This window comes from Dasypus novemcinctus, chromosome 2 (genome assembly GCF_030445035.2).
Source record: "Dasypus novemcinctus isolate mDasNov1 chromosome 2, mDasNov1.1.hap2, whole genome shotgun sequence".
NCBI classification, from domain to species: Eukaryota; Metazoa; Chordata; class Mammalia; order Cingulata; family Dasypodidae; genus Dasypus; species Dasypus novemcinctus.
This window is the reverse complement of record NC_080674.1, coordinates 175940147-176084325: the sequence shown is the minus strand read 5'-3', so window position 1 is coordinate 176084325 and position 144179 is coordinate 175940147. Positions and strand designations below refer to the sequence as shown.

General features: G+C 35.5%; 1 pseudogene; it reads right to left on the bottom strand.

The window, feature by feature from the left end:
- Positions 1-40840: 40840 nt before the first annotated feature.
- On the bottom strand, positions 40841-126245 carry LOC101426925 (DCN1-like protein 3 pseudogene; annotated as a pseudogene).
- Positions 126246-144179: the final 17934 nt, after the last annotated feature.

Genomic DNA, 144179 nt, shown 5'->3' with positions numbered 1-144179 from the left:
CCTATTGCATTATGGCTTCTGCCCTTTCACTTTCCTGGAAATGCTCTTTACAAGGACACTAGAAAAGTTCTTTGTTTTTAAATTCAACAGATAATTTCTAATATTTACCTCATTTATCAGTTGCAGTTGACTCTTTAGATAGAACATGGGCAATGGAGCTAGTTAGATCTGAATTAAATTGTTCTTCATGCATTTAGAAATGTTGAGGCCTTGGGGAATTCATTAAACCCTCTTGAGCTTCAATTTCTTCAAATGCAAACCGAAGTTTTCTCTCATTCAATTTAGTCAACATATATTTATTACCCGCTTACATTGTGCCAGACCATGCTATAAACATTAGAGCTACATCAGTGGTTATGCAATGAAATACAGACATATTTTATGTATCATTATAGGAGGTTATTAAAGGTAAAAGCAAAGGAATAAGGAAGGATGTGTGGGTGGGGAGAGTTGCAATTTTGATAGGGTGTGCATGGATGATCTTTCACGATAGGGTGACATTTAATGAGAAACCTGAAGGAGTTGCTACTATTGGTGTGGGGGATGGAGGAGAATGTTCTAGGCAGAGAGAAGAGTAAGGCAAAGGTGTTCAGATAGAGGCAAAACAGCATGTTCAAGGAACTACAAGAAGGCTGTGTGTCTGGAGCTATGTGAAATAGGAATAGACATCGAAATGGAAGTCTGAAAGATAATGTTTGGTGAGATATACAGAAAAGGAAGCTATAGAGGACCTTGACCATTGTCAGGATTTTGACTTTTTCATGGAGTGAAATAGGAACCCAATGGAGTGTTTTGTGTATGACCAATTGGGATATTCTGTTGAGCTGGAGACAAGAACAGTAGCAGGGAGACCATTGAGGAAGATATTGCAATAATCAACATGACAGAAAATGGTAGTTTAAATGAGGGTGATAGCAGTGGATGTAATGAGAGATGATAAGACTCCTGATACATTTTAACAAGAATCCCTAATAGAGTTAATGACATCTGTAAGGAAGAAAGTCAAAGATGACTCTAATTTTGACTTGGGTAATGGGTAGAAGGTATTTAATATTTATTAAGATGGGGAAAGGGAAGTGGATTTGGCTCAACTGATAGAGTGTCCACCTACCATACAGGAGGTCCAAGGTTCAAAGCCAGGGCCTCCTGACCTGTGTGGTAAGCTGGCCCATGCATAGTCCTGATGTGCTCAAGGAGTGCTGTGCCATGTAGGGGTATCCCCTGTGTAGGGGAGCCCCATGTGCAAGGAGTGCACCCCGCAAGGAGAGCTGCCTCATGCAAGAAAAGCACAGCCTGACCAGGAGTGGAGCTGCACACATGGAGAGCTGACCTAGCAATATCACACAACAAAAAGAGACACAGATTCCCAGTGCTGCTGACAAGAATGCAAGTGGACACAGAAGAACATACAGCAAATGGGCACAGAGAGTAGACAGCAGGGGGTGGGAAGGGAGGAGATGTAAATTTAAAAAAAAATTTTAAATCTTAAAAAAAATAAAAAGATGGGGAAAATTTCAGGAGGAAGTCATTTGGGAAAAATATCAGGAGCTCGATTTAATTGACTTTTAGTTTGAGATGACTTTACACATCCAAGAGTAGAAAAAGAGCATGAGTCCAATGTCCAGAAGATACATCAAGGGTTGAAAATATAAAAATGGGGAGCAACTAGTATTTAAAGTCCTGAAACTAGATAATAACATAGAGAGAATGAATGGTACTTGTCTTAGTTTAACAAAGGCTGCCAATACAAAAATACCAGAAACGGGTTGGCTTTTAAAATGGGATATTTATTAAGGGAAAATCTTAACAGTTCTCAGGTTGTGAAAATGTCCAATTCAAGGTTTTATGAGACACGCTTTCTCAGCAAAGTCAACCACTGGTGGTCGTGGCATCCTGCTACATGGTGAGGCAAGATCATAGCCAATCTGTGATCTGGGTTAGAAATACAACACATGAAGAGAAAGAGATAGAGCAGTCCCTAGACAGAAGAGTCCTCTAGTGGTTGTGGAAATCCGAGAAATAACCTGATTTGTACCTTCACATGGGTAAATATATGTGTACAGAATTCTTGACTCTGAGGATCTCAACACTTTTTTTTTTTTTTTCTGGAAAGCTAACTCCCAAAATGTCAGCACTGAGGCCTCTACTCTCTAGTAGGACTTTGAAAGATTTTTTCTCTGGAGTTACTGACCAGCCTAAGAGGAAATATTGAAACATCCTAATAAAGGAACACCCAACACATAGCTCCCCAAGTTAACTATACACTGAAACCCAAAGTAAACATCAACACCTAAGTATTCATAGCTTCAAATCATCTTTTTACTTTCTTAATGGTAAGTATGGGCAGACACCCCAGGGTTACCAGTTATCAGAAGAAAGCTTCCATATGAAGACAGAGATCAAAAACAAACATTCAGTAAAATATAGCATGGCTAAAATAGAAACCAGGCCTAAGAGAAATCTATCTGATGCCTTCAGGTAGATAAGAGATGTGTTGCATCCATGTAACAAAAATTGTGTGTAATTTTTGAAGAACTATTTGGGGAATAAAATGGACCTTTGATAATTAAGAATACATGATGAAAGAAATTTAAAATATGAGAAATTTATAGAGGGATTTTTGTAGGATACTGTTAAGAAAATAATCCAGAAAGCAGATCAAAAGGAAAAAATAATAGAAGACAGGAGAGCTAGAGTAAGAAAATTAGGAAGCAATATCATCTCATATCTGAATAAGAGGACTTCCAAATATTGAGAATAGAAAAAAAAAAAGGGAGAAAATAACCAACAAAAATTTTAAGAAAATTTCCCTGCTGCGTAAGATGCGTGCTTCTCGATTAAAAGGATCAAGAGATTTAGAACAATTGGTAAAAACAGAAACATTATTGCGAAATTCCAGAAACCCAGAGGCAAAGAGAACATTCTAAAGTGTTCAGAAGAAATCCTAAGATTGCAGCCCTCCCATCTTCCTATAATCTTAACTCCAGTCATATTCCAGTGCACAGTTTAGTCCATGCTGGGTTTTTTTTTTTGTTTTCATATCATGCTCCCATGACATGAAAATATTTATCTAACTAGTTCCTACTCATACTTTATTATTGAACACAGAAATACCTACTATCCAACTACCACCTGAAAAACCTCCACTGATGCTCTAGTCTGTGGAAGCTGTTTTTGCTATGAGCCTCTAGGGAAGCACTAAATATTTTCTTTCTTCGTCATCTGCTTACAGGGCCGACTTTCTCCTACTGAATGGCGTGTTCTTGGAGGCAGGGTCCATATTTTCTTGCCTCTATATCTCCATTGTCCAGTCTAAGACTCAATAAATATTGATTAAGCAAATGAAGAGACATGTCTAATTCAGTTTATAGAGATACACACCTGATTAGGAAGTTCAGTAATTCCTAAGTGATGAGAGGATTAAAAATAATGAGATAGAACATAACTTTAGAGCTACCAACTTATTTATTATGCATATTGCAAGTTCTTTACATACAATTTCATCTTCATCATAATCATCTGAAATAGATGTTTCCTTCATTTTCAAGATTAACAATTCAATCTAAAAATGATGAGTAGCTTCTCCACAGTCTCTTACCTATTAAGTGGTAGAATAGGAATTGGAACTCAGGTCTTTTTAACTCTGGTATCCAAAATCTGAATTACTATTCAGTTCTCTCTTCTACGAAGAAAAAAAGAGGTTCTATTGCACAAATATTTAAAAGCTAATTAAAGCATCCTCTCTTAGAGGACAAGAGTTTTTTGGTCGCAAACAGAAGTCTATGAACTCCAATTGTATGAGAGCAGACAAGCCGGTATATTCTTTTTAAATTGTTGGGGAAAAAAACCTTCCTTCCCTAGATGAGAGTTTATCTGCCAAAACTAATCTGGGAGTGAGTTTTATGATCACGTTATAAACCTCTGTAAAGTAAAGAAAGTAATAGAATGCTGACGGAGCTCTCTTTGCGATAGGTTTAGGAGATGCAGCTATAAAACAGAGGTAATTTCTGGAATTTGGAAATTACGCATGACTGTAAAGACAAACATATTTGCCATAAATTGAAGCCCACACCTGCAAGGGGATATATTGCCTCCCACTTAATTCAAGGTCAGCAATAACTTTAAAACAAATTCTAGTAAACTCTCATCAAGCTGTTCAAATTAAAATTAAAGGGAGGGGGAAAAAAACCACAACAAAACTCTCTGCGTAATCCTAAATCATGCAAAATTTCAAATAAACTCAAATTCCACAAAGGGAAACTGGGGAAATATCCTTTTTTCAAAATACTTCTCCTGAAATAGCAAAAGAACCCAACAGTTTGGAACCAAAAATAACAAGAGCTTGTGAATATTGAAAACAAAATAAAAGAGTGATAACCTGATTACATAGAAAATGATGGTGAAATGAAAACAATGTATTTAAATTTGAACCATCACTCATCAGCTGAGGTCTCTTTCATGGAACTTTTAAAATGCTTCTTTTCCATTATGAGGGAAGAAGGACAGATTGTGGAAGACCAAAGGTAGTCTGTTGAAACTCTTATTGCAGTTTTCTTCCCTACCCTGACACAGCTATTACACATTTTCTATCTTAAGTTTTCCTTTACGATTTGTTCCTATTTTCTCCCCTTGGGTACATACTCCGTAATTCTTACCTTTATGCTCTTTATCTGCTCAAATGTCAACCATCCTGTATCCCTTGATTCTGCTGCCAATGCAATGATAAAAGTACTTTAGAAATATCTTGGAATGTACAAGGAGAAATAAACATAGTCAAAGCTTATGTTTGTATATAATTGATTAGGTGCATTTGAGCAAGTCATTCTTTTATCTCTCTCTATAACTATAACTATAATTATATAACTATAACTATAAATATATTTTTAAGGAGATAGTGGGGATTTAACCCAGGACCTCATACATGGGAAGCAGGTGCTCAACCACTGAGTACATCCACTCACCAATGAGAACTGTTTTGTTTGTCTGTTTGTTTGTTTGCTTGTTAGGAGTTATGGGGGATCAAATACCCAGGACCTTGTACATAGGAAGCAGGTGCTCAACCACCTGAGCTACATCTGCTCCCCTCATTTATCTCTTATGCTCACTTTTGTCCATAAAATAGTGTCAAGAAAATTGCCTATATTAATAGAGTTGTCCAAGAAGATTCCATTTTGTGGGCCAGTGCCCTCTTGCTTTTGATCTACTTTGGTCACCAAAACATCAAAATAATTAAGTGAAGTTAAGGTCTTAAATTAAAAATAGACTGTTGCCCTTAGATTATAATGCACTATGTGAAATTTGGGTATAAATGCCATGTTTAAAAACTAAAAGTTTCTTTGACTTGTTGCAATATTTTAAAAATGATTGGTGAGTTGTTCGTGTATGGGCACACCAACTCTCCAAAACCTGGGCATGCTGGATAATAGCTAGGACTAAAACCAGAAAACTAAGGTCTATATTATCTCTTGAAGGCAATCTGAAGCAATAGGACATACAAGATAACAATTCCTGTTGTGTGAGTTATTATACCTCTGAAGACCTACTGACTGAAATACTAATCCTTCTCTAGCCAGACAGGCAGGACCCAGTTTCTTTGATTCTTACTGGCTGCCAGAATGATGATCACTTCACTTACCTGCTGCTCTGAACTCTGCCTAAAGTGATACGAAAGTAAACCCTATTCCTCTTTGGATAGAGACAGTCCTTTCCTTTCCTCAACAGGTACAGGTAGAATAGAGAAAGCCTTATGTTTTGTTTTACATATGCCTTGTGTGACCATATACCTTCATGTGAAAGTCTGCTATTGCAGAGAAAAATCAACATGTTCTTAGCTTAGCCTTTAGAACTGAAAATGTAGACCTTAATTTTAAATTTTTAAAAAAATTTTTAGTGAATTATATGTTCAAAAGAAAGGAGTATTTCTTTGGTTAACAATGACATATTGGCAGACACAATTTCCTATTTCAAAACTATTGGAAGGATGCCATAGTAGAAAAGCGCGTCCTTGAAACCAACTCCACTACTAACCAGCTGTATAACCTTGGAAACCCACTTGCCCCTCTTTAAACTCTGACTTCCTCACCCGTAAAATAAAGAGAGCAAAGCCTATTTATTTGGTTGTTGTAAAGATGAAATAATGTGTTTATGTAAAATGTGCCTAGTACATAGTTGACATTCGGTAAATCACAGTAATGATGATGAAAATGTCAATAACAATGTTGCTGACAGCTATTATTATCAGTAATAATACTGGGGATTGATTGCACTGTAGCAAAATAATGGCAAGAGATGCCATGTTATTAGGAAAGGTCAACACTTGTTTCTTTTAAAGAACTGTTGAGTCTGTAGGACAGTATCTCTCTAAATAGTTTTGTGATTATCCAGAATACTGAATTAGTAAGTAGAAATGCACCCCAATGAATAGAAAAATCATCCTTATCAAAAATACTGGACTTAGTAACCATTGACTAAATCTGTAATTATTTCTAATTATTTACCTACAGTTATCTGAATCTGCTTTTATTTGGATTATTAGTAGACTTGGCATTTAACTTATACTACTAGTATATTTTGAGCTCAAAAAATATTGAAGACTGTGGCAATACTACAAATGAATCAACCAATATATAATACAAAAGCAAAGAATGTCTTCTCTCAAGTTTAAATTAATTACAGCTAAGAAACAGTAAAAAATAGCTTTTCAATAATTTGGTAAGTTTGAAGATGTTTAAGTTTCTGAGAACACGTGGGATCCTTAAGCAAGTAAAAACAATTCCTCTTTTCATTTTTAGCCATACCAATTTTCTTAGCGGATCACTATTCCCTATAATTTATATAATCTTCAATCTCACTAAGATAAACTTTATAGTTATTTGTTTAAAATTTAAAGCCATACATTACCCTCAACAGCTCCTCTATATTTTCAATATCAATTGTCTTTTCTATCATTCTAACAGGACTATTCTAACGTTCATTATCATTAGTAGTTTCTTTCACTCATATAGTTTACTGATGTTTTTTCTAGTTATTCCATATATGTGTTTTATATATTAAAAATAAAGTGCATAACTGGCTTAAATTTGCGCTGTATGTATAATGAAAGACATTCCAGATCCTTTAATCTTCTAAGACTGGTGTAAACAATGACTGCAAGTGGATTTAGACTTTGAAATACAGCATCTTGACTGCCACCGCATTAGCCTGAGGCTCTGAAGCTTTCCTGACATTGTTCTACACTGTTAGAGTCAACCTCCGCAGGAAAGAGCTTGGCACATACCAAGAATGTAAAAGAGAGAAAGGTCTCAGTATTGCTGCAACTAACAAATAAGAAAGACAGACTGGGGGGGGGGGGGGGGGAAGGAAAATGGGAGAAGCATCTGATAAATAATTTTAAACAAAATATTGCAATGTGGAATATAGATTATGGAGAGGGGCATACAGAAGTGGGAAGCCAATGAAGGTATTTTTACAGACATCCCATCAGTGCTGAATGCTGATAGTATTAATATAGTAAAGAGAGAGAAACTGAAAATAAAGGTGGGGGAGGGGCAGCTAGGAAGGGAGGAAGGGTAAGAGTGGAAGTGAGAGAGAGTAAAGGGAGAATATAATTACAGTCCCTGAGAAATGGAGAATAAATGGACTCAGAAGAAAAATCTGGCAGACTAGCTTTGTTTCCAGGGTATCCATTGCCTCAGTGGTCAGAGAAGGGACGATAGACAATAAAGTTAAAGACGCACATAGACTCATACTTGTGTTAACTGGAAGTTGAAGTTGTAGTACAAGGTCCAGTTGCCCGGGGGTCTGGTGCTTATAGACTTTTTAGGATCCTTTCTAAAATAAATAATTCAAAATTACAAATTAAAAAAACTAAAAATTTAAGCAAAAGTACTTGGAAGTAGCCTATAATAGTGAGTGACCCTGAATCTTAGGCTTTATCCATTCCATGGCAAATCTCTTTCTGTTCTTGAAATTAAATTCTGGCTCCCAAACTGATTAACTATGTGACTTGACAATTTATCAACATCTCTGTGTTAGGTTTCCTCCTCTTTAAAATGGGGATAGGCATGGTATCCATCTATAGGGCTTTAGAGGGCATTAGACAAACAGTACATGCAAAAGATGGAAACAAAGAATCCATGCAAAGGATTAGATAAAATAATCCATGTTAGGACAACCCATGTAAAGCACTTAACAACTTTTCAATAAACGTTGGTTATTACTATATAATATCCATGAAACAGCAAGAACAAACTAAATGTACAATTTTTTTCCCAGTAAGATGAAAAGTATTTTGTAAGAGATCATGTTACACTTTGTTCGAAATCTAAAAAATTCCTAGCACACATTAAACTCATAAAAAGTAGTTGTTTTTTCAATTACTAGTCATCCTTCTTCTTGTCTATCAACTGGAACAATGTGGAAGCAGAAAATCCATATGTAAACTCACTAGAATACCCTCCCTGAGGGTAGGAATTGTCCCCTTTATATCTGAAGTTCAGAACATTAAACACATAGTAGCTCTGGAGTAAATGTTTGTTGTTAAGAAAATTATTGGTATTATTCCATCATTCGTGGTTCAAGAATCAAATGAAACTTGAATGCTAAACACTGCCTCAGAATAAACGCAGAGCTTGGTGAGCTTATGGAGCCTATAGCATGATTCTCTTTCACTGGCAACCCTAAGTCTGAGCACAGTGTCTGGTCTGGAGTGGGCATTCAGTAAGTGCTTAATGGATGAATGGTCCATCACGAGAAAAGAGGGCAGAGGCAGACTGCTAAGCTCTAAGAGAATGCCTACAAGGCATTCTCCATCAGAAAATGTTCATTTTGAGAAGTCTATCACCCAAAAGAAATGCCAAACAATGCTAAAAATTTACTTCCAGTATTTATAACCAAAAAGATGTTCATTCAATTTTCTGCAGTGGCACATACTCAAATGGTGCATAAAACATTTAACAGTGTTGTTCTCCAGGTTTATTAATGCTTGCTAACTCATTTATTTTCATGCTGATAATCTTGCCTGAAGCATCTCACTTTTTGTAAGGTACTAAAGTAACTTGGGTTGCAACCAAATCTGTAGTAATTAGTCAACGGAATCTGCAAGAAACTGTTGGGATATTTTGTTATTACTGAAAATAATTTAGAGTTCTAAGTATTTACCTGAGAATGTTTCAATCTACCATGTGTCATGTCTGCACAAGTGGAAGGAATAAGATAATTCATACCAATGGAACAAGGAATTTTGTTTGTTTGTTTTGCTTTGTTTTCTAGAAATTCTTGAGCTGTGTGTTGGTAATAAGCAAGGCAAAAGATGAGAAATAACAACAATGAAAATTTGCCCTTTCCTTCTATAAGATGTTTTAAAAGACTTTCTTGGGTACAAGTTGGACGGTAGAGATACTTATTTATCATAAAGTTTGCATGGAAATTTGAATACTTTCAAGTTGCAAAATTAAAATAAAGCCAATAAACATAAAAGACAAATTAGTAATGTCCCAAGTGCCAAAACAACCTGGGCAGAGGCAATTTCCTTCACGTCTTTTAGATGCTGCTTTAAGGTTGCTGCTCATTGGAAATATGATTTGACACTTACTATGATATATTATATCAGAGATTGATCTTGTCCACATCCCTGATTCCACAAAAAGACCATCAAGCTCAGAGAGGAAAATGACACATTAACCAAGCCAATTTGAACACAATTATTAAAAGCTAAGCAGTGATAAAAGTACAAAGGGCAAGGGCCTTGTAATCATGCACCTACAAGTTAAAATTCCATCTCTGTGTCTTCCAGTAGTGCTCTATGTCCTGCATCACAATGCTAGTACATGACCAGGAAGATCTTAGCAAGTTAGTTCCCAGTTTCCAAATCAGCAGAAATATGGTGATCCACCTGCCCTTTCCCAGAACATTTTGACCTTTGTATAACAAAAACTGAACAGAGGGGAAAGATATCCGGTAGGATGCATTTGTGGCTATTCCACTGGAGAGACAGCTGACAGGTACTTGAGAAGAAAAGCCACTTATTTAGGATTGCTTCCCAGAAGGGCTCAGTTCACATACACACTGGGACCTTGATGGTCTAAGCCAGTGGCAAAGGTGAGCTCGGTGTGATGGTAAGGATAACAGAATCTCGCCCTGGGCACCACAAGATTAGAGAACAACAATATAATGTTTACCCTTAGGAACTTAGTATACAGTGTCCAAGAGTGTACAATCTAGTAGAAGGAATGCATGAATTTCCAGAAAGTGGTAATTCTCAAAGTCATAGTATGTTGTCCTCAGTTCCGGATGGATCATTGATCTTTGGGGACAGACAGAGTCACAGCTAATAATGGAAAAATAGGAAGAAGCATCTAAAAAGGGAATGGGCAGAATGCATGCAGGGGTTGGGGCACCTGCTAGTGAAGCTGTAGGTTTGAGAGGGGTTTAAGTACTCATGGGAGACTGTTGTACTAAACAGGAATTCAAATTAGAAGCACAGGCTTACAAACTAGAACACAAGTATCATGGGAACTTAAAACGCTCAGCCTACAAAAATCTAACACATTTCTATCCCATTTATCTGGCACATGGCAGAAAATCAGGAACTGGGTGTGGCTGACCCTTCAGGAACAGGGCCTCATGGGTTCCAGGTGGTCAGAGTAGGGCTGGGGTTGCCACTGACATCGTAAAAGCCACAGGCAAGATCTGGTACTCAGCAGACAGTAGAAACACATCTGAGTGTCATTCCTACATGAGCCCAGCCTTGTCTTGTCTAGCTCTTAAAATAAATATACCTTTGTTCTTTTTTGTTGATGTTGATAAAGATTTATTTTTTTCTCTCCCCTCCCCCCCCACCCCCCGCCCCCATTGTCTGTTCTCTGTGTCTATTTTGCTGCATGTTCTTCTTTGTCCACTTCTGTTGTTGTCAGTGGCACGGCAATCTGTGTTTCTTTTTGTTGCATCATCTTGTTATGTCAGCTCTCTGTGTGTGCGGCGCCATTCCTGGGCAGGTTGCACTTTCTTTCGTGCTGGGCAGCTCTCCTTATGGGGCGCACTCCTTGCGTGTGGGGCTCCTCTATGCGGGGACACCCTTGCGTGGCACAGCACACCTTGTGCACATCAGCACTGTGCATGGGCCAGCTCCACACGGGTCAAGGAGGCCCGGGGTTTGAACCTTGGACCTCCCATGTGGTAGACGGACACCCTAACCACCGGGCAAGTCCGTTTCCCTACCTTTGTTCTTGAAAGTCCTCTTGGAGAGATTTTCCCACATAAAAATAAAGCTTTGTCTAGGGTTTATTATTCTTTCCTGCTATTTCATACACCTTTCCCTTAAATGAATACTTAAAACCCAGCCTTTTTTATTGTATTTGTGTACGTGTGTTTTAAGGAAGAAGTCAGCAGCTAAACACGAAAATAAAGATGCTCATCACTCTCATATACCAGCTATAACAAAAAGGCAGTCAGCGAATGGGCCAAGACAAAATGAAGGGGACTACAGGGGAGAAATAGATTCAACTTCTCATCTTCGAGGTGGAAAATTATTTGAATGATGACACTGAATAGAAAACACTTTTTCCCATGTAAAAACAAGATAAGTCTTGTTAATATTCTCTTACATTTTAAAGTGGAGCATTATTCAGAATCCCCAGCCAAGGACATATTGAGACAGCTAGTATTAGGCCATAGGATGGAAGCAGAAAATGTTATATGCATTTCTTCTGCAAATAAACAATAATATAAGATCAAAATCTAGATCACAAACTAGCTATATGTATTTCATATTTATATGAATCTATATTTTCTATAAATATGCACATGCTTATCAGATCAGAATGGGAGACATAAGCCATGAATATTATCAAGGGCAGTAGTATGAAAAAGACATCTCTAAGTAATGATTACCAGGGCTCATTGCAATACCTTGTTTATTAGCCAAGAAAATCCGTGTTTATGTAACCTTGCTTTGCCTTGACTTCCTCATCTGTAAAATGGATGTGGTAATATAATATTACAGTATCTCCCTCATAGAATTAGAAAGGATAAAATCTTCTAAATATAGTGCATAAAATAATTCATGGTAGGAAGTCAACAACTTTTAGCTATTATTATTAAGGCAATTTTCAGGGAGATGTTCAGAAATTTACCAAAAATGTGAAAAGTCACATTAACGCTAACTGTAAAATGGAAACCAGAATTAATATGCCCATCTGTAGTCACCTGCTTGTCAAGGACTTGCTTACTAAATAAGATAATCCATTTATCACACCTCTGTAATTAATAAGAACACAACTACTCTCCTTGTGCTCTCTTATCAGATATATGACATTAGTGGCAAAATGACATGACTGTGATATGAAAATTACAACATTAACAGGCTCTGAATAAATAAAACCTGAAGCAAAATCTTTTCTGGTGCCAAGAATAGAATAGCTGAGATGGGGATGGATATTTCAGAATTGAGTGCAGCACAGTAAATCATATAATACTGGCAGAAACTAGAGATGATACTTTTTCAAAATAAAACTGTGAAATATTGGTGGGGACATATGGCTCTGCTATTTCATTGTGAATGACATGGTGAGTCTAATAAAGTAACTGATTTATTGAAAACCTTATCACATTTTAAAGGGAGGTGTTTTTAGTGATCCTTTTTACCCATTTCAGAACTTGTGCTGTTGTACCAAAGAGGGTTTGATCTTTATTCAAGCAAAAATCAATTTCTTCTACATAAGGACAGTAGGAAGTTCAGCCTTCAGTTTTTGACTACATAATTTTCAATACATATACTACCACTGGCTTATGTTCATGTTGAAAGAGGGAATCAGTTTTTACGATCAATGGTTATCGTTGTTTGTGTTATTTAGAAATATTATTTTGTTCTGTTTAATGCCACTCTTTCTACTGCATATACCTTCTTTCCCTAAATTGACAAATGGCATTAGTTTCCTCTCACTTCTCACACTGACAGTCAGGGTATATAATCCATGGGAAGGGGAACAGGGAGGGGGAGTAGTGAGAAGGAACAGCCATCTCTCCAATTCTGTGTCTGACTGTGAAGTATTTTAGCCTGTGCACCTTTTCTAACGGAGTTCCTAAAACAAATAGATGCCTCAGCTTCTACTTATAGCTCTCTGTCTGGTCAGTGGCACCAGACTGGGTTAACAAATCAAGCCTATTAATAATCCCTGGTTTTGTTTCCAGAAATCCACACACTCACATTTTCCTCTTTGGACTCATTTCCCGTGCCCCTCCCATTACCAGGCATATTAACTCATGCAAATACTTATCTTATTGTTCAATAGTATGACCTTGACCTTGAATCTCCCCAACTTTCCCCCCATTAGGCAGATACTGGTCCTTCAAATGTAAATTAAATGACATTTTTATTTCCATTTTGATGGCAGCTTGATTTATTTAAAAAATTGATAGATGGTTACCAAAATTAGTTAAAACTTCTGCTTTAAGGAATCATCTATTTATTATCACTATCTCAGAAATGCCCTGTCTCAATTTCCATAAAAGAGTGCTGCTTGACAAATAAGTAATTTTCAAATTGGGGATGTGGTATTTCTCAGTCATTACAATATAATAAATCCCTTATCCAATGATGCAATTTTACACCTTCAACAAAATCATATATCTGAAAGTGTTACAGCATTTCCAAATGTATATTTTTAAATAGCAATTTTTACTTTCTTTTAATAAATTTAAAGAGAAAGAGAAGAAAGAAATGATATCACAGGAACTCACTTTGGGAACCACTGTTTTGAACAGGGTTTTGACCTGACAAATACTCAATTTTTTGTATTTAAAAAAATGTATTTTTTAATTCGATTTTGGAACATAGTTATTACTTATATTACTTGTTTTCTGTCTTTCAATGACAGGATCCCTTAGAAAAAGTACCATGTTTACCTCAAGCATAAAGTTCTCTTTTAAAGCTGAAATCTGTTATATAAGTATCACTACTGGTCATAACACTGACTAACTCATAAAATATTTGACAGTATTCAGCACATCTCTTTCTGAATATTATTTGTCTCCTCTTTCCTTATTTTGTCCAGAGCTTTCTGGAATTCAAAAATATTTTGCTGATCACATCAGTTTGTTCTCCTTGTTTGTTGTTCTGTTGTTCTCTCTCCCTCATACAAGATTTCCCTACTTTTAATTAAATGTGGATATTTAATAATTTACTTGAAAGGGAAAATATAAAGGGAATCAAAAAAACATTGAGTGAACAAGAGTTTTCTCTTCATTATTATAGATGATTTTGCTAACATTTTAGGCCTGTATTAGTATGTCAATAAATGTTACATTAAAAAGTATGAGAGAGAAAATATAAACAATAAGATTCAATCAAAAATTAAGAGTTTAGAAAGTCAACTAACAGAATAGTCTGAAACTGCATGACCTCTTACTGGTAAAAATAATTAATTTTCCCAAATACGATATTTAACCAGAATTTCAGAAAGTTCTATTACTTACAAAAATCCAAAGCACTTCACCTTAACCTTGCAGGCTTTTATCTACGTTCCCTTTGAGGACAATGGCTCTTTCACAAGTGTGGCAATTAAAAATGACTCAGGCACTTTGTTCATATGCTCTGGACAGACAAGTGAGTTTTTATAACATCTAATAATGTGGCTATGCAAGAGATAGAACTACCTACCCCCTTGTCATACAAACATCCTCTCTTTCTTACCTCCTTGGGTTTTTTATCCTTTTAACATCTACAGAAACCTTTAGGATAAGATCATTCCACATTATTATACATGATGAGGTTATACAACATCACCAAACTCTGCATCCAAAAGTTTCTGCATATGAACTTCATAATGTTTTTATGCCATTTTGACTAAATTCTAGATTAGCAAACTTCATTTGACCCTCATCACCCAAATCCTGAATGACTGATTGATATGAAAGTAGTTCTATATGTCCAAAAACATATTAAGTACAAATATATAAACAATTAAATATTTTAAAAACAGCATCACAGTGAACTAATATGTCTATGCTTCTTTGCTAATAAAGTACAGATGGAAAATTTTTCATATATTGTATATTAATACAAAAGACTTCATACATAAAAAATCAAAATTTATCAATTGTAGATTTATTTTCATAATAACATTTATAAAACAATTCAGTTCATAGGATCTACCTAAGAAAGTATTACCCATAGTAAAAACAAACTCATTTTCGAACAAATATATTTGCTACCTATTCTGTTTATTCTCTTTAAAAAGTAACTTTATTCTGTCTTGTTACATGTTTATGTTTTTGCCAAAATACTAAAATTTTAAAATTCATCTATCTAATTCAGTTTTACAGATAATATTTTCCCCTTAAAGATGTGGAAGAGTAAACATTTTGGAATCCACACGCACTAGAAAATCTCATGAAAGCTGTGAAGCTTCCTTAATGAACTGGAACATACATTAAATATCCCAGCTTAGAAGATTCGTGTCATAATACTCTATTTTTCTATTATTAAGAATTTTGTCTCCATTCTTCTTAATTCTGTTTGAGCCATAGATCTGCCATAATTTACATAGTAATAAGTCATTGAACCACTTCACTAAAAACATGAAAACTTATGGGAAGAATGAGAAAATCAAAGACATAAAACTGTAAAATTGCCTTTAACACCACAATTTAAAATTATTTTGTTGACCAAAGAGTCAGATGCCCTGAGTTTTGGTAAGATTCATCTTTCAAATTTCCTACCTTTTCCCCTTATAAAGCACCTAATAATTAAGATTATAAAATGATTATAGTTATTGTTTCCATAATATCCCTTAGTCTTACCCATAATCTTTTCATAGTCATGTGAAAAAGAAGGTATAAAAACTAAATTAGATGTATTCTTATTAATACATGCCCTTATGTTAAGAGTAATTATCCTTGTTGATCAGCCTAAGAAGAAAAAAAGTAAGAGATTTAATGACAAATTCTATCTTTCTCTCTTGACTAAATAACTAGTTTGTTTTTTTCAGTCAATTCATTCAAAAAGATTAATTTTTTGGGACCAAATCAGGAAATTTTAAGTTATAACATACCAAAATATTTTTAAAATTGGATAGACATTCACACTGGGAATTCCCAAACAGGATTAGAGAAAACTGCATTTCACAAACTCATGAGACCACATCCCTTTATTAGAGGAGAACCTATTACCTTATCTGGATTTAGTATCTATAACTGCATGCAAATCAAAGGGGTGACTTTTAGAAAGAGGCTGTATAAGTTAGTGCTGGGTGTTCAATCTGGAACCCTGCTGCCTGTTCACATTACAGCTTGGTCACCTGCTACCTCTGAGAATGTGGACCATATACTATAACCTCTCTGTTCCTAAATTTCCCCATCTGTTAAATGATATTTGGTACCATTATAGCACTGACCCCATAGGGATTGTTTTGTGAATTGAATGACTTCATTTACTCAATTTCTTGAGTGACTGTACTAAAGACTGTATATGAACCCAATAAGTGCTATATAATGTTAACTATTATTATTGGGTATTACTTCCTTCAGCTTCTTTAAATGAAAGCTTTTCAAGTGAGAGCTTTGTAATTGCTTCAGAAGTTATCTATCAATGTTGACACAGCTTTAAAAACATGATTATTCTGATATTTATATCCAGAAATTTTATTACTAATATAATATAGGTCAACAAATATGCATTTTTCAAAATCACTTACACATAATGCTAAAATATGTATTTATTTTTGTCACTTGCTGTCCCTTTGTTGTCACTATTACAAACAAGAAACGACAATAAATTTGCATTTCTACTAATGTGTATGTGTTTAGAAAGTTTACTCAGATCGAATAATCACTTTATTTTCTTTTGGAACTGTCAACATTTATGAAGCCTTTATAATTTCTGCCAACTTGAGATCCAATTTCTGATATTTTCCCCCATGCTTGGTTAGTTTCTTGTTCTCAAGTAAGTGATAAGTTTGACATGCCCTATTTAAAATTATGCAGGGATTTCCATATTTTTCTAATGCATGATATAATGCTAAAATATAAAAGTGCCATGTCAGTCTGTTTCCCCAAAAAGTGTTCTCTCTAGAAAAAGAATATTTCCTTCAGTATTTTGAACTACAGTTACTCGAGAAATTCTAACAGCACATTAATGTTGTAGAGATAACATAAAATAGATTCTCACAGGAAGAGCAAAAACGACCGCATTTCTTGAGGATAAATGAATTGCTGTTGTCCTACATATAACACAAAATTATATTAACCCCAAATGGCATAAAAGAATTAAAAGTTCTAACAGTCTCCTCAATGTACTATGTCTTGTCACAATAAGCATAGACTCCAACTATATAAACAAATAAATCAATTATTTATTGGAATAATATGTATTTTTATAACAGATGATATTTCTAAGAGAATCTTATTTCTTGTTTTGAGAACTCTCTATTTTTCTAACTTAAGATCTGCCCATAGAAAAGTACCTATAAGCATGATGTAGTATTAAATTGAATGCCATTTTTTCATTAGACAAACTTGCATAGAAATATACTTAAAAGAAAGTTCATCACAGTTTTGTTTATAATAGTATATATCATTGAACAAAAGCAGACTCACAAAAAATTATGCTAAATCTAACAATGAAATAATAGGCAACCACTGAAAGCATGTTGAATAAATAAATTTTACAATTCTCCAAAATTTATTAGATTGCTAAACAGAATATACCACAAGATCACATTTATGTAAGTAAATAATCTGAGTATATACATTGATATAACAGTTTTAAATAGAGACACAATTATAGAAATATAAGTATAAAATATGCCAGACCAAATACTTTATATGCATTACTCAAGGAGGTAAAGAATTAAAACCCAATAAAGTTACTTCTTTAGTTCAAGTTTACACAGTTATTAAATCAGGAATTCCCTCATATGGTCTGCTCTCCTGAGCACTACGCTAAACTTGCACTTTGTGGAATAAGGAAAAGCTATAAAACAGGGTGATAACTTATGAAAAGAACAAAACAATAATGAAACACAAATATTTCCTGAAGAGTAAGAGTGGAAATAAATAAATTTTTAACTAAAGAAATAGTTGTGCATATTGTGTTCCATGCTCATTGATTTTATGCCCAACTCTTTATTTTGAATTCCTCTTAATGCATGTTTCATCAATATTTTGAATTTATTTCTATACCTTGTATTGTTTCATCATTTCATGCTTTTAAGCCCTTAGGGAGAGCTTGTAACTTTTAAACAATTTTACCTCATGGGAGGTTGGTGTCACAATTTATAATGTTAGCACTAAGCCTGTGACTAGAGAAGCCTTGGTCTGCATATTTTTAAATGCATATAAGATACAGAATGCATTGTACAAATGTCGCTCTTAAAGATTAGTAAGATACTACATTGTGGGTGATGCATGCCTACAGACTTGTGCATGTACAAGTATGAGACGGATAGAGATCTGTAACAGCCTTCATGAATTAAAAAACAACAAAAATAAATGAATAAATAAATAATTTAGCAAGTTTAATCTTGATTACGTTTCATTTTGCAATTTTATTTTTATTATTATTGTTTATTAGTGCCTGCTGTCTTCATTGTTGCTTAACAATGAATGACAATATATTTGCTTTGCTATATGTATGCCTTTCATAAATTTTGCAGAGCTTAGCATGGGAAAGGCTGATATACTGAAACCTATAAGAGAAAGAAAAGTCTCACATTAACAAATTATACTTGTCAAAATAATGTTAAAACCAGGAATTCAAAAATGGCCTTATTTTTCCCTTCTTGCTTCGGACATTTTTCATCTTTGGTGACTTAGTGCAATATGTCTGTGTGCTATACTGCTATACCATAGATTCAAAATCTGCTAAGTCCTTATTTGTAAAAGTATTTAGGGTTACTCAAGAAGTTTAAAATATTATTTTGAATAAAGGAAGTATACAAGGAGTGAAATGGCTATTTTGCCTTTTGTAAATCATCAGAGTAAATTTACCAACATCTATCTTTTTCCTTAGAAAATAAAACTTGAAATTTTGTTTATAAATATATCCTCATTATTAGTCACTTTCTTCACAATGTGTTGAGGCATTTTTTTCCCTTTGAGTCCTGAAAGCACACCACAACATCAGTTAATTTCAATTGGATAGTGTGCTGGTTTGAATCTTTTGTGGGACCAATGTTCTGTTCTTAAAGTGAACCCATTTCTATGCCTATAAACCCATTTTAGATGAGACCTTTTGGTTACATCACTTCAATAGGGCATAACGCAAGGCGGGTGTTAAATCTTTTACTGGAGTCTTTTATGAATAAATGCCTCAGAGACAGAGAAAAGCAGCAGAGAAGGAGAAACCCTAAGAGGCTAAGAGAGAGGCCTTGAAGGCCAGAGGCTGGAATCAGCAGAACACAGAGGCATAGAAAGAGGCTCCCAAGACACTGAAAGAAACAAGGCCTGGAGGAGAGAGGAGAGAAGAACCATATGCCATGTGTCTGATGGCCACCACTGAGCTTGAGGAGTGTATTGGTCAGCCAAAACAGTGCTGATGCAAAATACCAGAAATCTGTTGGCTTTTATAAAGGGTGTTTATTTGGGGTAGGAGCTTACAGTTACAAGGCCAAAAAGCCCAAGTTACTTCCCTCACCAAAGTCTGTTGCCATGTATTGGAGCAAGATGGCTGCCGACAGCAAGAATTCAGCCTTCCTCTTCCTCTTAAGGCTCTGAGGTCCCAGCTTCTTCCAATATCAGCTGTAGGCTTGGATAAGTTGCGTCTTTTTCTAGGGGCTTGTTTCTCTCTGGGGCTCAGCCTTCTCTACTCTCTCCATAAGGCCAACTGTAAACTATCAGGTGAATGGCTTGTCTCTCTTCTGAGGGCCTCTGCCGTATCTAATGGAGCCTTCTTTCTTTTCTTGCATATCTGCTTCTCTGTGTGTTTTCTTCCTGGGGCCCCCATATCAAAACTCCAACTGTTCCCTCTGCCTTGACATTTTCTCTGTTTCTCAATGTCCTACTGACATGGCCCAATCAAAGCCCTAGTCATACTTTAATCAAGTAAAAGTGAAACCTCTGAATTCAATACAACCTAAGGGTATCACTAGCCCAGAGGTACTGACGAGTTTACAAACATAATCAGTATTTCTTTTTGGAATTCATCAATAATATCAAACTGCCACAGGGAGAAAGGGAGCTTTGCCTCTGGAGGAAATGGTAAGTGACAGGCCATTATGCCCTGCCATATGCCTGATCATCCAAAGCTACAACTCAGTGAGAAAGCATCTCTTGACAGTTCCTTGATTGGATACTTCAATGGCCTCAGAACTATATGCTTGTTTTTATTTATTTATTTTTTGGAAGCACTGGGGATAGAACTTGGGACCTTGTACATGGGAAGCAGGCATTCAACCACTGAGCTATACCTGCTCTCCAGAACTGTATGTTTTTAACCTAATAAATTGCCATTATAAAAGCCAACCCATTTCCCAGCACCATTTAGCAAACTAAAACAGATAGTTCTATTGAAAAAGGGAAAAAGGGAGTCGTAAGTCATGTGTATAGTAGGATAGCTTTATTTCACAAAGTATTTGCTAGGTTTCCCATTATATCTATATGAATAAGGTATAATATCTCTCAGATATTATTTAGAGATTTTGCTGCTCTTTAAGCAAATATATTAAATGCATAAAAGAAGGTTAACATACACAAATGCATAAATATATCATAAATGAGGAAAGAATTATTGGTTCAGGGAAGGGATGAGGAAAGGAATGAAGTGGTGGGTGCCTGTATCCATTTAAAAGAGGCATCTAAAATGCAGTTCCAGTCAACATTTTCCAAGTGGGAATGGAATGCAGACCATGTTTGGCTGCATTTTCAGATTTTGAAGAAAAGTCAGATATTCTTAATTTCATATGAAATAAACCAATTTTAGATAATTGGCAACCAATTTATTTTTTATTTTTTATTTTTTTACCAAAGTTATATAGACTAAACATATCTGTGGGATAGATTTATCCAGTAGAATCTTGATCATGTCCTTTGGCTTCAAAGAAATGATTCAGTAACATTTTACAAAGATACACCTTGGTTCTCTACTTTGGTAAGATTTTTTTTAACTTAAATCCTTAAATAGACTAAAACCAAGAGTAGAGCATTTTTCAATGCAACAAGATACATTTAAAATGAAAAAGAAATATCAGCTGCTTAAGTATTAGTTTAGGAAAAATATGAATGGAACACTTCATGCGAACAAAATCACACATGAAATGTGGCAGGAAGATTTGGGGTAGAAAGTAACTGTAACAGGAGTGATTAAGTACCTTAAAAGAATAGACTTTTGTGGACACAGGTTCTCTGAGCTAATAAATCTTGAGGTACATATCATAGTGTATTAGAAAGACAAAAAGGAGGGAGATCAAATATGCACATACCAGTTACTATACAATTTATATTAAGTCTGCTCTTATGCATTGTTTCATCATGAAATTAAGTTTCAGTAAAAATTCATTTGCTTAGAAGGACAAAAATATCTGCTAAAATATTAACTTTTTTTTTTAACACTTTCTAGGTCAGTCTGAATTTTTGTTATAAGGAAAACTACATTTGTTAAAATATTTGTTGTAGAAAAATGTTTGTGCTCACTTGAAAGTTAGCTAAGTTTAGCATAGTAAATTGATTTTATTCACAACAATGTAGATAATTAACTCACTAAGACATCTCTGATCTAGCATTAATTAATTCAACCTGCATACTGCCGGATTTATTTTAAAATCAGGAGCATAGCTAATGAGGTATTTCTGTTTTAAAATAAATATAAGCAAAATAAAGTGAGTTTACCATAATAATTATAAAGCACAATGCCTAATCCCCATGATGAAATTATTTAACAAGCAAACACAATCTTGACCATGCTAATAGAAGTGTGATGTCAAGATGATGAGCTGTACAATACATTCTCTACTGGTAAGCTATTTTTAATATTATGATAAATTCTGACAAATTTTTAGAGAAATAATAACAAGGGTGTATTTCTAGAAACTTCTTTCCTCTCCTCTCCTCTCCCTCTCAAAATCCATGTGGGACTGTCCTCACTCTGCCTTTTTGCAATTTGTCTGATTGTCAGGAAGATAATTTCATCATCTGTAAAATGGAAATAAGAGTAGTTCCTTCATCATAGTTATTGTAAGTATTAAATGAGAGAATACATATAAGGTACTAAGCAAAGTGCCTGCCTATAGTGTTTAAAATATGATAATTATTAAAAAGTAGTTTTGTGCCTGCTATTAATTTAGCTCATAATAAATTATTTACTACTATTATAGTCTATAGGTAGATGATTAGAGCTTCTAACAATTGTTATATTTCTCACAAAGGATAATGGCTTGTAGAGAGCTTGTTCATTATAATGAATATTCTCAAAAATTAAAACTGGAATGAACTGACTATATACTTTTAGGTACTCATTAAAGAGTTATTTAATTTCTAAGAAAATATGAACTCTATAAGTCCAAAGAGCTGTTCAACGTTATTACTTAGATAAACTAATCTGGGGACCTTATTTTCAGTTCATCAGCATATGGTGATGGTGCTGACATGCCCCTGATAACTGTGTGAGATTGTCGGCCAAGGACATTTTCTTCACTAGATTTAAATTGAATGGGGATATTCATTAATGAAGTCATGTGAAAAATCATATAAGTCAAACAGTGAATATATATTTTGACAAAGTATTGGGCAGAGTTTTAAGTTAATGGGGGATATTTTTGATTTTATATTCCCTACATAATTTTCCAAAAAAATGATTTGACGTGGCTTCATTTACACAATTGCTAAATATGATATATATACAAACATGTAGGAAACTTTTACAACATTTTGGAAATAGTTCAGCAAACACGTTTAGGATTAAAGATTACCAGGTGGGAATGGGGGCTACAATATATTATATTCCGCCACCTTAATTCACCTCCTTAAATTCCCTAAGCTGCACTGTTTCCCTTGGTTTCTAATGCAAGGCAGCACCATATACATTTTAGTGTGATTTTTCCTGTTTAAAATTTGGGGGAAAGATGGTACATGTTATGGGTTGAAATGTGCCCTCCATAAAGCGATGTTGTCCTAACCCCCAGTACAAGCGAATCTGACATTATTTGGAAATGGGCTCTTTTCAGATGTGTTCAAGTTATGGTGAGGATGGGCCCCCATCCCAGCTGACTGGTGTCCTTATTAGAAGAGGAGAAATGCCTCAGAGAAGGAGGCCAAGTGAAGACAGAAGCAGAGATCGGGGTGATGCATCTACAAGCCATGGAACTCCAAGGATTGCTCCCAAACACCAGAAGCTAGAAGAGGGAAAGCAGGATTCTCCCCTACAGTTTCTGAAGGCGTCTGGCCCAGCCAATGCCATGATTCCAGACTTCAAGCCTCCAGAACTGTGCGATAATAAACTTCTGTTGTTTTAAGTCACCCAGTTTGTTAATGATGGCAGCTTTAGGACGAAGTACCCAATTTGATCTGCACAGTGTTCAGCACCTTCCAGGGGATGCTGCAGTGTATCTCTCCTCCGTCCTTTGTTTCACTGAATCTGATTTTAAAACATTTATTGGACTCCTTTGTCCTTTCCTAATGGTAGCTGCTTTAGGTTTTGCACTGCTTCCATACCCAGGGGATCACTGGATTAAATGGAGACTCCTCCTTCCAATGCAGTCAGGAAACACCAAAACACAGGTATTTAGCAAAACCAAATATATTTTCTATTTTAATAAATATTTTAAAACTCACCACAATTTAAATAAAGTTGCATTTAATTAATACTTAAGGAACTTTGATTTAAAATGTTATATGGCACCAACTCATTAAGTGACCATTGTAGAAAAATGCAATTTAATAAATTGAAGCTCTTTTTACTGTGGGACTTCTGAGAGACATATAATTAGGAGAACTAGAAGTTATGTTTTTCTAAGTAGAGAATGTAATTGAAGACTTTATTAACAAAAATATAAAGAACAAGGTTTTCCCCTTCACTTTCACTTTATTCAGCATCCCCCTTGTTCTAATACTATTGGTATTAGAATATGACAGAAAAGAGCAAAAAGATGAGGTGGCCTGAATATCCAATGTATGTGGATTAGAGTCTGTATTGCACAGCATAGCTGTGTTGTCCTAACTCCCAGTACATGTGAAGTCCTATAGGGCAGTGCTCTAAAGACTGTGGGAAAGCACCAGTTTGATATAAAATAATAAAAATTTCCAATCAGTTGGAGACAGATACCCTCATTTAAAAAATGAATTACTGTAAAAATGAGTAAACTGAAAGTTTCTAATTGTCATTCTTAAATTTTGTACATATTCCATTGCAGATCAGTAATAAGCCAGTCTTATTCTGGCACTAGCCACTGGATCATATTTGAGTAGGGAATTTGAATATCAGAGAAATAAGTTCTAATGAAGATGGTTGCGTTTCCAATGAGCTGTTTAAAAACAAACAAACAAACACCACCCTTTAGGAGGGATGAAGAAAAAAATCTTCCTACCACTGAAGAAATAAGCAGCTGATATTCTCATATTCAAAGATCATATCACGAAAAGTAGCCCAATATTTTATTGCTCATAAAAATATGTGCAATTTTAGAAAGTGATTGATTCATTCTCATGTATTTTGTATTTGGGCAAATTACCCAGGAAAGGCTAAAAATATTTTTCAGAATTTGAATCCAGATTTTGGTAATTCCTCAGACCCTCTAGGTTTTTTCCCCATTCCCGACTAAGTGATGACTCTGGAAGAAGAGTCACCTATGAGCTGAATATGGTGTTCTCATTCTACTGCAAAAATTGGTAACTTCCTCTTAGCATCTCCACTCTTTGCCCCATTAAGTTAAATGATTAAATGACAGTATTCAGAGGAAAACTAACTTCTCAAAAAATGATGTTTCAAGTTTTCAAACCAAATCAATGCTAATCAAAGTCTACTTGAACTCAAGACCTTGAAAATAAATTATTGAGGTTTCTCCCCTGACTGTATTACCCTCTAGAGTTTAAATGCTCATGCTAAATCAATGAGTTCTTTTGTTAAAAAAAAACATGAATTCAGGCCTGAGATTTTTTCAAATCATTTGCTTTTTATTGTGTACTGATTACTGAAGAAGAAAGATAAACTATGCATTTAAAATATGAAATATAAAATGCATTTAAAAGAGTCTCAGCACCTATCATAATAATGAAATGTTTCTTGTTGTTGGTGCCATGAGAAGACCTCCCCTCACATTAAAATAAAATTCACACTAGGGGAGTTTCAAGGCATAAAGCCTCCTAAATGGTAGCATATTTGTGTCAGTAAGAGAACTAGTGATCAATAGGTTTTCAAGGAAGTTTCATGGAAATTACATGAGAAATTTCATAATGTCCATTTTGCAGTGTATCAGTTCATGTATTTCAATGTGGAATAAGGCAGCAGATGTAGAAAAAAAAATCTAGAGCTTTGACTAAGAGAAATTCTTAGACCTGATCTGAGGATATGTCTTTAAATTTTCAGTGGCATTCCCATGAAAATGATTAAAATTGCCTGATTGAGTTAATACAGGTGACCAGAATCAGTGATTAGGACAAGTAGATCATGTATTTGTCAACAATTATTTCATGCCTCCGTTATATTAAAAAGCAGGCATTTGTGGGATATGAGATTTTCCCCTTTTAGAACAGGAGTATTCCTTCAAAATTTCATTGTCTAAAGTGTTGCATTGTAACTATAAAATTATTTTTAAGACAAAAAGCCAGACATAGACGTTAAAATTAAATTATGGTTACTAGAGAAGTTATTTATAACATGTAGAAAGTTCTGATCTTCCTTAAATTCCATGTACTTTTTTTTTTATTAGAGAAGTTATGGGTGTATAGAACAATCATGCATAAAGTAGAGCTTTCCCTTATACCATCCTATTATTAGGATGCTTCCCTCTGCATTGGTATGGAATATTTGTTACAATTGATGATAGTGTATTTTTATAACTGTACTATTAGCTATAGTCACTGATTTAACTCAGGGTTCACTGTTTGTGTAGTATAGTTCCACGGATTTTTAAAAAAAATTATCCCATTACCATATATACAATACAACACTTTCCCTTTTAATAACATTCTAACCTATATGTTCAGTACTTTTAATTATGTTCACAACTATGACCACCACCCATACTTTTTTTTTTTTCGGGATTTAACCCGGTACCCAGTAGATGGAAAGTAGGCACTCAAACCACTGAGCTATACCCACTCCGCACATCCATACTTTTTAAGAAGATTGCTGATATCAAGGAATCCAAGTTCTCAGGGACCTTACTTTGAAATTTTCTTAACCCTACAGTTCTTTGGATAATACTGAGATTGATTTCCTCCTTCCTTTCTTCCTTTTTTCTTTCACATATATTGAGAACCTGCTAACTGCCAGTGTTTGCAATGGGTTTTGTTGGAAGATAATGAAGATGAGACCATTCCTGATATAGAAGTCCTCAGTCCTAAGGGGTTCACAGATGTTTTCTTTTTCCCCTGGGTTAAATCCTTGATTGCTTTTTAATTTCTTTTACTTGAGAAGTTGTGAGTTAACTAAACAATCCTATGAACTACACAGGATTACGATACTTTGCCCCACTGCCAACACCTTAAAATGTTCTGACACATTCCTTACAAATGATGGTTCACAGATCTTATTATATGTTTGACTTCACTATACCAGTTAACTAAGAGTTTTCCTTATTTTAGAAATAGTTAAATGGGAAATGAACCTATTATCTGACTTTCCTAATTTAAAGAATATAACATATTTCATTTGAACTTGGTCTTAAACTCAGATGCATAGCACATCTATTGAATTTATGTGAGAAATGATTTTTCTTAGGACAATTTCACCAGAAGTAGAAATCCAAGTTTGTGAATATATTGCGTCTTTCTGAGAGACTATATGTTTTCCACTTAAACCAACTTTTCTTAAAATACATTTGTCATTGTTAGGAAATAGCTTTGACAAACGATGCATAATTGAATATTCTAAATTTTTCTAGTGTTTTTTTTCCTTTAGTGTGTATCTTCTTTTTTTGCAAACAGTCTCAAATTCTCCAAAGCTAAATCTTATCCAAAAGGTGAGTGATTAAATTAGAAGACATGGAATATGTGTGAGGTGAAGAACAGGAAGATAATTCGCAATTAGACTGTTTAGTTCACAGAGGTGATTGCAGAAAAGGAATTTCATAAATGTATGGGATAATTGCAACAAAATTAGGATACTATACCCTATCATAAATAATTTTTGGAAAAACGATCTTCAGTTTTACATATAAACTCAAATATAAGGATTATTTCATCCCTCATTGTCTTAGAGCTACATGAACAAATGCGCAAATGCTCATGTTATGAGCATGATGAAATAGAAACTTCCAGGACTTATTTTGAAGTTTTCAAGGGAAATTTCCCTGGCCATGAAGCTCTTTGCTCCTAAACCAACCAGACATTTTTTTTTTTTTTTCTCCCCTAAACAACAGAAATTTATTCTCTCACAGTTTGGAAGCAAGAACTCCAAAATCAAGGTGTTGACAACATCATATTTTCTTTGAAGTCTATAGTGTTCTGCTTGTGTCTTGCTGGCATTCTAAATCTCAATCTCTGCCTCCATCACGGAGCCATCTCCTTCCACATGTCTCCTAACATCTGTGTCCAAATGTCTTCTGCTCATAAGGTCCCAGTCATGTTGGATTAATGTCCACTGTGATTCAGTTTGGCTTCACCTTAACTACTAACATCTTCTAAAATCCTATTTATACATATGGGTTCACATCCATAGAACCTGGGGTTAGGACCTGAACCTGTCTTTGTGGGAGACATGATTCAAGCCTTAACAACCTTTAATAAATTGTTTCCCATTGGAAATAGCTAGAGAGGATCCTACTGTTTACAACTAAAAATGTTGGCTGATAAAATGTGTTTTAAACTTTAATAAAGAGCAGTTAAGAATATTTTGAATGAAAGGCTAGCCACATTCATTATGATGGCATTGACCTGTCCTTGGTAGAGAAAGGGCTTTGAACTGCTTTTCTAGTAAAGATAAAAGATTAGTACAAATCTATTAATTTTTTTTTATCGGGAATTAACATTGAATGCCTTATATTCCAACTAGAAAGAACTGCTTATCTTTCATCAGTACTAAACCAGATATATTTTGAAGGAATTTAGGACACTGGTGAAAATGACAAGAGGAGGACTATTTTATTAACTTGAAAGGCCCCAACCATAATCATCAACACACATTAGTTTGAGCTAAAATAAAAGGATTAGATATTTTAAGTGGGGATTTAAATGTAAAACAGTAACTTCTGCTTACATAGTACTGCAAATTTTCTTTCCAGCAAGAGTGTCACAGAATTAAAAATCAAGATTAAATTGCCTTTTCAGATTGGTATGGAATTTCCAAGAATATATAGAAGTCCTCCCATTGAAGGTCTACAGATAAATTATTAAAACTACTATACCATTTTAAAGAAAATACACTAAAGGATAAGTTTATGTTGAATAGCCCTCCAATTAAAAAATACAATAAAATATATTTGAAGAAAATTTTATGGTATTTGTATGGTCTAAAGTTATAAAACAGAGCAAATAATTCCATTCAATGGCTTGTATAAAAATTCAAATTTATTTCTAAATATGAAAATTTTCTTTACTCATTTAGTTATGTTAGAAGTTGTAGTGTAATAAATATATCCACACTTCTAAAATGGCCATTAAGTTTATGGTATTTGGTTACTTGCAAATTTCAGTCTAGCAAAAGCAAAATCCATTAAGATCCATGTACCCCAGACATGCCCTGGAGCACGCATCATTAATAGGTATGGGAGATGAGATAGAACCAACAAAAGAGATTAAGAAGAGTACTCAGTGAGAGGAAGAAATCCAGGAGGGTTCTGGAAATCATGAATGCAAGAATTTCAGAGAGAATGGAGAGATAGATGGCATGAAATGTGACTAGTAAAATGAGAAATAATTGGGTTAAACATTGTGGAGAAGGTTGGTAATCTTAATGAGTTAACCTGGTGAAGGAGAACCTGACTGGTGTGAGTTTAAGAGAGTATGGGAAGAGAGTAATTCTTTTGTTTGTTCTAGTATAAAGGGAAAGAAATGGAGTGGTAGTTTAAATGGGTTAAAAAACTAGAAGGTTATTTTAGGGTGGAAAATACAAGAGTCCTTATATGATAATGGGAAAAAATTGATAGAGTTTTTGAAAACATAATTTTCAAAAAGTTAAAAAAATAACAATTTCACACAAATATAAAATGCATGTAAACTTATTAAGAAGGAACAGAAGGATAGTAAAGATGATTTAGAGAAAAGAAAGGAGAGCTTGAAAAAAAAAAGAATATGGGAATAAGGGTATAAAGTTATATACAAAATATTGCTACCTAATAGGCAAGTAAACTATAATCTTTGGGGTTATTTTTTTCTGTGGGACAGAAATGATTTTGATCTTTCCAGATTAAAACAATTTGCAATTTATCAAATCTTCTACAATTTAGCATATGACTTCAGAGTTTTAGAGCTATAACAAATAGTAAATAGTAAACCAAACAAAATTATATTTCTGAAATATGTAGATATTTATGATTTAATTTACAAAACATGAAAAATAAATTAATTAATGGATGGACAGTGGGAATAGATGGAGGGTAGGATAGACTGATGCACTGAGATGTGATCGAAAAAGTACTGTAAAATATTCATTGTAGAAATGTGGCTATGGATGTAAAGTTGTTCATTGTGAAATTCTTTTAACTGGCAAGATGTTTGAAAAATTTTAAATAAAATGTTGGGGAAGAAGTACACCCCCAATGATTTTATGATTCTTAGGCAGAAGGTTAGAGAATATTCTATGTTGATTTTAGGAAAGCACAAAGTCATCTTCCTTATTTTCAAGTTTGCATAATTTTTCTTGAGAGGCAAAAATAATGAAGGTTAAAAGTGGGGGTGGGGGTAAGGAAGAAGAGAAGGAAACCTATGCCCAAATAAAGGAGATGGCCTTACCCAGGACCGTAATTCATGCAGAGTATTTGGAAAAAGCAGAGTATTTCATACTAATGCAGGAAGTTCAAGGTGTACGATGGTGAACGTTTATGGAAATTCTCTTCTGAATGCTTCTTCTTGAAGCAAGGATTGAGATTTGAGAAAAGAAGAGATGTAAAATAGTTGGGAGAATGGGAGAGTGAATGGACTAGTCAGCATGACACAGGTGTTTCCCTCCACCTGTTTTTAGTTGTTCAGATGCAGCAAGTTGTAGTAAACAGGGTTACGGCTTTTCTAGGTGAGTATAATAAAGGAAAAGAGGGTCATGGATAATAGCTGAAAGTTTATGCAAGGAAGTGATTATAATAATTTACTATGGGATTTTTACTGGCTGAGGTAGGAAGTAAGGGCATGAAATGGATGAGGGACAGTGAAATGTTGTTAGGAAGCAATGGAGTCAAAAGCATTTTAGGGTTGGGGTTCTGGAAGGAGCGGCTTGATAATACAAGAGGGTGCTGGAAAGTAGAATATTAGCAACCAATTGATATTATGAAAAGGGTGCAGTTAGTAATCACAAAACATCTAGGGAATAATTGGGAATGTTTGGCTGATGTGGATGGGAGGACAAAGTCTTCCCTGAGGATCGAATAAATTATTGAATGTCTGGACTGTTAGAATGAACATCCTACTTGGATATTATAATCACTGGGAATTTTGACAGAAATAGTGTTATAAGGAGTGACATTGAACCAGAAACTAAACTCTCCAAGAATTACACGATTGCAGCAAATAGTTAGTGGTATAATACAATGATATAAATCTATGTGGTCTTTAATTATGTGGAAGGGGATCAAAGCCATTGCATTAATTGGAATACTTGGAGGAAACATTTTAATTTAATTGATATAAACAAAAAATATATTCTTTCATATAGCAAGAATCTTGTAAATAACTCTGTGGTTGTTTAATTCTGCAGCAATAATATACCTATGATGCATGTTTTTAGTATTTCAGTTCTGTTAGACTCTATATGCTGACCTCAGTTATAGATCAGCTTCCCTCCTGGTTAATGAAATGGTTTTGTTCCAGAGGTGACATCCATATACAATAATGACGATTCCTTTATCCACATGTCTTTGTTAGAGTGAAAAAAAGCCCTCGGAGAGGAAAAGGAAAGTCCCCTTGCCTCATTAGCCACATTTACATCATATGTTTAACCACTAAACTGGCAAGGAGAATGGGACCACCATGATTGCCCTTTCATTAAAGATTTACCCTTGAGGGCAGTGGAAATGGTTGACTTTAAATAAAATCAAGTTTATTCCAGCTGGAAAGAAAGGAGAACTAAGACTGAGTAGACCACCAATAGTATCTGTCATAGCTTTGTTAATGGAAAATTATCTTCCCTCTGCAATACTCAATCTAAAATTTCTGATGTATCAGATTTATTTTTGCCCTTGGAAAGCTGTATTAGTAATGAAGAAAATTGGTAAATGTTTCTTAGGTTCCAATGCTTTTATTAATATTTCAGTTGAAATTTTCCAAGGGACTAATCACTTCCTTTGGCTCCAAGCTTTTTTGCTTAGATTTAACTATTTCAACAGCAATATAGAATAAGAAGCATTCTGTAGAATCTGCTACCTGGGATCCAAGAGCAATGTCATAATTATCTTTGTATTACCAATACCTACTTCAATGCCTGTCAGATTATACTGATTCAAAAAATGTTTTTTGAATGAATGTCAAAGTTAAGGGCATTGTCACCATTAGACCTGCATTTGAAAAGACATCAACTTTCTTTTCAGATACAGTTTTCAGGCATGGTAAATTGCTAAAGAGTAAAAATATGAAAATAACAAAAGGAAATGAGCCAGATTATATCAAAATGTTTTGGTTTTTAAAAAATTATTTATTGAGTGCCTACTATATAGTAGACATAATAGGCACTGGTACTATGATGGTTAATAATATAGATACAAGTCTTCAAGGAAGTTATATACTACTGGGACAATAAACAATTAAACAATTACAAGAATATATGAGAGGTACAATGCAAATTTGTTAGGGAAATTTTTTTACCTGATCTCTGACCATGACAATACTGAATAATCATCATACATTAGCTGATAAATTTCCCTTAATTTGAAATCAGTGGATTGTGTAAATATAAAATTTTGCAATGATGCACGTTATTCAGAAGCCAAATAAACGCAAATGTCAGACTTTTCCCACAGTCTTGGGTCTATGATTTTAAGTTAGAGAAAACTATTAATGATGAGAAATAAAATAATTTTTCCTTAGAAGTTTATTCAAGCCAAAACTGAGACATACGAGTGGAATAATCCATCTTTCCATTTCAACTATTCAATCTTCATTTTGATAAGATACTATTCTTTATAAAATTAAGTGGTGGCAATCTTGCCTGTTAAAAGATATGCTTTGGACATCGCTCATTTCATAACTAATACTAATTTTCCTTTTCCATTAATATTGGAGCTCATTAATAAACAAATAAAATATAGATAATTGTTTATCTATGAATTGTTCTGGAGACACAATTTTAAAAACAGTAATTGAACTTATCTAATCAGAAGTTATATGTCCAAACCCCTAAATTCAGCCCTTTTGCCCATAAGTATGACTAAAAAATAGCCATGAAAGAATTTCCTATGGATTGGAAGAATATATTGCATGAAACTTTGCATTTTAAGTGACTTCCTTTTTAAAGCTCTAATTAGCTTTTAATTTTAACCTGAGAAATTTCTACTTGCCCTTTCACCTAAAAAAAATACCTAAATTGTAAAGTTACCTTATATCTAAACTCTCTGTTCATTTCAGCATGCATTAACTCCTTCTTGTTGTTTTTTTTAAATAACATGCAAATTTAATGAAACACTAATTATGGTTTCCCACCAAGCAGCATATTGAGACAAATAGTAATTGTATTGGACTGTCTTCTTTTTTGTTTCTCTGAAAATTTGTGTCCTTCAAGTGAATAATTACCTACAGAATAATTAAATGTTGCTGATATGGTCTACTCATCCCCCCTGTACACAAAAACAGCAAAGTCTGTCTTCTTGGAAATCTATCTCCGTCATGTTGGATAAGCTTACTGTCCATCACATAACTGGCATGAATCCCTACTCAATTACCCAAGAACACAGCACTATATGAAAAGGCAAATAGGTTTAATTTTAATCTCTGACAGCCTGTGAGTACATGTTCCATTATAGATTTAAAGAACCAATTATTTTTAAAAATAAAGCTCTAATGAAAAGTCTTATGGATCAGGGGCAGCATACTCGTCTGTCATCTAAGCCAAACTGCCAGGAGAAGTCTGAAAAACATTTAAGATCACATAAACATGGCCATTGTTTTGCTTTGAAAACAAACCTCTTCTGCAAAACAAATACCTGCGAAATTATGACAACACCCAAACATGGTGTCTTTCCCACAACTGCCAACTCTAAGATTCTTCAGACCCAAGCAGTTGTTTGGACATGTGGATAATGGTGTGATGAGACCTGGGGTTCTGCTGGGATCTCATTAGAGATCTGAGACTAGGTTTCTTTCCCAGTAGTTTTCCTGAGATACTGAAGAAAAGTATCAGGCAGTACCATCCAGATAAAAGTTTTCCATTTAGAGACTTGTAGATCTCTTGCAGGGAGGTCACCATTAAATCTATGAGAATATACTGGATCTCCTTGAATTCCAAAAGACCCAGACAGCCAAGAGTCCCCACCCTGGAGAGCAGAAGCATTCCAACTCTGAGGTTCACAATGACAATTTCTGTACAGAACTCAGACCTAAAGGATCTTTTGACCTTTTAGTACCCAAAGGATAGCTATAATTTAGGACACTCCCACAATAAGAAAATCAGTGAACAACAAAGAACAATAACACCCTATCTCAGGGATCTCAATAGTAAGATAAAGATTAGGTAGCATAATCATAATGCCTAGAGAATTACAACTGTTGGAATTACTAGATAACATAGAACCAAAAAAAAAAGAGTGCTTAAGATAAAAATGTAGTACCCATCACACACACACACAAACCTTCCTTGACCCCATCCTATACTTAACCTGTTGAGAAATAAAAAGCATAACTTTGCAGAAAAATATCTATAGAGCCACTCCTGCCCCCCACTTCTGTAAATCAGCCTGTGAGAACACGGCCTTGTAGGAGACTATCAAACAAACCACTCCTGCCCTCCTGCTTCTGAAATCTAATGAACCACTCCTGCCCCCTGCTTCTGTAAATCAGCCTGTGGAAGCATGACCTTGCACCTGCCTTCTGCTTCTGTAACTCGCAAAATTTCGCCTAGCAATGTGTTAGCCAATGAGCAAGAGCCATGCTAGTCCTTCATAAAATCCTATATAAACTTCTGAAAACTGAGAAACAGGGTTCAGAATTTGTAGATTGACTTTCCTCTGGGCCTGCGCATAATAAATTTGTTCCTCCACCTCTCCAAGGGCCTTTTGGGTTTCTCTGTCACTCAGAACTCCTGGGTTTGCTGCACCATTTGGTTCCCTGACTAGGAAACCCAACCAAGAAGACCCTTTGAGACTCTGGTTTGGGATTGGTGGGTTTGGCCAGTGGAGATCTCTACACAGGAATGAGGTGGCACCACCTGTCCCCTTGATGGAGCCTCCCTCAGGGAAAGGATCCCTGTGGGCTGTGTCCTCTGCCGTGGTCTGACTCAGTAGAGAAGTAGATTGAACAATATAAGAAGAGGCTGGAAAGGTAGACACTGGGGTTCTGAGACCCAATCAGGCCCATCTCTGGACAGAAGGGGAAATTGATCACCTCCCAAAATCTCGAGATTTGAGATTCCAGGATAGGGTAGTCCCTTGGGTGGGACTGTGTAACCTCTGAGTGATTGAGTGAATGAATGGGGACTGCAGAGGCTTGCCTCTGCTGATCTAGTTTGTGGTTCCATGGCCTTCGCTATGGAGTCTGAGTGGGTCCCAACCTGCACTCCATGGCTATGTCATACAGTATAATGGCTAATCTGGACTCTACATGGATGTCTTAGCTAAGACTAGCCTAAGGTCTCATGAGAGACACAGACAGGTGGGCATCTGAGTGGTCTCACGAGGGGCACCCCTCCTTTGTCCTGCGACACTGGTTCAGGGATGGGATCATCACAATCCAAACTCACAGTCTTAGACTGTATGTTAAAAAACTTCAAGAAAGGCTTTTCCAGGGACTATGGTGTCCGTATGTCCCCCAGAACTCTCCAGACCTTGTGCAAATTGGAGTGACCCATGTTTGGTGTTAACTGGACCTCAGCAGGGACCCTAGATGTAACTAAAGTTCGTGCAATTTGGTAGGCAGTCATTGGGACCCGTGGCCACCCTGATTAGTTTCCCTACATCAATTCCTAGTTAAAAATCACCCAAACCCTTCCCCCTTGGGTTCAATTCTGTGGTGGAAGGAAGGGTCAGAGTAGGGTCCTAGTAACTCAAACAGCCGGATCTTGAAAACCTATTATTCTAGAAAAATCTCTGGAAGAAGACCCATTACCCCTGCTGAATGTTCCAGCTATTCTAGGACATCTCCCTGCCCCAGAGCCTCTACAGGTAGATCTCCCAGAGACTCCTCCACCTTCAGTCTCCCCAGGCCCATCAAGCCCCTCTGAAGGGGATCCTGAAACCCCTTTGGAAGGAGACTTCGGTCAGAGCAGCCTTTGCTTCAGATGCCCCTCCATAAAATAGAGGCTCTGGCCCAGATTGGTGCAGATGGGATGGCCCAACCCAGGTGACCAATCCTGTTTTATCAGTCTTTCACAACTGCAGATCTCTTAAACTGGAAGGACCACACCCTTTATATTCAGAAAAGCCTCAGGCTCTTATCAACCTCATGGAATCCATTTTTCGAACCCATCGTCCCACTTGGGATGTTTGCCACCAACTCTTCCTAACCCTATTCAATACAGAAGAGAGACACCAGATACTCGTGGAAGCTGAAAAGTGGTTGTGAGAACAGGCCCCACAGATGTCTTGGAGCCAGAGGAATGGGTCTGAGAGGCAGCACTGGGAGCTCAACCAGCCTGGGACTTTAACACAAATCAGAATTGGCAGCCCTTCAGTGGTATCAAGAAGCTCTTCTCAGAGTAGTACAGGAGAGCAAGGCAGCCCACAAACACGTCCAAAATAGTCTCTGCCACTCAAAGGCCTAAAAAAACCTCTAGGAGATTTTTATGAGAGATTCTGCGAAGCCTTCAAGATCTATACCCCCTTCAACCCAGAAACCCTAGAAAGCCAGAGGATGGTAAATGAAGCTTTCATCACCCAGGTGGCGTGGAACATCAGACAGAAAGCTCAGAAACTAAATGGGTTCACAGAGGTAAATATCTCCCATCTCCTTGAAGTTGCAAACAAAATATTCATCAATTGGGGCAAAACTGCTGAGAGGGAAGCAAAAAAGTGAATGAAACTGTTAACAGCAGCCTTAGAGAATCCAGACCCGACCAATTGTGGAGGGACACCCAGAAAGGGGGGGATACTTTACCCTGGAACACTCCACTGCTGCCAGTAAAACCTGTCAAGATATCAACCCATCTAAGATTTGTGGGCTGCCAAAAATGCTACCATCACCCTGAACCTGGTCCCTAACCCATATACCTTAATGGGGCAATTACCACCTGGGTCTGCCTGGTTTACTTGTCTGAACTTAAAAGACAGTTTTTAATGCCTGCGGGTGGCTCCCCAGAGCCAATCCCTATTTCCTTTTGAATGAGAAAATCCCAAAACTCAACAAAAGACTCAGTTAACTTGGACTCAGCCCCTGCTGGGCTTCAAAAACTCACCCATCCTCTTTGGAGAAGCCCTGGCAGAAGATCTTGCCTCCTACCCATGGGAGGACTTAAAATGTACTCTCCTTCAGTTATTTAACCTCCTGCTGGCTAGCAAAACAGAAAAATTGCTGGGAGAGAACTTGGGCCCTTCTACAACTTCTAACACAAACTGGCTATAAAGTGTCCTGGAAAAACGCTCAGATTTGCCAGTAAGAAGTTAAGTATTTAAGTTCAAGCACCAGACCCCAGAGGGAAACTGGCTACTCTCAGATGGCTAAGTCTTCATCCCAAAGGGGGCTGCCTACACCCTTGTTCAACAATACCACCAGCTCACCCACCTGGAAAAACAACTGCTTTAAAAACCCTGCTCAGAAAATATTACTGTATTACCCAGATGGCCTTGCTCTGCACCACCATTAACAGCTGATGCCACACCTGTACTAAAAAAAAACTTTCCCAAGGTCCCAGGCCCTGGTCAGGATCCAATACACAGAAACTGCCCTTTTGAAAACTTAACAAAGGACTTCACAGAAATAAAATGAAGTCGAACATATAAGTACTTACTAGTAATAATGTGCACATTCTTGGGCTGGGTCAAAGCCTTTCCCATCCACACTGAAGAAACAAAAATGTAACTAAAGCTTTGCTCCAAGAAATAGTTCCCAGGCATGGAATACCCTTATCCGTTGGCAGCAACAATGGCCTGGCTTTTGTAATAGCCATTGTCCAAGAGCTAGTGAATTTGTTGAGAACTGAGTGGAAACTCCATACAGCATATAGGCCCCAGAGCTCAGGGAAAGTAAAACACATAAATCAAACCCTCAAAACCACCCTAGCCAATTTCTGTTAAAAAAAACTAGCCTTCCATGAGTAAATTTGCTTTCATTAGCCCTCCTTAGAGTCAAATCCACCCCCAGACCCTCAGGCTACTCACCTTTTAAAATTCTGCTTGAATGACCACCCCAAATTATTCAAACCTTCAATGGAAATCTCAGACTCCTAGGAAAAACTGGCCAAAATTCCACCCTCCAGCAGTTAGAAAAACCCTAGCCCAAATACACAAAACTGTCCTATCTCAGAATCCCATCCCATTAGTTCACCCAGTATACCCACACTTACCCAGAAATTTAGTTTGGATAAAAAACTGGAAAAAGGAGTCTTTCCAACCCACCTTGGATGGGCCCACACACTGTTATCCTTATAACCCCCACTGCTCTCAAAGTTTCAGGTATTTCCCCTTGGATTTATCATACTAGAGTTAAAAGGACACACTTAAAAGTTAAAAGGGCATCAAAGGGGGGAAATGTTGAGAAATAAAAAGCATAACTTTGCAAAAAAATATCTAATGAGCCACTCTTGCTCCCTGCTTCTGTAAAACAGCCCATGAAAACATGGCCTTGAAGAAGACTATCAAACGAACCACTCCTGCTCCCCTGCTTTTGTAATCTAATGAACCACTCCTGCCCCCTGTTTCTGTAAATCAGCCCATGAGAGCATTATCTTGTACCTGTCTTCTGCTTCTGTAACCCCACTTACAAAATTTTGCCTAGGAACATGTTAGCGAAAGAGCAAGAGCCATGCAGTCCTACATAAAATCCTATATAAACCTATGAAAACTAAGAAACGGGGCTCAGAATTTGGAGATTGACTCTCCTCTGGGCCTGCAAGTAATAAATCTGTTCCTCTGCCTCTTCGAGTGATGTTTGGGTTTTTCTGCCATTCAGAAGGCTTTGCTGCAACAAGCCCACTTTCTATTATTTTTCTTTTTTATCTGCTTTATTGAGAAGTAAATGGTATACAGGATACTGCACAGGTTTAAAGAGTGTAATTTGTTAGGGATATACCTGCGAATACATTACTATACTAAGAGGAAAAAAAAAGTCACTCATATACAGAAGCTTCCTCATGCCTTTTGGTAATCTCTATCTCTTCTTATTGGAATAATGAAAATGCTCTAATAAGGACTGTACTATGTAATTAGACCAAATACCATTGATTGTACACTTTGGATGGACTGTATGCTTTATGTATAAATAAAATTGATTTGCTTTTAAAAAAATATCTCTGCCTCTTACTCTTCCCAGACTTCTCTGTCCTTCCACTTTGTTTTCAGGCAAAGACTGATTTATTTTTTATTTCTCTAGATAAATTTGAATTATCTTGTATTTCATATGAATGCAAGCATGTGCTCTTCTGACTTCTTAGTCAGTATATTTTGAGATTCATTAATGTCATTGAGTTATCAATAGTGATATTCATTACTTTTTTAAAAATAAGTTTTTTTATTTAAAAGATTCCTTTTTCAATGTGTTCTAAAGTATTGGAAGTTGAACTATACAAGTTCCGGCCATCCACCCTTCCGGTACAGGTTTCTGAGGACATATTTTCTTAAATGGAAAAGTAACAGGACCCTCTACTAAAACAGCTTGTTGGACCAGAGTCAGCTCTAGTCCTTGTGTAGCAGTTTAGCCAAAGCTGACCTTAACAGAGCCAGGGTGTATTGGGGAGTTGGGGGGAACTGGGCCCTACTTATGAGGAAAGGACTGAAAAATTCATCTTTAGTGAAAAGTGTCCAAATTCAGATTCCAAAGCCCCCTTCATTCTGATGTTCCCTGGCACTCTTCTTATACTTCATATACTGGAGACAGCTTCCCCTTTATAGCCAGTTTTAGCAGGCAAAAAAAAAAAAAAAAAAAGAATATAGATACCTATATGTGTGTATTATATATTTTATATAGGTAAAATATATACCTATTTTATATATGTACATATACATATTTTGGGGTGGGGAATGAAGGTAAACCTAAACTTATCACATTACCCCAAATGAGCCTGATTATTAACAAAAAAGGATAATAAATAACTCTTGGGGGTTAGGTGACAACATGGGTACAGCAAGAAAGTAAAAGGCACAAAGTTTAACTATTAAATACACTTATATATTTGTTTGGTAGAGTTCAGGCCAGCCCAAGGCTCCTGCACTGGACATATAAGTAAACTGATGATCCCCAAAGATAAAAATTGAAAAAACACAACAAAACAGAACAACAACAATAAAACTCAAGCAGTGCTCCATACCACAGTTTTTCTTCAAGTTAGTTAGCCAGCATACAGTTTTCCAGGCCACCAGGCACAGAAACATCAGCTCTAAGGCAAATGAACCAAAAAAAATGTATTTCCACTTACGACATGAAGATACAGAAACTTAAAAAAAGAAAACCATCAAAGAAGGCTACTTCTAGCAAAACTGAAGTAGTACTACTTTCTCTGCTTTCAATGCTTAAGTGATTCTCAGCACAATGTGTTTTAAAAAAAACAAAAATCTGCTCACTTGACTGATGGGTGCAACATGTTGATGGATAAATTCAATGTGAAATGCAATAGGTCAAAGAAGGAATGAGCAAGAAATGAGGGGAAATAAGGGCCTTGCATAAATTAGCTTAAAAGAAGGTTGTCACCTGACTACGAAAGCTCTCAGCTGGCCTTTGCTCTCCAAGAGCTTTAAATCGTCTAGGAATTCAACTCTGCATAAATCTTTAAGAATAATTATTACAACTTAAGTTCAGCCAAGTAAAGAGCACTACACATGGTACAGACCTGCCCTGAAAAACAGAATATGCAAACCTGAGATCTGGCATTGTATCATTTTGTAATGTTAATTCAATCTAATCGTCCCATCCTCCTCCCTTCTTTTTACCTCCCCTCACCAAAGAAAATCTAATTTATGCAAGAAATGGCAGGTTTATTCTATCTGAAGCCTTCACAAAGAGATACACAACACATTGCCAGGTTCAAATGTTTTGGAGGACCCTGACCCCCTGCACCAGAAAAAGAGAAATAACCGAAATAACCAAAAAATGAAGACAGTGCCTAACACATAATACAACATTTTAGAGCTCTTTCAGATACAAGACAGAGAAAGGTGTAAAGGAGAAAATATCCGGATCTTCAGTAATTTCCAGAAAGGTCCAATTCCTCAGCTGGCTGCAGGGAAGTGGGCTGCTGTTCCTGGGATGGAGCCACCTAAGTCTGCTCATCCGGCCCTGAGCTGAGTGTTCCTCTCCCTCCTTGTTTCTTGTTTCCTTCTCTTGCTCGCTCACTGACACTTGGCCAGGCCACATCTTTGCTGTGGTTGCTGAGGTTGGGGCTTGTCACTTGAGTGACGTTAAGGAACATGCTCCAAGTGTCCCGGGAGATGCCCTTGATCCCTCAGAGGTTCTCTGTTAGGAAATTTAGCCACTGGTTCAATACCAGAGGATTGTTCTGGGTAAAGACTAGTTTCCAATGGCTATTTCCCAATGCAGTGACTGCTGCCCTTCTTCGGAGTCCAGGCCAAACTGAAATCTAAACCTGGGGACATCCTTGAATTTAGCTTCTTGTTTGGCTTCCATCAAGAGGCTAGGGAACCATGCACAGATCCTGTCCGTGCTGTCTGCACTCATTGCTTTGCAGCCATTAAAAAATTCCTTCCTGGTGAATTTGCACATGGTAGCGGCCTGAACTTCCGAGCCAAAAGCAGCACTCGAAATTTTGTGGGGCCAACACATAAGTCATTGCAAAAGTGCTCCATGCCTTCCTCCAAAATTGTATCCTCCCGCTTGTCCCTGGAACCCCATGAACAGTTCTTCCAACCTCTGCAAGGAAGACTCCTCAGCATTGAACTTGGGCTCCCTCCCAGCATCTCCTGAGGCCATTGGCAGCTGTCAGACCTCAGTGCAGTTTCTGCCTTCTTGGTTTCATTGGCGAGGATATCCCTACCCAGCTTGCCACAGGCTGGTGCCTGTTCCTCGCACCTTCTGTGCGCACCTCTTCCTTCTGGCCTGCTGTGGATCTTGCCGCTGTGGTCACGGTCTCCATTCTTGCTGCCCAGGGTTGATGAGGGCTTCTTGTACTTGGTGACGCACTGGCCTGTATAGTGCTGGTGGCCTGGCCTTGAGTGGACCCCTCTGGACTGAATGCCCTCACTGCCCCTGGCCCATTTGCCTCAACATGCCATCAGCCAGGAGAAGCAGCCAACAGCTGCTCCAGAGGCTCTTCCAGTCAAACCCTTTCTGGAAACTGGCAGCCCAGCGGCTCCAAACTACCTACCATCCCCGCTTGCTTTTCCAGGCTCCCTAGCCTCCCCGCCCCCCCCACCGCTGCCTCTCCCTCCACCACTGTTTTCATTACTTTTTAATGCTGAGTGTTCAGTTGTATCTATCATATTTTGTTTATTCATTCAACTGCCATATTTGTATCATTTTCAGATTTTCATACTACAAATAAAGCTTCTCTTAATATTTGTTTACAAGTTTTGCATGGCGAAATGTCCATTAGTAAGATGGGATTGCTGAGTCATATGCTAAATGTACACTGAAAGTTTTTTTTTTTTTTTTTTTTTAAAGATTTATTTATTTATTTAATTTCCCTCCCTCCCCTGGTTGTCTGTTCTTGGTGTCTATTTGCTGCGTCTTGTTTCTTTGTCCGCTTCTGTTGTCGTCAGCGGCACGGGAAGTGTGGGCGGCGCCATTTCTGGGCAGGCTGCTCTTTCTTTTCACGCTGGGCGGCTTTCCTCACGGGCGCACTCCTTGCGCGTGGGGCTCCCCTACGCGGGGGTCACCCTTGCGTGGCAGGGCACTCCTTGCGCGCATCAGCACTGCGCATGGCCAGCTCCACACGGGTCAAGGAGGCCCGGGGTTTGAACTGCGGACCTCCCATATGGTAGACGGACGCCCTAACCACTGGGCCAAAGTCCGTTTTCCCCACTGAAAGTTTTAAGAAACTACCAGACTGCTTTCCAATGTGATTATTACATTTTACAGGCCCACTAGTCATGTAAAGGATTTCCAGTTTTTTCACTACCCAGTAAACACATGGAGTGTTTATCTTTTTAAAATTTTAGATCTCTTAATAGGTATTTATTGTTAGGATGTTAAGCATCATTGCATGTGCTTATTTGCAATTTATATATCTTCTTTGGTTAAATAGCTATTCAAATATTTGCCCATTTAAAAATTGGGTTGAATGATTTGTTATTATTGACTTTGAGAGTTCTTTACATATTCTGGTTGTCAGTCCCAATTCGTGGCTTATTTTCTACTTCTGTTTATTAAAGAGCACAAATTCTTAATTTGAATTAATTCCAATTTAAAAAATATATGTGGAATGTAGTCTTCTTGTGTATCAAAGAAATACTTGACTAAGCAAAAGTCATAAAATTTTCTTTACAATTTGAGTGTAATTTTACAGTTCTAGCTCTTACTTATATGATTGATTTTGAGTTAATTTATGCATGTGGTTCAAGGTTTGAATCAGAGTTCATTTTTTTGCAAGTGGATATAAAGTTGTTTCAGTCCCACTTGTTGACAAACTCCTTTCTCCACTGAATTGTTTTTGCACCTTTGTCAAAAACCTCTTGATGATACATAAGGGTCTGTTTCTGAACTTCATATTCTTTTCCATTGAACTGTTTAGCTATCTTGTTGCCAATGGAGTCATTATTACAAAGCTTTAAACAAAGTTTTGAAGTCAGGAAGTGTAAATTCTCATTATTGTTCTTTTTCAAAGTTGTTTTGTATAGATCATTTGTATTTCCACTTGAATTTTAGAGCCCTAGAATATTTTAGACTTTCTAGACTTTGCTGGTAAAATGCTGATGGGGATTGTGATGAATCTATAAATCCTTTGGGGAAAAACTGACTTCTTAGCAATACCCAGGCTTCTGATCCATAAACATGGCATTTCTCTCCATTTACGTCCACTTTAATTTCTCTCATCAACACTTTGTAAATTTTGGTCAAAATGGCTTGTCTTACATATCTTATGTCAATAGTTACCCCTAAATATTTCATAATTTCATGTCATCTTAAATGGTATTTTAATTACAATAGTTTATTTCTAGTTGAGGGGAATATAATTCATTTTTCATATTTACTTTTTATCTGAACTTATTGGTAAACTCACATTAGTTTTTTGTCACTTTATTTTAGATTCTGTGGGATTTTCTACAGAGACCAGGGGTCCTTACCTTTTTTTTATTCCATGAACCCCTTTGTTAGCAATGTGAAAACCATGGACCCTTTCTCAGAACATAGCTGCAGACAGCTTTATGATGCTCAACTAGTGTCGGGTTTAATAACTACAGTAATTTCAAAGTATGGATGAGGGCAAGTGATTTTTCGAGATATGCAACAACTGTAATATGACATAAAATGAATACTACTATAATTTATTGCATACATTCATAAGTGAAGGAAATGCTAGCTTTCAGTTAGACATCAGAGAAAACAAAAGATAAGTTGATTAATTCGTTAAGAACCCCTGACAAAGACGATCATCTTTTCTGTGAATAAAGCATTTTTTTCCACTTATCCAATGAGAAGGCCTTTTTTCTTGCCTAATGGCAATGACTAGAATGTCCAGTATGATGTTGTATACAAGTGGTGAGAGAGGACCTTGTTTATGACCTTGGGTGCAAAAACATTCAGTCACTTATCACAAAATATGAAATTGCCTATAGGTTTTTCCTAGATGTCATTTTTCAGGACATCTAGTCCTAGTTTGCTGAGAGATTCTATATCCAATGGATGCTGGTTCTGCATTTAATGAGATGACCATATGGTTTTTCTTTTTCAGTCTGTATGGTAAATTACATTATATTATTTTAATAAAAATAAACTTTCTAAAGAAAAGTTTTGATTTAGAGAAAACTTAAGAAAATGATAGTACAGATAGTTCTCATATAGCTGGAACCCAGTTTCCTCTATTGGTACCTTAAATTAATATGGTATATTTGTTATAATTAATGGATCAATGTTGATGCATTATTATTAATTGAAGCCCATAGTTTATTCATATTTCCTTAGTTTTTACCTAGTGTCCTTTTTCTGTTTCAGGATCCCATCCAGGTACCATTATTACATTTAGTAGTCATGTCTCCTAGGTACTTCTTGGCTGTGACAGTTTCTAAGACTTGATTTGTTTTTGATGACCTTAACAGACTTCTTGAGTACTGGCCTGTTATTTCATAGGTTGCCCCTCTATTAGAATCTGTCTGATGTTTTTCTTAGAATTAGACTGTAGTTACGGGTTTTACGGAGAAAGACCACAGAGGTAATGCAGAAGAAACAACTTCATTCATAACTTTCTGGATGGTTAGGAGGAACATGTGTCCATTGGGGTGGAAAACTATGAAAGGAAAATCACAGTGTAGTCAGTATGTTGTGCTTTTCGGTGGAATGAATAAAAATGAGTAGAACTCACCCACCCACACACACACAAATAGAAGGTATGTTTTACTAACATGATTAATGATTGCTGATATTAACATTGATTCCTAACTGAAGTAATGTTTGACAGGTTTCTCCATGGTAAAGTTATGCATTTTGTGTTGCCCCTTTCTAGACTATTCTCTTTGTAAGGAAGTTACTAGGTGACACTCACACTTAAGGAGAGTGTCACTGATTTTTTAAAACGTTAAACCAAATATGCATGACTTGGATAAACCACATTGTATATTACCCTTTTTATATATTGTTGGTTTAGACTTATTAAATTTTTGTCATGAATTTCGCATCTATTTTCATGAAGGATATTGGTCTGAAGGACGTGAAGGACATTTTATTTTCATAAAATGTCTCTCTGTTTTTAATATCACAGTAGTGATAGTCTCATAGAAGTATTTGTGAAGTATTCCCTCCTTTTACATGTCATGGAAGAGTTTATTTAGAATTGTTCTTATTTATTCCTTTAATGTTTGATAAAATACAATGAAGCCAAATGAGTCTGCAAGTTTCTTTAGGGAAGGCTTTTTATTACAAACTTAATTTCTTTAGTAGGTACAGGGCTTTTCAGGTTACGCATTTCTGCTTGTGTGTACTTTAGAAGTTTGTGTCTCTATAAATTTGTCTACTTCATTTAATTATAAAATTGTGTTAGTGTAACATTGTCCATGATATTCCATTTATTGTCATTTTAATAGTGATGCCACCTTTCTTATTCCCGGTATTGGTAATTTATGCCTTATCTCTATTTTTCCTGAGCAATTTATCAATTGATCAAGTGTAGAGGTTTACCAAATTTTGTTCATCATCTCAATGAAGAATCTTTTAGTTTCATTGATTTGCTCTATCATTTCTCTGATTTCAAATTCATTGAATTCTATACTAGTCTTTATTATATCCTTTATTCCACTTACTTTGGTTTCATTGGTTCTTCTTTTCACTATCTTATTAAGATGGAAGGTATTACCATAGATTTAAAGCCTTTTCTATTTTATAGTATAGGCATTCAGTGCTAAAAATTTTCTTTTAACTACAGCTTTAGTGGCATCCCACACATTTTGATAGGTTGTAGTTAAATTTGACTCAATTCCTGGATTGTTTTTCTCTTTGATTCCTGGGTTATATATATGTACATTATTAATATTTAGCTTCCACATATATGGGATTTTACAGATATTTTTCTGTGATTGTTTCTTGCTTCCATTTTAGTGATAGAATCAACATTTTATGACCTGAATCTTTTTAAACTTATGGAAACTTTTCATCAACTTATTTTAGGTTTATTATATATGACACCAAAAGCACAAGTGACAAAAGGAAAAATGATAAATTAGTCTTGATAAAAATTTAAAACATTTTCTCTTTAAAAGATACCATTAAGAAAGTGAAAAGAAAAGTCACAGAACGGGAGAAAATATTTGCAAACATACTTCTGATAAAGGATTTGTATCACAAATATAAAAGCACATTCACAACCCAATACTAACCCAATTTTAAAATGTACAAAATATTTGAATATACATTTCACCAAAGAATAAATACAAAGTGACTAACAAACTCAGGGAAAGAAGCCCAGCTCATCATGAAATGGGTTGGCTTAAGCAATAGGAATTTATTTGCTTACAGTTTTGAGGTTGGGACCATGTCCAAATAAATCATAGTATCTTCTAGGCAAATTCTTTATCCCCAAGAATGTGGTGTAATAGGAAAGGCTCCTGGTGACCCTTGGTTCCTCAGAAAGGCACATGGCAATGTTTCCCAGTCTCTTTTTTCTCTTCTGGATTCCTTTGATTTCAGCTTCTTGCTTCCATGGCTCACTCTCTCTCTCTCTCTCTATTCCTCTGTCTCTCCCTCTGTATTCATTCCCTTTTTAAAAGACTTTAGTAATAATATTAAGACCCATCCTAAATGAGGTGGGTTATATGTTAACTGAAGTAGCATCATCAAAAGGTACAACTTACAATGGGTTTATACCACAGGAATGGATTGGATTTAAGAGTGTGTTTTACTGGGGTACACACAAACTTAAAACCACCATAGTAGGTCTTAGGGAAATTCAAATTAATACCACAGTGAGGTACATTTCCACTAGGATGGCATTAATTACAACAACAACAACAACAAAAACAGTGATTAAATACAAAACAACTAAAACAATTTTTTATTATTTCAAATGCTTTTATATTTTATTGGTTATTTTATAAATTATTTCATTTTCATATTAATTTTATTTGATTCTTTTGTTGGCTTCATTTTTGGAGAAGTTTGGATCATAAGGGTCACAGCAGTGGAAGGGGAGGATCACTAGCATGGGGTGTAAGGAATGTAGGGATGCATGTAAGAGAGTTCACCTGGGGCATGCCTCTCAGATATTTGAATATATTCAACTGTTCATAGGACCCTGTTTCACTGGGTGGAGATCCACACAACCACCAAAAGAATATTGAATTCCCATCCTGAGAGTTATTCTACATTCTTTAGCAGGACACCAAGAATTCCCTGAGTGCAAGGGCAATGTCTAGTGAAGGAAGAGAGACTATTACACAAGGCCCTTGATATTGATGTTTGTGCTTATGGACCGTTTCTTGTGAAATTGAATCCTAGCCTAGTATTATATACTGCCTAAGAGTTACCTCCTGAAAGCCTCCTTGTTGCTCAAATATGGCCCCTCTCTAAGCCAAACTCAACATATAAATGTACTACCTTCCCCTAGTGTGGGACATGACTCCCAGGGATAAGCCTCCCTGGCACCAAGGGATTATTACTAAGCACCAACTGGCAATGTAACTGGAAAAAGACATTGACCTAAAAGGAGAAATGGTAAACACAAGTGAGTTTTTATGAGTAAGAGGTTTCAAAGTGAGTTGGGAGGTGATTCCAGAGGTTACATTTATGCACGTCTCAGCAGTATCTCAATGACTGCCACAGTAAACAGTGCCTCAAATAGTGGGGCTTCTGAGGGCTCTAGAGATATCCAGAATCTATAAACAGGGAAGAGAGCTCAGGAATTTGGCACCCTATCAATAGGCCTTATTTTGGAATTTATGTTCCCCAGTGTAGCAGAGTTAGACTAATTTACAGGTCTAACACATGACTATTCTGCCCCTTTTACTTGAACCTATAATAAGCACTATACTTGAAAAATATATATCCCAGAACTTAACTCTTTGGTCCAGCCATTTGCAAGCTGAGCCCTGAATTTCAGCAGAGTTGCAACATCTACTCTTCAGTTCATTGAACTCATCCAGGACAAGTAACAAGGAGATGATGACAGACAATGCCCATTCCAAGGAACAGAGGGTACCTACAGCTGCATGCAAGATAGCTCCATCCATCAGGTCCATGAGGTCTAAGTTCCTTCTCAGTTAGAAGCAGAGTGAGCATTACCATCCCAAAATATTCAAGACTGGGGAATGAACAATGGACTAAATTAGACATTATTATCCTACTACAGATTTATTATTATTCTAGCAATGGAACAACTCTTATCACTGATATAAAGGCAGTGGCCATCAGAGGTTCTGAGGGAAGGGAAAGGGAAGAATAGGTGTAATATGGAGGCATTTTCAGGACATTGAATTTTCTTGCATGACATTGCAGTGACAGATACAGGTCATTGTACACTTTGTCATAATTTACAAAATTGTGCAGGACAGAGTGTAAACTATAATATAAATTGTAGTCCATAGTTATAGTAATGCTTCAATATGGGTTCATCATTGTGACAAATATACTATACTAATGAATGACGCTGTTAATGTGGGAAAGTGTGGGAGGGGAGGGGGCATATGGGAATCCCTTATATTTTTTATGTAACATTTACATAATCAAAGCTTCTTTAAAAATTGAAACAAAATTAATTAAAAAATGCTGGAAACTCATTCATTGCTGGTGGGAATGCAAAATAGTACAGCTACTTTGGAAAACAGTTTGACAGTTTCTTAAAAGCTTAAAAATGAATTTACTATATGACCAAGTAATTCCATTCCTGAGTATTTGCCAAAGAGAAATTAAAACACATGTCCATAAAAAGACCTTAATGTAAATTTTCACTTACGAATATATGTATTATATATATATATGTGTATACACATATATATATATATAATATATATAGGGTATATCCATACCATGAAATACTATTTGGTATTAAAAAGGAATTAAATATTGATATTTCCTAGAACATGAATGAACCACAAAAGTATTTTACTAAGTAAGTGAAGCCACTTACAAAATACAGCAGATTGTATGATTCCATTTATATTAAATGTCCAGAATAAGCAAATTTGTAGAGACAGAAATCAAATCAGTATTTGCTTGAGGCTGGGAAGGTGTAAGAGGTTAGGAAGTGACTGCTAATGGGCACCAGAGTTATTCTTGGCACGAGGGGAATATTCTATAATTGAATTGTTCTGATAGTTGTTCAACTATGTGTATTTACTAAAAATTATAGAACTGTACACTGAAAAAGAGTGGATTTTATAGTAGATAAATTATATTTCAATAAAGTTGTTCAAAAGGACATGTATGAAACAAATGGTGAAATTGGAATACATGCCTGAATAAAATATGGACTTATACATGCTAGGGATAATTGGGGGGAGGGGGGGGGTGGAATGGAAGGACATAAAAAAAAAGACTGCTCTAAAAAATATACAGATATAATTACTTTTTGCATTCATATAGCTCGTTTATATATATATATATATAAATCTTACAGAATTAAAGTAAAAGTGTAAAGGTCTAAAAATTTTTTTAAAAAGTAAATACAGAATTAACATAAAAAAGCAATAATATCAAATCACAATGATGATCCTTTCATGCCTCCATTGATTCAGTTGCCTTCTAGGACAACTTTTTGCGGTAAGTCACTTTCCACCAAATTTCAGTGCACACACTGTGGACAAGTTATGATCCTCCAAACCTATTTTCCCTTTATCCTCCTCCTACTATTCTAGTGACAGCAGATGTGGTACACTACCTGCAAATTCAGTCCAACTCATTCTCATTATGATGGAAGATTTTGTTTATCACCTCTGTCAGATCTACCTTCTTTCTTGTCAGAGTATTATATGAATTCATTTCCAATCTCAACTTCCCAATATTATCCTCACTTCCGCCAAATCAATATGTTTGCTGTGCCAAATTGTATATTAGGCTGACTGTTGTTTCTTTGATCACTGTAGTTCCTTCAAATAAAATACTCCCTAGCCTCCTCTTCACTAGATCATGTCACTCACTTCTCTTAAGTTATCACTTCATGGCAAATTAAAAGGCCTAAACCCATCCTTTTCCATTGATCCATTTCGGGAAATAGTTAATGAAGGTGAAAAAGATTTACTGACAAGTATAATCATTGAAACTGTGTTTATAATAGCAAACATCAGAACCACTGTATGCTTAGCAAGACAAGATTAGTTAAGCAAATTATAGCCCATCAATACAGCAGAATATGAAACAGAAATTAAAAATTATATTTTAGATTACACTACAATGTCACAGAAAAAATATTTAGGGTTTATACGCAAATTTTAAAAAATGGTTTTGAAACATAGCAATTCTTAACTTCATGCAGTTTTGTATTTTGCAGAATGAAAAATTAGTAATTTGTAGAAAAACACAGTAATTTGTTTCACAGGGTAGTTTCTCAATTTTTCATGAATGAGATGGCATCACTTCCAAGACCAATTTGTGAAAAGCAATTTAAAGACAATTTGTAGTAAAAGTGGGTATATAGAAGTGTGCACAGTGTTCTGTTAGATGATTTACTTTAAGAATAGGACTTAAAGTATTAGGAACTGATAGAGCATGTGTCTTCAGTAAAAATTTCCTAAGCCTTGGTTCTCTTAGCCATAGTTATGAATAATTATGAATAATTATTTAGGGGCAATGAGTTAGAATTTATATTCTCTGTCAAATATCTGGAGTGTAGATGTTTATGTTATCATTAAATACAATCAAGAGAAGATATGTAAGACTTACATTTTTATGTAAAATTTTTAAACCTGAGGTGATATAAACACTTACCCAAAAGTCCTTTGCAAACTCCTTTACATCCAAAGCACAAGCAACAAAAGAAAAAAGTAGGTAAATGGGACCTGACCAAAATTAAAAGCTTTTGCACCTCAAAGAACTTTAGCAAGAAAGTAAAACAACTTACACAATGGGAGAAAATATTTGGAAACCACATATCCAAGAAAGGATTAATATCTAGAATATATAAAGAAATCCTTCAACTTAGCAATAAAAGATAAAATTCACAATTAAGAAATAGGCAAAAGACTTGAATAGACATCTCTCCATAGAATTTATACGAAAGACTAAAAAGCCCATGAAAAGATGCTTGACATCATTAGCCATCAGGAAAATGCAATTAAAAACCACAATGAGATAGATACCATTTCATTCCCACAGAATGTCTATTATTTTTTAAAAAATGAACAGAAAATGACAAGTGTTGGAGAGAATGAGGAGAAATAGTAACACTCGTTCATTGCTAGTGGGAATGTAAAATGGTGCAGTCACTGTGGAAGACAGTTTGCTGGTTCTTCAGAAAGTTAAGTATAAAATTACTATATGATGTGGCAATACCACTTTCAGGTATATAACTGACAGAATCTAAAGTGGGGACTTGAACAGATATTTGTACAAAGATGTTCATAGCGGCATTATTTACAATTGACAAAAGATAGAAGCAAACCAAGTGTTCATCAACCAATAAAAGGATAAACAAAATATGGTATATACACACAATGCAATATCATTCAGGAATGAATGAAGTCCTAATATATGCAACATAATGGAAAAACCTCAAAGACATCATGTTGAGTGAAATAAGCTAGACACAAAAGGAAAATATTGTATGATCTCACTAATATTGAATAATTAGAATAAGCAAACTCACAGAGTCAGAATATAGAATATAGTATACTAGGGGACAGGGTGGGGGTAGGAAATAGGGAATTAAGGATTTAAAATGCCCAGAGTTCCTATCTGGAATGATGGAAACATTTTGATAATGAATGGTGATGATGGTAGTATAATGTTGTGAACATAATTAACAACACTGAAATATATACCTGAATGTGGTTAAAAGGAAAAATGTTAGGTTGTATATATGACACTAGAAAAAATAATAGAAAAGTGTACTGCTTGAAAAGTAAATACTAATTTTCACATTGTCTTTTACAACTATGTTTGTCCATGTGACAAAATTATATACAATGGGATGCAAGCAGAAGTTTCTTGTTGAGTTCCTGGGAATCTCCTGTTTCTTTGATAATTAGGTACAGATATGGCCAACACTATCCCTTCCTGCCATGAGTATAGATATTATCATTGGAACTGTGTCAAGCTGCCACAAGGGAAAGGCCAAGGTAATTGCAGATATTAAACAGAGATATGCACAAATGATTCCAAGTAGTATAGTTTAGATAAGTGCCTCAAAGGAAAAGTAAAAGGTCTCCAGCTAGTGCTGAAACATTTGATCCAGTAAATAATAAATATATTTACTTAATAAAAGTAAATATGTGAATGTATTCTCATGGTAATCATTGAAACAATACAAAAAATTTACATTAATTGAAAAATACACACAGTACCTCTTTTCGCATCTCCCATTGCAAATCCCTTTTCAAATGGAATCACTGTTAATAGCTTGCTCTTTCTTTTTCCAGACCTCTCTTTAAGTATTTACATATGTATATATGTAGCCTATGTAAATATATGACTTTTTTACATGAATTAGACAGAAATAATACTCTATATATTTTTCTGAAATATTGTCTCACCATTTTTTAATGTGATTTCGAAGTCTTTCCAGATATTTCAGTAAGGAAATTCTTTCTGTTATGCAATAACACATAGTATGAAGGTACCATTGCATTTTTAAATATTCTTTGTTGAAGGGAATTAGAGTGATATTCATTTTTTTGCTCTTACAAAAGCTGCTACAGTAAACATTTTTAGCTGTGAACTTTTGTGTATATGTGTGAGTACTTCTCTGAACTAAATAGCTAACTATATAACAGTTGTTGGATGAACAGGTAAGCACATTTTAAATTTCAATAGTTATTGTTAAATTGACTTTATAAGAATGCTTTACAAATTTTTTATTGGTAAAAGAGATATTATGTTTCCTCACAACTTCACTCAAAATGGATATCATCAATCATTTCGATTATTCTTACAAATTTAATAGACAAAATTAACTTACTTTAATCTGTATTCCCAGATTAGTCAACTATCTTGTTTTATATTTATTGAAATAGGTATTATATACCTTTTTGTGTGTCTAGCCTTTTCATATAGTTTGTCTTTTTTCTATGTAGTTGTCCTTTTCTTAAATTTTTATCAGTTTTATAGAGAACAAATATTTTCCTCAAATCTGCCCATTTAAATTTAATATTTGCTTATATAGTCTCATTTATTCAGAGAATTTAATTTTTCTTTTTAATATGTGTTGGTTTTTTCTTTAACATTTCAGGTACATTCTTATGCTTAGACAGGCTTGTTCTACCAGAAGATTATTATAAAAATTACTCAAAACTCTTTAAATGCATTCGTATTTTGTCTCTAACTTTAACTCCTCAACCCATCTCAAAAGTATTTCTGTGTATATTGTGTTTTAGGGTTATAATTTTATTTTGTTTGTTTTCCAAATGGAAGTTCAGTTGATCTAATAATATTTGCTAATTTGTTTAGGTTTTATGGAATAACCATTTTCCCCTTATGGACTTGCTCACACTTTTGTGATACTATGTTTTATGAAATATTTCAAACATGCAATAAAACACAAATAGCATAGCTACTATTTTGCTATGGAGATTAAAGGGAAAAAATTACATATACTATTTCCTTCCGTCGCAATGTTATTCCCTTTCCACTTAAAAATAATTATTCTGAAAATGCTGAAAATCATAACATGACATCATGTTATGTAGTCATAAATAAGATAGTAGAATTTTGCATGCTTTTAAACTTTAAATGATATAAAATTGTACCATGGGTTGAAAATCCTCCTCCCCACCCCATATACACAATTTGTCCTTGAGATTTTTTCAGATGATTATTATATTTTACAATCAAGGAAAATTACATTTAATCTTATCCTTTACTAGTTTCTCTGTTCTCTGTTATTTCTCTGCCTTTTGGAATTCTTCATCCATCTTGTTTACCTAAATACTCCTGAAATGTTTTACAATATATCTTATACTCAGTAATGGAAGAATTATCAGTTCTTAAGTTGCTGGAACTTGAAGTTATTCTTGGTTTTCTTCCCTCTTGAATGTTACTCTAGCTGAATATAACAATTTGAAATATCATTCCATTGTCATCTAATATCCAGTGGCTTTCTTGATTCTGTTGGGGCACTGACTCATTCTTTGTAGCTAATCATTGCTAAATTTTAAAAACATATTTTAAGATTTTTTTTTAACACCCTCAGTGTAATGATATTTCTCCACAATTTGTGTGGTGTAGTTCTTTTTTTCATGTATCCTATTTAAGTTTTGACATTCAATTCTGTGAATAATTGTGACTTCATTAACTCTGGATTTTTTTTCCTATTATCTCTATTTTCTTACCTTTATTCTCTCTTTTCTCTTTTTAGAAATTTTGTTAGACAAATGATGGTTCTTACATTTCCTCCCTCTAAATGCATTAAATTCTCTTTCATATTTTTCATTTTTGTCCTTTAGTACCAAATTCTCAATAAGTTTCTTGGAGTTTTCAACATTGTTTTAAAAATCTATTAGATCCACTTGCCTAATCTAAAGAGTTTTCAAGATATTTATTTGCTTCCTTTCAAAACAGATATCCCCCAAGTGTGTAATAGTTTTCCCCAATGCATCAAAATAATAATAATAATAATAATAAAATCTTGTTGTGTTTACTCCATTAACATTGTGGTCTTGGACATTAAATTTTCTGTTTCCCATTTTTGTACTTGGCTTTCATGTCACTGATTTTCCTCAAATGCATTTTGATTTTGGATTCTGTATTAATATTTGTACTTGCAAGTCCATAATCATTTTGTTTTGGATGCTCTTTCTATTTTTCCATAAACTACTTCCAGTGACTATGAGTGAGTCATAGGATTGCTGCAAAAGGAATGTGCTAGTAGCTTGATTTTTGGTCATGGAGGCCCTTGAGTCCCTAACAACTAATATAACTCATTGGCATATGGATGCAGATAATTTCTTTTTCTAACTCCTTCAGTCCACAGGAAAAAAATCTTTACTGTTCATTGCTTGACATAGAGAGGGACTAGGGTTTCAAAACTCAGCTGGCTGCCTAGGATATAGTCCCCAAATACATACCTCCCATGACAGCTATTCTGTTTCTTATATCTTCTGCCTCTAGGTAAATGGAATAAGTCACACCTGATATCAGAGGCTTCCTTTGAGGTATAGGATTTGTGTGAGTCATGGAAAGAGTTCCAATTTAAAAAATTTAGTTCTATGATATAAATTCTCTCCGCACTAATTGGGATAGCCATGTTGCCATGGGCAAATGAGTTAACCCTTCTGAGGGCCAGTTTCCTTATTTGGAATAGAGATGATGATAGCTTTATCTTCGGGTTATTATGAAGATTAGATATACTAAACATAAAATGCCTAAAATAATGTGGCTCATAGTGCCTCTTTAAGAAGAGTGACAGTTTACCCATACAGATATCTGAATAAATGCATTAACTTTGCAAAATGACAAATATTTATCTAACAACAAGAATATTAACCAATCAGAACATCAATTTTTCTGTTACTCAGTACAGTGAAAATGTCTGAGAAAATTAGGGCACCAGGCAACTAAATTTTACTAGATTAGGTGAATAGGAAATATTCATTGCATGAGGTGCTACAATGGGGAGTTCACGGAATAAAAGTTTAAGAATTTGGAAAAGGCAATCAAAAAATAATTTCGGTTTCTCAGAATTAGCCTTGTATACTGTCTCATCTAGATGCAAATATAGATAGTTGGCATTATTACTGCCTCCTCCCTTGATTTTATGAAGATAAGCAAATACTTGGGATTAAGAATTCTTATGCTTAAAGGAATGCACAGTTCATACAATCAATTTGAATACCATTAGAAGGCAGGAAGTGGCACGTAAAGCAGTGATTTATACACATATCTACAAAGATAGGTAATTTATTTGGAATCCAAATGTATTTGCCTTGCTATCATTTTGAACTTTCTATTTTTACAAGTAAGGGACAGTTTCTCATGCGGGACAGCAGATTAGATGTCATCATAGAGCTGATTCACTTCTTTCATGGACAGTTTGATTCCTTTTCTACAGTAAACAAAATATATAGGCCAATTGTGCAGATCCATTTTTATTTTGGTCATCTTCCTGTCAAAATTAGACTGAGCCTTTAGTATTCAGCCTAGTTCATTGGGCTAATGTATGTACTATTTGAAGAAATCCAAGTTCCTAGATTGTTTTATATGAATTCAGTCATGGTTTCTTATTATACTAAGCAGTTAAAAAGTAAGCAAGAGGAAAAAAAGCAAGAGAAACTGTAAACATTGTTAATGCCAATAGTATGCATGAATCACTTTTTAGAATACACATGTATTTCATTCCTTCTTCATTAATGCATTACAAAAACCAAAACAATTTTTAAAAATTGAAGTAAGAATGGATGTGGAATTACGGGCTGCTTATGCACACTAGCTCTGAAGTCAGATTATGTAAATAACAATTCTGGTTTACCCATTTAATATCTGTGTAACTTTAGGCAACTTTTCGACCCTCTTGAGGCCAATTTTTGCCCCTATCTGTAAAATAGAGATAACAATAATACTTACTTCATAGGGTTGGTGTGAGGGTTCAAAGAGATAAAACACCCAAAGCACATTAACACAGTGCAAATAATAAGCACTGAGTAAATATTAGCTAGGATTATTTTACTTGCATCTATTAAGCCCTTTTCATTCCACATATTACACAAAGAATAATGGACAAATTTGACATATTTGACACAGATTTTGTTTTGACAAATACTTAAACTTGGCAAGGAAATCGTACCCAAAGGCGGACTGATTTTCAGTGTATTTCTGTTCCCCTCTAAACCAAAGTAATGTAGGGAATCGAAGAAGAAAACAAACCCTCTCATTTGAAAATCAGTTTAATCAAGACTGTGAAACTTAGGTCAGTATTTTTGAAAAATAATGGATTTGTAAAATAAACAATGGATTAGCAAGTCAACAGGGGCATCATCTTTTACTGAATGATCTTTTTAGTTGCAAGATAGAGATGATCAGAGCAAGGTAGAATTTAGGATCAGCAAATCTTTATTATCCTTAATTATAATATAGATGTTATATGCTGGCTGACCTCATAAATAAATAGGCAAAATATGCTTTAAGTTAAATTTTTGTCGATTGGTTCCTTTCATTGTGATCATGTTCTTTCTAGTTTTTTTTTTTTTTTCACTTTATTTTTTTCCCTTAACACTATTGAATACTAAAGCCTTAATAATGGCTTAGGCTTTTGAGTCCATTGAGTTACTGCATTAAAAGCCAGATATATAAATAATTTCTTTTACACATCTTTACTTAATTTTTAAAGAAATTGGTAGATATGAGTGACTGACATTTGGACTACAAAATTGTGATGGACAAGTTTCCATAGTATCTTAAAACTTTAACCTCCTATTTAGTCTCCTTATTTCTTCTTTGACAAGAAATTTGTTATTTATATATGAATTCCATCATTATTTTAATACTTGTATTTAAACATAAGAGGACTTGAAGTCTGTCAGGATGATTTAGACAGATATTTATCCCAAATCAGTAGGCAGAGATATTTCCTTCATTCATTCAAATATTTACTCCAACAACTGTTTGTGCCACAGAGACCATAAAAAATAATTGTTTGGTATTTGGAAGGTTGTAAAACAGAAAGTTAAATCTATCAATTTCCTTGATATTTAGTTACTGTGCAGAAAATGTCTAAATCAGGTCATTATTAAGTCATTTTAAAAAAGTGCTTCTACCTTTACTGTTGGTAATATTTTGATGTTCATACCTCAGAACAAACTTTCAGATTTGTCAAGAAGACAGAGCTCCCTCTCCCATCAGTTCCCAATCAAAACTCGTTGCCCACAGGAGAGGAAGGCTACTATAATTTCACATCTCATCCAAATCCAAACTGAGGAAGCTAAATTTCTGGTGTGTGAGGATGAGAGGTTGAGGTCCCCTTCATCCACCCAGCCCCTATTAATAGGAAAGAAACTTTTCCACAGAAAAGAAATGAGACATATAGAAAATAAAAAGTAATATTACACACTTAAATCTAACCATATCAATAAAAACATTAAATATAAAGAGATTTAAAATTTATTCAAAAGATCGATGTGGTTAGAATGGGTTAAAAATTAAAAAAAGGTCCAACTGTATGCTGTCTATAAGAGACACAGGTTAGATAAAACAATACAATATATAGGTTGAAAGTAAAAGAATCCAAGACAACATATCATGCAAATAGCAACTGTAAGAAAGCTGGATGGGCTCTATCGATAGACATAAAAACAAAAATGTAGATAAACCACAACTCTGTCACACTGGAGAACAAAAATTCCAAAGTAGGCCCTACTGGCAGGGTGACAAACTCCTGAGCTGTCAGCTCTTCTTATAGTGTCTGGATGGCTCCAGAGCCCTCAGTAGCCCTACTATTTTAGACAATATTTACTGGGATCCTGCTGCGACATGGATAAGCGTAAGCTCTGGGATGGCCTCCCAATTTGGCCATATAAACTCATTTGTCTTTACCCTTTCCCCCTTTTGGTCAAGGTCTTTTCCCAGTTGCACTTCCAGTTGGTGCCAGGAAGGCTTATCCCTGGGAGTCATGTCACATGTTGGGGGGAAGGTAATGCATTTAAACACTGAGTTTGGCCTAGAGTGAGGCCACATTTGAGCAGCTAGGAAGCTCTCAGGAGGTAACTCTTGAGCAACCTGTAATACTAGGCTAAGTTTCTATTTCAAAAAGAAAGCTTCATAAGAACAGACATCAATATCAACAACCCATCAATGGTTAATCCTCCTTCACTAGTCACTGCACCTGTACTTGGAGGATTCTTGCTGTCCCATTAAAGAACGTGGCAGAACTCTCCAGGATGGGAGTTGGATATTCTTTTGGTTATTGTGTGGATCTCTACCCACTATGACAATGCCCCACGAACACCTGAACACATTCGTCTTATAAGTATGTCCCAGGTTAACTTCCTCCCATGCACCCCCATCACCACACCAATGATCCTTCCCTGTCATAACTGTAACCCATTTGTGATCCAAAATTTCTTATAAAATGAAGTCAACAAAATAACTGAAATTATTAAGAAAATGAAATAATAATGATAGTTTTAAAAATTACAAATAAAATACAAAAAAAACTAAACATAATTTGAAATAATAAAGGAATAATAAATAATAATAAAATAAATTTTGACATTATGTCTTTCATTACTGTAAGATCTGCTGCCTTGTATGTACAGTGACATTTTCTTCCATTTATTCCCCCAATGTCTTATTTTATCATTTTTTCTTCAAAGAAGATTTAGGTTACAGAAAAGTCATGTACAGAATATAGGGGATTCCCATATACCCACTATCCACCCTCCTTTCCCCTTTCCCCTATTAATAACATTTTACATGTGGATGGTACAGTTGTTACAATTGATGTACAAATATTGAAGCATTGCTACTAACCATGGTCAGTGAATTATATTATTGTTCACATTTTGGTACATATACTTTTATAAATTTCGACGGAATTTAGCATGGCCTATATCCATCATTGCAAAATCATGTAGAACAATTCCAATGCCCCCAAAATGCCCCTTGTTCAATCTATTCTATTCCTCCCTCCCCATCCCCTCAGGACCCACAGCAACCACCAAGCTTCACTCCTTAAAGAATAAGATTCGTATTTACTTGCAACAACATTGAGGGCTTGACATACTGGCCTATCCTCTCCTATTAGGCACTGCCTATGCTCTTGAGAGACGCCTGCCCCTCTATTTGAGAACATAGCTGGACTCCCCAGGATGAACAAGATGAACAGTCACATATTCCTTACTGTGGGATCAGATTCCTTAGAAGCCTATCCCTCACGCCCCTCCACATCCAACACTCTAAACCAGTAGTCCTCCCCTGCCGAATTAGCCACACACACACACACACAAAAAACATATTCCAAGTGTTGTGGTTTCAATCACATACCCAGAAATCCCCAGAGTTCATCCACTCCCACCCCCTCCCCTCCCCCAGTTCCAAGGACAGTGTAGCAACCTCACAACTTACACTCCTCACTGTCCAGCACTGCCCAACCCAATAGCATTTCTGCATCACTGTCATGCCCATCCACTGCACAAGTACACCCTTCCATCTTATCACAGATTTTGCCCATATGGGCATTGGTCCACAACTGCTACCCTCATTCTGTCTCCTACAAACTTATCTTTCAGACTCTAGCTCTGTGAGTCTGCTCAATTGCCTAATTCATGACTCTCCTTCCCCTTCTATTTGAACCTATATTTAGTGCTAGAGTGCTAGAGGTGACAGGTTTATGTCCAAAAGTCTTAAACCTTTGGGCCCTGAATCTTAACAGTTGCAACACCTATTCTCCAGTTCATTGGACTCACATAGGAAAATTAATAAGGAAAAGAGAGAGTCTACAACTACAAGCAAGATAGTCCCACCCATCTGCCACATAGGATTTAAGACCCGCCTCAATTAGAGGCAGAGTAGGCATCACCATCCCAGAATCCTCAGGATTGGGGAATGAACAATGGACTAGAGTAGGCTGTTATTCTACTATGGACTTATTGTTATCTCAGCAATGTAAGAACTTTTATCAATGATGTGGAGACAGTGGCCTCTGGAGGTTCTGAGAGGAGTTAGAGGAAAAAATAGGTGTAATATGGGGACAGTTTTGGGACATTGTAATTGTCCTGAATGATGCTGCAATGACAGATTACAGGTCATTATATACCTTGTCATAACTCACAAAACTGTGCAGGAGAGAGTTTAAATTATAATGTAAATTATAATCCACACTTAGTGGCAATGCTCCAATATGTGTTCATCAATTTTAACAAATGTACCACACTAATGAAGGAGGTTGTTAATGTGGGAAAGCATGGGAGGGGTAGGTAGTGGGGCATATGGAAATCCCTATATTTTTCATATGCACCATCTAGGAATCTTTAAAAAGTTTTAACAATAAAAAGAGTAAAATTTAAAAAAACAAGGCAAAACAAAAATGTCACTAAAGAGGGAAATGTTTTAGTGATGAGAAAGTCAATCCATCAGGAAGCTATTACAGTAACAAACATTATATGCAACTAAATACAGAGCCCCAAAATATATGAAGAAAAACTGATAGCTTTGAAAAGAAAAACTAACAATTAAATAATAATCATTGGAGACTTCAATACCCTGTTTCAATAATGGATAGAAAAACTAGATGAAAGATCAAAAAGAAAAGAGAAGACTTTACCATCACTATACACAAAATAGTCCTAATAGATATCTACAGAAAACTCCACAAAATAATAATAGAAAAATAAAGATTCTTCTGAAATTCGGATGGATCATTTTCCAGGGTACATCTTATCATAGGTCATAAAACAAACTTCAGTAAATTTAAATGAATTGGAAGTGGACAACATATATTCTCTAAGCACAATGGAATGAAATTAGAAATGTATAATGAAAATAAATTTAGAAAACTCACAGATACATGAAAATTAAAACAAACAAACAAAATCTCCTAAACAACCAAGGAATCAAAGAAGTCACAGTGAAAATTAGTAACAAACTACCAAAACAGACTTGAGAAGCAATAGGAAAGCTGGATAGATCTTTAACAAGTAATTAGATTCAATCAGTAATCAAGAAACCACCCCACAAAGAAAATTTCAGGACCAGTTAACTTCATTGGTGAATTCTACCAGATATTTAAAGAAGAATTCATACTAATTCTTCACCAAACTTCCAAAAATTGAAGTTTTACAAACACATTCTATGAGACTAGTAGTATCCTGATATCATACCAGACAAAGTCCTCATAAGAAAAGAAATCTGCAGCCCAGTATTGCTTATATAGGTGCAAAAATCCTCAATATAATACTAGTACAACAAATCCAGGAATAAATAAAAATGATTTTACACCATTACCAAGGTTATTCTATCCCAGGAATGCAAGGTTGGTTTAGCAACTTGTTTTAGTTTGCCAAGTTGCCAAAAGCAGGTACCATAAAATGCGTGAGTTTTAACTACGGGAACTTATTAACATACAAGCTTACAGTTTTGAAGCCATGGAAATGTCCAAATCAAGGTATCATTAAGGAGATGATTTTTACTGAAAGCCAGCTCATGGTGATCCTAGACTCCCTCTGTCACATGGCAAGGCACATGGCATCTGATGGTCTCTCCCATTTCTTTCAGATTTCTTTGGTTTCAGCTTCTTGCTTCCACAGTTTTCTCTCTCTTTGACTGAATTTCATTCTCATATAAAGAACTCCAGTATGAGAATTAAGACCCATCCTGAATGAATTGGGTCACATCTGAATCTAAAATCCTATTCACCAAAAGAGTCTACTTGCAATGGATTCATACACAGAGGAATGGATTAATTTTATGAGCATTCTTTTCTGAGGTACATATAGCTTCAAAGCACCACAATCCACCCTCTGGACCCCAAAAATACACATTCTTCCTTACTCAAAATGCTTTAATTCCACCACAATATCCAAAAAGTCTTAAATCATTTCAGTAACAATATTAAGTACTGAGTCTCGTCAAAATTTATTATAGGTATGGGCTGTCCTGGGACACAATTCCCCTCTGTCTATAGACCTTACAACTTAGAAATCAAGTTTTCTACTTCTATTATGTAAAGGAGGGACATTCATAGGAAAAACATTCCCATTCTCATAGGGAGAAATTAGAAGGAAAATGGTCATGGGTCCCAAACAATTCCTAAACTCAGTAGGGTGTTTGCCATTAAATTTCAAGGTCTGAGAGTCATCTATGGAACAATGATATTTTCCTTTGGGCTTGGTGGAGCAGCAGCCCCACCTTTTCCAAGGGCTTGCACAGTGGCCATGCTCTCCCAAAACACTGGGGTGAAGGCTCCAACATGTTGGGAAATGGGATGATGGCCATGATGTAGGCTCTGTCCTCGTTAAATATTGGGGCGGTAGTCAGCCTCTCCACAATCTTCTAGGCATCTGAAGTAACCTGGGGTGGTAATACTTTTCCTGAACAATGGAACAGAAGATCCACCATCTCCAAACTCAGGAGCTTATTTACCCTTTTTACGTACATATGTGGGCTTGCTTTCTTGGCCCAAGAGATGTCTTAAGTCCCAATCTCAGCTTCCATGGTTCTGGCTTCCAAATCATTTTTCCTTAAATCTGCCCCTTTCTGTCCCCTTTAGACTAGGCTAGCAGTGGTTCCATTCAGATCTTTCTCTCTCAAAAAAAAAGTGTTGGTTTTACATGTAGTATACAGGAATTCAAATCATCAGACAGTAGGACTTTCCACAAATCCTGGATAACTGTACCTCCAAACCTGACTTGCACGGAATGGCTGGCTAGTTCCTTGTTAGGTTAAACCCTTATACGAAGCACTCTTCTCTGGGAATTCACTTTCCAGAAGTTCAGAATTTTCCAATCAATTTCTCTGGTTTCTTTGTGCCCAGGAGTTCAGTTCTCAGCTGACTTTTCCTCTCACATTTTATTATAAGCTGCAAGCAGAAGCATAGCCACACTTTCCACATTTAGTCTGGAAATCTCCTCAGCAAAATATCCAAGCTCATCACTTTAATATTCTGTCTTCCATGTGATAGCAGAACTCAGTTTTGCCAATTTCCCTGCCACTTTAAAACAAGAGTTCCCTTTCTTCCAGTTTGCAATGAAACATTCATCATTTCTGTCTAAGGCCTTACCGGAAGTACTATACGTGTTCCTATTTCTACAAACAATCTTCGAAGCAATCTATGCCTTTTCTATCAAGTCCTCACTCTTCCCATCTCTACTCATTATCTAATTACAAAGCCTTTTTTTCCCCTCTAATATTCTTGATATTTGCAATAGCAACACCCCACTCTCCTGGTACCAAAAAATCTGTTTTAGTTTGCTAAGCTCCCAAAAGTAGATACCATAAAATGTGTTTGCTTTAATTATGGGAATTTATTAGCTTACAAGTTTAGTTTTGAAGCTATGAAAAATGTCAAAATCAAGGACTCATCCAGATGATGCTTTCTTACTGAAGTCTGTCTGCTGGTGACCCTGGACTCCTCTGGCACATGGCTGCATCTGTTGGTCTCTCCCTTCTCTTCTAGTTCATTGCTTTTGGAGTTTTGCTTCCATGATTTTCTCTCTCTTTGTCTGTATTTCTCTCTCTTATAAAGGACTCCATTATAGAGGATTTAATCCAGTGAAACAGGCATTCTAAAAAAGGGTCCATGAGCTTGAATTGAAATTCAAAAAAAGCATTACTCTTATGGGGACAAGTTGGTGTGGGTATGATACACTTATTAAATAATACGCAGTATAACATAGACTTAGTAAGGGTTCCATGGTTTTCACCTGACTAGAAAAGGGGTCTGTGGAACAAAAAAGGTTAAGAACCCCTGCAGTAAAAGGATTAAGGCCCAACCTGAATGAAGTAGATCACATCTCAAGCTAAAATCCCATTCAATAAAAGTTCCTACTTACAATGGGTCAATACATACAGGAATGGTTTAACCATTCTGGGGAAACACACAACTTCAATACACCGTAAAACTGAAAATCAATTTGTTTTAAATACCAGGCCAGCAGAATAAAGGATGAAAAACACATGATCATCACCATCGACAAATAAAACGTATTTGAAAAATTCAGCATTACTTTATGATAAAAAATCTCTCCAAAACTAGGAATAGAAGCAAATTTTCTGAATCTGACAAAGGATGTTATGAAAATCACACAGCTAATTCTTACTTAAAAATGAAAGACTGAATAATTTCCCACTAAGGTCAGGAATACCACAAGATGCCCACTTTTGTGAATTCTATTCCATATATTACTAGAGGTTTTAGGTAATGCAATTAGACAGAAAGAAATAGAAAGCATCCACATAGGAAAAAATTAATAAAACTATTCAGCTTGCAGAAGTTATAATATTGTATGTAGAAACCCTAAGGAATTTGTTAAGAACAATTAGAACCAGTAAATGAGTTCAGTCAGGTTGCAGAATATGATTAATATATAAAAATTTAATAATCAATTATTTTTCCCTACAAGAACAATGGGCACACTGAAAACAAAGTTAAGAAAAAATTCATTTACTATAGCATCCAAAAGAATAATATACTTAGGAATAAATTTAAGAAAAGAGGTTCAAAATTTAACCTCTGTAAATGAAAAAACACTGTTGAAAGAAAGTAAAGAAGAGCTAAATAAATCAGAAGATATCCTGTATTCATGGATTAATTGACTTAAAACAGTTCATATTGAAATACTCCCCAAATTGATTTATAGATTCAAAGTAATTTCTATCAAAATCCCAGCTGACTTTTTTGCACAAATTGACAAGCTCATCCTAAAATTCATATGGAATTTTAAAAAGTCCAAAATAGAGAAAACAATCTTGAAAAAGAACAAATTTGAGGGTCTCATACTTTCCTAATTCAATAACTGCAATAACTAGATATCTATAGGCAGAGAATGAATTTACACCATATACAACAATTAACTCATTGTAGGAAAAAAGATCTAAATATAAAAGCTAAAATTATAACACTTTTAGAAGAAAAGATAGGTATAAATCTTTGTGTCCTTAAATTAAGCAATGGTTTCTTAGATATGACATCAAAAGCACAGCAACAAAAAAGAGACATAAATTGAATATCATCAAAAATTTTTTAAAAATTTGGGTATCAAAGGATACTATGTAAATAGGGTATCATGATAGTAGACAAGTTTTGCAAATCATAAATTTGATAAGGGACTTATATCCAAAATATATAAAGATAACTATAACTCAATAATAAGAATACAACCAAATAACCCAATTGAAATTAACCAAAGCATCTGAACAGACATTTCTTCAAAAATACATAAAGATGGCCAATAAGTGAATGAAAAAATGTTCATCATCATTAATCATGAGGGAAATGCAAATCAAAATAAACTGAGATATCACTTCACATGCACCAGGATGGCTATTATTAAAAGAGCAACTAATATCAAATATTGGAAAAGATTAATTAGAACATCATGGTTTTTCAATAAGTCAAACATACCACCCAGCAATTTTACTCCTAGATATATACCCAACAGAAATGAAATGTTTAAATAAAAATTTATACATTAATGCTCACAACAGCATTGTTAACAAGAACAAAGAGGTAGAAACAACCCAAATGCCCATAAATGAATTAATGGATAAACAGGATGGGGTTTATCCATGTAATGGATTATATTTTGGACATAAAATGGAATGAAGTTGGTACATGCTACAAAATGGATGAAGAAATGCTTGTGAAAGCATTTCTTGAAGAAATGCTAAGTGAAAGAAGCCAGACACAGAAGGCAATATATCATATGATTCCATTTATATGAAATATCCAAAATGGGCAAACCATATATACAGAAAGCAGATTTGTGAATGCCAGAGCCTGGAAGGAAGGGAGAATGGGTAGTGATTGTTAAATAGGTTGTTGGGTTTCCATTTATGGTGATGAAAAATTTCTGGAACTACAGTAAGGAGAGTAGTGCAATCTTGTGAATGTGCTTAATTCCATTGAAGTGTACATTTTACAATGGCTAAAATGGTAAGCTTTTGGTATGGCAATAATTTTATTTTTATTATTTGATTTTTAAATTTTTATTGCTGGTAGGAATGTAAGCTGATTTGGAAAACAGTCTGGCAGTTCCTTAGAAAGTTAACCATAGAGTTACCACATGACCAGCAATTCTACTCCCAGGAATATACCCAAAAGAATTGAAAACACATGTCCTCCAAAGACTAGCACATGAGTGTTCATAGCAGCATTATTCTTAAGAGTCAAAAAAGTGTAAACAGTCCAAATGCCCATCAACTGATGAATAAATAAATACATATGATATATCTGTACAATGGAATAATATACAGCAATAAAAAATTAAATACTAACACATACTACATGGATGAACCTTGAAAAAAGTGAAAAAGTCAGTCTCAAAGAATCACATATTTTAGTGATCCATTTACATAAAATGACCAGTATAAATAAATCTATATAGACAGAAAGTATATTCATTGTTTCTTTGGTCTGGGGGTGATAGGATGATTGGGAGGTGAGGTCTAAGAGTTGCAGGGATTCTTTTTGATTGTGGTAGGTTGGAAAATTTTATAAATACACTAAAAGCTGATGAATTACACACTTTAAATGAGTAAATTATATGGTATGTGAATCATGGATCAAAGCTGTTAAAAGAGAAAAAAAACAAATTTTGAAACTACTTTCTTTGTATTTTAGGATTGAGCAAATATGTCAATATACTGTGAATAATGAAAGTCAGCCTTCTCATTCTTAGTAAAAAGAGAAGAGGATAAAATGAGCTCTCTTTTATTGACTGAAATTGTTTTTACTAAAGTATACTTTACAAGGAAGTAAAATTCACCTTTTTTTAGCGTTTAAAGTTCTGTGAGTTTTGACAAACACATACTGTCCTGGAACAACCACCAGCAAATTAGGGAGTAGAAAAGTTCTGTATTCCAAAATATTCCCTGGTGCCTTCTTATAGTCATTTTTTCCCTGCTCCCCCCATACCCACTCCCAAATACTCAAACCCTGGCAACCACCATTTTATTTTCAGTCATTATAGTTTTTCCCTTTTCAGAAAGAAATATAACGTCCAATATGTAGACTTTTAAAAATCTCTATCCTTTCACTGAGCAAAATGCACCTGTGACTCATCTATGTTGTTGTGTGTATCAGTATTTTTAAAATTTTTATTTTAGTGTAGTTTTCCATTGCTGGATGTAACAGCATGTTTATTGATTCACCAGTCAATAGATATTTGGATTGTTTTTGATGATCATAAGTCAAACCACTATAAACATTCATGTTTGTAAATTCTTTAACAGCAAGAAATGTGCTCTAATATATGAAATATATTAGATATATTTGTGAAATAAAATTACATTAGATAGAATTAATAACAGATTTGTTACTGCAGAGGAAAAAGTTAATAAATATAAAAAGATAGCAATAGAATCTAAGATGAAACATGTAGAGAAAAAAAGGATTGAAAAATATGAACAAGGCTTGAGTGACCTAAGGGATAAAAAAAAGTAATAATATATGATTGTCAATTCCCAGAAGATGAAGGAGAAAGTAAACATAATTAATATTTGGAGACAGTGCAATAGCCAAACGTTGCCCCAAATTTCAGGAAAAGTATTATCTTACACATCTAAGTGCAATGATCCCTAAGAATGATAAACACACATATGCATGTACACATACACAAACATGCTCAAGCATATTTCGAAGTAAAATGTTTGACAATCATAGCTTATTGCATGGAATATACATACACTAAAAAAAACTTTGCTGTTCATCTAAAATTCAAATCACTTGGGCATCCTGTATTTTATCAAGCAACGTCAAGTTTATTGGAACAGAATAAAGAGTCCAGAAATAGTCCTAACTATATATAGTCAATTGATTTTCAGCAAATATGTCCAGGTAACTCACTGCTAGAATAAATGAATACATGAATAGAAAGTATTTGGCATTTATCTCACATCAGGCATGAAAGTTAACTAAAATGGAACAAAGACTTAATGTTAAATCTGAAGGCATAAAATATCCAGAAGAAATTCTTCAGACTCTTGGTCAATCAACAAGTGTATGGATAAACAAAATGCGGTGTATTCATACAACAGAGTTCTACTAAACCACATAAAAAGAATGTAGTGCTGATACATGTAATACTATAAGTACATTTTAATACATTAGGTCGAAGAATGAAGCAAGTTACAAAAGAGTAAATTCCACTTAGGCTAAACCCTAGGAAATAAATATCTTATATTTAATGACAATAAGCAGCAAGGGTTAGCTGAAGCCAATGGGGGGGCATGGTGGTTTGATTCGAAAGGGGCATAAGAACTTCTGGGATAATGGCAATGTTCTATATCTTGATTACAGGGGTGGCTAGCCAAGTAAATATCTTTGTCAAAATACATCAAACCGTAGAGTTAAAAAAGGTTTATGCCACTGTATATAAGTTATATCTGAATATAGTTAAAGTGAAAAAATATATACACTGAGCTGTGTTTAAATGATGCAAGCTACTGTGCAAATAGTAAATGTGTCTACACATATACCTCATTGGATATTTTATACATTATAGAATATTTAATTGTAAAATATAATTTCTGAGGAAAAGATGTGCCTCAAGCAGTTGTGTGCCCACCTCCCACATGATAGGTCCTGGTTTCAGTTCCCAGTGACAAACAAACAATGAACAAATAACGAGCAGACAGAGCAAAAACAATAGGCAGACAGAGCAAAAACAACAAGCAAGACAACAAGCCAAACAATGAGCAGACAACAAGCAAAAAGACCCCAAAGGAGCAGGTAACAGATGTTGGCTCAAGCAATTGAGCACCCACCTCCCACATAGGAGCTCCCCAGTGCAGTTCCTGGTGCTTCCTAAAGAAAAACAAACAGACAATGAGCAAAAACAATGAGCAAAAACAACCAGCAAACAGATGAGGGAGCCATCTAGGTAGGGGAACAATTTCTTAAAATGTAAATATTTAATAAAATATCTTATATAGTATTTCCAAATTAAATAAATCAAATTGCTGCCCAAAGAAGTTCATAAGGAGAAGCAATAAAGTAGAAAAAAAAAATCAAATATACTTATACTTAAAAAAGTTTCAAGTTTGCAGAGACACATATTATGATCCAAATATCTACTCATGGGCAAAATCTCGGGTCTTTCATTATTTCTTCTATTATAATAGAGCACATGAAAACAATTATACTTGTGTACTCTCATTTCCAACTAATCCCTTTGAATATGATGTAATTCAGAAAAGTAGTTTTTTTTTTCCTTTTCTCATTCTCTTTTTTTCCTTTCCTCTTCCCTTTCTGCCTTTCTTCCTCCATTTCTTTCTTTCCTTCCATTCATCCTATAGTTCTTTCTTTCTTTCCTTCCTTTATCTTTAACCTTTGGGTAAAAAAAGTTTGTCTCCAGATGACGGGCAAGATCAATTTTCGAACATACCATAACTTTCTGCAAATTAGTAAAAGGCACCCTTTCTTCTGAGAGGCCAGAGGCCAGTTAATCTTAGAAAGTAGAAAAAAGAATGAATTTAACCTGCATTTTCCCTTCATCTAGGTTTTCAATTACAGGGCACAATCTACCCACTGTATTCAAGGACCCTGATGAAGGGACTGGAAAACAAAACAGTCAAAGAGAAACTTTCCTACCATATGTAACTAAAAAGTAATTAGATCATGATGTTCTAGAAATGTGAGAATGAAAGCAAATACATCATTTAGGGATATAATTTTTAAAAGCAGATTGAATAAACAAGTTCATAAATTATAAAAAGAATTTTTTTTAAAATATGCAAAGCAAAGAAAAACAGGAAACCTAAAGATTATTTGGAAACCTTTTTGAAACCTGGGGAAGAAGGGATGGAAACCCTATGATATGGGTCACAAAGGAAAAAGTGCAGCTTCTGAATTAATAGGATATGTGAAAAATACATCATTTAAAGGGGAAAGGTGGGCAAAGTAAGCTGAAGGGAGAAACATAACTGTGAGTTTGGTGAATTCAAATTAGAAATGAAAACACCCAAGAAAAGAAATCTATTATTTACTTTAAAAGAACTTAAAAGTCAGCAACAACACAGTGTTCCTTATATAAATTAACTGGAGAGGTAATGGGGCCGTTTGGTGATCATGAAAAAGAAAGGTGTACTAAAGGATAAAAAGGCTGTAGTGGGAAAACAATTATTTTCCTCAGTCAACATTGAAAAGACTTAATTGAAAGGAAAAAAAAGTCTTCTGAACTAGGCAGTTTGGAGTACCAGATCAAGTCCTGCTAAATGCATAGAAAACCAGGTTGATAAACTTGAAGTAGATAAATCACTATGTGAGGATGGCACCCACTCAAGCGTTTTGAGGGAAATCACATGTGAAATTTTAGCTCTTAAGTAAAATGTACAGCTTATCCTAATCACCAGGCTAACAAGCTGGAGAAAAAATGTACTTTGCCAATAAAAACCCAATCCATTAAATTGGGTCTAGAATAAATCCTCACTGCCAGAGACTACTTCCATACAAGGCAAGCTGGTGGGATCTCATAAAAATAATGAAGGAATAGTGACATACTTTTATAAAGGAAATTAATGCTATGAATAATAATTTTATTATATTGCTCATTTTATATAACAATTTTATTCTCACAATAACTTTACAGATAAATACTCTTATTATTCCCATTTTGTTGAGGAGAAAGCTCTGTATATCTAGTGAAAGATTCATTTATTATGCAAATTTTTAAAGAACAGAATAAAAGCAAAGATATGGTCTCTGTCCTTCAATGCATTATAAATATGAGAAAAGGTAAAAATATTAATAAAAAGGACAGTAGAGGGGAGCAGATGTAGTTCAAGCAGTTGAGTGCCTGCTTCCCACATATGAATTCCTGGTTCAATCCCTGGTTCCAGTACCTCAAAAAAATAAAAAAAAGGAAAAACGACAGTACAACAGAGTCAAGTGTTACAGTCTATGAGAAAGGTATAGGTAATATAGTATGAAAATGTGTAGGAGAATTATATTTGTTGCAGCAGTAAGAGGAGTAATCTTTATTTTAAAAGAAGTGTTTGACATGGATCTTTCAGAATTCAGACCATTGTTCAAACTGGGAAGATCTGGAGGGCATTTTGAATAAAGATAAGCATTAAGAAAATGTAGACTCTAAAAAGCATGAGTCCATATGTAGAAGATTTTATTGTTAATACAAACAATAAAAAAAGAATTAACCCCAAACTACTAGAATAAAATAATAAGGAGGTTAGAAGATAGGCTTAAGTCAATAGTCTTCTTATATATTATTAATATCCAATTAGAAAATGAGTAAGGAAAAGCTCTAATTCACAATTGCAACAAAATTAAGAAGTCATAGAAACAAATTGAATAAGAGATCTGCAAAATAGGAAATTATACAACTTGAAAAAGGAGCAGAGAAGCACCTGAATTAATGGGAAATTATGCCAAGGTAACTGATAGAGATCTTCAAAGTAGGAATTATTGCAATTCCTTATGTAAACAATAGAACACAATGTCAGTAAAAAATCTCATTTCTGGGTGGGGTGTGAAAGAATACTATTTACAAAATTCACAAATTTTATCTGAAAGAATAAGTGTGTAAAGAATGCTAGGAACATTTTCAAAAGGAATAATGATGAGGAGTGGTCTGCCCTACTATGACGTCATGAGAAACAAATATATAAAGAAAAGAGATGCTTCCCAAGGATTGGGGTTTAGGGAGCTCTTGACAGATGTGAGGACCAAATGCTGGTCCAACAGAAACAGTAACATTTAGAACAGATGGATTTATTACATTTCTAGGCTGCTGGGACAAAAGATGTTTTCAGTAAGTACATTTAGCAATAAGAAAAAAAATTCTGTGACTTTAAACAAGGGTCAGTTTAAGTTACCCTCAAACCTGGCTAACTCTTAATATTAAGAGGTATTAAGTTTATCAATAAAAGAGCATAAAGAATCATTTAAATAAGCTAAAATTTTAGGAATGCCTTCCTAAAATACTGATATTAATGGAAGGAAACTAAATGGATCTTCGTGTTTCCTAGTACCCTATCAGAGGCAATTATATCAATTAGGAATGTTTTACTTTAGGATAGCACGGCAGTGGGAATAGGATATAATACTTTCAGATTAAGCTCAGTTGGGAGAAAGCATCTCAATGTGTCCCCCATACTTGGCAAGAAAGAGACATGGCATTATATTTAAATCATGAAACACATTTTGGCTAAGAGACTTGGGTCTTGAAATGTGCTTGCCAAGAGAGTAAAATGATACAAATATGCATACTGAATTATACATAAATATGCATACATACATAACCACCCCCACACATCATGTCTGGATGATAAATACATCAAAGATTGGTATTGAGCTATTTGGGTAGATAGCAAAAGGGCAGTCTGAGGGGGCTCAGGATGTCTTTTACCTCTGAAGAACATTAAGCCCTCCCACACAGTAGCATGTTTGCCAGAACCCATTTAATTTGTGTTCAAAGGAATTTGAGGCTCTTGAACCGTTAGGACTTGAAAGATGAGAATGGGACGCCTGTGACACGAGCCACAAATCTTGAGCATATGGAAGGGGATGACCTGCTGTGCTCCACAAATGAGAAATTTGTCTCTCTCGGCTTTTGGGGAGGTGCTATGTGATGTGACTTAGAGAAAGAACAGCTCTACCAGCACAGCCTGAAGTGCCGCAACTTTTTCCACAATGCCTTGCGATTTAAGTTTGAGACTGAATCTAATGTGCTGAGAAAGAGGTCAATTGTAACAAACAAAAGGGAAAAGAGCCCCAGAGATGTAACTTTCATCATCAAAGCTTCTCAATCAGATTTATATTTCAAATGGGAGGCAGAAAAAGGTTTGAGGAAATAGTTTCTCTGTAAACAAACAATAAAGAAAACATTATAGTGCATTCTATGCTGCAAAACTGACAGTTGAGAATTGAGATGGGGTGGGATTTGGTTCATACGAAGAGTTATTTGATTTTACTTTAATGTTTAACTAAAGTACAACAACAAATGGTCAAATGACACAGATGTTCCTCAACTCATTTCCATTTTCTCCTTCACTTTCGATTTCTAAAGGTGCTGATGGTTTACATTCTTTACCTCTCCTCTCTGAGGCTGTGAAATAGACAAAATGCCAGTCAGGATGAAGAAGCCAAGCTATATTTACATTAGCATTGCCTGGAATTAACTTCATCAGGTGGCACTTGTTGTCTTATTAGGTAACTGGAAATAATTTAGATCTCTAATTGCTCTCAGGGAACAAGAGGAAGCACCTGCATCGTCAGTGATCCCTCATCTCTTAGGCAAGGTGGATGGGATTCTTCACAAACTTACTGATATTTGGCCTCCTAAGATCAATAATTGCAGCCCTTAAATTCTGCTCCAAAGATGAGTGTTTCCCCCCTCTTTTAAAGTAATCTTTCACCTCTAAATTATATACCTTAATGAAATAATGGGCCTAAACAAATGAGTTTCTCTTTGGATGACACTCTGGTCTGGCTTGCTGGCTGGAAGACGGGGTAAAAGATGAAGGCGGTATTGATGATAGTGATTAAAACACCAGCTTTGACAGGGCAATAACTACAACATCTTGCTGCTAGTAATAATCTCTACACCACAACGGCAATACCAGCACACCGTATGTCACAGCCTAGCAATCCATCTCTACGAATGTCACTTACTTAAGCAGGTTCCAGAAGAACCTATCATTATTTTTAAGTGGGGTAAAAAAGGACACAATTCTATTGCTGTACTACATTAGTCACTCCAGCTCTACCCTTCAGCTGACTTATTTATTCTCATGAAAAGGAATCTATATGCTTCGTGCTATTAGATCAGATATCATGAGATCTGTAGTTTACATGTTTTCTTGGTATCCTTTGGATCATTTATTCCTTATCCTGCAGACTTCTAGGAGTGTGATTTGGTTTTCAAATCATGTTTAATTTGAACAAAAAAAATTTCTATAATTTGTTAGTAATTATTGCAACAGTTCAAGATTAGGTAGGTAGGTAGGTAGGTAGATAGATAGATAGATAGATAGATAGATAGATAGATAGATAGATAGATAGAATTTTACTGGAAGTAACAGGAACTTAGTACTGATAACTGTATTAGTGGATTGGATTTAAAGGCAGAATAGAAACCAACAGGAACAGGAGGAAATAATAACAATCTGGCAGAAGAACTTTTAGCACTTTACAGAAATAAACCTAACATCGTTAACTTATGGCAGACCTTGACATGGGGAGTTTCTTATGTTACAGAAAAGGCACAGAACTAATATATTACTGTTTCAAATATATTACTGTTTCAGTCTCTAAGTTTGTAAGGCAAGAAATGTTGATAAATAAATTGTCAATTATGTATGTGAAAGGAAAAGCTTAATTTTCTCTAGCAAATGTTTGTTGGAAATACCATCTGAGGGGCTATTAAGTAACTTTTAAATTTACTGATTTAGTTTTAGAAAGATTTGTTTAATTTGCATGTTTTATTTCATATTACTACATTATTGTAGGTAACTGGGCAAGTTCTTAAAGGTTCTGTGACTCCATTTCTCTCTCTGTAAAACAAGGATAATAATAATACCAACTTTAGAGGGTTAAATATGTAAATATATGTAAAGTGCTTAGAACAGTTCCTGATCATAGTAAATGCAATGTAAGTGTTTGCTACTATTCTATGTTGTTGTTATTTACAAGAGTTATTTCTGGAGTCTGAGGAGAAATCAAGGTCCCACCAGATACTAGCTGTATCAAATGAGAATGATACTAGTACAGGGTAAGTTTTGCTATTTATAATATTAATGGAAATAGCTGTAAAATCACATTCTTTGCTATATTAAAATAAGTAAATTAATCTATCCAAGTAAATAGAATTACTTGTGTTTTCTAACTTTTTAAATTCATGAATGACCCTAAAATTAGCTTTTTCCCTAAGAGTATCCCAGACAATGCCCCTTGGCCACATCTTAAATGGGGCTTTCTCAGGATTGATGAAATGCTTTGAAACAAATCATTTCATAGGAATGGCTGCAAATATCCTACCAAATGTAAGGTAAAATGTAACCAGTTTATAGGAATTAGGCAAGTGTCAGAAGGTACTTCCTTAAACACTTTTCCAGCAAAGTTGTAGTTCAAATTCCCAGCGGAGGTAGGGGGTGGGGAAGGGACAAAAAATCAAAAAAACATGAGGGCAGCTTGTTAGAATGAAAGAACCCAAAATGTTAAGTCCATCATCTCTCTCTTTTTCCTTACCTGTTAATTCCCTCATCCTTATTGCATTGTATAACTTGAAGAACTGTCTCTGTAGGCAAAAATGTATCTTGTTCTCACTACCGTTCTTTAGAGGCTTGTACAGTTCTTGAGGCATAAGCCAAGAAGTTTTCCCTAAATGAGAAGCTGGCAGGAAACTTTCACCTGCTCTGCAGGCGAGCAACACTTTTCAGTGAATCTCAATGAACTCAGTGCAACTGCTCTTTTGTTTCAGTATTTGATGTTACAGGTAGAGAAGATATTTCACTCCTGTGAGTACTATAGGTCGGACTACCTCGTTCAAACAGAAACATATCACCAAAGATTTAAAAGAAAAGGATGAAAGAGGAAATATGGCTATACATGGAAGGAAAAGAAAAAGGGCTTTATTTGGTTTTTCTGTAGATAGGATATTAGCTACCTAAATCAGAGCTATGGAGATATGCACGAAGTCTGTTTCTGTACACCCAAATCATTCACTCTCTTTGAGATTAAGTCAGTGGTGTTCCCATGGAGATATTCCACACTGTTCACTTAGGGTTTCTTTTCTAATTAATGATTGATGTCATCTCATAATTACGAGAGTAGCAGGTTCAATAGTGTAAAGGATAGCCAGAAACTTTGAATTCCCGTGGCTTTCTTTTTCTGTTATTTGCTAATTTATGAGGCTAATATGCAATTTTACCATACATTTCCCTCAACTATAACAGATGACAAAATTCTAAAACACAGAAGGGGAAATCTGAAAATGAAAACCTCGGGCTATGTATGGGTGGTCTGTGTGCCAGATGAAGCCCACAAAGGTATCTTTACTGGCAAAAAGGTTTTAAATGTTTGAATTATTACACTAATATTTAAGGGGTATTCAGAAATAGTGATTTGGACTTAGTTCCTCTTGAAACACTTGAAAATCTGGCTGCATTAGATCTGGACATCTGCCTGGCATTCAACTAAGTAGCCTTGGGCCACTATCTTTAGCTAGAACTTTTGCTTTAATGTTTACCAGAGACCCTGTCATGTTTTTTCATCTTACCCAGCCCACCACAGCCTTTTACTGTACTTATATGGCCTCTGGAAGCCTCTAATTTTATGACCCCCTACCTCCAACTATCACAAACTGAAACCCTTCACCATTAAGTCACCTGAAAAACAAATAAACAAAAATGATTCTGCAGGCTTTGATTTATACTCATCCCTAAATAATTTACCATGCCAAGGGAGTGATATCTTCTCAATGATGAGGCTTAATTCCCACACTCACCCCTGAGTGTCAGGGTTTGGTCAAGCTACCTAAACTCTATGGTGTGAGAGTCATTTCCCAGAGGAAAACTGGAGCTGTTACCAGAAGACGAAATTATGGAGATGGCCCGGCAAAAACAACTCATGTCCACTAGGTTTTAACCAGCCTGGGGAGAATCTTGAGTCCTTTAGTGTAGCATTCAGACAAATATGTTTTGTTAATACCTGTTGAGTTCCTAAGATAAGTTGTAGCCTCTAGAAAGCATGTATGTTGAATAGTCTTGGCAGATAAAAATCCAGGGCAACATAATGCATATTATGCAGAGTGTAGCAGACAAAATCTTCAAAGAAACATAAATTTGTTAAATACCCAAGAAATAATTGGATGAAAAGTAGGAAAAAAAATCAATCTTTATCAACAGATTGATTGTTCAGAATTTGAACAATTTAACCTAATGTTTGGATTAATTAAGATACTTTCTTACCAACAGCCATTATGATCACTTCATATAAAACTATCTTGCACTATTTCCATGTAACTTCTAAATGACTTTTAAAATTTTTCATTAACTTTATTCTTGGGTGCTTCATTTTAATTGTAACAATATATTTCCCATGATTAAATGAAATATACATAATAGTTAATTTTTAATTAAGATTTTTAAGGTATAAAGGAAATGGACCAAACATGTATATATGTTCTGTGTGATTCTTCCACCTAGTTCATATGTGTTTGCGTTCATCCAGCCAGTGTTTATTACTTCTTCATAATTTCTTTCTAATCAGATTCTCAGGTATTCACGTGCTTTTAGAGTTATTTTATTTTTGGAGACTACAGTCTGCTATTTAGATACTTATTGACATACTTAAATTCAATTAAAATTTTCAAACACATTGAGGTGAATATATTTAAAATATTACTGAGGAAACAATTTACCTCCAAGTTACATAGCTTATATATGTTTAACTTTAAACAGCATTTATAATAAATATTGGTAAGGTTGTGTTTATTTTATCGATATTAAGTCAATCTAATTTTTATAAACGTAAAAGTGGGTGTCCTTACATAGGTATAAAGTTGGACATTTTAAAACGAGAAATTGCATAATCATAAATATACCCTGTATTTCAAGTGAAATTTTTCATATATGGTTGTCATGGGATTATTTATGTTTTCTGATATTTTATGAATACTGTCCTGGTTTGAGTGGATCCCAGAGAATTATGTTCTTAAGCTAATTCATTCCTGTGCATGGAAGCCTACTGTGTATGGGCCTTTTGGTTAGATTCAGTTAAGGGACCCTTTGATTACATTAGTTTCAGTTAAGGAACACTTTGATTACATTGTTTGCAATTAGATTATGTTAGGGCTTTTGATTGGACTGTGTCAGTGAGGTCTGACCCAGGTTGAGTCTCTGTCCTTTTGTTGAAGTCTTATGTAAACTGAGAACTAAAAGCAGAAACACAGAAAGAAAGAAAAGAGAGAGAGAAAGGGAGCTCTGCCATTTTGACTCAGCCATGTGAGTGAGAGGACTGTAGGTTTACCTACAGCTGCAGAAAGACAGAGAAGTCTCGAGAAGCTCAAGGAGATACCTGATGCCCCACAGCAGAGCTCTAGGAGAAAGCAGAGAAAGGCCAGTAGACCTGCCATCTTGCCTCACCACATGGCAGGACTCCAGGATCTGCTAGCAGACAAACTTTGGTGGGAAAGCATCTCCAATGGTGCATTCATTTGGACATTTCATGGTCTCTGAACTATAAACTTTTACCCCCCAAATATTTCCTTTTATAAACACATTTCTGGTACATTGCCTGGGCAGCCTCTGACAAACTAAGACAAATAACAACTGTTACCATTCTTCATTTTATGTAAAAGTGAAAAGTTGTGTAGTAAGTTATTAAGTCTACAAACATAATTATTTAGGAAATGCATAGTTTAAAAACAGTCCTAAGATAATTCTTATTTAATAGAAAGTGAAATACCAAACAAACTGCTGTATGTTTTTCTAGAGGCAAACAGGACTTAAATTACCAAAGGATTTTTTTTATTCCATTATCCTAAAACAGCTAAATAGTCCTGAGTTACTAACCCCAGTGAAGGGTATTGCTGAGTCAATTTTCCTGAAGAATCAATGAAAGCAATATTTTAGACTATAGTATCAGGACTCAGCATGTGTTTAAGAAAATTACATTCAAGCTTTGCTATTTCCAAAATGCTGTAGAGTAACAGTCACTTCACCTTCAATAATGCATACTATGATGCTAAGAAGCAGTATGTGCATTTTAGTCATTCAATAGATAAGTGCTGAATGAATGAAAGTGTGAGTCACAATGTTTTTTTTTCTTTCTTTTTTGTTGTTGTTACTGTTATTTTAGTGGAGTGTGCTGTGCCAAAGTAGAATAATTTGAAATGAAGACAAGTCAAAGCAAGATGTTACCTCTTCCCCAATCAACAGTATTAAATTTCAGCATTTCCCAGGGGTATTAAAAGGTAATATCTTTGAGTCAAGGAACTGTGGGTAGATGCTGCATTAAGTCAGCTATCGGTTGCGTTGAAGGGAAGGCAATGCAGAACTTTACGGAATCAAAGACAGACAGAGAGAGACAAGAAAGGAGGTAAAGATGGGGCCAGGGGACTCAACAACTTCTGGAACTGAGAGAATAAACCCTACTTTCCCATCATATTTATTTCAAAGCTAACATGCAGCTGTTTGCTACAGGAAGTAACTTGTAACATCTTCTACAATAGCAGGAAGCACCTGCAACATTTAAAATAGCGGGAAGCAGCTTGCAACATTTACAATAAGGTAACATCTACAATAACAGGAAGCAATTGGGACATTATCTACAATAACAGGAAACAAGAAATAGGTATGCCAGTTTCCCACAACAGGTAGATGGCAAAGTAGGAAGCTCCAGGAATCAGTCACTCTGCCAGAACAACAATTACACTAGTAGGAAGTGTCTGGATCAACTATTTTGAAACTCTGGAGTCTAGTAGATCACTGTACAGATCCAGGGAAGAGCAGGAATAAGAGACTGATAAATCATGGTAAATATGGAAAATTTTCTCCCCATGTAGTGGTTACCAGAGCCCATCCCCACTCAAGTGGAAGGCAGCGGTGGGTTCCTGCCCTGGTGGAGTTTGCTGCTGCCAGGAAGGGACATAAACATCCACTTCTCCAATATCATGGGTGGGCAGATCACTGAATGCTGCTTTTGATGAACTATTTCAGGGTATTGGGGGGCCGCCTCTGAAGGTGACCATTGTTCTAATCCACTCTGGACAAAGGTGGCAGAGGAGACATAAAGACAGTAGGCTTCCTCAGAGCTGCAGAAGACAGTTGCAGGCGGCACTGACTAGGCAGGTGCCAATACAAGAAAGTACAGCTTTGGGGAGCAGTGGAAGAAGCTCCTGGTGCTCCTCCTGGCCTTTCCTTCGGCTCCTTCCCAGGGCAATTTGGAGGCTTTGGGCATTCATTTTGTGTATCTCTGGCCTTATCAGGCTTGGGAAAGAATGACTTGGGAAACCTCTCTCCAGCTGTTCTTCCTCCCAAGATTTGCCCTCTAAGCAAAAGCAGCTTGAGACCAGGGAAGCTGTAAGAAACAATTGAGGCGGATGGCCTGTGGCAAAGGCTTACTTAGTTTAAGTCCTTAAGGTCCAGGGCAGGGAGAAGATCTAATTCTAGAGGGAGAGGGGACATTCCAACTCCTGTACACTCTCCAGTGAAAGGAAGAGATGGGCAGAATGGATTTTAAAAAAATGCCCCAAATATGTGCTGTTTACAAGAGACACCTTAAATTCAAAGATAAACTCTCAATAAGAGATGCTTATTCGAATCTCTAGGAAAGCAGTTTTAAAACCCACAGACCTATTCACTCTACTTGAGTGGAAACTTGCTGGAGGTGTTCTCATGTTAATTCTGGACATGTATTTCAGTTTTATATCCCTTTTCCCATTCAACTAAAGTGGGAATCACTGGCAGTGAGAAAGGTCATTCTCAGAATGCAGATTAATAAAATAAAAATATTATATTGCTATCAACTAGCTCCTGCTACTAGATCCATATGCATCTATAATCAAACAAATAACACAAACTTCAAATTCTTCTCCGATAGCATTGCTCAGTAATTTTTCATTAGATTTTTAACACTGTTTTCATAAAGACCTGAATGGAAGAGGGTACTATAAGCAATGGATCAGATTTCTTCCTCTTTTGATTATTTTCTTTCTCAAAATTTCTCAGTTTCTCTGTCTCTGCTGCCAATCCCCTACCATCCTGCCAATCTCCCACCCCTTTTCTTTTCCTTCTGGCTCACTGAAATCTCCCTTTCATCTTAAATCTCCCTTTCATTCAACCCTTCTTCCAATCTTGACACACCATAGTTGTATATATTAATTGAGCTCTCAGAGTGACATCCAATCCATTCCAATCCTCAGAAGAACAAACGCTGCTTTTCTCTTTAGATATAACTTCCTCTTTAGAAGAACAAATTATTATTATTATTATTATTGCCTTTCATTTACTTAAAATGAAGTCAACTAAAACTTAGGCCTGGCTTGAATGTATTGGAATAAATTGTGTTAGTATGTTTAAAGTTAGAAGGTATCAAGAGAAGGAAGTTCTCAAACCAGAAATGGTCAGATAAATTGAGAATCAGAGAGACAAATTATCCACAGATAATCAAGTACCTTTGAACCTATCAGGGTCAAAATAATGAGTGTGATATATTTTGATGAGGCTCTTGATGTTTGGTTTAGGCCTTGATCGCAAACAGTTCTATGAAGTTGACCAACCCAGTATCTGTATTTGTTAAACTGCTAAATATTTATAGTAATATTGGAACATTTTTAAGGGGAAAAAACAGCTATTATGATCACTTATAAATTTTCACTAAAAAATAAAATAAAAACAAAACGTCAGATTAGTATTGACTGGAGAATTTGCTGAAACCCTCAATACCTAAACTGCTAGTTTTAGCTGTAGAAAATCAGGTCCAATGCTAAATTTTGCATTTTTCAATATTCCTTCCTATGGACCTTGTTTAACTTAGAAACTTTTAAGTACTAAACAGTCTCTAAATATTTGAATTCCCAAGATATTAACCATGCCTGAGTTCTGTAGCTTTTTTCTTCAAAACAAATAAGCACTACTAAAGCAATTCAAAACACTACTAAAATGAAGACATAAAGCAAACAAGTTCATAAAATATGAAGTCAATAACATTTAAAAAAAAGGTTTATTTCAAATGCATTACTTTAGCTAAAGTAACCAAGCATTAGGTGAAGGCTGCATATGTTTAGGCTTAAGCACTCATTTTGTTACGTGAGGTCATGTGTTTTGAAATGACAATTCAAGCTGGAGTATTTTGCTCCTCAAGTCTTCATTCAAAGTATTTCCCAGTGGTGTCACAAGCAGATAAATGCACCTAATTACTAGATTGCACATCCTGATGTATGTTTACTTGACTATGCAAACAACCCACCAAATGTACAATTTTCTCTTCTAAAAAACATAGTAATTTAAATGCAAAAGATATGTTAATCAGCATTATCATTGAGATTTTTCATATGTCAAGTTAGGATGCTTGGAATTACCATTTTGCTGTCAGCAATAAAGCTGCTTACTTTGGAAATCCATTATGGATACATCTCCACAAACTCAATAAAATAAAACTAACTCAAAGCCTCCTGTCAGACTGAGATTTTATATAATAATAATTTTATAAATGTAAACTGTTTCCAACAAGAAATGAGGAAATGGAACGGCCAGTGCTCTAATATTGAAGAAGAGTCTATACAACATTAAGAACAAAATTTGAAATAAAGGAAATAAATAGAATGTGCACTTCCAAATTATTGTAAAAGTTCTTTTGAAGTAGAGGTAGTTATTGCAATAAAAAATTTTGAAGTTGAGGGGTTTTAATCATATCAGGAATGATGGGGATTCAACCAGCAGAAAGGTACTTCTATTAGTGTCTCCTTTAGTAATTGCTATTTTAATTGGCTGAAATAAACTATAATGCCCTCAGGCCAGTAATAAAACCATATAGGTAGGCAGCTTTTTTCCCTTTAGGAAAGAGACCCACTATGAAAGCTTATACTTTGAATTAAAAAAAAAAAAAAAGGTATTGCTCCTTATTTTCATCAACGCAAAATAGCCTGGAAACACTTTTCCACTCCACCACCCATCATCCTACCACATATAATATTTATATTTTATTTTCAGAGAAAAGTTTCATTTAGGGACTGTTTTCTAACTAGACATTTATACAACTTACCTTCAAACTTTCCCCTGCTTTTCCACTTTTCTACCAAAGTCTTGAGAAATCTAAGTTCTTGTTACTTTATTATAAATTCTAATTAATAAATAGAGTGATTACTTGTCAACTTCTGTAAACATACATCCTTAAAAAAAATGCAGTCATTCCATTCCTGATATAATCAACTTTGTATATTCCATATACTGTTAAGTAAAATAAAATGCCACCCTGTATTGGGAATTGCCAGGAGAAAAACGCTTTCAGCGAATGCTTTTCCAGAGGACATAAAAATTGACCTGAAGGAGTAGTCCTAGAGAATGGATCATATGCTACAGCAGGGATTCTTAACCCTTTTTGTTCCATAGGCATTTTTGCCAGTCAGGTGAAAACCACAGACCCCTTCCTAAGTCCACACTAGATTGTGTATTATTTAATAAATATATCACACCCATTCCAACAGTTGCCCACAAGAAAAATGTTTTTGTTTTTTTCAAATTTAAATTCAAGTTCATTGACCCCTTTTTAAGAATCCCTGCCTTACAGGGTTGCTGATAAGCAACTCCTGGTGATAAAACTAATTTTAGCTCAGTAGAGAAAACTGATCAAAATGAATAAGCATCCCTTACTAATCACTGCATGTCTGCTTTCCATTTTCTAAGATCCCCTCCCTTCCCTCAGGTAAAATGGAACTTAATGTTAGCCAATCAGAACATTTCTTCACTTGCTTCCACATTTGCCCTATACAAGTCTTCCTTTCTACCCTCTTGGAGGATCTCCTGTCTACTTTCTAAATGGGATGCTGCTCAATTAATGAATTCCTCAATAAAGCTAAGAGATCCTAAAACTGCATGAAAAGGTTTCCCCTTATCAGTACAGAAAATGCACCAGTGGTGTAGGGTTTCAGAGGCGAAAATCGGTTTCTCTCAAATTGAAAATTACAGTAATGATACATGTCTAACTTTTTTTAACTGGGTAGAAACAATAGAAATACTATTCAAGAAATTTAATTCTTTTATTGGGGATCAGGGTGAATTTCAGTTGTGGGGTGGTAGAGATGGAGACCAGTTAGCACAGAAGTGAGGGGACGAAAGCTTGAGCTAACTTTCAGTTATTGTGGGACTCTGAAAAGACTTTTTACCCAAAAGACTAGATTTGAAAATAGAAGCAATAACATAAATGACTAATTATATAATTGAGATAAAAAAAGATAAGGGATCAAAAATTAATGATAGTGGTATGTAGCCTAGAAAATGAGAGAACAAAATTAGAAAAGATAATAAAGTGAAAGATAATTAGCTTACATTAGGTATGCTTTTCAGTGACAAACTTTTATTCACTTAATATTTATAGATCTACATTATTATACATTTGGTGGTGGCAATACACATAAGCAGAGGTAGAGTTATCTGCAGATGTGGATTTATTCCTCACTGCTCCAACAAACTAAAGAGGGCACTGCACTGTCCCCTCAGAAGGTATGATACAAATACAACAGTGAAAAAAATATATATGCATATCAATTCAGAAAATCATTTATTATAAAGCCTTCTAAATCATGGTAATATATTAATATTTAAGTATTATGGTAATGCTGCAAAATAATTCTGCAATCTTTAGCACCTTGGCTGATACTGTGAAACACCCTGAAGTGTTAAAATATTTCCACAGACCTTTGCAACACCTTAGCACCCAATTGTTCCTCCCAGTTCCTCTCTATTAAAATGAAAGTATTCAACCAGCAACTGTTAAACCATGACCTGATCTTTTCTTCCCCTACATCCTATCCCATTATTAACAAAACCCAAATTTTCTCGCAAGAATTTGAACGGTGAAATAGTCTCAGAACAAAACTGCACTTTGACTGATCTTCCCAAATCTATCCTCTAAAATTTTTAAGCCACTTGCTCTCCTGAGAGCGCTTCTCTTAGAGCTGTTGCCAGATCACAACATTTAAACAAAGCTTGAGCTAATGACTTCAATTGGTATCTTTCCTGCCACAGTCCTTACAGCAAGTTTACCTCACATGGCTTTCCATCCTGAGAGTTCTGCATCACATTCAACTGCAGCCGCATCTCAATTCCTTTCAGTTCTCAGAGATCTGTATCTCCTACTGGAGATTAGCAAATTTACCAAGAAATATCCCAGGAGTGAAAATAACAGCCAAATTATGTATGGGTGAATAGGACAAACAGAATCTTAGAAAAAGTGCCACTAACCTGGTGTAATTTTTCTTGTAAATAACAAAAGAAGCAAAGAGCCTAATCTTCTGCCATATTGTGTCCATGTCCCTCTTGTGGATGATGGGACAGAAGTACCTGATGTTATTTATAAACATTTCACTCATACCTAAATTCCTTCCACATCCTCTTTCACAAAAATGAAACAGGCCTATTTCCTAGAAAACCAGACTCTTCATGTCCATAGAGATTCAGGTGGCTAGAGAAATGGAGATCCATCAAAATATTTATCAAAATGGCTGACTACAGACAATAGCATTAAAAATTGCCTTCTTTAGAATAAATTATAAGATTCACCCATGGAATTCTCAACAGAGACAATATATAAATGACTGAATTTTCACCTCAGTAAGATCATTCCAATTTAGAAGGATTTTCATGAGATCTTTCCAATTTTGAAAGTTAATTTTATTTTTACATTTTAGACAGTAGAGAAAAATAAAAATCTCTTTTCTCCAAAGGGCATTTGTAAAAAAAAAAAAAAACATTTTGAAGAAAATATAGGTTGATGGACCTACCTGTGATCAAGAAAAAGTTTTCTGATGATGGGAACCAAAACAAGGATTTCCCGCAGTCTGAGTCTTCTTAAATTGTTTCAGTGTCCCCTGTCGGTTATTTTCTTATCAAATGTAGCTTCACCTCTCTCAGTCCTTAATTGCAGTGTTCTAAGGACCTAAAAAGGGGGAAATAGATATTTTTTTAAAAGACTGCTGAACTACAGCAGTTACTTATTTCAGTTGTTACGCACTCAGGAATATAAAACCAAAACACCTTGTTACAGTAGTCAATTTGCCAAATATGTGGAAAGGTTAGAAAGGCTAAACTATATCCAAGCAGCTTTAAAAAAGGAAAAATAAAAGAACTCTCACTGTTTATCCAGGCCAGTTTGGTGTCAAGAATCACTTTCACAATGGGTGCTACTATATTTAATTTGTGAAAAATGGCTTCAGAGAGGAGAGAAATGGGTAATGTCATTATTCAACACATATTTATGGAGTGCCCTATGCATGAGTTCACAATGATAAACAAGATACCCATGGATTATGCCTTTCCAGATTTTTCAGTTCACTGGGTAACAGTGCCATTATATTAATAACTCAGTGTAACAATAGGTGATATTCATGATTATGATGGAAGCTACATATTCTCCAAATTTGAGAGGAAAGAAGAGGGTCAGGAAGATACTTCCAATAGGAAAAATATTCAAGTAGAAAGCTAGGCAAGTGTATTGGTTTGTCAAGTTAGCATACTTGAGCCATACATTCAGAGAAATACGTACCAGGAAACAGGAAGAGCAAGAGCCTAAAGGTGCAAGGAAAGTACCAAGGCATGGGAGATGAGGAGACAAATTTCACCTGGACTTCTATGCCTTATTCAAGGGAAAGGACCTGACCCAATAAAGCACAGTTAGATTTTGAGCAATGAAAGGAGGAAGGACTTTGGAACCTAGCAACTTATATTTTAATCTTGGCTCTACATTCACTAGTTGTGGGAACTTGAGAAAATTATTTAGCTCTTTAAGCCTCATTTCTCTGTCTGTAAAAGGGAGATAACAATGCCTTCTACATACTTACAAGGCAATTGTGACAAAATAAATATTCTTGACATAATTCATGTCCCATCTTTTCCATAAAACCTCCCCTTACTCTCTGACCTTCTTGTATTCTTTCCCATCCTAACATTTGAGCCTCTGATTATATTGTGTATTGTATCCCAGTTTCCTTTAAACCTCATGTCTTTTGAAATCAATTTTAGATACTAGAAATGCAGACATACCACAGTGCCTGATAGAAAGCCAGGTTCTCTAAGGTAAGAAAGTCTCCCTGAATTATTTTAAGTAACTTACTTTTAATTCATTAATAAAAGTTCTTCTATAGTTAATTTTAAAGTGTCTCAATTTAATGTGCTCTGGACCAAAATCAAATGAATATATGCAACATATGTAATTTTTTTCATTTCCTAAGAAACCAGCTTTTATTTTTTAAAGACTTAACAAAGAAACAAGTTTTTCTTTGGATTCAGCTAAGATAGGATGCTGATAAGATGGCTGTTTTCAAACGGACCAGTTTCTGTCCACAGAATATTATATTTAGGCACCCATATAAATATGCATGTACATATGTAAGCACATGCATGCTTTAATTTTCTTTTCTTTCCTCTTTCTTTCTTTCTCTCTCTCCCACTCTCTCTCTATCTCTTCCCCTCTCCACCCCCCTCCCCCCACACACTTTTCTTTCTTTCATCTATTGGAACCAACCTGGCAAACCTAAATGTGTTTGGGAATTTTTAATTTGTTTGCAAAAGGAGTAATTTTTATCAAATGAACACATCCAATAGTCAAATTAACAAAATAACAAAGATTTGTATATACCATATAATGACATCTAATGATGGATAGATCTGGAACAAAGTCATTCAGGAATACCAACCTATTCATTTGTTTAAAAAGTAGATTTGTGAGGTCCCCAGTTTCCCTGGGAGTGATGGAAAGAAGAGAGGTCCATGTCTGAAGTTTACAAGCATGGTGGGAACTCTAGATTTCAGTGCTCTCACAGAAGGAGTGACTTCTCACCACAGGAGACTGATGCTCTGTTGGATAGTTTCAGAGCCCTGATACGATTATCTTTTACCTTAAGTGCCAGACAAAGGGAATTGTTAGAGAAAAGAAGCTGTAGGTGGAGGGTGAAGGTGTGTGTTTACTCACAGCATGTAGAACTCCTAAGCCTATAGGCAGGTTTTGTTTCCATAAAAGAACTTTATGCTGTAGACTTAAGCTGCTCTTCTATCAATTTGGAGTAGACTAGCTATGTACATGTCTGGATATGCTTGGTGGTCCAGAAAGAGTAAGATTGAATGAACTGACAAATATTTATGATGAACATAACTGAAAATATTTCAGTTCAGACCAGTAAATTTGTAAACATTAGTTCTTATAAATCCCTAAGTATAATACATAGAAATTATACCATATCCTTTTACCTGTATAAGTCATGATCATATTTTGCTCAATTTTAAACCCTATTATTACTTGATAAGATATGAATGAAAAAATAATATCTGCTTATCAGGCTATAAACCTCCAAAAGAAATAATTTAGGCAATTAATGATACCTATTTCTAAATATTTATGTATTTATTATGGTTTTGGGTATCAGTGTAGCATACTTGTATCATTATACTACAGTATATTTCATTATGTGCTTCCAGTTGATAAGGGAAATGATTATTTTACTGAAGCTCACTATAGTTGATACACGCAATGTTTGCTTGCCCAGAGCCATCATCCTTCTGTTAATAGATGATCTCAGTTACCTGCTGGAGACCACATTCATTTACTTGGCCCTCATTTCGATGGAACACTTATATGAGGTGCTTTTCCTTGGCTGACAAAGGGATGGCAAAAGACCCAAATTAGGTAAACTATAATCTCTCATGAATTTGAATCCTGAGTAAAGTGAATTAAGGATAGAAAACAGTTGGAATTTATTCGTTGTATCAGTGGTACCACAGTGATTCTCTTCATTTGTTCTTAAATCGTGTATTGCAGAAGTTATCCTATTTCTGACTTTTCTGAAGTCTGGTTGTTGTAAATGTCCATGCCATGAGTTGCCTCCATGTATTTCAAATATTTTTATTTATTTTTATTTTTTGCTTAAGTTAGCATAGATGGTTTATTTTGCTTGTAAGCAAAGGACTCTAAGCTAAAGAAAAAGGAACAATAACAAAGTTGATAGAGATGAAGTAGGAACTAAAGGAATGTATTATATAGCAAAAGTTTAAGTGTCATAAGGGTATAACAACCAACACATTATGAGAAGCCAATAGGATGTAGAGTTCATATTACTTAAAAAATAAAAGTTTTAATGAAGGAAATAAAAGAATGGGTAGAATTTTCAGAGGAAATGAGGAAAATGGAGGCTTGTCTCAAGAGGAAGGGGCAACATCAACAAAATGACCAAGGGTAAACAAGTTTAGGATGTGACCAAAGGCTGGGAATAATCCCACTTCACATAGTTATCCAGGTGGAACACAGAAGGAAGTGGGAGAAAAGATTGGAAAAATATGATTTGCTTATTTTTAAATAAATGTTTTCTGTTGTTCTGTGGTGTCATTGTGTAAGACAGCCATGTTCTCTGCCATCAGGAAACTTACATTACCCTGGGAGGGGGGGGCGGGGGCAGAGAGTGACAAATAGCTACCAAAAAAATTGTCAAACAAACAAAAAAATACCTTACAAAAACAGTAAATTCTTTTAAAGAAACAAAGGGCTAAGATACAGAAAATAATGGTGTGGATGGGGTGGGGATAAGGGATGATTGAAGGAAGACGATGTTATTTAACAAGCTTTAAGTCATGAGAATAGTAGGAAGAATGGAGTATTCCAGGCAAAGGCAACAGCAAATACAAATGTCCAGGAGATGAACTTGACTTGTTCTTGGAATTGACTGAAGATGACTACAGTCAGGTGATCAAGGAAGCTGAGATCCTGAGGTTATATTTGGAACAGGCAGAGGTCGGATCCTGTAGGTTTCTTAAACCTTACAAATTGGTTTGGGCTTTATTCTATTTATGGGGAAGCTATTTATATTTAATGAACTTCATAGCTATGGAGGATGTCAATTAGTCTTCAATAATGAATTAGATTTAGGTGATGAAGGAATCAGAGTAATTAAGAAGGGATAATATAGCAGATACAATTGGAAAGTATTAAATAAGAGCATAAGGTATATTTCATAACTGAGAAGCACTGAAAATATTTGTTGTACTGATAACTACCTTCCATAATGCCCTTATTCCTAAAATATATTTCTACCTCTAATCTACTAGATATTTATATTCTCTACCATGTAATTAAGTCTTAATCATATTCTGAGCAGTACTCTATGTTTCACATTATACATTTTTTTCTCAACTAGATTGAAAACATCCTGAGATCAGAAAATATGTCATATACTTCTATAACTTTCCCATTGTCTACCTTCATTCTGATAGGAATAAAACTTAGTAAGAGTAATAAATAATCATCTAATGTTGACCACATTCTAGGCACTGTGCTAAAGGCTTTGCAAGTATAATTGAATTTCATCTTCATACCAAATCTATGACAGTGGCCTAGTTATTAAAGATGAGAAAACCAAAATTTACAAAATTTAATCTCTACTTGTCCATTTATTACTAATTGATTAATTGGCATAGCATTTTCAAGAAGAAAAAATAAGTCTCTGGTCAGATGAGGTACTGGTGAAGGATATCGGAAAGAGTACATGTCAATGACAATTTCATGAAATTATACTAGCTCCTGGTTCCTCCTGGGTCTCAACCATGAATCTGTTCATTTTGATAGAATCCACATATTTCTTCTATCATATGCATTTTCTAGCTATTCCTGACAATATGAATCATTTAACAAAAAGGGCTTATTTAATGATGATCCCATGACACTCCACCTTACACAAGCTCACTTACATTTAATTTAGCCAGACTATACTTCTCCCACCATTAAATAAAAAATATCAATGTACAAATTCTACAATAGATGTGACTGGTTCATGTTGTCTAGATCCTGAGCATTTCTTACATCTAAATATCCATGCAGAAATACCTATCAAATAATTGTGGTGCAGATTATGATTGTAACCTAATTATCTCAAAAGACAAAGTTAAAAAGAAAAATAAGACAGTGATATGAAAAGGAAAAAAATAACAAACACAACACTGATGGGAATTAGAAGGGAAAATAGACTGTCAAAGAAAATTACTGTTGGGATCACCACAGGAAGACACAAAAGGGAAATAAAAATAATTTAGATTCTACCCTGAGGCATTCAAATATTTTTAAAAAGGAAAAATTATAATTGGGTAAACATGTTCTAAATGTTTGCTTTAAACTATTTCTCTCCTTAAAACACAACTATAGTGATGACATACTTGACATTTGCTTACACTCCATTTTCCAAAACCAAGGTTTTTAAAATTTTATAAACAGGCAATTTCAGTTTCTATTTAGGTCACACTTTGAGCATACATGTTTCTTCCCCCTACCCTTAGGAAGAATGAATTTAAATAGTTAGTGGAAGATGGTATTAAACCAAATATCAGGATACAAATTCACCAGGAAAATCAGAGAAATCAGACAGAATATCTGGCAAGTAAGAGCTGCAAAAGAGAGAGAGAGAAAGAGGGAGAAAAGGAAGCATGCACACACGTACACACACATACACACGTACACAAAGTCTGCTCATCATTTTGAAAACCTCAAGTGTTTAGTTTAGCCCAGTTCTTCCAGGGGTAATTCATTTTCTGGCCATGTTTAATGTCTTCTGTACCCCTACCGCCCTATTCCTAATTTGGTGAAAGTTGCTTGGCTTACAGAAAATTGTGTCATTCAGATATATTAGGGTCACAACAGACTGATTAATAACTCTGTTGAAAAGCTAAATTTTGGTGATAGGCCACATAAATCTCTCTTATATGAGATGTCAGCTTTGCAGCTTGTAGGGTTGATAGAGTTTATCTTAGGTTTTAGCTGAATTTCTTTAGGAGCTCTGACAAAGCAGGGCCATACACACACGCACACACACACACACACAAATACCATTTCTTAATAGAGAGGAGGAAACTTGGATTCAGGAAATTCTGCAAATTATCACTGGCAATTTGGGTGAATTAGGAAAAATGGCATAATAATATCTGAATGAAAATGCTTTTAAAATATTATTAAAATGTAGTCCTCAATTCTTCAAAAAATTTAGAGAATTAGACAGTTGTCCTTTGATTTGGTGTTCAAAATTCAATTTAGCCTAAAGCATTCTAATAACTGTAAAAGATTCTGGAAATACATGAAAACAGTATTTTGTAAACATCATATGGCCTTACAATTTGGGGCCAATTTATACATTTTAATTTTTTTTTCTTATATGCCTTATAAACTATTCCTATTTACCTTTAACCACAGAAGCTTTTTTTTGGGGGGGGGGGGAAACACCTATCAAAATATCATGGAGTACTAGTATTCAATAAAGCATGATTTCAGAAATACAAACTTAAGATCTTTTCCCCTTCTCTAAATAAAATATTATTCCTCAGAAATCTTGGTCAGGGAAGTAAGTCATACGAAACATGCAGAATTACTCTAGAAACTGAAGTTGCAATGAAAGGGAAAACTGTTCTAAGTAAAGCCCCAAAATTAAAGCCCTTGGATATTCTGGAGTTTTCCGAAGATCAGACACTCCTCTGACCTATGGACCAAATTGTGGCTATAACTCAAAGCCTGCAGATCTTCTCACTCCCTAACTTTGTCTATTAAGACTTAAAATAAAGTCAGCATGTTGTTTTGCTGATAGTACAATCCCTGCAGCATGAGACTTTCTGGGTTCCAAACCCTGATCTGCCACTTAACAGTGAGTTATGTACCCCAACAAAAATATATGAAAATATATATGAAAGTAAGATGAAAAGACATGATCTGAATCTCAGTCCACATTCCTGTGGGTGTGAACCTACTTATAAAAAGGACCCTTTGAAGATGCATCAGCTGTTAAAGTGTGGACTCATTCGTTGATGGACACTTTAAGATCCTATTTAGTTGAGGCTAAAATGGATCAGGGTGGGTCTTAATCTATATGATCAGGGGCTTTGTTAGCAGGAAGAAGCTGGAAGGCAGTGGAAACTGGAAGAGCATATGCACCCAGCAATGTAAACCAAAGAACCCAAGAATTAAGGCAAGCTGGCACCCAAACACTATTGACTTCAGGGAGAAAGCATGGTCTTGCCCATCACTTGGTTTTGGATATCTAACCTCTGATACCTTGAGGCATTAAATTCCTGTTGTTAAGTCAACCAGTGTGTGATATTTCTCATCACAACCCTGGAGAACTGAGATACCAGCTTTTTTGATGTCTGGCAAGTAACCTAACCTCTCTGTGTGTCACTTTCTTCAGCTGTATAATGGGAATCATTTTAATGCCTGCCTCATAAGATTGTTATTAGGATTAAAAGTGAATATATGTAAAGGGTTTAGAAACATGACTGCCACATACTAACCACTATATAAGTATTTGATAAATAAATATATGAAATAAAGTAGATTAAATTAGTAACATTTTTTAGGCACCTACTCTGTTCCAAGATTTGTTTCCTACAATGAGTAAGGCAGAATAGGTCAAAATTTTCAGACTCATTGAGCTTACATTCTAGAGAGAAAAAAAATAAGTGTGTAAACAAATAAGGACTGTTTAGAGGCAGATAAGCATGGTGAAGGAATGGAAGACTGAACTCATAGTGATGGAGAAGGAGTGGTGATGCAGGAAGGCCTTTGAGGAACTTGGGGTTTTAGGAAGGAACTGATTGAGAAGGCCTTCCAGGCACCAGAAGCTGGAGCTGTAAGAGCTCTGGGACTGGAGTCACTGGCTTGCTCCTAGGACAGACAGGATGCCAGGGCATGGAGCATAGAGAAGGGGAGAGGGCAGGGGATAATGTCAGAGAAGCAGACAGGGACCCTAATAGCCAGGGTTTGGAGTTTGGATTTTATTGTCAGTGCAATGAGAAACCATCACAGCATTTAAAACTGGGGAATAATTTGATCTAGTGAAACTGAAAATTAACTCCTTTATTTCTGAATGGTGACCAAACTCCATTTAACAGTGGACATTTGTCTTTCTGTATTGGCTTATGTTTCTGACCCTTGATTATACCTCCTTTTTGAGCTGACAAATGCAGAAGATGCAACTGGAAGGTATATATGTATGTCTGTCATTGACAGATTTTACTTCCTACTTGCTTAGTAATTATATTCATTTAGTTATGTATAAATCTAGCTATACCTTCTCACTATATTTCATGCATACAGATTTTGGGTAATAATTTTGTCTTTAGTTTATTACCATACACCTTTGAGAGGATTAGTTATAAGCATAGAATATAGGTAGCTACCTCTATTTATATGATGTGTGAGGCATAAACAACTTACATGAGAAAGATTCTCTATGACTAGACTATTGTATTCAAAATTTCTGCCGTTAGATTTGCTGTGTTGAGTTACAGAGGCTAAATGTCAAAGTATACAAAGGATGCATATCTTACTGGGAAAAGAGACAGTATCAGAGAATAGTAGCCTGGATAAATGGAACATGGAACAGAGAGATTTGAAAGAGAAGTTCTGAGTCATAGACCATTATCCCATAGAAGGAACCTATATATACTGGGATCCAATAGAAATATATATCTACATACATATACTGCCTTGATGAGAACCAATAAAGATGGTCAGTACTTATGAATTTAAAATTATTTTTCAAAACCACTAACCTAACAATTCCATTTTCCCTGTCTTGTTTTAACGGACTTTACTAATTTCTAGCAATGCAACTCATTTTTCTCAAGTTTTAGAAACTGTTCATTAAAAACAACTATTCTGGGATACAAATGAAGTGCATAGGACTTTAGGAAAGCACAGGAAAAAACAACTCAACTCAAGCAAATAGCTCTTGTGCAAAACATATCCTCCTAAGCCAATTGGGGAGCATTGAGATAGGCTCCTTTCTCCTCACTGCCTAATTTCACATAGCTTGCTATATATCTGTAAACATTTGGTGCATGCTTGTCTAGAGTTTTTTTTTTTTAATTTAAGGCATAGTTTGCTTATTGGTTTAGGTTTATCAATCATAATATTGCAATATGTAATATTTAATTCTTTACCAACTGTTTCTGAAGTAATACCTGTATATAGAAATCCACATTTTGCATGAAAGACTCCTACTTTATGGATCCGATAGACTATTACTCTGTGAATACATTAGCTTTTTAAATATAAATTAAACCAAATTTTATGTCAAAGTGGGTTGAAGCCAGCATTTTAAAAATGCAAATACTGTGATCTGATCACAATGTTTTCCTTCAAACTCCATGTATCCAAATTCAATAATTGGCATTATTTCCTCATGTTTACTAATGTGATTTTCCTTAATTATTTAAAGCCCTTTCCTACTTAATAGCCATTCTGGAAAAGCAATGTTGGTTAAACATTAATATTGCTCCTTGGTATGTTTCAATTCTAACAAGGATTAGGGGACTTGTTTTGGCATCCAGGTGTTTCCTTATTCAGATGAGTGAGCTGATTAAGTGCCCTAATATTTTAGCATTATAAGATGTTTGATTTGTTAGTGTCTCAAGATTTTTAATACCTTGATCTTTTTCTTACTCTTTTCAGTGTTTATGATACCCTTATTTCTTTATATATTAAAACCATAGAATTACGTGTATGTATATTAGTTTCCTTGAGTCTGTTAAACTAAATATTGACTTTGCAAGCTCCATGCAATTTATTATTTATCATATCAATTTGTGAAAATTATTAAAAAATTGATAAGAATGCCTGGTAGTGAAATCTCCATAGCTGCCAAATTGGATGACCCAAGCAAGCCAATTACAAAATTGACAAATCCATGGTTAATTCAATAAAAATGACACCATTTGATTTGAATAGGGCCGATTTTTTAAGGACACTGTGAGTCATTTTCTTTGAAAGAATAATGTTCTTCAATTTTAGAAAACTACTTTTTTTTTCTTTTCTGAAAATTGCTTTCTTGTAAGGCTTGTTAGCCGTTCTGTTCTTCCTGTCTTTTTCCAGAAGTTGATTTCTCATTCTTTGGCACTTTAGAAAATGTTGGGAGAGAATTTCAAGTATTTAAAAAAATATTTTTAGCAGATTTACCTTTTGTGCAAAGTGTCAGACGGTTCAAAGGGCACCCTGTGCTTTCTCACATCTTTTGTCAGTGGAGCAGAATTTCATTTCTAAAGAACAATTGTTCACATTACAAAAATAAGTCTATGTAGGTGCTCTTGCTGATAGCCTCCAGAGAAAGGATTAAAAAAATGATCCTCTAGCCTGATTAATCTACTCTTTTGCCCCTCACCAAACATAGGGCTCTCAGTAAGGTGGTAATGAAGGGTTCTGGGGAAAATACTTTGCAGTTGTCTAAACAGTTTTAAAACCTCTATCGTAAAACTGCTTTCTAAATTAGCTTCTGTGAACAGAGGTCACATACACAAAGGACAAAAAGTCATGTGAAATAAAGTATTCTTGAGGGTAGAGTTAAACATATTTGATACCATTCTTTCATACCTACAGTATCTAAAATACTGATTGCCTTAGTAAAAAAGGAGGGGAGAACTTAGCTATTTTCAATTCTACACCAGTATTGAACAAAAGGTCTTTGTGCCTCTATCATTCAGTCTCTCTGTTCAAATGTATATGAAGCTTAGCTGCACATTAGAATCCCTTTGGGAAATTTTAAAGTTACCAAAGCTGATGTTTCAGCCTTGGTAATTTTTGCTTTAATTGTCCCACAATTGGGAGCAGGCATTGGCTTGTAGATGACAGTAATGTGTAGCTAGGATTGAGAAACACTGAGTTGAATCTACAACTACAATTTGAAATTAACACTTAAAATTACTCAGGTATGTGAAAGTAGCTCAGATACTGTTGCCTGTAAATTTGTGGAGCAATCTGTGGTGTATATCATAGAGCCTGTTCCTGGAGCATATGGACAACCTGTACCACAATAATCAGAACAATAAAATGGCAGCAATGAAAAGAAAATACAAAGAAAATATTTGGAGAGTAATAGATGTCAGAAGAATTTTTCTTTCCAATGAAAATGAAGCTTATCTGGAGCTATGTGGTTCACTTGTATTTATCTTTTTCTAGATAAGCAATTACCCCAAGTTTTTATTTTACTATTATTTTATAGCCCCTGGAACCCATCTTTAATCGATAAATTGACAAATATATTTAGACTCTTCCTTCTGTGGGAAATACCAAACAAACATCATTTATAACATCATCCCTGCCTTCAGGGTACTTATAAGGAGAGAGGGACTAGGTTTGTTCATTGTTGTATTACTAATAATGAGTGTTAGAAAGAGAAGTGCTTAGAAAAGAGGCCAAGTCATAGGTGCACATGCCATCTGTTAGGTGCTGTGCTGTAGCACTGGAGACACTGTAACACTCATTATTTCCTCTTTTCCAGTTCATTCAATCCTCAACAATCGGGAACTTGGGAAAGCATAGGACGTGTTAGGTAGTGAGGTAGTGTGCCTTTTATAGTAGATAAGAGAGGATAAGTCCATCTGTGCAAATGACAGAGATTAGTAATAATCCTATGGCTAACCTTTGAACAGCAATGCCTCTATATCTCAAAATTTTATTATAACATAGTGATTAAGAGCATGGACACTGGAACTAAACTGTCTAGACTAAGATTTCCCAGTTGTGTGAGCTCTGACTAGTAGTTTAATCTGTAAGTCTCAGTAAGTCACATTGCTAAACTAGAGATAGTAATACTACCTATTAGATATTTGTGAAGTTACATTCTGGAATCTCTATCAAGTCTTTAACAGCATACCTGCCACATGATGAGTCTTCAAGAAGATACTAGTTTACAGTTGCTACTGTTTTTTTTACTGGTATATTAGTCTTCTTTACAAATACAAGTAATATAATTATATTTTACTATATAACATGGGGTAAGGGAGTACCATGCAACAAAATAAACTGAGAGTAGTGAAATTTAAGTAAGAGTTACCTAATCAAAAAATTTTAAAGAGTATAGTTTCATATACATAGTTAAAATTATTTTAAAGTAATTTAAAATCATCTGAAACTGTGATAGTAGAAAATCGCGTTCAATCTACAGCAGTACTGCAGATGCATGAACGACAAATTGCCCTTCGTGAAAATGGGAACATTGTGGGAAGTCTTACTTCTTAAAGTGTACCACTTGAAAAATACAGTATCAATTTTCAATGTTGTCAAGGCTTAGGCTTGAGTAATAGACCACTCAAGAAAATTAAGTTATAAATCTTAATATTGGATTTTAGTAACCAACAATAATTCAGTGAACAAGTATTAGTAGGGAACCCTTAGACGTTATATAATCAGGAGTCTGTGGAGTTTTTGTAAAGAATATTTTTCCAGTTCACATCAAGATACCAGTTCCCAGCTGAGGACATTTCCAAGTATCTTCAAAGGAATATCCATTATTAAATCTAATACATGATTTCCTAGGCCAATTCTAATTTTTTGAAGGACCAAAATTAAAACTAAGAAAATAAAGATGAGGATATATTTTATTCAATTAGATCCATATCCAGAGCCCCCCCACAACCCACCAGAAAGCTGAGAATACTTCTTGGATAGACAGATTAAAAAGGTGAGTGGAATATTTCAGATATCTAGAGTACCTGTGTTTAAATACTGCACTTTGATGATGCTGTGCTGGAGAAACTGAGAAACATTTAGAATCACTGGCCTGGCAGATGCAAGGGACAGAGAAAGCCTGTTGATAAGTCAATGAGATTGAGGATCAGCGTAAACACTGTCTGCAGATGAACTTAAGATCCTAGACTCTTCTGAAATATGGGCCATCAGCACTGGCTTCAAGTGTGAAAAATGAGAGAATAGAATGGAAGCCAGCAAAATGGGCTTGGACTAAGGTGGGAGCATCTGTATATGTTAGAGGGGGATGGTTGAGGTTGGGAGGATGGGTTATTTGAAAATAAAGCACAACAGGTGAAAATGAGTTGGCATCTGACTGTTTAGAGATTCACTGGAGCATCAGGGGCTGTGTTGTGGAAAGATCTTAGATAAATACTGCAATAAGTTGAGTCTGAGTCAAAATTAAGTACATTATCTACAATACTGAGAAAACTGGGCCATTCTATGCTATAAGCTGTTGGTGGATGGAAAAATGAAATAATAGAGGAGAGAGTAGTTTAAAAAAAAAGGTCAAAAAGACTTCTTGGAGAAAAAAAAAAACAGGAAAAAATAAGATTGAGATTGGTGGGAAGATGGCAAGAAAAGGACCTTCCAAGCAAAGAGAAATATATATATGAACCATTTATTTAAGTGTTTAGAAATAATAACCTTTAACCGTTTTTCTGTAGCCAGGTGATAGATTTCACCAGAGAGCTTCTTTGATGGTGTCAGGTAATTGTGCAATAGAATTTATTTAATAATCAGAAGCAAAGTCCTTTAAAGAGCTTCAAAGGGAATATTTATGATTTATCAGACTAGATCTTTACTAGCCAGATTTCTATTTTGGGGGGAGGAAAACAGATATAAAAAACTACTGTTTTCAGGCATATCATTTGACTCTAGCTTGGTTATGACCAGATGAAAGCAGACAGCATGGGGAGCAAAGTTTATGATTTTTCATTATGTTTGGATATACTATTAATAAAGCTTTCTTCCTGGTAATCCACTGTGGTGTCATATCTATCAATACCAGACTTCCAAGAGTAATGCCATCAACAATAAACCAGTGATCATAATCTCTCAACTGCTTATAAAGAGCTTATGGGCTTTTATTCGATAATGAGTTACACAGATGGTGACGCTCTCATTATACGTGTGTATGTATTTTCCAAGAACCAATATAAAAACTAAGAAGCTCCCATGTTAAATTCCTGTGTTTTGTTCACCATTAAAAATGTAGAAGAAACCCCATTATATAAAGATGTAAGTAGGAAATTTCTAAGTGGAAATGTGGAAGTGTCTGATGCTTTAAATCCTAACATAATTTATTGAATGGTTAAATGAACACTTGAGGTTAGTTTGGAACTTCTTAGTGATTCCCTTTTACTTTTCACTATACAATACATGAGATGTTTTAACTCTTTTAAATCACAAAATGGGAAATCATTTCACTTCAGATGATTCACTTCCTTCAATGGAAACATCCTTATTAGAAAGTTCTTTTGTTGGGACCAAAGTGAATTCTTAAGAGGATCATTGAATTCTGCAGAGAATTGTGATATTCAAAGACAGGTTCTCAGACTATGCCATAAAAATTACAACACAATTAAAAATTTAAAAACTTGTATTTAATTTGAAATGATATACTATATAAGAGAATCCCAAATTACGGATAGGCAATATTCTGAAATTTCATTTGAGAATAGATTATTTGGAATTGGGACATGATTTTTACCAACTCAAGTATGTTATAAATACTGTTTAGATTGTCAGGAATGTTACCCTAATTGAATTTAACCTACAGTATTTTTATATGTTTTTTTTGTGTGTGTTTATGTGAAGAAAGTACAGCACAATATATTTTTAATAGAAATTAAATTCTTATTTATTTAGCTCTGGGGTACTTGAGGCAATAGAGGTTCAATAAGAGAAGAAAGAAGTCTTTGAGGATTTTTGTGAAGATTAAAGAGAAATTCAGTTGATTTTTTCTAAGTGCCTACTATGTGTGACAAATATACTGTGCTAAAGAGTTCACATAAATTATCTTAAATAGCTTTCAGATTAATGACAAAAGTTATGCATTTTATCTCATTGAAAAAGATGAAAAATGGGGTATATTAAAATTACATAATATCTTAGATCACGTAGCTCATAAGTGATATATATATAGACTTTTTTTCCTCACCCCCGCTCCCACACACACACATTGTTTGCTTTCTGTGTCCACTCGCTGTGTGTTCTTCTGTGTCAGCTTGTATTCTCATTAGGCAGCTCCGGGAACCGATCCTGGGACCTTCCAGAGTGGGTGAGCGACAATCATTCTCTTGCTCTGCTTCAGCTGATGTTATCTCTCCTCTGCATCTCTCTTTTGTTGCATCATCTTGCTGCGCCAGCTCTCCGCATGGGCCAGCACTTCTGCATGGAGCAGCACTCCTGTGTGGGGCAGTACTCACACAGGCCAGCACTTGGTGTGGGCCAGCTTGCATTCACCAGAAGGTCCTGGACCTTGAACCCTGGACCTCTTATATGGTAGCCCACTTGCTTGAACCACATATGCTTCCCATATATAGACTTTTAAGTACAATATGGCCCATATTTATTCTCTGGACTTCCACATTTTTAGATGTGTATGAACCTGGATACTTATAATGATCAATTTCACTACTAAATTTGATAGTAGATCAGAAATACTGTCAGAAGGCTACACAAGAGAAGCACAGTGGCCTGGGCTATCAAAGGAAGAGATAAGGACATCATTTATTATCTTCATCATCATTTTCATCTTAATTAAAGCCTTAACATATGTGAGATACTATACAATGCTGTTTATACATATTATCTTATTTGAATTTCTGAACAATGCTCTAATGTAGATCCAGCTGTTTTCCTTATTTCACAGATGAAGAAACTGAAACCCCAAGTAGTTAAATAATTATTATCCCTTAATCAAGATAGACTAACTCCAGGGTCTATTTTCTCGCCTATTATTTTAAAATGCCATTTGCCTAACATCCATATAGATCTACTATATATTTGTTCTATTTCTGATTTCTGTACCCTTTATTAATTTTTGAATATTTTCACCCCAGAACTGATAACAGAATTTTACAGTTTTGCTAAATCACTTGGATTGTATCTCTTCTGTTATTCTATTTCATCACCTGAGACTTTCCTTCTGGTAGCAGGTTTGTTCATATTCCTGCCCAGACTTTCACTTAGAGGCTCAGCCATGCCCTGGTTTGAGACAATGTATATTTTTGTCCTGGAAGCTCCTGGTTACTGCTTTCAACCATATGGCTGATATAAGAGAAACAGGACCATCTAATTGAGACCAAAGTCATATTTTGGCTCTGAAATTGAATAAACAGGGAAGGAGCAATGAAAGAAAGAATTTTGAAACAAGAACATTGTTAAAAACAAATCTGAGTTCCACTTCTGATTCTATGACATTGACAAAGCAATATCTGTGCTTTAGTTTTCTCATATAAAAAGGTAATAATGCATTCTATTGTTTCACATTTTTACATCTCTGAAATAATGTTTCTTATGATCAATGATGGGGTATAGTTTAATTGACAAATCTTTTCTTTCTCAGTGGCACATAAGTACTATGTGTCTTACAATTGATGGTGTCTTAAATTTGATAAAATATAGTATGTGCCTTTCCAACTGTTTTAGTCATTTTGTTTGACACCCTATTATCTAATTTTTATCAGATGATTTAGCCTAAGCCAACGATTATGCTCTAAATTCTCTTGACAAAAACATGTCTAGAAAACTTCAGGGAAAACTTTCTGCCCTCCTAGGAAAGACACACAGAAACACTTTTCTGGATGTTGTCCTGTTTAGATATGACTTTGGAACAGCTACAGCCATGTATTTTCCAACTTCTGATTAAACCGGATATTATATGTGCTGATGAGGATGCAAATTAAAACTCTTATACATTGTTGGTGGGATTGTAATATGGTGCAGCCACTGTGGAAATCTGACAGTTCCTCAAATAATTGAGCATATAATTATCACATGACCTGTCAATCGCATTTCATGGTATGAATCCCAGAGAACTGAAAGCAGGGCTTGGAAAGATATTTGCACACTAATGTTCATAGCAGCATTATTCACAATATTTAAAAGGTGGAAGCAACCTAGTGTCCATCAACAGATGATTGCATAAACAAAATATAGTATACACACAATGGAATATTATTCAGCCATAAAAATGAATGTGGTTCTGATACATATGACAACATAGATGAACCATGGCAACATCATGTTAAATGAAATAAGCCAGAAACAAAAGAACAGATATTGTGTAATCTTGCTTATATGAAATACCAAAAATAAGCAAATCCATAGAGAAAGATAGTAGATTACAGTTTACCAGGAAATAGGGGGTTAGAGGAAGGGAGAATTACGCTTAATGAGTGCAGAATTTCAGTTTGAGGTGATGTAAAGTTAGATGTTGGGGATGTTAGCACAATATTGTAAAAGTAATTAATACCCCTGAGTTGAATACTTGAAAGTGGTTAAAGTGGGAACCTTTGAATTGTATGTTACTTCATTAAAAAGTTTAAAAGATAGATATATAGATGATAGCTATAGATAAAGAACAGATGACAGATAAAGATAGAAAGAATTATATAACAAATGTGCCAAATGTTAAAAGTTGGTAGATCTAGGTAACTGGGTGATCTTACAGTGGAGTTTTCTATATGGGTTTTGTATAATTTGTGTAACTGTCCTGTAACTTTGAAATTATTTCAAAATAAAATGTCAAAAAAAATACTAGCAAAACAGGAGAGAACTGTGAGAAATGCTAGAAGCTGACTTATCATTCCTGGAGTGCTGCCTTCTCATATATGACCTTATATTTTCTTGTCCCTAATACAAGTTAGAAATTAATATTTATGTTTGTTGTTAAAGGAGGCTCAGGGTGACACTATTGAAGATTACCTAGGTATCAATAAGATTCTGCTTTGAGCCATTTACTTTCTGAACTCTTTTATCAATAAAACGAGAAAAGTATACAGAAAGTATGCTTAGCATATTTTTACTATCATCATTAAGCCAATGAAATATATTTTTTTTTCTATATTAATAGTTACAGTCAAGTTAGTACTTGTCAGGACAAAATTTAATATATGGATAAAGGGAAAAGTTTTAGGTTTTAATGGTAGCGATAAAATATTTTGTTGGTAAGTTCAAAGGCAATCTTGGGAGAAACAGAAAAGGAAAGTAGGAGATTTTAGAATGTCTGCCTTCTTGCAACCAGAAGGGTAAGTGGAGCCATTACCACATCTGAGTTTTATTCAATGAAGAAGAGGATGGAGACTGAATTGCATCTTATGGAACCTTATTTATTACGTGAGGTGCCCCCTACTTGTGTTAATGACAATGCAAAGTGAGAAGCTATAGGTAAATTAATTAGACAGCAATTAAGAACTGAACAAAATGGTATCTAACTACATCTTGGGAGACGATGTGGGGATAGGTTTGGGAAGGCCTTGTGCAGAGGATAAAAGTTATGGTCACAAAAGGATGGAGACTGCTTTTTAAATAATAGCAATTACACTGAGATTGCTTGCTCTGAAATTTGTTGTGTACTGCAAAACAGCAATGCTTTTCTAAATGGGATTGTTACTACATGGAATGAAACCCCAGGATTAGGATGAGATAGAATTCATTCCTCTGTTGTGGTGACTTTTGAGAATTGGATGCCATTACGGACTGTGGTGCTACCCTATTGTATTGATTGCATACCCAATGCTATACAAGCATTAGAACTGGTTGGAGGGAAAGTGAAGAAATTGTTTAAAAATATATATATATCTATATATATATATCACTTGCTTGCTAAGAGTTCACTTGAGGCCGTGGACTTGGCCCAGTGGTTAGGGCATCTGTCTACCACATGGGAGGTCCGCGGTTCAAACCCCGGGCCTCCTTGACCCATGTGGAGCTGGCCCATGCGCAGTGCTGATGCGCACAAGGAGTGCCGTGCCACGCAGGGGTGTCCCCCGCGTAGGGAAGCCCCACACGCAAGGAATGCACCCCATAAGGAGAGCCGCCCAGCGCGAAAGAAAGTGCAGCCTGCCCAGGAATGGTGCCGCACACTAGGAGAGCTGACACAACAAGATGATGCAACAGAGAGAAACACAGATTCCTGTGCCGCTGACAACAACAGAAGCAGGCAAAGAAGATGCAGCAAATAGACACAGAGAACAGACAACTGGGGTGGGTGGGGGGAAAGGGAGAGAAATAAATAAATAAATAAATCTTTAAAAAAAAAAAGAGTTCACTTGAAAAATCTCTGGTGGGGATTAGTTAATCACAAACTTACGATTGTGATGGACAGTTTTCAAATCATATGTCAGAGTCCTACCATAATAGGTGTTAGCTATATTTATTTAACCTTTTATATTCTATATATGAGTAGTTTTGTTGTCAGTTTAAGATACCACTTAACAGTGAGCTGGAGATAATCTAGAGGAGAATATTAAGATGTGATGAGGTATAAAACTATTTCATAAGAAGTAAGTAGAGAAATACCTGTAAATGTTGAGACTGACCATATAATTTTGAGGCATAACAGAGCTGCTCAAATATTTGGAATAATGCGATTCAGAAGTTTTAAACATATTTTATAGCTACCAAAAAATAGAAATAAGATTAACGCTTTTGAGTTAAAGGCAGACATATTTCAGTTCAACATCATTTTTAAAAAACAGCTTTCTTATGGGCTATTTAATAAGGTGCCAAGCATCTTCCTCATCAATGCTTTTATCCAAACAGAAGCTGGATGCCATCTGCCAGGACAGCTGAAGAAGGAATTTCTGCATTAGTGTAGGAAATTGGAAGAGATGACATTGGATATCCTGTCCAACTCTAAGTAAAGAAACCACATTTACGCAGAATGTATAATTTGTAAAGCCTTAGAGGAGGCTTTAGGAATGCAGAGATAAAAGATACAAACCCACAGGAATGCTTCAGTGTAGATATTAAGCCAGATCATTAAGCAACATTCCAAAATGATAGAATGATACAAAGTATGCTATGGGAGAATAGAGGGGGGACAGAGAATGGGTGTTTATGGAGGAGATGATGGGTTGAATCCTGAATGATATCTAGGGACTAATAGGTGAACAAAGAGAAGAAGGTGACTCTATAATTCAATTCAGTATGCATGATCATTCACAGTATGTGTCAACATGGCTAGGATATAGTGTTCATTTGTTTAATAAAACACTTGCCTGGTTTTCGCTGTGGAGGTATTTCATAGATGGGATTAACATCTGCAATCAGTTGACTTTACGTAAAGAAAATTACCCTCCATAATGTGGGTGAGCGTCATAAAATTATTTGGAGGTTTTAACAGCAAGAACTGAGGTTTCCAGATATGAGAAAAAATTGTTTCAAGATTTCCACATCAACTCTCATTGGAACTTCAACTTCCAGTCTACCACCTTCCCCTAAGATTGGACACAAGGCTTAAACATCACTTTTACTGGATTTTCCAGCCCATGCCCTCCCTATGGAGTTTATACTTGCCAATCCCCACAATAGTTTGAGCCAATTCCTTAAAATAAATCTCTTTGTAGATGAATAAATACATATAGGTAGCTAGATATAGTTATATTAAGATATATATTGATATATTATGATGAAGTGATAGATATAAATATATTCATATATCCTGTTGGTTTTGATTCTCTGGAGAACTCTGATAGAGTATATATGTGTAAAATATCCTTATTTTGTTCACCTGTTGTAAGAACACAAGAAAGGTTCAGGAACATGTATTGTCTAGACCAGAGTGATCTTTAATTTTATGTATTCACCTATCCTAAATCAATTCAAGTGCCTTCAGAAAAAAAAAACCGCAAAAACATAAACAGTAAAAATACAAATGTCAGCAGGTTTCCATCCTGCAAACCACAGGGGGAAATATGTAAATATTGTCCTGCTAAATAATTGCTTTTGTTAGAGAATTGCAATTTAGAAACAACTATTTTAAGTAACCTTGTTATCTTGTCCAATTAAAAAAATCCTGAACATTTCATAATTCTCTGCACATGTCAGTGGCCATCAGAAAACATCTTTGGGAAATTCCATAGGAATATGGGGAAAACAGCAAGAGATGCCATTATGGCTAGCATAGCAAATATGATAATAATCTAATGGATTCCTTCCAAAGAATGATTTAAGAAGCATGGCTTAAAAAGTCATTAGTGATGTAGTTGGGAATGCATACATAAAATTGTATGGAATGAATTCTATTTCTAATGTTGTTTTCTTTTAAAATACGTGCTTTAATTTGGGGTTAGAAAATATGGTTAGAGAACTCACAATGATCCTTGCTTTCTGAAGTTCACAGCCTTATGTGGTCTCCTCCCACAGTGAACAGGATTGAGCTGTGGAGCCATTAAGATATTGTGTATGATTTCTGAAGCTAGGTCATCACAAGCATTTTGGGTCCTGCCTCACCTCTGGGATGTCTTACTCTGGGGGAAGCCATCTGCCATGAGGATGCTTATGCAGCCCTAGGGAGAGATTCGCATTTACTAGGACCTCCTGTAACATCACTGTGAACAAACCACATTGAAAGCAAATCCATCAGCCCCTGTCAAGCCTTCAGATGGTTGCAGCTCCAGCTATCAGCTTATCTGTAACCTCTTGGGAGACCTGAGTCAGAACCATCCATCTAAGCCTCTCCTAAATTCCTAAACCATAGAACTGTATGATAAATGCTTTTTGTTTTATTTTGTAATAACTTTATTGAAAAAATAATTATATTCTATAAAGTTCACCAGATTAAAATGCAGAGTTCAATGATTATAAAGATATTTACAGAGATATAAAACAATCATGGTAATCTAATTTTGGAAATTTTCATTATCCCACAAAGAAACCTTTACTTAGTAGCCCTCCTTCCCTGTCTCATCCACTTCCCCTATCTCTTAGACTGAAGTATTAATAACCGGGAATCTTTCTTGTAAATATTTTCCTATTATGGACATTTCATATAAGTGGGATGACATAATATATGATATTCCTGATTGGCTTTATCACTTAAAATACTGTCTTTCAACTTCATCCATTCTGTAGCATGCATTGAAATACTGTTCCTTTTTACTGTGGAATAGCATTTCACTTAATAGATATACCACATTTTGCTTATCCATTGATATGTTGATGGACATTTGGGTTGTTTCTACTTTTTTGCTTTTATGAATAAAGCTGCAATAAACATTCGTATTCAAGTTTTTGTGTGGATATTCATTTTCACTTGTCTTGAGTATATACTTAGGAATGGAATGCTGGATCATATGACATCTCTTCATTTAGCTTTTTGTGGAACTGCCAGATTGTTTTACAAAGCAGCTGTACCAATTTATATTCCCACCAGCATGTTACGAGGGTTCTGATTTTTCTACCTCCATGACAACACTGGTTATTACTTCTCATTTTGAATACAGCCATCCTAGTAGATGTGCAGTGGTGTCTGATTGTGGTTTTGATTTGCGTTTCCCAGACGCCTGGGTTTATTGACTTTTGTATATCTTATCTGGAGAAAGGTCCATTCAGATACTTTGCCCATTTTTTAATTATGTTATTTGGCTTTTTATTAATGACTTATAAGAATTCTTTATATATTCTAGAAACAAGTCCCTTGTATTGGTCCCAGTGTATAAGTCCTGGTGTGTTGTCCCCGTCTCCTTCCCGCCCAGTATTGGCAGCCGGCGCTGCCCCTCCTTCTCTCCTTCTCCGTCTTCCGCCTAGCCGTTATCTAGACAGCCCACACTTTCCCCTTCCCCTCCCTTGCTCCTTGCTCCTAACCCCTTAGCCAGCTTACTGTCCAGTAACCGCCTACTGTCCAGTAACCGCCTACTGTCCAGTAACCGTCTACGCAAGCAACAGCACCCGCCGGCACCAATCAAGTCCCTTTACGTATCCCTAGACCCTATAAAACCATGTCCCCTTCTACAATAAAGCAGACTTGTGCCCAGACCTCGTCTCCATGGTGTTTTTGCTTGCACCGCGTGTCCCCCGTGCCTGAGCGGAGAGAGCGAGGGCCCAACGGCTTCGTGCCGACCCCCCTCCTCTCCTTTGACCGTGGGGCAGCCCCCGTCTGGAGAGCTCACCCGGCCATCCGCGTCGACCCTCCCAGAGGCCCGCAGCTGCCCACAGTATGTGAGTCATGCTTTCCTATTTCTTTGCATGTTTCCTATTTTTGTTTTGTTTTGGGAAACTGGGCATTTTAGATAATATGTTGTAGCAACTCTGGGTATTAGTCCCCCTCCTACAGGGTTTTTGTTTGTTTAATTAGAGAAGCTGTAGGTTTAAAAAATTTCATGCTTAAAATGCATAAAATACGGAGTTCCCAAATACTACTCTATGATTAACACCTTGTATTAGTGCGGTATATTTGTTAGAATTCATGAAAGAATATTTTTATCATTGTTCTATTAGCAATAGTCTGTTGTTTACAATAGCGTTCATTATTTGTGTTGTATAGTTCTGATTTTTAAAAAAAATTATTCTAGTAACATATATAACCTATAATTTCCCCTTTTAACCACATTTACATACATAATTCAATGCTGTGAATTACATTCACAATGTTTGCCACCATCAACCCCATCCATTAACAAAATATTTCCATCATTCCATTAAGACTTAACTTCCCATTCCCTAGCTCCACTCTATCCCATGGTAATCTATATTCTAGATCCTAATTCTGTGCGTTTCCTTATTCTCAGTATTTCATATCACTGAGAGAAAACAATATCTGTAATTATTTTCAGGCATATTTCACTCAATATGATATCTTCAAGGTTCATTCATGTTGTTGCATGTAGCAGAACATTAATTTTTACAGCTGAATAATATTCCATTGTATATGTGTATCACATTTTGTCTATCCATTCATCGGTTGATGGACATTGTGTTGCATTCAATTTTTGGCAATTGTGAATAATGCTGCCATTAACATCAGTGGACAATTACCTGTTCAATTCCCTGCTTTCAATTTTTGGGGATATATACTTAGAAGTGGGATTGCCAGGTCAAATGGTGATTCTATATTTAATTCTCTGAGGAACTGCCAAACTGTATTCCACAGTGACTGTATCATTTTACATTCCCACCAGTTATGAAATGTTCCTATTTCCCCATATCCTCTCTAACACTTGTAATTTTCTGTTTTCTGTGTTTTTTTAAAATTTTTTTTTCATAGTAGCTATTCTAGTGGGTATGAAATGGTATCACACTGTGGTTTTGATTTGCATTTCCCTAATAGCTAATGATGTTGAGCATTTTCTTGTGTGCTTTTTGGACATTTGCATATCCTCTATAGGGCTTTTATTATTATTTATTTAGTGACTGGTTGAGTTATTCTACTGAAGCCTATCTCCCCACCCCTTCCCCCTCCCCCCAAAGTTAAGCTTCTCATATTGTTCCTCAATAACACACTACTTTGGGGATGCTTTCAGTAACCATGCGATGACAGTGGTACTGGCAGTACTCTTTTCACTCTTTCCTTGACCACAGCCACCTGTTAAACTTTAATTTCTAGCTGATTGCTCTGTTGTTTTCAATAATGTCCCAGCTCATAAACTCTTCTATAACCTAGTCTAATCAAATTATGGCTCCTTGGAAGGAATAGTTTCTGAAATTAGTACCTGATATTTGGTCTAACCCCAGGAGGGCTTTTCCCACCTCTCTGTTACCCAGCTTTCTCTTGGAACCTAGCTAGCCTACAGTCCAGGCTGTTTCTTCATTAGATCCAGAAACCTCTTCCCAATTGCCTTTCACCACAACTTCCACTGATCTGGACAGCAGCTTTAGATTTTAAAGTTCTCCAGGTTTTGTTGAAAATGAAGTCCTTTCCTTTGGGAATCTATTAGGGACTACCCATTGCTCCAAGGCAAAATCTCAGAGGCAGGGCTCTGTATCTGGGGATAGAAGCAATGGCAAACTTCTCACTGACTGAGGCAGGACTCTAGGAGTTGAGCAGATATCAGTAGCTAAGGTCCTCAGAGCTTGCCTGAGTAGGACTTTCAGAGCCCATATTCTGAGGGGAGCACGGAACTCAGTTGTAGAGCCTCTATTGGGGTAGCGTGGAAGAAGGGAACTCCTACTTCTCACCACACTTGTCACAGCCTTGGCCTCAACATAGGCAGCTTCAGGCAAGGGGAACGCTGAAGTAAGTGTTGCTTCTCCTAGAAAGAAAACCTGACTGGGAGTTGAGGGACAGCTATTCCTGTGGTTATGGCCGTAGTAAGCTGGACTGCTGTCTGCCTAGCTGTACTGGGAGCAGGGAGGGAGGGCTTTTGGTTTAAATACCACAGATTCGTACCTTTCTTACTGAGTAGTCATAGATTTTCTTAAATGAATGTATCTTCATCTGCTGTTTGCTCTTAGGACCTTTCCTGAAGCTTTAAATGGTTGTTTTAAAAATAATTTTTTTACCAGCTTCACTGGGAAACAGATAAGCGGAGCTCTTCATGAGGTTGTGCTGGAAGTCAGTCTCCCCAAGACATTTTTAAAATTTTATTATCAACCAAAATATTTATTCCATCAATATTGGGAAAAAAGGAAACGTCTGCTAAATTTCTTTACATTTGACCTCTTCTAGGCATTCCTTTGCTATATAAAATTTAAAAAGTGCATTCAACATAAAACAGAGACATATTTCACAATTCTTTTAAAACACATAACTAACAAAATCATGGTTTTAATCCTGAAAAAGTTATAATTCAAAATGGGAAAATTTTTAATTCCATAAATTATTGGTTAGTAGGTATTTACTGTACTCAGATTTAGGAACTAAATTAAATTAAGATTTTGCAAACTTTTATTGAAATTTGAGTTTGAAGTAATAAAAATTCAGTGCTCTAACCATAGAATTACTGAATGATACAGCAATTCCACTCCTATGTATATACCCAAAAGGACTGAAAAGAGGAACTCAAAATACTTGCACACGAATGTTCATAGAAGCATTATTCACAATAGCCAAAAGCAAGAAACAACCCAAATGTCCATTAGCAGATAAAATCCATACAATATTAGTTAACTATAAAAGTGAATGAAATATGGATCCATGCCACAACCTGGAAAAACCTGGAAAACAGGTTTTCTAAGTGAAAGAAACCTGCCACAAAAAAAAAGCAAAAACAAAAACACATTTATTATATGATTCCACTCATATGAAAGTTAAGAATAGAGACAAAACGGGTTAGTGTTTGCCAGGGGGTAGAGGGAGGAAAGGGAGTGATTGCTCAATGGATATGGGGTTTTCTTTTGTGATGAAAATATTTTAGAACTAGATATAGGTTGTGGTTGCACAAAATGTGAATGTACTGAATTTTACATATTTAATTGGTTAATTTTATCTGAATTTGGCCTCAATAAAAAATCAGTATGACTTTTAGAAGGCAGTTTTCTACAGAGCTATTTGTCTTTAGTTATTCCATTTCCTTAGTTCCAACATTAGTATATAAATATTTATTAGAAATGGATAGATGGCTTAAAATAAGAATCTGAACTGAGCGAATATATGCTTTAAAGCAACATCAGCAAATAATTATGTAGTTTGGTAAAACTGTTTCACTTTCTCTCTTCTTTAGCTGGTAAGGAAGAAAGATACTTAAAATCTTACTACCATATCAAGGGGATTTAAAATTTTCCTGACTATATCTGATTCTCTCATGTTTAATATAATTTACTCCTACTTTTCTAGACCCATGATAAAAAAAAATTCAGTCCATCTCCTTGGATAGTCTCATTGCAATAGAGAACTTGTATTGTTTTATTTCTAAATACCGATTATAAATAATGAATTTAGTTCAACAAATACATATCCACATGCTTTCAATTTAAGATTAACATGACATAGTTGGGGAAAAAATTGTAGCAGCCATTGTGTTTATTTTAAATCAATAGTTACTAAAAGTTTACTTAATTTTTTATATCATTTGTATGAACACAAAGAATTAAACTCCAGGAACTGATAACAACATAAGGAATCCCTAATAAGTCCAGAGATATCAAAAGCAGCTCTGTCTAAAGATATAAAAGGTACCTTGTGGTAAAGTGTGGAAATAAATTATCCTCATTATTCAGTGAAAGAACAAATGTAAGCAATACAATAAAAGTTCTTTAATATTAGTAATATACTTCAAAACGCAGTTCTGTAAGTGACAGAAGAAATGATGTGGTGTATAAATTTTTTTACTCTGACTCTTTCCAAGATTTATGTGACCTGTCACATTTCGATGAGTTGAAGTTAATGAAATCTTTTATTTTTTTCTTTTATAGTGATGTTATTGTTGGATTATATTCCACCTGTTCACACATTTTTCAAAGATTTCCTTTTTAAGTATTTTGAAAGTGCCCATTAGACACATTCAAGTATGATGGGCTAAAAACACTGTATTTCTGTCCATGCTAAATGTATTGATATTTCCCATGTTCCTTCACTGAAGAGGAAATTTTCATTGGATACCTTGAAAATCTGTTAATATTACAAACTTTCAAAGAAATCTGGCCTGGGTGTGCTTCTTTACAGATTATTTCTAAACATAAAAATATTTGGCAATAAATAAATAAAATAGTGGGAGTTTAGTGAATGAATTTTTTTTTTCATTATATTAAGCAACCCACCACTTCTGCCATCTTCCATATAGTATTTTTTCCCTTCTGTTTAACAAACATGTAAATTGATCAAGACTCAAAATTTCGTACCCTGGTCTGAAAGATTCTGCAAAATCTGGCAATGGACCCTCTCTCCTAATTAATCCAAAGATGTACGCACCCTCTGCCACTAGGATTTAGCCACATGAGCCTTCTATTACTTCTTACTACTCTGTATCCTTTTTCCAAATTAGGGTATTTGCAATTTTTTTTCCCTTGGAGGGAAGACTCTTAACACATGTGGGTCCTCCTCACAGCTCAGGTCTCAGCTTAAATATTATTTTCACAGTTAGGGCTCCTCTGCCTACTTTAAACTAATCACCTATCTCCTTCCTCCAACATAGCACCAGGTTTATTTTCTTTACAGCAATTATCATGTGATTAATTTTATGCTTTTTAGTCTGTCTCCTATGTTGAACATAAATTCCATGAGGACAGGTTCCTAATTGTACCGCAAGAACTATGGCAAATACTTGAACATATAAAGCAACTTGGATTATTATCTAGTTGTAACTAAGATCATCTGAATTGGTAGGATCTGCATAAAGCAGGAGTCTTGTCCTCACTTGTTTTCTTGTTTTAAGGCCAATTAAGTGATACATGTTTTTTATATTGTGAATAGTTAGTGAGATATTTCAGAGAGAGGCTTCTTAAAATAGCCAGTTAATATAAAAAGATAAAATAAGTAATCTCTAAACCCTACATGACAGCTTTTTATCCTTGTTAATTATAAACTGAATCTGTCTTTTAAATATTTCACTCATGTTTAAATGCAACACGTAGATTTTCATCAAAATATTGACAGACATTTTAATTTTTAATACAAGTTACCTTATGACATGCTCTTTGGGAAGAATTGTACAAAAAATCTTATTTTTTAAGTAATTAAAGAAATGGATACAGTCATTCTTTTTTAAAATTTTCATTGTGTGGAGAGGACAATTCATTTGTAGCTAAGAACTGAGGCTAATAACTGGGGTATCATCAGTGGGTTTTTTTTTGTGGGTTTATTATTTTTTTTGGTATTTTTTAAGTACTAGCAGTGACATGAACTTGAGTAAGACTGAGTGCCTCACTAAATTTGTTCAACTAAGTAGCAAAAAAATGGATTTAGAAGTTGAGGGAAAGCTTTTCATGAAAAGTCAAGATATGAATATGCTTGTATCCATCAAGGAAGAATTTAAGTAATTTTCAAGTCATGTAAATATAAAATTCAGAGTTAAAAAATGGCCACTGGAAATTCCTATGTTAAAACATAAATCTGTGAGATTTTCTTTCACTTTTAAAAATCATTAGACTAGTTGTTGCAGTCACAAGTCTGACACCACATTAGGCTGTCATAATCAGTCTGTTGGGGAACTCTCTCAGGTCACTAGGATTATTGGTTTAGGACAAAACAGAAAAAAGAAAAGAGCCCCCCCCCTTTCTTTCTGAGCACGTAGAGCATGTTGTGAAGTCTGATACAAAAGGCAGAAAGAGAGAGACAGAGAGAAAAGAGAAGAAATAACGGTAGATATAAGGTATTTCTTATAAGCAAATTACTTAATGAGATTTTGTGTAAATTAAGGACTTTACAAATTTAGTTTGTGCTTTACTACCTGAAAAGAAACTGTGTCCTCTATTGATCCCTTCCACCACCCCAGCTTCTAACAAGGTCTCTATGAGTATAGTGTCCTATATATTCTTCTCTGTACTGAGGTCTGTATAGCAGGATAATGAAATACATGATTTTTTATATTTCCTTTTGGTTATCCTTCCACATACAAGGTTAAATAGTTTTAGGAATAAATAAGCAAGTTTGTTGATCTAATTTGTACATATAAAAAACAAATTGATATAGGCTGTTGCCCTGGGCCCTGAATACTTTTTTTTTAATTAAGAAAATAAAATATTCAAGGGAAAAACATTACTCATCCTCTCTTTCCCTATACACCTCCCTTTAATCCTTTCTTTTTAATCCTCACTCCTCTTCACCTCCTAGCACTGATTGTAGGATGTGGCCCACTGGAGAGTAAAATTAAAACAAAAAAGCAGAGTAGGAAGTCATAAAATAGTATTTAATTGTTTTTCCTTTAAAAGAAGATGCAAGGTTAATTGTTTTTTCTTTTAAAGTCCTTTCCAGGCTCTTAAAATTTACAATTGCTGCATGACTTTAAACCTCAATTAAATGAGAAGGCTTATTAGACACATGTGACTTTAAGGATGTGAGATATCCTAATATTTTTTGTACATTTATTGAAAAAAAGTGCAGCAGGATTTTATTAAATAAATTGAATATCAATTTTTTAAAAGATTTCCTATATGCTTTTTAATTTTATTCAGTGTTTCAGCTTTGTTCAATTACAAACAGCCCTCTAAGCATCTTTAGTAGAGAGAAAAACCTTATCAATAAAATTGCAAATTAGATCAATTTCTTAGACTGGATAATGAAAATGGCACCAAACATGGGGCATATAAAATAAGCTTTCAAAATATTCTAGCATCACAGAGGTGAACATTATATTTTATTGACTTGTAATGAAAAAAAAAGCTCAAAGGGAAAATTACATAGCTCAAAAAATGGCAATGCCATGTCAGGAATTTCCAGGCCTAAGTATTCATTTACAACAGAGAGCATTAAAGTTAAAGGTTAAAAAGCAAGTCTATTCACAAGATTTGGACATTTGGTTACAAGGTGTCAGGATAAAGAGAAGTTTAATTTTTTTTTTTTTCCACTTGGTTCCTGAGATGAAAGCAAGTAGAGAAAAGCAGATCAAGGATGCAAAGAAACACCTGCAGAGCATGCAAATAGGTGAGGACAACTGGCTTAAGAAATCATTTCCTACCAAAGGAAAACAAGAGTTCAAATGCCATTTAAATGGCAATCCCTTTTCACGAGTCTCAGGAAAAGGACTAAGGAATGGTAGGGATCAGGACTGCCTAACTGGAGGGTTCTGCCCAGTCCATCTCTTATACAATCACTGCTTCACACCCTGCAGTTGCCCAGTGGTGCCAAACCTTAGGATTTCTCAGAGGTCAGAAATCTAGATTTTTTATGTGAGAATTTCTGATTGTAATATAAATGTTAACTCAAAAGGAAAATATTGTTGTCAGTGAAGCAAATTATGTCTGCTGTCAGTTTAGGAGAAAGAAGAAAGGAAATATCAGAGTACATTTTATATTAAACCATCGAATTTTAATTGGGTAGTGACCTGCGGCATATGTGAAAAACTGAGATATACAGAGATGACATGTTTTGCTCGAATGCAGAGGTGAAAGCAAGTATATTGGTTCCTTGTTTTGCTCACTCTTTGGTATATGAGATGCATTGGCGATATTTAAAACGTTGGCCTTTTTCCTCCATTGCAATTAGGAGGGTAAGCACAAATGAGTGATTTGTTACTCACTCTTAGCAACGCAATGTAAATAGAAACTAGTGTATTTTACAAAACTAATTTTTCATTTATTATAAAGAGCCCCCAAATATTCCCTTACTTTGGTTGAGTTATAACATGTTAGAATCATTCATCTAAAACAATAATGGCAAATTTAAAAAATATGCATATAACTGTTCATCAACATATTAATGACAATAGAAAAATAAAAGACTTAATCTCTAATATGGATACAGTAAAATATATCTGAGCAAATGAAGTATTTTCTAGAAATGTCAATGATCCATTCCTTACGTGGTTAATTTCCTATTATTAAAAAAAAATTAGTCATTTGAAAAATACAGAAATATAAACAGGGAATAGTTCTCTTAAACCTGGTTCCCAGATACAACTAATTTTACATAATGGCTTATTATATGTATGTATGCCATATAGATTATAAAAGATAATATAAATATATATTTGATAAGGTAATACTATAAATACTTAAACACCTGTTATTATCTCTCAAACATATGCTACATAAATCTTTAATTTTCAATGCTTAGTATAATCTGTTGATAGATGCACCATAATTTACTCTAAATGATACATTTGTACTCTAATTTTTATTAATAAAATGTTAAAATGAAGAAACTTTAATATACTTTATATTTACAAATGTATTATTTTTATGATGATGATTTTATATTATCCTTGTTTTAATTTTAATAAATTTGATATTTGAAAATGTCCTTGTCATTTAGCATGCATTGCATTCATGTTAAAAATTGTCAGTAACATTTTATATGTCATTGTAATATAAATATCTCCATGTAAAGACAACTCAAATTAAGTAAAGGTTATTATGGGGTATTATTAAGTATTTAAAAAATACTTTATAAAGGAACTTTTTACTATGATTATTAATCTTTGCAATATATATGTTGCAAATAGTTTTTCTATTTTTTATCTGTCTTAAAGCTTAGCTTTCATGCTTTTTAGTATAAATATATTTAAAATTTTGATGCTATGATATGTCCATTTTTATTTCTAGATTTATAAAACATGTAAAAAGATCTTTCAGAACCTAAGCCTCCATTTTAAAATATGGATTTATAAAAACAAAAAATGGGCTAAATATTTGTTGGGCCATAGTTTACATAGCTATTTTGAAGATTCCAATAAAAGTAACTAAAAATTGCCACTCTTCACTCTGAAGACATATAATTTATGTGAAATAGAAATGTTACTGCAAAGTACATAATTTAAAAATGAGTTTCTATGGTAAAATGGGTTCAACATACTTATATGCAGTGTTTAAAGAACTGTATACTTTTTTGTTACCCTGATGTTCAGATTAGGAACTCTTTTAATTAAGTATGACATAAAAATAACAGTATTTCTTGATTTCTCTGCTTACTACTGACATTTTTCAGCTTACTAAAATCATGGATCTAGGAAATTTAAAAATCCAAAGTACATATATATTTGTTCTCTTTTTTGTACTAAATTTTGAAACACTTTTCAGAAATTGTATACAACATAAACATCTCAGGGCAAGTCATAATATACAATACAATGTCAAATGTCACCTAAGTCACATACCTTTTAAAATTAAGAAATTACCACATGCATTATCATACTCCTCAATTGATTAAGGAGATAAATCAAAGGAGAATTCAATATTCAGTAAAAGCATCTGGGTCCCAAGTATTGAAAATGGTGTAAAAATTTTATATGAATTAAATCTGTCTTTCCCCAAGAAGAGAATGATCTTCCTTTATATAGGAAGGGGACGCGAAGGCAAAAAATGAATGTATTATTTTATCTTTTCCATCTAATACTGCTTAGCATCTGCTGATAAATATTACCATATTAAATGACTATGCCAAAATATAAGAAAATAAGTTGGAAATTTTACTTTTATACCAGGTCCATATCGATGGCATTCAACATTAAATAAATAAATAAATCCACAAACATTTCTATGTTTTTTCTAATAAATAATATTAAAGCTAACCTCTGATTAAAGAAACCTAGCAAACTTCCAAACTTTAAATATCCTCCTCTTTTGTTAGAATATTAAAATTATTTTTATTTTAAATTATCAAATTTAGGTGAATTTTACTAAGTTTTCTTTTCTTTCCTATTCCTGTTGGCTTATAGCATTTAATTTTCTTTCTTTTTCTGCCCCCTCTTGTGCATTTCTTAAAAAATAAAAACCTATATTCCCAAACTGAAATTTTTGTTCTCTTTAGTAAGATTCTTTCTGGCTTCAGGGAGAATAAATTTACAGAGAAGTCCTGGGACTTTGAGACTCAAAAGATTAAAAATTTTACCTTGAATTTCTACTCTTGACTTTTCCTTCTTTTTGAATAAACATCCCCTAAAGAGAATGCTGGCTTTGTGACTTACTTTATTGAATAAATTATGCAGTGCTTCTGTCTGCACCTCATTTGAGTGATGCGGAATAAAGCAGACATAGCTGTTGGACATCATTTTAGCCCCTCTGTCTGATTGGCAGATCATAGGCAGGAAAAAATGTCCCATGAGGCTCTCTGTGAGGTCGTTACCAACTGATTGAGTATTCGCCTTAAATACCTGAAACCCAGGTGTGTTGTAGATTAGCACAACTTACAAGCACTGTGTGGAGATTTATTATGATAATTGTTGCTTTTATTTTTTATTTCCCTGAACTCAAAGATAATTAATGTCAGTATGTGTCCTGGTATCTGACTCCCTTAATTGGTCCTATGGTGCCTTGGGTGTTTGAAAATCCACTCACTTAAAGGCTTTTTTTTTTTTTTCTTTTGACTTGTTTTCCTGGAGCTGTTCATTAGTGCCTAAAATATTTGATTACATTTAATTGTGATGTCTTCAATTTTGTGCACCTGCTGCAATTTACATGAGGGGAAAAAGGCTTGCAGAAGCAGGAAAAAAAAGTGAGAGGGGGAATTAAATTTTAAAAGAATTCCCTTGCACAGGGTAATTGGGGTTAAATATGGAAACAAAATAAACTTAATAGGTAGCTAGATTTTTGTAACTACTATGGCTATACAAAAAGTATTCTAAATCAAAACTGTTCTATCATATAAACTCTTTTTAATTTTTTTAATCATCATATAGGCTCTTAACATGTATTTTCTATTTCTTTTTAAAGGTTTCTGGTTTCTGAGGGACATATGTATTTACTTTAAAACTAATATCTTGTATTAAAGAGCCCACATGGAGATAAGAAGAAAATATTGAGTCAGAAACCCAGTTGGAGGTGTTTTGTTTTGTTTTGTTTTTTTTGTTTCTTATGCATTTTTAATGGAACACACCACTGCATTTTATTTCTGCAAATGTTAAGCATTTCATTACCAATTTCACTAGCAGTTTTATTTTTATTTTATTTTTTCATGATTCTTGAAACAACCAAAAGGTTCTGGGAAGAGTGTGATGTTTCTTTGCAAAATATGACTTCAAGTAACATATAAGGAACAGATTATATCCACAAAGAATTACCAGCTTCAAAGAATGATATTGACCTGAATATCAATTCCAACTGACCATACTATAATTCAACAGAGGCTGAGGAAACAACAGGATATCTACTGCATTTTCAGTAGAAGAAATAAATCACCTTCTGTCTTTTCTGTAAAACTATCAGTTCCTTTTCCCTTTAGTTTTAAGGAGCAGTGCAAATCTCTAAATCTGCTTCAAAGTCATGCTTTTAAAAGAGAAATAATTAGATCTAGTCCTTAGAGTTCTGCAGTGGTGTTGATCTAATGAGATCTCTATGCTAACTATGTCAAAATGGTGCACTAATTTACCACGGACATTCTTATTCATGAGATATTCTAAGAATCAAGAAGGCAGAAGTTGTGAGGTTCTGATAATCCCTTATGGAAATGCATTGATTCAGGGGCCAGCTCAAGTTTCATCTCTTCAAGAAGTCTCTCTGTTTCAGGCCAACTTCAAATGTCTGTCTGAAATTATATCGCACTGGTGGACTAGCGTATGAAATACACTACCCGAGTCTATCCTTTCAGGCAACACTTATTTCTACATGTTTTATTAATGCTAGTGTTGTTGTTCTGAAAATCTTCAAGTTCCTTAAGCATGAGGGTGATAAATGGAATGATTAATCCATGCATAATTTTGTAGTATTTGTCATTCTCAAAATTCTTTTATGTCCATTACCTCAATTGATTCAACTGATTCTCAGAAAAACTTAGTGCCACGGAGTATATGGTTCACAAATGTGGAACCAAAGTTTGTTTTCTCACCTTTGTGTCCCTGGACCTTAAGAAGCATTAAAAAATATATGAAATGAATGAAAGAATGTCTCAATTTAAAAAATTAAAAATAAAGAAATGGAAGCACAGAGAAGTTTACTGACTTTCCTAAGGTCATAAACCTGATAGTTAAGGCAATGGGACACAAATCCTGGACCTCTCCATTCTAAAATCTTAATTGTTGTATTGCTCATCCCAATCACTACATTGTGAAGTTACAGTAAAAGGATTGGGTATTTCATTTCTGTGATATTCTTCAAACGTATTTGAGTGCTAAACTCATAGATGTTCAATAAAAACTTGATAATTTTAATACATTTATGACTGACATCCTACCTGGAAGTTGACTGAATGAAGCTGTGAGTACATACTCATATAACCATATATTTATATCATCTCTGGTTTAGATAACCTCGACCATTTAGAATGCAAGAAAAATAAATGCTTTACATGGATGACTTTTATTATTATACCCACACACAATCCTACTGATTTCACCTGGCTTGGTTTTTCCTCCCTGATGCGACTCTTATATGGCCAATCAGAATCGACATAAAATACTGTCATACTAAATACATGATATGAAATTGTGCAATGAAAGAAACACAGAGAAACACATATGCCTTTCTCATGACTGCTTCAACACAGTGATGAAGTCCCTTTGTTTTGTTTTGTTTTGTATTAGTTAAACTATATTCTTATAAAGAACAATTAGTGGCCTAGTCACAAAGACTTATATGACAAATTCAGGAAACCAAACTTTGGGGTTTATAGACTAGCAGCCAAAGGTTTAGGGACTATTAGAAAGGGCAGAGCCTGACTTCCCTAACAGACTCCCAGCATCATGAGGCCAGGTCTAACGTCTCATTTGTCACCACAGTACGTGGTGATCCTTATCAATGTCCGCTGCTGACTGTCTTCAATATTTCTCCCAAGAAAGGGGAACTGAGAGCAAACCCTTTGGAAAAGAAGTTACATAGAAAACTATGTCAAAGGGAAGGAGTCCCTGGACTGAATTAAGTAGGCAGATGATACATCATTTTCAGGACAAAAGCAGGTAATGGATCATCCCCTTGGTTTTGCTCTCTTGTCTCTACTAACCACTCTTATCTCCTGAATTCCTCTCCTCTGCCATTATTTTTTTTTCTTTCCTCCCTTTTCTCTGCTCTTCCATCACCTCTCTCCCCATCTTTCATGTTGGTCTGACATTATTTTAATCAAATATCTATTATATTTGCTTCTTATTCTATCCCAAGATGAATTTAAGTATTTCTATTCACTCAAGAAGACTGAAGCATGAAATGTGAGGGAAGAATCTGGAAAATAGTCCATTGCAAAGGCCCTAGTGTCCTGGGTCGTCTAAAATCTCTAGTGGACCAAATATGGCATAGAGATTAGTAGGGTTGTGGGTAATGAAGGGAAACACATGCATTTGATAAAGGCCATTGGGCATGGAGTCCTTTTTATTTTATTTTTACTATGACCTGAGTCCAACAAAATATCCATCACTAATTCCAGAGAATCCTACCTGAAAAAATTCAGCAGAAGACATTTCTCGTCACATTTTTCTTCCTCCACCCTTTGACTAATATTTTTCTATTTACCCGATATTTGCTGAGTGTTCATTACTTACAATTAACATTGTATGACATTGTATTTTAGTCTTGCTATTCTAAATACGGTCTTAGGACCAACACTCTCACCACCAAATGGGAGCTTAAAATGCTAGCAGAGTCTTACGTCTACCCCAGGCTTACTGATTCAGACTTTGCTTCTTAACAAGACCCCCAGGTGATTGGTCTGTGCAATACATTTTTGAGAAATGCTATGTGAGAACATTGACTATGGACATTCACTGGCCTGGCATTGAGAGTATTTAACCCTCTGAGTTTCAATTTCTTTATCTGTAAAAGGAAAGTTTTAATACATTTTTTTTTCCTTAAGACTATTGTGAGGATCTAAAGAGATCACACAGGCCAAAGAGAGGTTAGCATAGTTACTGGCACAGGCTGAGTCTTAGTAAATGATGAAACTACATAATGAATATAGGGCCCAGTAGCACAAAGACATTTTTAAAAAGAATTCATAATTGATTTTTTTAAGAAGCAGAAGGAATGTTTAAAATCTGAGAGAAAGTAAGATCCTCCTTGTGGGCTTCTGATCATATTCATTCTAAGTTCTCAAAGCAACAAAGATGCAAAACTATTTTGCTACAACCTAAAGGGTAAGATGGGAATTAACATAAATTATATTTTTTTACAAATTTCATCTCATTTTAATTCTTCAACAACCCTGGGAAATATATTACTGAAAGATAAGGTGTTTGTACACATTAGGACCATTTGGACATAATAAATTTAAATTGCCTGTCCCAAATTACATACTTCTTAAGTGACAGTGATGGATCACAAAGCAAGGATTATCACTGATGAGCTGCCTCCTTGCCTATATGCCTTTACTCAAGAATATCTACCTAGAGATGAAATGACTACTACTGGGTACAAGTAAAGACAAACAAGTAAGCAGAATGACCTGTAATGCCAGAATATTTTCCTGTGGGGTTTGCTTTGTTTTGTTTTGTTTGTTTTGTTCGTTTTGTTTTGATAAAGAGTCTCTTAAAAACAGAAAATTGAAAGGAATTTACAAAGCCCTTCACATTACCTTCAGGAGATTGACTATACAATTTAATAACCCAGGCTTATGTTACAGTCTTATAATATGTGAACTTTAAAAAATAAATATATTCTCAAGATCACTCATCTAACTCCTGTGTTTGTTCGCTTTGTTTTGCTTTGCTTTGTCTTACACAAATATAGAGAAAGGAATTCAAAGAAGCAAAGTAAGGGAACTTTACAAACTTATACTTTGATTATGATGAATTCAATTATAAAGATGGCTTTAAATGGATTTACAAAATGATAATTACTTGCAAAGTACATTTCTCTCTATAGTGTTAGGCTGTGGAAAGCTTTGTTTGTATGTGCTGAAGAGAGAAGGCAGGAGACAAGCAGTGGTCATGCTTCTTGTGTTTGGTGGCATGTGGTGAATAATTGATCATCCTTCCCTTCTTCTTGACGCAATCACTAATTCTCTCAGTGCCTCCCTCCTGTCTGTGTGATGCCATGATGAAGCCAGCCGAGGATTCTGATGAACTCAGGAGGATTCCTTCTGTTTGAAACACCGTTTATAACCCAAATGAAAAATTGAATGGGAAAAGCAAGAAAATGGCTCAGAAGGTTCCCTTACTTATATTTTTTCTCCAAGTTTACTCTACCCTGTATTGTTTGACAAGGTAGATCACACATTCTCCAAGCATTTGCCATACTTAAGGAGCAAGCCAAAGAAACAAACTCATGGACTGGTTTGTAAAAGGAGACAGAATCCCCTAGTAATTGTAGATAGCTCTACTTCTAAAGTTTCAGAGGACACTTTTACAGTGCTTAAAAAACAGTACTGATTCAACCCATTTTTATTCCCTAAGTGCCTGATGATTTTAGATTATTCCAAATGCATAGGAATACAAAGCTTATGGCTTTGAGGAACACATTACTGCTTACGTGGAGGGGATTTTCTCCAGGTTGACATTTTCAATGGTCATATTATATTTCAGTAATATGCTGAGTAAAAGAAGTTGAGGCAAAATGACTGGTTTTCAAATGCAGAACTTCATTTCAAGACCTAAAGATTTTTTCAGGAAGATTTTTGCACCATGCCTAAGAATTGGTTATGGCTATGTCACTTTAACATTCCTTGTATTTGGCTTTTTGCCCTCCATTGAAAAAGACAAATCCTCCACTGCCTTCTCATTAAGGAAGAAATAACTGCAAAGGCAGCATATTTTTAGAGTAAACAAATCTCCCAGAGGCTGTATTTTTGATAAGTATTTTTTGCAGTGCTAGTTTGAAGGTTTAACGGTGTGTAGTGTTTCACTTTAATAGTCAAACTAGCAAGCTATAACAAATGCACTTTAAAAACTTTACACTCCGTGGGCTCTGCTTCCACATGTCTTCCTTGGAATCAGGAGGTAATATGGCTTCTCAGTGAGCCATACTTACATTTCAGGCTGAAGAGGAAATTATTCTTGAACCACTGGATCGGTTGGTAATTCATGGCTCAGTTTATGGTGGTCTTTTAAATTCACCCTGTCTCACTAGGTTTGCCTGAATAGAGCACAGAGTAGAGAGATTATGCAAAGGTGATGACTGCTTACAAAAGAAAATCGCCTAAATTGGCGATTCAGTTTAGAGGTGTGTGCAAGAGTGCAAATCTGTAGTAGGCACCAATGGCCTGATTATGGCTATTGTACAGTATCACATTTTATAATAAATAAAGGCATTCCAAGGAAATGTAACAAGAAAAAAGGCTGTGACTTTTTTCTATAATAATTTCACAAAGAAATTATTTCATATATAACCAACAACCTAACTCAGTTTGTGTGGGTGAGTACTTCATATATATGAGAGTACATAGAAAAACACATTTGTAGTACTAGAGAATTCCAGCATAGCTTAAACATTACGGCCTTGTACTACATCTTATGATGTTAGAACAATTCAGTGTAACTTTTGCTCACGAACACACAGAGCTACAGACTGAACATTAACCAGATTTAAGCCCACCAAAAAGCATGTAACTATGCATTTCCTCACCTGTTATCTTTTCTCGCATCTGTCCCTTGTCTGTATCTTCATCCATCATTATCTGCACCTTCACATCTGTACAACGCCCTTCCATCCTTAGCACCCAAAGATTACCCGACCCCAGGTACTATGCATGTTTTAAGATTAACTGAGAAAGTGAAAACTAATTTTTCGGGATCTTCCTTAGAAATGTCACCCTAATCATTAACATACTCTGTTTCAACTGGTATAAAATCTGTGAGAAAAACCCTTAATGGGAAGGCTGATATGGGTGTATACAGCTCCTGTCTCCATCAGTGAATAAAGACTCTTTTCCTCCCTAGCCTAGTTCGGTATGTCTGTCTATTCTGACACATCGAGTAAACGAACCCAGCCAAGAACCACCCTAACCCCTCTTCAATTTGGCACCTAACATGTGGCAGGTGTCTTTGTAAGAAGCAGATTTGGCCCAATGGATAGAGGATCCGCCTACTACACAGGAGGTCCAGGGTTCAAACCCAGGGCCTCCTGATGCGTGTGGTGAGCTGGCCCATGTGCAGTGCTGATGTGTGAAAGAAGCGCTGTGCCACGCAGGGGTATCCCCCGCATAGGGGACCCCCATGCCCAAGGAGTGCACCCCTGCAAGGAGAACCGTCCCGTGTGAAAAAAATGCAGCCTGGCCAGGAGTGGCACCGCACACATGGAGAGCTGACACAGCAAGATGACGCAACAAAAAGAGACACAGATTCCGGGTGCCACTGACAAGAATACAAGCATACACAAGAACACACAGCCAATGAACACAGATAGCAGACAACTGGGGTGTGGGGGGTGGGGAGAGAAGGGGAGAGAAATAAATTAAAAAAAATAAATTAAAAAAAAAAAAAGAACAATGCAGCTTGGTGGAGTCCTGGATGCTCTAGAGAAGACATGAGCAAACCCTGCCTCTGTGGCCCTGGAGTGCTTTACTTCAAGAGTCAGATGGGAATCTCTTGCCTCGGATGTCTAGGATCCCTAAAGGCAGCAGGCTATGAAGGAAAACAGGTTCTGTTCCATGGTGTGTGTTTGTGTGTGTGTGTGTATGTTTGTTATTCTCGGTATCCTCAGCAGCACATTAGTTCCTGCCAAAGCTGAAAGTGGTATTTTGCCATGCTTGGATTTTTAGAGTTGGAGTAGGGAAGGGAGCAGCCCTGGCATAAGGAAGTGTTGCTGAGCTTGATTGCCTAGGTCATGGTTTCTATACTTGTTTAACTAAGAATGGGAAATAACCAGAGTTTGGAAGTGAAGGTAAAAAGCAGTGCACTGGGTTGCATCACTAAACATTGGTAAGAATTTGGGCATGAACCTATTTTTTAAAAGAGAACGATCCCTCTTTGTAGGGAGGTCTGGCTTCGATATGTATTAGAAGGTGAACAGAACTGCCAGCACAAGGATCTTTAGAGTATAATACTATTCTACAGTTAAACTGATTCTGTAGAAGTTTAAATAAATGGGATGAAATTCCTGAACATCCAGTGCTTTATGGCATTACTCCAAAATAAGAAACTTCAGGGAGAATGTTTGGGACATCAAGTACTGCCAATTAGCTGGGCTCCGGGTCCCCAGCACACTAAAATTGGAGGAAACAATGACTTGCCACCACAGCCTGTTAAAGAATTAGTTAATTGACCATCTGCACAAAAGCCAGAGTAAAATAATTGCAAAGATGAGGGGAATAGAAACCAGAAAAAAAAAATGCTCCAAGACGCTAACTCAACTGATGTTAATTTAGATACTATTATTGTCTCAAGTACCTCAAGAATTGAGAATGCCACTATTCCTATACCTCCCCCACCTCCATTTAAGGAGATGAACAATATCTAAATTGCTATCAGATCCCCCAGAAATGGCCTGTCAGCCCCACACCTGGTGTGGTGTAGCTTTTAGGCAGGTTGCCTCTACCTCAGGAGGGCAAAGCCAGGGCCAATTCCCTTTCTTGGCAAGTAACCCAGGAACAGATGACCAAGGACAACCTAGTTATTTACCAGTCAGGCAGTTCCAATAATTGATCCTAATTAGAACCTGGATAAACAGGGGGACTGAACAAAACTGGATTTAAAATGTTTGTATAATTGTTGGGCTTAGAAATGGGGTCTCCAAGCAAAACAGTGAGCAAAATTCAGTATATCATCCAAGAGCCTGATGAAAATCCATCTGTATTCCTCAAGAGATTCCTCAAGGCATATCGTCAGTTCACTGACTGAGGTCCGGAAGATCTTCTTCAATGGTGAAATGTTAATTTTTTATTTGTCAGAGTGCTCCTGATATTTGTCACAAATTGCACAAAGTAGAAGGAGGCTAGGCCTGCCAATTTTAACCCTTGCAGAGATTGCTTTCAAGGAGTCTTATAACCAAAAAGTGGCCCAAAGAAAAACATCAGAAGAAAACCAGTCACATATAAGGCTAAATTAAATGCTAATATTTTAGAAGCAGTTCTGAGCAATACTCTCCAGCAATAGAGGGAAATGAAAGCTAGGATGTCCAGGGTCTCTTGAAAGCCTCTGGGCTTAGGGCAAAGAAGGTGGGCATTGGAAGTGAGAATGTCCCAGGCTCACAAGGAAAGGACCACCAAAGACTACTGCAGCAGTTTGATATTATTTTTGAATTCCAAAATAGTTATTGGATTATGTTTGTAAGCTGATCTATTCCCCTGGGCATGTTCCTCTTTGAGTGTATTAAGTTCAGAAATTTCACTTTTACTTGATTAAATTAAAATTAGGGCTTTGATTTGGCCATGTCAGTATGACATGCCTCCTTGGTGGGCAGGGACGCATAGAGAAAACAACATGGTAGAAAAGAGAGTTTGAGTTTTTGATGCTGGAGACCCAGAAGTAAATACACAGGAGAAGAACACAGAGGAATAGAGACATCTCTGTAGACACAGCAGAGACCTGGGGAAGAGAGACGAGCCTAATAGCCTAAAGTTGCATCTGAGCCCTGAGAGAAATGAGCCCCAGCAAGAGAGACAAGCCTTATGCTAAACTACAGGTGAGAATGGAAGAAGCTGGCACCACAGAGCCTTGAGAGGAAGAGGAAGGCTGAACCCTCTCAGAGACCAGCAGCCCTTTTGCTCCAACAAGAGACTTTGGTGAGGGAAGTAACTTATGCTTTACAGCCTACCCCAGAGAAATACCCTTTATAAAGGCCAACAGATTTCTGGTACTTTACATCAGAGTCCCTTTGGCCAACTAATACAACTAATAACCTGGCAGCTCAATACCCACTACTTATAGGGGATGAAGATAGTGATCTAGAGTGATGAGACCAGGGAGCACTTCCCACTGGCTGGGAAACAATCCCAGTCACCTGCAAGGAACCTCGGGTCTCTTTCCAAATGGGTAAGAAATTAGTAAATTTTGTGGTGGATACAGGAACAACTTTTTCAGTTTTGAATCAAAAGCTTACTCATAAATCAAATGAGTCTGTCCCTGTTATGGGAAGGACAGGAATTACAAATGATCAGTTCTTCCTACAGTCACTGCAGTGCCAGGTTGGAGACACCCAGTTGACACATATATTTCTCTCCATGCCTGAATGCCCCATCCCTCTCCTCCACTGAGACTTACTATCAAAGTTACAAGCTTCATTCTCTATATTGTCCAATGAAGCTAACGTGCAGGTCCCAGCAGTGCAGACCTTCACCCTCCAAAGAGCCTTTCTAGGCCTGACAGAAAGCACCTAGAAGTCTGGAGTGCCTGAAGAAATGAAACAATACGTATCAGCTGAGGTATGGGCTATGGGGGGATTTCCTGGATGGGCAAGAGATGCACAAGAAGTAAAGATAAGAGTGCAGCCAAATAGAATTCCTCCACTTAGATGGGAAGCTAAACTGGGCATCGCACCTCTGATTAAGAAGTTTCTCAGCTGGGGCCTAATTGGACACTGCCAGTCAGACTTTAACACACCTATCTTACCAGACTTAAAACCTGTCACACAAGAATACAGATTTGTACAAGATTTGAGAGCTGTGAACCAAGTAGTGGAAGATATCCATTCTACAGTAACCAATTCATATATATTCCTTGTCAATATCTCAGATGCTTATGCTTGGTTTACTCTTCCAGACTTTAAAAAATGCCCTTTACTGCATTCCCTTGGAAAGAGAATCACAAAAGTTTTTTTGCTTTTGATATAGGAAGATCCTGATACTGGAATAAAGCAATAGTATTGTTGGACTATATTGCCACAGGGATTTAAAAATGCCCTCTTTTTGGGTAGGTACTGTCCAAGGACTTTCAGGGAGTACAACTCTGAGAAGGGCTCTTCTTTCAATATGTTGATGATAAAACCCAAGAAGCCTCAGATTGGAATACAATAATAATGTTTTAAAAGCTAGCAGAAAAAGGATATAAAATATTTTTTAAAAAGGTCCAAATAACACAGACCCATGTTAAATACCTTGGGTATGAATTGTCAAAAGGGCGGTGGGCCTTATTATCCAGAAGAAAGGAAATCTTATGTGGAATATCAGAACCTAAGGATATAAAAGAACTTAGAGGGTTTCTAGGTATGGCTGGGTATTCTAGGCTCTAGATACCAAAGTTTGGACTCATTGATAAACCCCTACATGAAGCTTTAAAAGGGGACAAAAAAAGATCTTTTAAATTGGATCCCAGAATGCTCTGTTAGAGCATGTCGATCAGGTTAATGCAATTTTACAATCAAAAGATTTAGATGCCATTCACTGTAAAGAACATCAGTCTACTAGTGGTAAAGAAACTAAAAGCAACAGGTTAGCAGGTAAGGCAGCAAAAGCAGCAGCCAAGAGAAAATTCCCTTCTTAACTCTTGCCGCATTCTATCCAAAACACCCACTGTTATCTCATAGTGAATGGGGATCTGAGTTTGAGGTTTGGAAAACCTCAAAATTCAGGAAAAGATTTGGCAAGGACAAAAGAATGGGGATTTAACATTTCTAACAGAACAAGGACAGATAAAAAGTGGAAATGAAAATGATGATATGCATAAAGTTTTTTTCCAAGAGGGACTCATTGAAGGCATTATAATATGCTTTCATCAAATTACTCATTATGGACTTGAAACTCTATATGAATGGATTAGTCAGATCATGGTGGGGCTCAATCTATGCTGAATCATTCAAAATGTACCTGATCAATTCCAACAGCCAAGAACCAGCAAGATGGTGGCAGAATAAGGAGCTTCTAGAGTCAGCTCCTGCTATAGAGCAGTTAGTAAACACCCAGAGCTCTCTGGAGCTAGCTGAAGCACCTGTTTTGGGGGCTCCAGGACGCTAGAAGAGTATCCTGCAGTGTCCTTGAAGGAGTGGAAGGAGGAGACAGCCCATCTGCAGAGAAAACTTGTAAGTAGAGTGCGCCACACCATGGAGGCTGGTGCCCACCTCCACTGGAGGCACAAGCCACCTTGAGAGCTTTGCCACGGCTGGAATTGAAAGCTCTGCTTCCCTCAAACAGGAGAGGAAGAGACGGTTGGGCACCAATTTTAGTTGAGTAAATTAGTTGAGTAGATGAGTAAATTCAGCGGGCTGCAGTATGATCCTAAGAACAGCTAAAGTTTGAGCCTGTCCGAGTCAGAAAGAGGCTGGGAGCTGCCATCTTAACGCCACACCTGGCACTAGGGGAAACAGGGTGGACTGAGAATCCCAGTGCTAGTGGGGACTGGCTTCTTTCCATCCAGGTCAGACTGCAGCTCTAGCCTAGGCCTCTGCCCCACTTCCGGCAGGGAGGAAGCTGCGGCGACCTGCATCAGCCTCTCTGGAAATAAAGATTATATCAATAAAAGTAACTAAAAGTGTCAAAAGAGTGGTGAAAATAAAATATGACAGATGAAACTGAAATAGGAATAAACTTAACCAAGGATGTAAAGCACTTGTATTCAGAAAACTGCAACTCGATGTTAAAAAAATAAAAAAAAAGTTATAAATAACTGGAAGAACATTCTATGCTCATGGATTGGAAGACTAAATATCATTAAGATGTCAATTCTATTCAAATTAATATACAGATTCAATGAAATCCCAATAACAATTCCACCGGCATTGAAAAAAGAAATTGAAAACAAGATCATCAAATTTATTTGGAAGGGTAATTTTTCCTGAATAGCCAGAAATATCATAAAAAGGAAAAGCAAAGCCTCATCTCCAGACTTTAAATCATATTATCTAGTTTTAGAGGTAAAAACAGCATGGTACTGGCCTAAAGACAGACACATAGAACAATGGAACCAAATTTATGGTTCAGAAATAGACCCTCACATGTATGGTCAAGGGATTTCTAACTAGCCTGTCAAACGCCCACAGCTTGGGCAGAAAAATCCATTCAACAAATGGTGCTGAAAGAATTGGATTTCCCTAGCTGAAAGAAGGAAAGAGGACTCCTGTCTCACACCTTATCCAAAAATTAACTCAAAATGGATCAAAAAACTAAAAATAAAAGCAAGAACCATAAAACTTCTAGAAGAAATTGTAGGAAAATATCTTCAGGACCTGGTGGTAGGTGGTGAGTCTTAAAGGAGATAAGAAGAGGATGGAGTGGACTACTGATGTTTAAGGTATGTAGAAATTTAAATTACCTTTACTGTAAAAGTGTGCAAATGTATAGAGTGGATGGTAACGCATAGTGGGTAATAGCTAGTTTATAAATGGGGATGTGACAAGATAGTCTAGGTATGTAAATGCCAATTAACCGAATGCTAGAGAATAATCTAGGACCTGAATAGCACAGTAATCTAAGAGGTGGATGAGAATTGTGGTTGATGGTACAGATGCAAGAGCATCCTTTGTGAGCTAGAGCAAATGTACATCACTACGGCAGGGTGTTGGGAATGTGGAGAAGCATGAGGAAAATACAGCTATGGATTGTGGTTAGTAGTAATAATAAAATATTTTTGCATCTATGTGAAAGATGTACTGTGTTAATAATGAGGCAATATGGAAAATGTGTGCCAAATGTACACTATGGACATGGTAACAATCAGATGATATTATCTTATCTATAGCAAATGTTCCATCACACTGTCATGTGTTGATGGAGGGATGTTGCTTGGGAATTCTGCACATGTGCATGATTGTTTTATAAGTTTACAACTTTGTCATAAAAAATATATTTTAAAAATAATAATAGGGTGGGTTGGGGGAAAAACACACCAAAGGTAAGATAAGGACTATGATTAGTAGTAAGCTTTTGACAATATTCTTTCATAATTTGTAACAAACGTCTCACGACAATGCAAGGTGCTGGTGGAGGGTTGATGTATTGAACCCCTGTATGATGTTATACATGTTTGCTTTGTAAGTTCATAACTTTTACTATACAGTTAATTGTTTATGTATGTTCATATATAAATGATTTAAAGATAATAATAGGGTTGGTTGGGGAAAAATACTTTAGTTAGTAGTAATATTTTGACAATGCTCTTTAATCATTAGTTAAAAAGGTTTAACAACGATGCAAGCTATTGGTGGCAGGGTGAGTTATGAGAGTCCTGTATGATGTTATATATGTTTGTTTTGTAAGTTCACAACTATTATTAAACACTTATTGTTTATGTGTGTTTATGTATGAGTGATATACTTCAATAAGTTAATTAAAAAAAAATGTACCTGATCAATGTGCTAAACCTTGGCCCCACCCAAAGGTTTCAACTTTAACAAAAGGAGTATTATTAGCTTGGGTGCTGGAGAAGAATGGGAAATTCATTTCACCATGATGCTAAAAGCCCCTGGAAATTTAAAATATTTGTTAGTGTTTGTTGACACCTTTCCCTTGTTGGACTGAAAGAGCCCATGAGGTTACGTTCCTACTAAAAGAAACTATTCCCAGGTTTGGACTCCCACTCTCCATTCAAAGTGACAGTGGAACTGTTTTCATCTCTAAAGTACTTAAAGATGTTTCTGATTTGTTGGGTATTGATTGGTGACTACATTCTTTTTATAGACCTGAATCCATGGGAGAAACAAAATGTATAAACCAAATATTAAAGGAACAGCTATGAAAAATCTGCCTAAAGACAAAACTAACATGGGATAGAACCCAATCCATTGCACCCCTAAGGGTAAGAGTAGTGCCCCAATGCAGGTTAGATTTAAGTTCCTTATGAAATGACATATGGAAGGCCATTTCTAAAGGTTGAATATACTTGGCAGTATGCATCCTTGCTCTGAATTACCTACCATAAAATATGTAAAATCCCTGGGAGTTACCCTTAGTAAGATTAATAATCTTAAATTCCACACAGATACTCCTTTACATGATTATCAGTCTGGAGCCTGGGTGTGGCTGCATACCTGGAAAGACCACCATCCCCAGGCACAACTAAACCCCGAGTGGGCTGGGCCAGAGCTAGAATTCCTTGTCATTCCTCTTAAGTTGCAGGGTATCAAAACATGGATACATCATACCAGAGACACACTGCAAATATTCCTGATGGTGATACCCCACCAATCAGTCAAAAAGCAGCAGTTGCCATAGACCCTCCAAAGACTCAGAGCATACGTATACTTGTGAACCATTAGAAGAATTCAAATGCTTGTTTCAAAGAACACCTGCATAAATAAGCTTACTATTATTATTATTTTTTCTAAATCAATCTGCCTTTTATATTTGTGGACAATTAGAAAATTACCCATCTCTAGTGCATGCAGCCTGTCTTGGTGGTTATCTCCACCACAAGGAATGAACTAGAAAGCCTGGTAGTCCCTAATAAAAATTAGACATGGGGCAAATTAGACAAGGGGCACTAAACGCCAGCCCCTAGTGACCACAGAAATTACTTTAATGTATGAAGCTGTCACCCAAAACCGAATGGCCTTAGACATCTTAACTGCTTCCAAAGGAGGGACTTGTGGGTTAAAATAAAATGTTGTGCCTATATTCCTGATAAGTCAAGTAATGCCTCCTTTCTTTTAGCCCATATAAATAATCAGGTTCAAGCTTTATCTGCTCCCACTACTAGCTTTGGTTTCTATGATTTGTTCAGTTGGTTACCTGCAGGAATTTGTTCCTGGTTAAGAAGATTTCTCCAAACAGGGCTTGTAGTTTTTCTAATAATAATTCTAACCTTTATACTTCTTAAATGTATTATCTCCTGTTGCAATCGAATATTAATTCAAATAATTACCAAGCCTTTTCCCTTATTCAGAACTTTTAGAACAACTTTCTCCTCTGAAGCAAGTATCCACCCCTCTGAGTCAAATCAGCATTATCTGCATATCATGAGTTAACATTTCCATCAAAGTACCCTGTAACTGCTATGCCCCATCTCAGCAGGAAGTAGCCAGATCAAATGACCCCCAAATTCCATTTGTAAATGTATATTTAATCCAGGGGAAATTGTAGTACTAGAGAAACTTTAGTATAACTTAAATATTAAGGCATTGTACTACACCTTATAATGTTAGAAAAATTCGATATGACTCTTGCTCACAAGCACACAAAGTTACAGATAGAACATTAACTAGATTAAGCTCCACCAAACATGTGTAATTATGTACTTTCTTACTCGTTATGTTTACCCACATCTGTCCCTTCTCCTTGTTTTCATCCATCATCATCTGTACCTTCACACCCCCCTCATCCCTATCACCCCAAGATTACCCAACCCCAGGTAACATGCATATTTTAAGATAAACTGAGAAAGCAAAAACTAATTTTTCTGGGCCCTCCTTAGAAATGTCACCCAAATCATTAACTTTCTCTGTTTCAACTGGTAAAAAATCTGTGCGAAAAACCCTTAATGCGGAGGCCAATATGGGAGTATACAACTCCCATCTCCCGTCAGTGAATAAAGCCTCTTTTCCTCCCTAACCTAGTTCGGTGCGGCTGTCTATTCTGCCACACCGAGCAAACAAACCCAAGGACCATCCCAGCCCTGGTTCACATACATGCATGCAGATATGTATGCTCACATTTATTCTCATAAATTTTTGTATAATTTTTAGCCCCAATTCTGTATATTGGACATAAATTCCATCATTATTATTTTTAAAACCTGAATAGGGATTGGTGAATATGAATTCTAGACAGGACTTCTTGGATTTGAATCCCATTTCCTCACCACACTATGGCAATATTTTTAATCTCTTTGTACTTAACTTTCCTCATTTGTCAAAAGAGGATACTAATAGCACCTATTTCAAAGTGTTTTTGTAAGATTTAGATAGAGCAAACAACTTGTTTTGTATGAGAAGCATATGACAAATCTTAATTATAAATAATATTATATGTCACAAGAAAAATAGTTTATAGGAGTTTAAGAAATACTTACGGGAAGGACTTAATTGCAATTTAAAGTATGAGTTGATATTTGCAGGTATCAGAAGTTCATTGGGCTAATAAAAACAAGGTTAACATGTTCAAGGGTCAAAGTACATGCGATACAACCCAAAAGCCAAATGCAGAACCAGGACAGCCTAGAATCAGGAAATGAAAAACTATCAGGTGCCAAGCAGCTACTCTCAGTTTCTTGTTCTCTGGGATCACATAGATTCTTATTGGCTTATTTGCGTCAATCTGCAGATTACTTTCCCATGATTTTTTCTATGCACAGCATTTACTCAGTTCCTGAAAATGCATGGTCTGGTTTGGACCACATGTGAAGACTCACCAGCTGAAAGGGGAGGCTGATTATCAGGCATGGACTGGGAGGCCACTCTTGACCCAGTCATCTATGCCAATGGATTAGCAACAATTAGCGCTCCCATACTTGTGGGTAAATGCAGATATTTTCAGAACAGTAAACCTTGAAGGTGGACTGGATTTCCCAAAATATACTGAAGGCTATGATTATAAATTTTGTTTAAGTAAAAGCAATTTTTTTAAAGTACAGTCTTACAAAATAAAGTTTCCCATTCATTGAATGTGATGAAGTAATTTTTTTTAAATTTTCTCCTACTAGTGAGTTGAAATGTTTCCTAAATGTGTTAGTTCACATATACCTTGGAAAATACATTGTAGAGAATCTAATTTATTTTTCCTATGGTACATGAGGGGCCTCAGGGCTAAAATTGGCTCACCAGAAATCAGAATTAATCTTTACTGATCCCATTCATGCTGAAGAAAAAGTTTTATTCACTTATGATATAATTCTTTTGTTGTTGCTCTTGTTATTGCTATTAAATGCTTTATCGCTCAACTAGAACTCAAAAAGAAAAAGAAAATAATATTGATTAATTGAATTTTCCAGTCAATCAGTGGTTTACTCTATTTAGAAACTCAGTGGGTTCTCTGAGGAGATTCACAAGAAAATCTTGTTGGATGTGATAGAACTTAATAAGCATGATACAGAGAGCTTTCCAAAGAGAATTATTCTAATGGGAGTTTGTTAAAATATCATCTACTATATGTGGTACTCAGAAATAGATTTTGAATGCTGCCCATAGGTGATAAGATGACTGGAATTCAGAGGATGATACCATTAGAAAACATAATTCTTCCTGAAAATTCAGAGGCAATAAGGATGAAGGTGGTCTAATGAGTCTGTCATATTTCTTGGCCAGAAGTGCAGATTCCCTTTTACCTTGGTTCTTTTCATTAACTGGTTCCAGGAGGTATGACAAATACCAAAAATGATGAGTACCAAACCAATTTTTCCCATAAAGGATAATGTAAATGAATTTAATGAATTCCCAAACCAAAGACAATGCATATTTTAAAGATGATATGTAAAAAGATAGTTGTATATCATTACTTTTACCTGATTACTAAATCATTACTAATTACCTAAAAATTAATAAATCCTTAGATTAAATAAAATAAAAACTCCACTTTACCTGTACTGAGAAGAGTCCATGGCCTAATGGGATGGGGGGAGGGGAGTGGTGAGGAGGAGAGGGTTACATGGAATGTTGTTTAGAAGGAGAGCCCCCCTCCAATAGAACACCAGGCACTTGTGCTTCATGTATTCTTTCTCTTTTCTGTCTTTTTACAACTTGCACCACAGGCTCTGACACGCTCTTTGTTACGTTCACTAAAAACTTATCCAATGAGGGCTGCTTCAGTCTTTTTTTCAAAATTCCTCAGAATAGTGATGTTGTTTGGCCACTCAATAAATTCACATTTCTGCTTGTCAGAGCTTTGTCTGGGTGGTACTTCTCCACAAAATTTTGAACTTCTGTCCATTTTGCACACATGTCTTTAATCAAGGAAAAGGGGACCTCCTCCCAAATCTCTTCCTCACCTGAAGAAATCTCTTCAGCCACCTCTTATTGCTGCTCCTTCTGTAGTTTCTGCAGCTCCTCAGTGCTGAGCTCTTCACAATGTTCTTCCACCAGCTCCTCAACATCAGCCACGTCAACCTCCAGGCCCATGGATTGGCCCAAAGATGCAATATCCTGCACACCTGTACCCTCTGCACCTGCAGGCTTGGGTCAGCCTCAAATCCTTCAAAGTCTCTCTGAGTCACAGTTTCTAGCCACAAATTCTGACCTGATAAAGTTTTCTCCTCTTTTAGGATATAGGTTCTACGTGGCATTTTTTCCCCAAAACTCTGGTCTCAACACAGTTAAAAAGTTGGTGGGGAATAAAACCCTCAACCTCTATGTAGTCTTGAAATTGGCTGATGAATTCATCAGCAGCCTTTTTATTAGCACTCACTGCCTTGTCATGCCTCACGACACTAGGGATACCAGGTCATCTTTTTAAAATTATCATATAAGCTGTGCCTGGCCTTTAAAACGTCAACACACTCGTCACTCAGTTCTGGTTTGTTTTTCAAAAGATCGGCATGCAATGCTTTTTGCCTTTACACATATCATGGCTTCTGATACACTGTCACCCACTAACTGCTTCTCACTTATCCAAATTAATAACAGCTTTTCAACTTCCTCAAGTGTTTGGGAATGCTGCTTTGTAACTGCTTTATCTCCTTTTGCAACATTAGCCATTTTTATTGCTTCTCTATACTTAATGATGGTGGAGACCATTGTTTTAGGCATACTGTATTCCCTAGTAATATCGTTAATGTGAATACTGCTTTCATATTTACCTTTTATTTCTTTTTTTGCTCAATGGTGGTAGGAAATAATTTTCTTTTCTGCTCAGTGCTATCCCTGCTCATTTTCTTAGGACACATGATAAGAAAAAAACGCAAAAAAGCACACAAAATGACCACAGAACCTAAGATAAGACAGCAATGGGATGTGCATGGGTCAAGAGCTACTGTGTGACTAATACGTGACCCTTTGTTTCAGCTGGAAAGCATAGTGAGTCACCAGGCAACCAACACCAACAAGTTCTAGTTTGTGAGTCGAGTACCAAACAAATGACTGGGACAAAGTTTTTGCATAAAAATGTGTTGAATACCAAATTTGACAAGTTTCAAAGTAGTTAAGTACCACAGTATCACTGTTTTTCTGAGTCATAACATGATGAATATACAACTGACAAAGTTCTATAATTTCCTTATTCATACTTGTAAAGGTTTATGCTTTCATAGAAATTTAAATCTGCCTTACTAAATCCCCCAATTTTAGTTGCTGACCTTACACAACAACCATCATTCTATTTTTATTTTAATATGACATTGTCTAATATTATTTATTGGTAAGGATCAGCTGTAGTCTATTCACACAATAGAACATTACACAGCTGTAAGAAGAAATGGAGTCATAAAATATATGACAACTAGATGAACCTGGAGGATATTACGTTGAGTAAAGCAAGCCAGACAGAAAAGGAAAAATACTGTATGATTGTGTTACCATGAACCAAATACATTGTGTAACATATTATATGATTCAAAAAAATTTATATGTATCCAATAAAAAAGAAAACCAAAAGGATCAAAATAAAACTAATAATTATTTTCAAAGACTGTAGGAGGAAGAAGGACCAATTTATACACACAAATGAAAGAAAAGTGTAAAGAATTTGGACTAATAAATGAAAATTATTTTACAATTTTTTCTAAAGATGCCTTTAGCAAATTTATGAAGAATTATACCCATTCTGTTTGGATGTAGGGATATAACTTTTTCAACTATATAAGTTTAGATATGAATTATTAAACAATGAATGTTATGTGAATTCCACATGCAAGCATTAGATTAGGGATTGTAATCACAAGTAGAAGAGAGAATAGAGAAAACATTGGAGGACATAATTCATTCTCTAAAGTAATTAATGGCATTCCCAGTAAATGGAGAATTAGAGAAAATAAAGTACAAGACAATATAATATAAGGCAAAATCATGTAGATACAGTAGATGATAATATGGGAAAGATCACCCTCTTTCAGTTTACAGTTGGTAGGAGGCTCAAGATGTGTTGCTGGGTTGGATTATAACACTACCTGTTAACAAATTCAAAACTGTGAAATTAATGAATCGTTGTACCTGTGGTTGTTTACTTGTAGCAAAGAACCATATGGTTGAAAATGTTGAGATTTCACTGAGAAGTGTTATTTGCACAGTAAAAAAAAAAAAAAAAAAAAAAAAGTTACGGCTTCAAGATTCTTAGTCTGGGAAAAAAAAAATAAGGACGCTGAAAGTAGATACGTTGGTTGTGACAATCTGACAATTAGAAATTTTCCTGACATTTTCTTGAAATAAGATCATACTCCCAGAGAACTGAAAACCAGAAGTTGGGGTTAAAATAAAGCAACATAAAGTTGTTGTGTTTTGTTGTGTTTTTTTTTTTTTCTGTTGGAAAAGAAATAAAGAAAGTGAGAATGACAGGATTAGAGAAGTTTTATAAATCAGCAAAGATCAAAACACAGCTGCACCTGGCCCATGGTGGAAATTATGAAGCTACCACACTTTCTAGGATTAGTGTTCCCTTTGATTTTGATGTTTCTGCAGATCACAATACATGCTAAAGTGATAATTGACAATTAGAGGGAAAATAAAAAGTTATAAGTGATGATATATGCTGACATTCAACACAAGTGTGCGCCTGTCCGGAATTTAAAATGAAGTCTCCTGAATAAAGCTGGAGAGACCATGTTGCTCCTACTTTATAGAAAAGGATGGCAATAGTTCAGGAAAAGGAGACTCTGTAGACCTTAAGATGAACTCAGATAGTACAGTTTTGATATTGAATGAGGAATGATACAGAAAAATCAAAGTTAAGATTGTTAGGAATCAGAAACAAATGGCATAAACTGAAAGAGCCAAACTTTATTCAAGTTGGTTTAAGAACAGAAAATTTAAATGATTATATCCTACATGGCTATTCATTTGGTTAAAAAAAGTTTTTCTGGAATTCAAAATCATCAGCAAAACAACAAATCTGATCTCAGTCTTTTGGTCAGGAATCTTTAAGGTGGACTAATGAATAAAGGTCCTCTGGAGTTTTTTGCAAATAGGAGATGGGGTTCCCTCACCTTTTGGGAATTTTCATCAATTCAACAAATAGTGCTGGAGATCAGAATACTTAGATACTAGTCCCAACTGTGCCCTCTTGTGTGGATAACCCCATATGAATATACATATTCATACATGGATGCAGTGGGACCATGTTTTTGAGAATTGGTAAGAGTCCCACACTTAACAAGGTTTGAAGGAAAAAGAAAATAGTGATAAGAGGAAAGAAATACACTAGTAAACTAACTATAACACTAGTGTCTACTCAGACATTCCTTCTCACATAAATGTAAAGGTCAAAAGAAAATGTCACCGCAGGTTTAAAAAGGGGACAAGAATCTTATAGTGATTCCACAAATTTGTTGAAAGTGGACATGCCCCAAACACAATTTTAATGCTTATGAGACAAGCTTATTTTTGAAATGGATGATTTTGATTTACATGTATACATATTGGAGGCTAACCGGGTTCTAATTCTTACACTATCACTTACTAACTCTGAGGCATTGGGCAGGTAAAAAATCTCTGTGTTCTTTAGTGTTGATCTGTGAAATGGAAATACTGATAGTTTCTACTACATAGTGCTTAGAGCAGAGCCTGACCCATATTAAGTGTCCAAAAAATGTTAAATATTATTGAAAGAAAAAGAAAACTGCAACTGCAGAGATGACAGGAATGCAAATTGACCAGAAATAAAATTTTTCTTGTAAAGAAAAAAAATGACAAGTTTATATTTTAGAAAAATTATGGGTATCAAAATATTAAAAGAGGCTGCATTGAAAATTGATGAAGTCCTTGAATATTTTTGTGGTGATGAAACTTAAAATGTCTTACTACAAAGTTCAATAGAAAAGTAAATAAAGTCAATTATTCTGTCATTCAATTTGGTAGATGTACACTCGAAATCTTTTACATACAGAATTATGTATAACCTAATTTTTAAATTAAAAAGATTTCAGTTCTAATTTCATTTTTTCTTGTAAAGTACCAATTAAACTTGTTTCCATTGCTTATTATGACATTTTAGCTTTAAGGTGATTCATTTCAAATGAGTTTTTGGTTGAAACTTTTTATACTTAAATAGAAAAATTATTTGGTATATCTAAATAACCTACATGTTCTGTTTACCACAATGTATTCTGTGTGTGTTTATACATGTAACCACAAACAAATAAAGTATTTATTTTAAAAGTAGAAACACAATTCACTTATTTCCCCAAAATATAAAATGACTAATTGAAGTTTGTAGAAATAATTAACAATGCCAACTAGTTATGAACTATCTCAGTTATGAGAAGTTATACACTAATATAAATATATTAAATTTTGGCTCAATTCAAATCAGTATTTAGTTATTCAAAGTACCTAAAATGTACCCTAAAACTACACATGTGGACATTAGTAATTAAAATAAAAGGTCTTCATAATCTACCCAGTGATTATAATTTAAAAAAGAAAAGCCAAACTGAGACTGAGTCATGAAAATGCAAACCTTCCCTTTATTAACGCAAAAGTAAGTAATTAAATAGTCCTTAGTCAAAATACAAGGTTTAAGAAGAACTGCCATAACATCAGAGTCTACAAATGGAGGAACAAAGAAAGACTCATAAGAAACATGAGGTCTTCACCTAATCATTTTCTACCTTTGAATGAATGGTGAGATCTAGTGCTCCTATTCTAAAGACATACTGTCAGAACAGATTTCCAACAGGAAAATAAAAAGCCTTGCAGAGGAGCTAGATAAATCCGACCTAAAACCAGGGGACCATTTAGATCCATTAAAGTTCAGAGACAGCTAATGTAGATACAACCTTAGTTAGGGGTGGTCCTGAGGGCTATGGAGACACCCAGGTCCTACGATCATGGTAGATGGCTCTAGAGTTCAGTGCCTTGCCAGTGGGCCCTACTTTGAATTTGTGCTCCTGAGTGTGATGGAGTTAGACTCAGATGTGACCTCTCTATGCATACCTCTTCTGTCACTTTTAATGAACCTGTGGTTGGTGCTGGGTTTGGTATATGCTCAGGAGACTTGAATCTCTGGGCTTTCTATGTGCCAGCTGGGCCCTGAGCCTCAGCAGAGTTGCAACACCTACTCTGTTGTTCATTGGGCTTACCCAGGTCAGCTAACAGGGAGGTAAGAATGGCCAACCACCACACCTAGGAACCTAGAGAGTCTACAGCTGCAAGCAGGAGAATTCCATCCATCAGTCACATGGGATCTAAGTTCCCTCTCAATTTAGAGGTGGAATGGGCATTGTGACCCCAGGGTCAATAGGATGGAGTAATAAAATATGGATTAGAGTGGATTTACTGGTATTCCATTATAGAATTATTGTGACTCTAACAATGAAAGAAATTATATCATTGATGTGGAGACAGTGGCCATGGGAGTTGCTGAAGGCAGGGGGAGGGAAGAAGAAGGGTGATGTTGGGGCATTTCAGGACTTGGAGTTATCCTCACTGATATTGCAGGGACATATGCAGGACATTATATATCCTGCCATAACCCACTGAATGGACTGGGAGGGAGTATAAACTACAACATAAGCTATTATCCATGCTTAGTAGCAATGCTCCAAAATGTACTCATCAAGTAAATGAATGTACCATACTAATGAAAGAAGTTGTCGATATGGGAGGAGTGGGGGGTCTGGAGAGTGGAGTATATGGGAACCTTATATATTTTTATAAATATATTGAAGTTTATCACTCATACCTAAACAATAAGTATATA